The sequence below is a fragment of the Columba livia genome, chromosome 1 (genome assembly GCF_036013475.1).
Source record: "Columba livia isolate bColLiv1 breed racing homer chromosome 1, bColLiv1.pat.W.v2, whole genome shotgun sequence".
Lineage (NCBI taxonomy): Eukaryota > Metazoa > Chordata > Aves > Columbiformes > Columbidae > Columba > Columba livia.
The window spans coordinates 46,949,572-47,075,162 of NC_088602.1; the positions used below are offsets into that span (position 1 = coordinate 46,949,572).

The 125,591-nt window shown below is 38.8% G+C and overlaps 1 protein-coding gene across 8 annotated transcripts; it reads right to left on the bottom strand.

Moving 5' to 3' along the window:
• Positions 1-30,595: 30,595 nt before the first annotated feature.
• On the bottom strand, positions 30,596-89,497 carry RBM26 (RNA binding motif protein 26). 8 transcript variants are annotated; one of them, XM_065056536.1, is made up of 22 exons: positions 89,024-89,497; positions 76,402-76,520; positions 75,727-75,863; positions 74,753-74,841; positions 73,978-74,189; positions 71,991-72,251; positions 67,854-68,093; positions 65,078-65,218; positions 64,556-64,696; positions 63,665-63,776; positions 62,726-62,885; positions 61,175-61,339; positions 57,555-57,686; positions 56,462-56,533; positions 53,239-53,367; positions 51,084-51,158; positions 50,270-50,440; positions 43,920-44,024; positions 41,741-41,950; positions 39,450-39,536; positions 35,984-36,097; positions 30,596-31,448 (listed from the first exon to the last, which is right to left on the bottom strand). In XM_065056536.1, the coding sequence occupies exons 1-22, from the start codon at positions 89,092-89,094 to the stop codon at positions 31,359-31,361; spliced, it is 3,033 nt and encodes a 1,010-aa protein (XP_064912608.1). In that variant the 5' UTR covers positions 89,095-89,497; the 3' UTR covers positions 30,596-31,358. The 8 variants fall into 8 exon arrangements, with proteins under 8 accessions (XP_064912608.1, XP_064912597.1, XP_064912606.1 ...); XM_065056525.1 differs by having other exon boundaries at positions 65,051-65,218; XM_065056534.1 differs by having other exon boundaries at positions 73,951-74,189.
• Positions 89,498-125,591: the final 36,094 nt, after the last annotated feature.

Below are 125,591 nucleotides of genomic sequence, written 5' to 3' on the forward strand. Positions count from 1 at the left end.
CTGGTAACAATAGCTGGGTCACACTCATAAAACTATACTCAGTCCTGAAAACTGGGACTTAAGGGGTTCTCCTCTACTGAAACCATCAAAAATAGTTCCCTATCCAGTGAGCTGAGGGTGCACTTTCCATTACTGGAGATGTGAAGAAAAGGAAATAAGTCCAAAATTCAGGGAAACTCTGTATCAGTATCAACTGTTTTAGTTTGAATTACCCTTTTTTCACAAGATTCACTGCTCAAGCTGATGCCCCTTCCAAAAACTGCTGCTGGCAGGTGGAGCGGACTTGTCAGAGCTGTGTCTGGAAGTTCACAAGGCGTGCTGGCACAGTATCTGTGTTAGCTAATGCCATCAGCATCTCTTTCATGAGTACTTAAGTCATCCCAAATTTTTTAAAAGACTTGTCATTGTTTCTGGAGTAGATAAAAGCTTCATTACATTTCAGGCTACCGATGCTGCCTTCTTCATGAGTTAGGTGATGTTAAACACCACTAAAAATTGATAAAGAATCAAATCACTGCCTAATTTACAAAATAACCGTCAACTGACACCACATTAAAAGGCTGATAAGCCTTCAAAATTATTGCAGTGTGTTTATTTTTTAGATCATTTTTAGTCTTTGAAATGTCAAACACAGTGATCCATCTGAGCTGCAAATCTGGATGAACATACACAGGAATGTCATCTGCTTGAGGAAGAGTTGAAAGCAATTGCACATGGATTCATTACAGAACTTATACCTGTTCTGCATAAAATTCATGAAGAACAATGTAACCAGCCAGCTGTTCCGCTGCTTAATCAGTTTAGCTTTTGAGAAGGTGGGTACCTTTCATCTAACACGCCATTCAGGTATGCAGGAAAGTCAGGGTCTTTGTACCTGCCCCCTCCCACCCCTTCTGTTGCTGAAACTCATAGTATCATAGAATCGTTTTGATTAGAAGAGTCCCTCATGACCGCGTCCAACCATTAACCTAACACTGCCACTAAACCATTCCCCTAAGAAACTCATGTAAGCATTTTTTAAACACCTTCAGGGACAGTGACTCAACCACTTCCCTGGGCAGCCTGTTCCAATGCCCAACAACCCTTTCCATGAAGAAATTTTTCCTAATATCCAATTTGAACCTCCCTTGGTGCAACCTGAGGCCATTTCCTCTCATCCATGAACCTACAGCCTCTCAACACATATTTCTGATGCAACTCTAAAGCTATGTATGGTGATGATACACTTTTAAAGCAAGAGCCTAAAGCAACTTTCCTGGGGTTGTATTAAGACTTCACAAAAGAGCTGAGCTTCTTCAGACAGAGGTCTCTATAAACAGGACATACATTTTAATCAGTTCTGTGTACAGAGGTACCTGGAAAATGAATTAACTTTAGGAATATGCAGCGTGGCTTATGGGCTCTATAAAAACCATTTCTTCTTGAAAGATGAAATAACATTACATGAGAGTTTCCAGTGACTTTGCAATTTCTTGAAAGGCTGTGGTTTTCTTGCAGAAATTCATGTTGTACAGTATTAAATAGCTGAGCTCCTTTGACCCCAAGTAACTCGCTGACCTGTGCACGGGAGAAAACAGAACTAAAATTATGCTGTAGTATAAGAGTGGAGAAGTGGAGTGCTTGAAAGTCCTACCAGAGCTGAAACTTTTGGTATGTAAAACCTCTGGAGAAGTCTGTGAAAACATTTCACTCTGTTACTGCAAACAGTGGGTGCCAGCACAAGAAGAAAGAAAGGAAATGGGTGGTGGATTTTTGTTTGGTTTTGTGGGGTTTTTCTGTTTGTGTTGTTGTGGTTGTTGTTGTTGCTTTAATTTCTGAATAATTTGGGGGTTTTTTTAATAGTCTTCCATTGACTTGCGGAAAATGTTTAATTATAAATTCACACTTCACATAGCCTGGTGTGTGATCAATTTTATGTATATGACTTCATTTAAATTGTAAGGATAGGGTGGAATTTTCTTTTCCACAGTTGAATGTCTTGGTGCACTGTGATTTCATTGAATAAAGTTGTGCAGAAATAATTCATTACAATTTCAATTATTTTATTTCATGGAAAACCAAATCTGCTTTATCTCTGGTACCCCATTTAAACAGCTTGCTGTTATAGATGGTTTAGGGAATTTTAAAATGATACAAAACACAATTTGTTTCTTTCAAGCTAATCTGAAGAACTACATTTTTGATCAGTCATGCAGAGAACAGGTAGAGAATTCATTTTAATAAGCAATTTCTAAAAACCATGCAAGCGAGACTAGAATGATGTATACAAAATGAGGGGTAGAGAATTCTGTCTTGTCAAATCTGAAAACACGCATTCATCATCACTAAAATTTGTTATTAAATGTGGTTAATACATTGAAAATGCAATATCTGTGACATTGTTAGTGCTAGAAAGAAACTTTATATTGAGGTTCTTACCAGCAAAGCAATTAAGAAGCAATTTAAATCCTGGCAAAATCAAAAGTTGTTAAAATCCATGTATAATGTTAAAGATGTGCTTGCATCTTTTGTTGAACATGTATTGACGCAAATGTATGCCTTTCTGAACATGGGTATCCATGTGAATGTCATTTCAATTATTTTTTAAGTGTCATAATTACATTACAAAACAACAGACTTAGCGGATATGTAGTTCTGGTCCCAATGTGCTATCGTCAATAAAAGTTTACCAGAAGCAATTGTCTCAAGAGACTATAAAGTGAAATATTTTTGGAGGCATGTCCAAATAAAACTCTGTAATTAGTAACCATTATCTCAAGTGTCTAGAATAAAAGATTCATTAGCAGTAGATTTAAATCAAACAAAAAAGCACCAACAGTTTTCTCTCTAAATTTAAGGTTTAAATTGATAACTATTTTACAATTAATTTCAAGCTGTTGTCACTTCTTGTGTTTCTCATCTAGAGTGTTTGTACTTTCTTTCCACAGGTAAATATTCACATTGTTCTGTCCTGCCAGCCTTTGATACCAACAATTTCTCCATGAAGGATCAGTTGTCTGTTTTTCAGCACGATCTGCTATATAAACATACAGACACATATTGAGCTGGGTGTTGAGCTGCATCTTTTTTTCTAATGTCCTTTGGGGCTGGAGACATCAGAACCAAACACTCTGTACCAGTTGCCACGTCACATCCTATAATTACTGTACAGTGTCTCTGGTTTGAAGACACATTCAATGTGTATGTGACAGGTAGGTGTGTTGCTGTCCTGGTTTTGTTAAAAAACAAGTTTCTCTTTTAGTGATTTTGCCTGTCAGCTGAAGCCTTCGTATTAGCTGCATTTTCCTGGAGAACCAGATACATGTTTTGGTAAACATAGCAATGGAATGCAAACTTATTGACAGGCATGGATGGACATCTCATGAGAGAGGCAACAAGAAACAGATGACCAAGAAACTGACCAACTGTGTATGACATTCCATTCACGTGAATATTTCATATAAAAGTGGGAGATCACGAGGATCTCGTCCCTTTTTCCCTTTTCCTTATGGCCGACATTAGGAGAGGACCTTGCTAGTCGTCCCTGCAAACTGAGGCCTAGTGAGAGACTGAATCCAGCTCCGATTGGCTGCAGAGTCCAATCCAGGACTTCGGGTGCCAGCTCTGCAGTTGCTGAGACTTTCAAGATTGGTTTTGTATATTTTGTATTATTTTCTCTATTCTTATTAGTAGCATTAGTAAAACATTTTTAATTTTTTCGAACTCTCTTTTCTCTGTCCTTCTTTTCTCCCGATCACCTGTCCTTAGTGGGAAGGGGGGAGAGGGAGGGAGAAAAGGGGAAAGGTGGGGAGGAGAGGAGTTTAACAATACATCTGCCAGGGTTTTATTGTCACCCCACAATCAAAACCCTCTACAGTTTCAATGTGGCTGAAAAATTGCACTGAAAACTTGCATTCAGTACATCCTATAACTTACAAAAACCTTCACCTTTGTTGTATTTAATGCATTCTCTCTTGCAAGCTTAACCCAGACGGATCTGTGAAAAGTCATAGTCTCTCTTGTCTTCTTACACCCACGATTTTAACAATTTTTATCAAAAGCAACTGTCCAGGTGGCAACCCATTCATCACTGTCCCTGGATGGATCCTGCAAATCACGGGCTTTTTTATCACAACATCACCTGGGGTACATTTGAGTGCTGTGCAGAAACTCAGCTGTCACCACAGTTCAGAACAACCTTCACTGAATTTTTGCTTTAGTCGGAAGAGCAACATCAACATTATAGTATAAAATGTATTTCCCATAAAATCACAAGAACATCTGAAATTAACTCTAATATTACACTTCCATTCTTTATTACTCATCTTCCACCTCAGACATTCCGCTGGAGAAAACTCAAGCTGAATGCCCTACAGTGATCCAAGCTCAACCCATTTGGTTACTGTCACAGTTTTTTTCCTGCACTTTTTCTTATACAGAACCTTTCACGCCAAAGCAAAGCATCAAGCATTGATCATTTAAAAAAGGCCAAGAATGAATGTTTTAAAAATAACTGTCAGTTATAACTTTGAGTACCTAGGCATGAGTCTGTATTTTTGTATATATTCTCCCTTGGTAAATAAAATAGCTGTAAATAAATGAACAGTTAATTTTGCTGTTCCAGGTGTTGAGACAATTCAACACTAGTGAATTAAATCTAAATATGTAAAACGCCATCAGGAGATGGTATTAGCTATTGTTTGAAATAAATTTCTTAGCGAGGTATGTGACAAAAACAGTGTGCTCACTATATAAGCACACACTATTTTTGCTTTCACTTCTCTCAAGCAGAGATTAACTGCAAAAGAATCAGACTGCTGCGCATTCAAACATTTTTTTTAAGAGAGCTGGTCAGCTTTCTAATGTGCAGGAGTAGTTATTTTTTACCAATCCCCCAAACTCTGAGAAATTACAGATACTGACTGCTCAACAGAGGAAATGAAGGCATTTAAGATTTTTCATAAGAGAGTATGCTAGTGGGTGCACTATTTTCACTTCAAGAAGTTAGGAATCAGTCAGAGTATGTAGTTGATGTTCAAGGTCTCCAGACTCAGATTTGCAATAAGTCTGTTTGACCACTTCTTTAATTTCCTCAAAACTTAACAGAGGGAGAAAAAAAAGGAAGAAATACACTAGATGTGTCATTTACTTTTATAGAAATATAAAAATAATAGAGTGATTTGGTCTGTGAATTTCCCCACTACTGCTTCCTTATTCTTTGTCAGCCATGCCCCAGATTTGGCAGTTAGCCCCGAAACACCCTGTTTCTCCACCACAAGGAAGCAGTCATGCTGAACCAGTGGTTGTTGGGTTTTCAGATGCCAGGTTCTCACTGAGAAACCTTTTATTGTCACAGCTGCCCCAACCAAACTTGCTTCCTTCTTGCAACAATGAACCATCTCAAGAGCAGCTGGAAATACAATGTTTAATGATTTTGAACTAGACGTTGGGCACTTTCTGAAGTGATGGAAGCAGAGGAGGAACTCACAATGGAGCTTCCTCATAGCTCAAAATAAAGCCAATCAACCACATGACACAGTTCTATTGGAAACTAAGCTTCATTAGTTCTGCTGCTCATGGTACTACTTGTTTTTAATTAAATTACTAAGTGAGGAATTACGTGCAGAGACTGCACTGATACTGTAATTGCTTCCAGTGATGAAATTCAAATTTCAAGCCGTGAGCTTCTGTAATACAAATGGATCTTTTATCTATCCAGAATGTAGAGCTGCAGGCAGTTAAAAATAAGGTAATAGCTTTCTTCAAAACAAAAGGGCTGTTCTGACATTAACATTGTGATTGTTTTGTGACCTTTTCAGATAAATATTCATTTAAACATGTACTCATACTAGTGCATGAGTCATACAGAAACTAGGGCTAAACTTGTGTAGTAAAAACAGCTGCCAGTTTTCAATTAAAATATGAGTATATGAGACATAAGTATCTGTTTTAACAGATTTCAGAATTCGCAAAGGTAGTAAGAGCCAATGAAAACATCTGTTCTGACCTCTGTCATAACAGCGACTTTAGAACTTCAGTCAATAGTTTCTTCAGTTTCTTCAGTTTCAATAGTTTCATGTGGAGTAATTTATGGCAGAATTACAGCACAGCATTTAGAAAAAGAGCTGCAGGAAGAAAATGCATCCTACTCTTTTAGGTCCCCAGTGCAAAACACAGAGAGAGGAAGATAATTCCAAAACTCCAGGCTTAGGAGCTGAAGATGCTTGTGTGTAAGAGTGGAGAATGGATATGGACATTCACTCAGCAGAGAATTGGCTAAGCTTTGTTTTTAAGAAAACACCAAATCTTAATTTAAGAATGTCACACTACAGTGAATCATTGTCTAAATTACTCTTGTTAAGATTTACCCTTGTTAAAATTTCCCCACAGGGTTTGAAGAGCTTTATCTTTATGTAGAATGTGCCAAGTCACTATTCCGCCTTCTCTTTTTTTTAACTAAACTAAGAACTGCTTACTTCTGCTCATAGAGGATATATGTTCCAGTTTTATTTCTATTTTCACAATATATTTACACATTTACGGTACAACTAAGCACTTGATCGCTCTCTTACCCTGCAGTGGGGTGGGGAAGAGAACTGGGAGACCAAAAACTAGAGAAAACCCACAGGTCAAGATAAAGACAGTTTGATAACCGATAAACAACAAACAACAACCAAACACCAACCAAAAAACAAAACCCAACACCACAAAGCCAAACAACAACAACAGAAAGTGATGTAAAGTGATGCAAAGCCGTCACCTCCCAGCAGCAGACTGAACCCCAGCCAGTCCCTGAGCAACCTTGGAAAGACTACTTCCCCAGTTTTATTGCTGAGCATGACATCATATAGTATATCAAATATTCCTTTGATCAGTTGGGGTCAGCTGTTCTGGCTGTGTCCCCTCTAACCTCTTGGCCACCACCAACCTACTCACTGGTGGGGTTTGAGCAGGGAAGCACAGTGAGAAACAGAAGGCCTTGAAGCTGTGCAAGCACATCTAAACCACTGGTGAGCTATCAACATTGTTTTGGTCACAAATCTAAAAGACAGCACCACATGGGCTGCTAGGAAGAAAACAAGCTTCCCCCCTTACTGAGTGAATGCAAGCCAGACCTGAAATTTCATTCTTACAGTTCACAGAGCACTGATACCCTGAACCATGTATCCGTGGAGTGAGGCTAAAGGTTGAAGTTCCTATGGAAATAATTCAATTTAAATCGCAATGGATGATGCTGAAGCTAAAGAAGCACCTGCCTTCAAGTTTCATTATTACATTTATTTTGCAACACAGATTAAAAAATGACAAAATGCCATTGGTATTAGAGGAAGTATATTAAGTCAAGAAAACACTTGTAAAGCAAAATCAGATGTAAGTCACTTTTCTGACTGCAACCACATTTTAAGTTGCAGCTGCTTACACAGACCATTTTGATACTCTCTCTTTTTTTCCAAGACAATGGTCTTCCCTGCAAATCTCTGCCTGCTTCTTTAAAGATGGCTATACAAATTTATTAAGTATGTAGCTCCTCGAGGCATTAGTCTGTGTTATGTGATAAAAACTTCATCTCCACACACACAAAAACCCTGCCCAGCAACTTCCAGGCTCATCACAGGGGAGAGTGAAACCCATCATCATGAGTCAAGGTGAGCTGCTCTCCAGAGCACCTTTTGAACTGAAAGGCATCACTGCCGAGGGGCAGGGTACATGTCATGGGATGCAAGGGTAGAATGTTTCAGGATTGCACAGGATTTACTGTAGGATGTGAAGGAGAGGAAGTATCTGCTGAGTAGGCAAAGTGGTTCAGGAGACAAGGGATATCTGAGGGTAAGACTACGGGAAGAGTTGGCTACTGGAAGCACCAGGTGAGATGCATCCAACTGATGGAGAGACCTTGGGGGTTGGCTGAGAGATCTGTGTGTAGGTGTCCATGAGGAACCTGGAGATGAGAGGATCCAGGGGTAGTTACCAGACAGGTTGTGTGTCAGAGCCCAGTTACTGATGATATCCACATTGCATGTATATCTATCTATATTTTTCCCACAAATGGGCTTTCATCCTAATCAGCCAGAGAGGAGAATAAGATGAAGCCGTGGTACTGTCTATGTTCATGTGCCTCTGCCTCTGTTGAGCTGCGTGGCCAGAGAGGTATATGCATTTTTATACATATATTGTTGTGTTGGTTTGACTGAAAATGAGTTAATTTTCTTCACGCAGTTAGAAACTTTTCTTTTTCATAACTAACATGGTCATTATTCGGACTTAGTTTGAGAACAAGCAGATAACACCGCAGCACAGAGTTCGTGTTATTAATTGCTCTTGTCTGAGAGTCAAGGAGAATTTGAGAGCTCTGCCCACAGGTGTGCAGCATCAAGGGGGGCAGAGATAGGGCAGAGCGTGACTGACACCCAGACTGATCAATGAGAGTATTCCATCCCATTAGTGTCATGCTTCTTATTTAAGGAGAGTCGGGATCTTCTGGTCTCTCTTTCTCTCTGGCTCTTCTTTTTCCTCTCAGAGACCTGTTTGGGGGAGTTCTGTTCAGGACATTCTTTAGTTTGGCCTTTGACATCCTGCTGTTTTGCAGAAGCCTCTGGGCCTTTCTGCCTTTCTCCTCTTTTCTCTCTCTGGGATCGCCTTTTGGGACCAAGTGCTGCTTCCTGGGACTGGCTGCTTGATGTGAACAGAGTTTGTGAGGAATTGCCTTGAGTATCTTTTCTTTTACGTTCTATTTCTGCTTTATATATATATTTACTAGTAGTGTATCAGTGTTTTGTTATTTTATTAAACTGTGTTTATCTCAATCTAGGTTTCTCCCTTCCCTTTTGATTCTCTCCTCTGTTTGGGGAGGGGTGGGGATGGGAGTGAGCGAGCAGCTTTCATGTTTTTATTGCTAGCTTGAGTTAAACCACAACAATTGTATATGTGCATTTTTGCTCATGCTTTCTGGGAATACATGTCCAGCCTTGCCACAAGTCGGAACTGGGCACCTGGAGCTGTGTCAGTCTTGTCTCTGTGGGGCTGTCAGCTTCAGCAACCCACATGAACCTGTACTGACATTCCAACACATGTTGTTTGACAAATATTGAAGACTTCTGGATCAGCTTTGATCTGAAAGGACTATACATGCAGAAATGGAACCTTTGCTCTGTTAGTTCATGTTGAAGTGTCCCTTTTTTTTTTATTCCTTACTGATGTCTGCATTTCTCCCACATCTATGTTCATATTTTAGTTTGAATATATATTTGCAATTTACCTTATTGGAGCATAACAACTTTTTCCTCTAAGTTGGTGAAGTTCACCTAAGTTCAGAGGTACCTTCTGCCAGACAGGTAAGAAATGTGTCCATCACCTCGGTTGTCTGTCCCTTTACAGAGCACCAATAGTGTTGCTCTGGCACGGCATGCGGAGGGCAGGCTGTTGAAATCCACTCTGTGCAGCGTATGCACGTCCCACTTATTTTATTATTGGTATGAACCTCAGCTCATTTTCATTTTATGTATTTTGAATCAGGTATAAAGGAGTTTTTATTATATAATATGGTTTATTATTATTGCTCTTCCACCTTACACCCCTGAAGGTCCCAGTGGCTTCCATTTCTACCATTTGACTGTTTCAAAGTAACCATCGGGTGCCCATCTTTTTTAGCATCTAATTACACTTTGTAAGGGCTTGATAACCAAAATGCATTGAACAATAATTAGATAAGGATAATTTACATCCAAACAATAAAGTTAAAAAGAACAATATAACTGGTAATTGGCCTTGACCAAGGTAAATAATGTCCTTTTTTTTATTTACATTTGGTTTTCCCCATAAACTGCCTACTGGGTTGTACAGAAGTAAGAGGCTAGCAAAAATCTGAATCCCCATCCATCAGTATTAATCTCACACTTTACTGAGGCCCCATCCATTTATCTTTCCGACACAAATTAGAAATTCAAGAGTTTTAACAAATGAGCCTGCAAATGTAAACTTATTAGGCCATATATTTTTACTACACACTGTGCAGTGCCCTCCACAAAGCTGTCCCTTCAGAGAGTGTTTTCCTATTTTGTGTTATTGATGGCAGCTAACTAATCACATTTTTAATGTTGTCTTTGGGGAGGGCTGTTTGAGTGAATGTGCAAACTAAACTACCCAGAATAAATCTACCTTATTAAATGCTTGAAATTATGTGTCTTTTACGATAAAGAAACTCTCGAGCATTGTTACATTTGCTAACCTTCTTTTTTGCAGAAATCAAAAGACTGGGATTAATTAAAATAATACATCAAAACAGAGGTTTGTATGGAATGTGTCTGCGTGTGAGAGAAAGGCCAAGAAAAATTGGTTAATTGGTCTCTTCATCCCTGCTCTCTTTCGCTCCATTGAAATGTCTTTAAAAACTGCTTTTAAACTAACCTTTCTTAGCAAAACGTTGTAACCATCTAGGCTCTCAGAGAATTTGCTAGTGAATGGATCAAAATTCTATCCTTGAGACACAGCCCATCTCCTGCACTTGTCACAGGAGTTTGTCAAAGGTTCTGCATAGCAGGGAGACTCCAAACAAAGCATTTCGGATTTTACAAAATGAGGTTATTTTCTTGATAAATAATTCCTGAAAGTTTCTATTAAGTGATATATTTAGTGTTCTCTCTGCTTTATTTTTTTTTTTTTAGGGCACAGTTGTTCTTAAATTTGTGTAATTTTGGAGAAGACTGGGAGAAGAAGGGACTGCCCTGAATGGCATAGGCTTTTCTACAGGATCATGCTTAAAGGCTTTTAATGTGATCAGATAAACATCTTTGACCAATGATATCTATGCTGTTTTACCTCATCATTCTTAGCATTTAACAAAATGATGTAATTACTTCAAGGATCTTTATTGCTTTGCTAAAAGGCAGGTTAAATCATTTTAACCAATGATCAGTAGAAATGCTAATTGCTCTTTTATTGCTCCCTTCCCAGCAGCAAATACAAACATGGGTGATATCTGGATTCTCATCTTTAAAAATCAGGCATATTATCTGTTTCCAAGATTTGAGCAGTGAAGCTGGTTTGGTTTGATTGGAACCTTTAGGGCTGTTCAATGTAGTACATTTCATTAGCGACTCCTATAGAAAACATTGAGAACATTTTCTGGTTTTCAGATAGGTAGGAAATGAAACTTGAGGACTAACAAATTTATTTAAAAAAAGGGAGGGATATGAATTTTAAATATACTCCTTGGGGTGATAGTTTTACAAAGCAAGGCAGGGGATGCGTTTCAGTTTGCTTTATGTATGCAGATGTCTGCTTCTGCACTAGTTGCCATTTAAAACCATTCCCATTGGTAGCGGTCGTTTGTAGCAACGGCTCCACGGAAATGAAAATCAAGCACCATAGTTCTTCATATCACACACACACAGAATCACAGAATGTTAGGGATTGGAAGGGACCTCAAATGATCACCTAGTCCAATCCCCCTGCCGGAGCAGGAACACCTAGATGAGGCTACACAGGAAGGCGTCCAGGCAGGTCTTGAATGTCTTCAGAGTAGGAGACTCCACAACCTCCCTGGGCAGCCTCTTCCAGTGCTCTGTCACCCTCACTGAGAAGAAGTTTATTCTCAAATTTAAGTGGAACCTTTTGTGTTCCAGTTTTTACCCATTACCCCTTGTTCTATCATTGGTTGTCACCAAGAAGAGCCTGGCTCCATCCTTCTGACACTCACCCTTTATATATCTGTAAACATTAATGAGGTCACCCCTCAGTCCCAGCTCCCTCAGCCTTTCCTCATAAGGGAGATGCCCAAAGGAAAAGAGTAAGCCTTGTGAAAGGTACACAAATTTTGGTTTACTTTTCTCTAGTCTTGCTCAGATACTCCAGTTTGTAGAATGGGCCAGTTAGTCATAATTTTCCTTTTCTTAATTAGACTTCAGATTCTACAGTATTTGGTAATTAATAAATTACTTGGATTATTTTGTATCAACTGTATTTTTATATTAAACATATGGCTTTGCAGCTGTTGTCCCAAGCATTTTTATTAGATGTAGTCACACTTTCAGCAAATTACTTGAAATTCAGTTTGAATTTTTTTATTAGTAATATGTACCAACTGAGAATGCTGTAGATGTCACTACAGTAGTAAAATTATCTAGCAGAATTTCAGAGCAATGAATATTCTGCCATTTCGATACAATATATATCCTATAAATAGCACTCTAATGCATATGAAATTACAAATACTGTTATGTTGTCGAAACCCTATGGCTTGTGCTATAGAGGAGGTCAGGCAAGATGATCATAATGGTCCCATTTGGCCTTACGATCTATGAATTTCCAAGAGTTATAGGTATAGTTTAAGTGCACCCTCAGCATGAGTTGCCTTATTATTTAGCAGAAGAGGGGAAAAAGTAACCTTGTTCATGCTTATACTGTAATACAGTAGGTCAACACACATTTTACCCATAGGGTAAGTAAGTTTTCTTCTTTATATAAAAAGAGCAGTCAATTTAACATATCTCTTTCTTTGCTTATACCCACAGACCATGGAGATGTCTATGTGTAAACCTGCTAATCTGTCTGTGTGTGCTTATTCTTTTGCTTTTAGCTATAGGTAAGAGCTAAGCTCATGGGAAGGGGGTCAGCTTTGTGTAACAGAATATATAGGGAGAGATGGAGCAGTCGTCTCTCTTACATGCTGACGAATTTACTTGCGATTTAAAGCAAAACAAAAAGCAAGTTAATGGAAGTTTGTTTATTCTAACATCCAACCTAAGAGACTGAGCTAAGAAGAAACCTTTATTTACCCAAGTGGACCTGGGAAAATGAGAAAATCCCCATGAATTACACAAAGGTACTTACAGAAGCAGAGGAGATTGCTTTTAATCAAACATCAATAGATATCTAGTTGAAGGATAAATGGAAAGTGTACATTTTATTAGAGCTGAGGGAATATAGCAAAACATTTTTCATTAATACCTGTTCAAAATTTTAAACACATTTCTTGTCCTCACTCTGTTGTGTTTCTCTGACTTGCCTAGCAAAGCGTTTTACGGATAAGGATATTGAAGGATACAGAACTGGAAGAAATTTTGCAATGTAGTTTCTGAAATTATAAATCAGGAGTTCACATTTATTTAGCCAACAGATGAACTTCTGAAGAAAGTTTAAAATCTAATTTCCCTTTTGAGAAACTGCCGTTTAAGTTCTGCTGTCACAAATATTTTGACTGCAAAACTTACCCTGAGAACTGATATTTTGTTGTGTGGCTGTTGTAGTAATTCTTTTCCATTCTGCTTTTCTTGTACTACTTCAGAATACATCTAACAAAATACACAACTAAGTTCAAAGAAGGGCAAAGGAGGTAAAACAAAGGATCAAGTTTTGTTTGTTTTTTTCCTACTGAATAAAAAAAAATCCAGGATTGAACAATAAAATTTCCACATTCCAATATTGTTAAACTGGAAAAAAAAGAAGTGAGAAATTCATGTCTTGTTTTCATAGAATCATAGAATGCTAGGGATTTGAAGGGACCTTGAAAGATCATCTAGGTCTCTGAGAAAAAGCAGAGGACAGAATCTTATCCATAAACATAGTTCTTCGAAGACCAAGACAGTGCATGAGCCTAAATATTTAATTTTGTTCTACCAGCTTTAACGTATGTGTGAGGTTTCCAGATCTGATCACGACATGATAAGAAGAGATAACAGTTTATCAATATATATTAACCCCATTGTTGAAAAACATGGTTACTAAGTTAATTTTTACTGCTCTCTTTATATGAAGAAAAGGGGTTTTGAAAATGGTACCTATTTTCATGAATAGATAAATCTTCTTCTGCCTCTTCGATCACATGGATACCTCAGGACATTTCAGCTATCAGGACCTATTTTGCAAGTGGGAGAAGCTGGGAGGGACTACTACATTCACTATGGAACATCTTGTTGAAGGTTTCTCAGAGTAACCTAAAGGATGTAACAGCATTCTGGAAATCTGCAAGCCACCTTGTTGGTCTGGACCAAGAGCTGCTTCTTCAGATCTTCAGAATCAAACCTGTTGCCAATGTAGTTGCAGTTTGTCAAGTAAGGAATATGGGCGTTTTTTAGCTAACTCATTTCTCAAATTTCCATTGCACCTCCACTTGATGCTGTAGGCCTGACATGCTAATAAATACTCTCTTCCAAACACTCTTTTCCAAATACTTTATGTTGTAAATATTATTTGTGTATTTAATGTAATTCATTGGCAAACTCAATGAAGAGGGCAGGAAAGGAGGATAAGTTTGGAAAGCTGTTAATGATGAAGGAGATAAAGTAGTGTGGTGTGAAGGATGTGAAAAAGGAAACAGTATTCTACTGATCACAAACAAAATGTAGTGAGTATAGAGTACAGAATGAGTTATTTCTCCAGCTGCATTTTTAATGGCAGTAGAATTCAGTAGTAAAAATGAGGAAAAGAGCAAAACTTAATGGTAAAATAAAGGACAGTCATCTCTAAGACACTGGGCTGTGAATGTTTGTACTGTAAGCTGATGCTGTTAAATGCATCAGACTTTGTCCATTGAAGCCCTTTAGCAGTTCAGCCATTGTGGCCTGGTGAAATGAAGGCGGTGACGACATGACAGCTGTTCATGAACGTACCAAGGAAGTAAACACTATGAAGAAAGAAAAGCTATTTAAAATAAAGGATACCTAAACATAGTTCACCTGGATGTAAAACAGTTTAGACTACAAATTGCAGAATTTTTAATAATCAGAAAATATAGATTTTATTTTCTTCTTCACAATCTTACTAGAGAAACAGATGAAAATATCCTACAGTTTTAAGACAGGTCTTTCTTTATCAGTTTATGAAAGGGATTACGGGGCTTTACTATCACTGTTGCCAGTGAACTGCACTTCACACAAAGGTCACTTCAGGGACTTTTTGCCTTCACCAACAGAATGAAATTAAAAAGCATTTTCAGCAAAGTGTTCTCAATTTTATTATTTAAACAGTATTTTAGTTGTATCTGCTGAATAAATATTCTCTTCATTTGAAAACAGTTATTTTTGTGTCTTCTTACTACCAGAAAAATATCAATTATTTGCATGTGTCTGAATATCAGTTTTTCCTATCAGGTTGTTTTTAGAAGCTTTCAATGGTCTTCATAAATTTGTATCCACTAGTCCATGTTATCATTAAATGATTATAGTTATGGATATTTAGAGTATAACCAACATCGATACCCAAGAGGTGGATGATTTGGATATGTAGATGAAACTTTGCATATTTGTATATATAATTGTTTGGCTGAACCTCCTCTCCCCTCATAAAAAAAAAAGCAAAATGACATTCAACTGTTTTGATTGGTGACATTTTGCTATACATTACAAGAAGTGATGTGTAAATTATACAGATACGAGAAGGTGATCTGAAATAGAAGTATGACAGCAGTTGTAAATACCTTTGGAAAGCTAAGTCAAACCCCAGAAATTTGAAAAATAACAAGATTTCAAACAATGCAAACCATGAGCTTTCAATGCTGGTTCAAAAATTGGTCTTAATTTCAAGTGAATACAGCACCTCTGTTAACAGGCTGCCACAAAGTACCCGGAAATAAGAATTTGGTTTTATTTACTATTCCCTTTTGAGAAGAAAATCTTAGTCTTCATTTTGAAATAATATTTTCCTCCTATATATAACCAAATGCAAAGACATTTTCAGGATTTATAGGAGGACAATATAAAATGGCAAAATGAGAAGGCATATAACAGTAATAGACTGCAAAATCAATTTAAGAAGTGCAACTGCAGTTGTCTTTCCCAGGTTTTTAATTATGTGTTTGTTTGCCATGGTGGCCTAATTTAGTCAAGTAGATGAGCCAACATTAAAAGCTGGTAGGAGAGGTAAGTAATCCCCAGGGTGAGCTGCTTGTGTAGAGAGTTTAAAAGCTACATGTACAGAAGCAGAAGCCAAGGCAAATTTGAGAAGGGGGTCCACATGATAAAGAGTGAAAAGCCAGCAAATCAAATTTTTCACAATTAGTTGAACAACAACTGTGACAGGTTCGGCGCTTAGCGTTTTCATTTGTGTGCTCAAATTTGGTTATCCGTCCTCTTTTATGCAAATGTGATGTGACAGGAGAAGCTGGGAGCACTCAAGCAGGCCGATCACTCACAACAGGAGCTGGGTCTGTACAGCTGAGAGGCCGGGATTAAATGGACTGAGTGCTGAGGGATAAATGACATCAGCCAGGCTGAAAGCCTCATGAAGTGATTTAGAACTTCCACACGACGATGCCCAGAACATAAATTGTACTTTATCCTCAGATGTAAAAATAGAGGGGAGAAAAACATCAGCTTCTGCTAGTAAATAACTGTTCTTATCGTGTTACTACATCCACCGTGCTTGGTGCCTACTAGAATACAAAGGTTGGGAAAGCTACTTCTAATAATTGCTTATCCACCACCACATAACTATACAACTCGCTGTGGTGGTTTTGTGCCTGCATGGGAGACCCAGAAAGCTGATTAAGCAATTAAAGCGTTCACCCTACATTGACAGATGTCACCATAGCTGACAAAATACACGTACAGACACAGAAAATATTTTCACAATGTATGTGCAAGTAATTTGGCAACAAAAATTATCCAGTCAGAGATTTCTATGCTGCTGAAGAAGGTATAATATTAAGGTGATGCATTGTGCCAGAAACATACTTATACGTGAAGGGCTGAAGGATGAATTATCTCTGTATAGGTCCCCCTTTGCCTGTTTATGGGAAACTGCAATTCTATAGGCAGGCTTGCCAGAAAAGTATCACAGATTGCCCCTTTGATTACAACATTGCATTATTGCTAGGTTAATTTTTAAGACGGCTGGTAATACTTAGTGGATAGCTCAAGAGACCTCCAAACCTCACTTATTATAGGAAAGTTTGAATATAATGGCCTATGTATATTTGAGCTTCAAGATTTTTAGAAATTTTCTTTAATAAGGCTTCTTCTGACTCTGTATCTCACAAGACCATCACGTATTTTACACTTCTTATTAAATCTAGTAGTTACTATAGTCTATAAATTTTGGATTCTTAATTGCCTTTTATTTATATGTTAGCAAAAGTATCCTTTCTATCTTTTATCTGGTGACGCTTATCGCTAGAGAGGACGGATTCCTTGCAGAACAGCATTGGCAATTCTCACCGACTTTCCAAACAACAGATCTTCCTCCACGCCCCTCCTTCTACCAGTGGAACTAGACCCCATTACCTGCTGCTGTTGGACAACGCTTGGCATTTAAAGATAGAGCACAACTCAGACCACATCTGAACTAGTAAAAGGAACAGGTCCAGCATATATCACAAGCACTGGAACTTTATTGTTGGTACTATTAAACTGTTAGGCCTTAGCTCCACAGAGACCTGGATCAGCTATCTCAAGGCAGAGACCATTCCCAGCAGAGAACGTGGACGTGGTTGTCCTGTTTTGAAGCCTAATAGATGGTGTTGCTCCATGAGCAACCATGCCAGGTGGCCTCAGCACTAGAGAACAGTCCCAGCCATGTTTAATTTACTAGTATTGATGTCGACTAAGAGGCTGAGTACCAACATTCAGACAGGAAAAAAGACACCAAAAGAATGAATACATCTCCAGTGAGCTCTGCTAAAAGCAAAAGCTACAAAGACATGCCAAAATGTGATAGTGCCAAATAGGCAGTAGACTAAACCAGAGTATGACTGCATGACATCAATGCATTCAGAAGGCACCACGGTCTACCACCTTGCAAAATCTTCAGGCAAGGTGCTGCAGGCAGGAGCAGTTGGTGTTGCAGTAACATTGATGGGCTTTTCTCACCATTTGACTGTTGGGGTAGGAGTGCCTGCTGTATGCAACTGTTTGTTCTTTGTCCCCTAAACATTTGGTGTGAAATTCAGAAGGGCCTCAGATTCCCACAATATCTAAAATTTCATTCAGTATCTTAGTAACCAAAATTACAAAACTCATGCTGAGGGTTCCTACCACATTATTCCCATAACCACTAAATAATACTAAACAGAGTGGCTAGAGAAGACCACTAATTCTTTCTGCCGACATTTGGAAGAAAATGAACTTGAGTTCTTCAAAAGGCAATGTGTATTTTTGCAAGTAACAGTATACACAGCATTTGAGTACATTTTAGAGATTTGCATAAAGAAGGAAGATTCAGGACAGACATAAAGAAGAAATTTTTTCCAATGAGGGTGGTGAAACACTGGTACCGGTTGCCCAGAGAGGTGGTAGATGCCCCATCCCTGGAGATATTCCAGGCCAGGCTGAACGGGGCTCTGAGCAACCTGATCTAGTTGAAGATGACCCTGTTCATTGCAGGGGGTTGGACTAGATGACCTTTGAAGGTCCCTTCCAACTCAAACTATTCTATGATCCTACTGTCAGCTTTGAAAACTCTTTAAATTGACTGGTGGATCCATGGAGATAGAAGTAGAAAATTACATTTCATTGTGACTTTTGGACTCCAGTGAAGATGTAGGATAACAGTCTACCTTTCCTTTCATATCAATATTTTATTTTGAATGCTTTTGATTACTCGATATTAGAAAGTAGTCACCAAAGCATACACAGCCTCTCTTAGATAAGACAGTACTAACACTTCCTAACACTTTGAATATTCAGATGAGTTCCCAATCTGCTCAGAGAAAGAAGGGCAAAACAGGACCATTTATTCTTTGGACAGCTGGAGAAATATCTGAAAGGAGTTAGGCACTGAAATGCTTTGCACTGCAAAAGTGTCCACTTCTAAAGGTTCAATTGACACAAGCTCCAGGTAATGTAATTGTAAGCATTGAAACCCATACCTTTCAGTTTATTCTGCAGCCATGATGACCAAAGAGGATCTTATATTCCTGTACTACCACAGATTATTGTCATTCATTTTCCCATCTGAAATTATTAGCCGCATGCTTCCTGACTTCTTCGCTCAGGCAACAGGGTCAAGACGTTTAAATAATAGCAAAGGTCCATTACTTTACCTGTTTAAGCGAACCTAACCTAAATTGGACAAACAGGCTTGAACACACAAACGTTGTTTGGCAGAAAAAGGACAGCAGTGTTTCATATCAGCAAATGACTGATGACACAACATATTCCAAAGGGATTCATAACAAGGAACACTGAATTGTGCAATCCCTAAACCATCCAGAAGGAACCACTAAAGTAAAGTTTCTCTAAACTGCTAGGTATCTTGGATGCTATTTTAAAATTCCAGATGGAAGCCTCTGTGAAAGTACAAGGTATTTCCTTGCCATACAGTATTTCCTCATCCGGTTCTATGGATCTATGGATTTAGCTGTATTTCCCTAATCTTTTATAGCAAGTGTTTTCTGCAACAGACTGGGCTGCCCACAGGTGTGGCAGACAGTGGGTAAATTGCAGAAAAGGTGATATGCACATAACCAGTTGTTTGGCCAAAAACTTGAAACCTCAGCTTCCATCTGCCTCAGCACCTCCTAACAGTTTGATATTGGTAGTTTATTTCATTGACACCAAACAAACTTCAACAAAACCAGCCTTGACATTGTCTAAACTAACTGCAAGTCTAATAGCACATGGTACATTCCTGTACTTACTCCACTCTCTTCCTCTGGTCCCAAAACGGGGTTCTTTACCCAGTGTGCATATAAATGAGCCAGATTTAGCACACAGAGACAAGATATTTATTACAGAGTTGCATAAGTCTGCATGTTGAAATAAAGCCAGCATGCCAGCAAGAAAAGTAAAAGTCGTTATATACAAAATCTTATCGCTACCATCACACCCTAAAGAGCCAACCGGTCACACGTTGGCATATTGCATTACATAATCCTTTTAGCATATTATGAGCAATGTTCAGCTAAAGAGCACTTTATCCAAGTCTTGAGATATGTGTTAAAGCAAGACTCAACTAATTGTACAAGCTTCAAAATGTTTAGAGCTGCAAGGTCAGTAGTGTCTGTAGTTTGTGATCAGGTGTTCTACAAGTCACTCTTATATTCGTTATATGAGCAGACAAACCTAAAACTGAAACGATTTACATATGTTCAGGTTAGCAATTGCAAAGAGGATTAATTCCTGTCATGGCAACATTGCCACCTGCTTGGTTCCTGACTGTCTAAGCTCTCTAAGTACCATCAGAATTATCTGTTCTCTTCCAATAGTTTATCTTGTCTATACAGATCTATTAGAGGCAACGATCTCTTCTCCCAAGTAGCAAATGATAGAACAAGAGGAAACTGCCTCAATTTACACCAGGGGAGATTGAGATTGGATATTAGGAAAAAATTCTCCATGGAAAGGTGTCCTAGTTTTATTAGAAAACAAGTTTATCTTTCAATGATTTTGCCTGTCAGGTAAAGCCTTCATATTAGCTGCATTTTCTTGGAGAATCAGACACATGTTTTGGTAAATCTAGCAATGGAATGCAAACTTATTGATAAGCATGGATGGACATCTCACGAGAGGGGCGATGAGAAACCGGTGACCAAGAAACTGACCAACTGTGTATAACATTACATTCACATAAATACTTCATATAAAAGTGGGAGATCACCAGGATCTCGCCCCTTTTTGCCTTTCCTTTTCCCTTCTGCTTATGGACGACATCAGGAGAGGACCTTGCTAGTCGTCCCTGCGAACTGAGGCCTAATGAGAGACTGAATCCAGCTCCGGTTGGCTGCAGAGTCCAGTCCAGGACTTTGGTTGCCGGCTCTGCAGTTGCTGAGACTGTCAAGATTGGTTTTGTATATTTTGTATTATTTTCTCTATTCTTATTAGTAGCATTAGTAAAACATTGTTAATTTTTCCAACTCTCTTCTGTCTGTCCTTCTTTCTCTCCCGATCACCTGTCCTGAGTGGGAAAAGGAGAGAGGGAGGGGCATAAGGGGAAAGTGGGGGGGGAGGGGAGAGGAGGTTAACAATACATCTGCCAGGGTTTTATTGTCACCCCGCAATCTTAACCCTCGACAAAAGGGTTGTCAGGCATTGGAACAGGCTGCCCAGGGAAGTAGTGGAGTCACCATCCCTGGAGGTGTTTAAAAGGTATTTAGACGAGGTTCTTAGGGACATGGTTTAGTGCTAGAGTTAGGTTATGGTTGGACTTGATGATCCTGAGGGTCTCTTCCAATCGGAACAAGTCTATTATCTTTTCCTGCTCTAGCTGGGCCACAGAGCTGTTTTACCCAGCCGGCAAACCTGAGTTCTCCTAGGACATGAAAGCGCAGGCACTGTGACCCTGCTGCACAATGGTGGTGTGGAGCCCGAAGCATCTCCTTAAGCACCTGCACCGATTCATGAATCATACAGCCTTTGGCACAAAGTGACTGCACTCACAATAAGCTAAGCGAAGATCGAGGTCTAACAAAATTCTTGCAAGGCTTCTCGTACCTCCTTTGGAGGCAATCCTTAACTCATCTGAGAAAGCCTTTCCCTCTCCACCCCAGTTTATAAGGCTATTTAGGTGACCTTTCTACTGACTTCCAAATGGGTACAGAGGAGCAGGGCCATGCAGCTCAGTTCAGCAGCTCACTGTTGAACCATGGCACACCTCATGGTTCTGAGGAGCCTGGGCAAGCGTGATGCTTCTGTTCTCAGTTGCTCTTCTAAGGAAGCACTTCAGCTTCTATATTTTGCTCACTAAAGGCTTTGTCCTGGCTCCTGTTAAGTGAGGGAAGAGAACAAATTGCTGAACCCAAACACATGTACCTGAGAACAGCACAGTGGTGCTGGTGTTTCCAATGGAAGTAGCTCAGGTTGAACCAGACATGTGAAGTGAAGAGCTCTGCTGATCCCAGCTCCTCAGTCCTGCCCCAGCATCCCCCAACACTGTATTTTCAGCCACCTGGTGAAGTAGAATAGGAAGGTAATTCAGTTAGACTACCCTATTTTTAAAAGCATAGCTCCTCAGTTACTGCACTGAAAGGCTGAGGGAGCTGGGTCCCTTTAGCTTGGAGGAGACTGAGGGGTGACCTCATTAATGTTTACAAATATATAAAGGGTGAGTGTCACGAGGATGGAGCCAGGCTCTTCTCGGTGACAACCAATGGTAGGACAAGGGGCAATGGGTTCAAACTGGAACACAAGAGGTTCCATTTAAATATGAGAAGAAACTTCTCAGTGAGGATGACAGAGCATTGGAACAGGCTGCCCAGGGAGCTTGTGGAGTGTCCTCTCTGGAGACATTCAAAACCCACCTGGACACATTCCTGTGTAACCTCATCTGGGTGTTCCTGCTTCAGCAAGGGGATTGGACTAGGTGATCTTTCGAGGTCCCTTCCAATCCCTAACATTCTGTGATTATCACACAAATAATTGCTCTGTCAAACACAAAGGATTGGCAGGAGTGACCAGGCAGGGTAATCTTTAATGCTGTCATACATTTGTATAAAAAATAATAATACTAAAAAAACCCAAAACATTTTGTGCAACTTAGCCCTGGCCACGAAAGAGTTACTCCCTCTCTATCTAGAAAATGAGTTCTTGAAAAACACTATAAGGTTCAGTAGTAGGCAGAAACTATTTAACAGAAAGATTCAAAAGCTAAAAGCTAGCTCAGTATTTGTTAATTCAGGGTGACTCCAGAGAGAAATTCATAAGCTTCTAAATTAATATTTTTAAGGAGGTCATAAAATGTGAACTTTAGTAACTGCTACAGCCAATCAAGCTGCCATCAATCGTGCTTTGGACTACTAAAATACTAGTAATTACCTATTCAAATTACTTTAAAAGTTTAACAAAAGCTTATCTACAGATAATACTGTAGCGTGATACAGTGCCATCTTCAAAAATGCAGTGTAGTGAATGTTACTGGTGAATCCTTTTATTATTTCACATTCTGGTTCCTATAATTTATTCCCCTAATACAAAGCTATTTCTTCAGTGTTTTTCTGGCAAGCTGTCTTAAAAAAATTCAATATCTAGTAAATTTGCAGAGGAGAGCCAGTACTAGAGCAAACACATTGCTATTTTCAGTACAGGAAGCATTACATTAAATGAGGATGGAAAAGAAAAAGCACTTACTTTAAACTCACTTGAAAGGATGCTTAGAGATACTTCAACACAGAAACAGAAGAAGCTAATAAATTTTAAATTATTTTAATATAAAGTTATCAAAACATAAATTTAGTGAAGACATACAAATAATGTTATGGTAAGTTCACCAATACAAAATTGCAAAAACAGACAGCATTAACTTGTTAAAAGTTAACAAGGTCTATTTCACTATTTATAGACAGAAAAAGGGCTCAGTTTCATTGTGCTATACCGCAAAGATCCTTACATAATTTCTAACAGGAAAAGTGTTTTGTAATTCAGGTCAGGCAGCAAGTCTGCTGATCAGAACTTTGTTTGTTAACCATCTCTCAGCTTTGTCCACCATGAAGGCTCCTGCTGTTGCTCTTTGCTCTGTAACCCCACATTCTTCAGTAACAGAATACTCCCACACATAAATCTGGGTACATCACAATAATACATATAAATACACTACGTACAGGATTTTGCTTCTGGGAACAAAGAATTCCAAGCTCTAAAATCAGAAAATGCTTTTCTCCGATTCCAAAAGATAGTTTTGCAAACTAGATGATGAAATTTCACTGCATCAGAAAAAAATCCAACAGAAGTAGCTTGTAGGACTCCCAGTGTTCAGATCCTTGAATATTGGAAGCAAATATTCATCAGTTTTTAACTTAGTATTTTAAAAGTAGACAGTTTTTTTTTCCCAAAAGATACTGTATAATTATTCCTGGATATAGCTGCAAAAGAAGTTCCATTTTCTCCGTACAAACATGAATCCATTTAAAAGGTGTTCCAGTAGATAAGCAGTTATGGTTCCACATTCAGGTCCATTCAATTGCAGGAGTAACGCACTAAAGCAAAGTTTTCAGATATGAGCAGGTAACATTTCCCTTCATTGTAAGAATTTGTTTGAAAGACAGACAAGATTTCAATTACTCTGGTATAGAAAATCTATCTTTGTGAACATTTGTACTGCACAACTCTATACTGCAGCAAAATTTTCTAAATCTGCTCACTTTCTGCTTACTGGATATTTCTATTTTTGTGTTCTTGATAAAACTTGCAATTCTATTTAACCTTACACAACTGTTTTGTCTTATATACATGAAGGATGGTATGGTCTATGAGGGAGTTTTGAAAACAGCAGTAATGAGAAAGGTTAAGACTGTAAAAATAAATAGTATCCTACCATTCTTCTGTGTTTTTCTAAGATAAAGTATTACCGTGGAGAATGTAGATGGAAAACTAACATTAAAATTGTATCAAAACATATATGAAGATAGTATGTCTCTTTCATTTGCTACCAAATTGGTAGAAAGAGCACATGGGGGATATATAATTTTAAACGTTATCTAATACCTCTCTGAGGCAGCACTGGGTAGATGTTAATCATCTATCAGATCTGAATACAAACAGAAAATTGTGACAAAAAAAAAACCAAAGCATTTTTTGAACATGAAATTCTCACAATCACTTCTGCCATGTAAGGTTTGCATCTTTAAGTGAACTCAAAAATACTGACTTGTTGGAAGTTCTTCAGCATTTTACGATGTCTGTCCACAGGTATCGATACAGCTGCTGTCTTGCAAGAAAAAAAGAGAGTATATAATGATCTCCATATACCTGAATTTGTGGGTTAGGTAAAAAATTTGTGATACCTCAGTGCTTTCTGATATTGCACTGCTGACTGAAAAGAAAAGAACGCAGAACAAGCCACGTGCATCCTGCATGTTGTTGGCCTAAATGTGATTAGTGTGCATGGACACTGCACATTCAGAGTTCTAAGTGCAGAGACCCATGGACTACCAGCAGCTTCCCGATGTGCTCAGGCAAGACAGTAACAGGCAGCACATCAGAGGTATGAAGATAAGCAAGGATTCCATATCAGAGCTGAAAAATTGTTTCATGTAGTTACACTGCACCAGCTGGTAGAGCCACAGCAGTAATTCATTGATACATTTAACATGAGTCTACCATAAAGCAAAGATAACTGGTTACAGTAGGGAAATTTCTTCACACCATGTTAGGCTAGTGATTTATTTTGTGATTTATATAAAAATGTAATATCATCTGCCATTTCTGCTCCCCTCCTCTCCCCCACTATCCAGCAATGTTTTAGCTTTCCATTCCCTGAATATCCCCTTATTCTAGAGCATAAACAACATGCTTAAATGATTAAGTTTTATGAAAAGCTTTGAGAAACAAATGTAGGTACCCGAAGTTTTCTATAACTTCAACTGGAATCCATAAAAAACTAATGCAACTCCCAGAACAGGAGATGGATATATACCTCTCGCAACACAGTTCTTCTATTTTATTCAGATTTAAACACCTGGAGTCACGTTTTATCATAGGTACCTAAATCCAAAGAGAGATACTTTGTTTCAGTTCACACAAAAAGAATTTCTGCTGACATGGTAGAGATATATACAGGTTTCTGCAAGAAATGCAAATATTAGTATGAGAACTGAAACAGGAAAAATATCACAGAAGTGTTGAAATGGGAGCAAATTACTTCCAGTTATTGTGTTTCACTTGTGTAGCCATAGTGCCCTCTAGCATTCGAAAGAGAAAATACAGGGCTGCATCTGAAAAAAATCCACAAAATCAGGACTGTTTTTTTAAGCAGAGAAAGCAGAGTCTGCAAATGTGAGGAAGAACATTTCTTCGTGTTAAAAACAAGGTACTTTAATGGAAAAGACACTTCTCTCAGCTTTTATGCAGCAGAGTCCTGCAGCGCTGTGAAGCTCTGAAAATCAGAGTTCTTGTACCCTAAAGGCATTTCTGTGCTTCTGCAAATCTCACCTACACCATATATGCATTAGCGACATGCACATGATTTTGGCAAAAGATACAGATTTTTACATGCACAGATCAACATACATTTTTGTGAAGTCTTTGTTTTCTCTACAAGGAGGAAACATTTTGGCTCAAACTTATTTGTTGCACAAAATTCCATACAAGACGAAGAATAAATCATGACCTTTAAAACCTAAGAAACTTTTCTCATTTCCCTAGAGGGCAAATTATTGTATAGAAAGAAAAGTTAGTGTGCCTTAGAGCCAAGAAATTTTCTGTCTAGCTGCAGATCATTGCGAAAACATTTTGGAGAAGTTAGTGTCTCCTTTTTCCTTTGCATTTAAAAGAACACAAAGCCTAAGAAGTCATTCTTTAGCAACTGAAAATGGTCATCTGCACCGTTCGAGTTTTGAGGCCTGTAAACATCTCTGATTTCAAATTATCTCCATAAATTGTCAGGAGGAACCGTAAATACCAGTTTGATTGTTTTCTTTTCCTTCCTTTTAAAAGAAAAGTATATGCTAGATGATATAAAAAGCTCAGACTTTTTGAAGAAAATATTTGCCCATTAAATTACTATGCAAAAATCTTATGTGAAACTTCAACACAGAAGAGTAAAACAGCATAAAAAGGGAAGAAAGACAATTTTATCCTCTCTGCATTCAAAAGGTTAAAATGAAAATACATCTACAGATGTTTCTCAGAAAAATGGATTTAGAAGCGTACATGCCTCAAAATTTTTTTCTCCCAGTTGCTGACAGGGAAATACTAAAATGCAGCTCATCAGCTAGCACAGGCGATTTGCTGAATGTGGTATTCCAGTCTTGGCCAAAGAAAGGTGAGAAACTGAATTATTCTGTTCTGCTAACGCAGCAGGAAGGATCTTGGAATTCAGGAAGTCAAAGTGTAACATCAAAATTATTATAATATACCACAGGGTCAGATGAGATGATTTTCAAAGACATCAACCGGTTGCAGGATTACAAGCCTAATGTAAGAAGAAAAAAAAAAAATAATAACCTTCACTCACATGGACAAAGAATAAAGCACCAACATTCAGATAAGCTGTTAATAAATACAGAAAGATGTTACAAATAATGCCCCGTTAGGAAAAAAAAATTTCTTGTTCAGTATGTTCTTGAAATCCTTCTTATTAGCATTCCAATTAGATCTAAAGAGAATTAAAATAAAAGGCTGAATTCACCAAAGTATGTTTTTGTTGCAAGAATTTTAGATGTCTACATATTTCAAACACAGCTCAGAATAAAACACGCAAACACATATTAAAAAATGAAAATTATTTTAGAAAACTACAGTATTTAGACAACTGTGTGACAAGCACACTAACATGCTTATGAAGGTCTACATGAGTCCACAAAAACTAAGAGTTCTTTTTCACCAAGGATCAGTTTACAACAATACTGGCTCAACTGAAAAAGAGTTACTTGTTTTATTTCAATCAAGATCTATTTTGTCTGACTTGAAAGTAATCAAGTGCTATACAGCACAGCAAGAAACAGCTCCACTCAGAACAGGATGACAAAGAAACAGACCCCTCTTAATTCCTATTGTTCCAGTTGTTCTAATCTTAATTGCAACTTAATTTGCTAATTATAAGAAAAGGTAAGTGATACAGGATTGAATCTGACTGTTATCTTTTTTAGTTGCGACATTAAAACAATGCTGAATTACAGCAAATGAGGTACTTCCTTGAAGACCTACTCTAGCCCCTTAAAGTCACTTTGTGTATTGGTACAACAGTACTGTCTGACAGGTGAAAAAAGGAAAAAATAAAGATCCCATGTCCTTCCCCATCTATTTTTGGTGAGACATACTAGTTCACATGTATTAGTAAAAAAATACAGAGGACATCCAAAATCACTTCTTTGAGCCAAGCCAAATTCTTGTGTGTCTTTTTGTGCTTTTTTATGCTCATGAGACAACTGACAAATTATCCATTCTACCATAAAATACCTCAAATAAAGGTACAGTTCTTAAAAGTTATCCAAGAGCTGACTACAATTAGGCAGTTCGGGGACCTCTTCAGAGTAGATGGTCAACAACAAAATCAGATGTTTTAAATTAGGTACAATCATGCTACACTGTTCTCAGATACCTAAGTTACCTTGACAGTGGTTTTGACTGCTTTTCTAGCTAAGGAATAAAGACTGTTTTCAGAGTGTGGTTTAGAACAAAAACCTAATTTAAGTTTCTGAAGTTATATAAATACTTTTCAATGGGTGCTTTTTCTATTTAAGAAATAGACCTGCTTAGACTTCGTTGCAAAATAAATCCTGTAACTTTGTGTTTTACTAATAAATAACTTGTGTTCACCTATGAATTTGCTGATTTGAAATAAGTGAGTTTTAAGAGAAGAAAAAATACAAATAGCATGGGCCATAGGTAGAGCTTTAAATAAGTATTCTTGTTACTTTACTATTTTGTAGACAGACTCTAATATAGTCAGAATTTCTGACTCACATTACTTGAAATTTTTTGTAGTTCAAATAAATGTGGTTTACTACAATATTGTTGCTGAACTCTGTGTCAGATCACATCTTACTCAATCCCTTTAGCATCTAGCTTGAAAAGAAAATACCTGCTTAAACGTTTACCTTTTTAAGCTGTCCAGGGAAAACCAAGGTAACCTCACTCTCGTTGTTTCAGACTAGGAAAATCCATTTGCAGAACTGTTAAAAAAATACAATTATTTAGCTAATCAAATCACAGTGGAGGAATACTTGGGAATGCGTTCAGAAGGATGTCCAAGTAAAGAGGGAATGCAAGTCAGCAGGATGCTTGGTTTGCAGATTCAAGCAAGGAAGGATGCTGCTCCAGGTGACAAGAGATTTCACTGAAGGCGGCACTAATAAGGATCTGAGCTAACTGAACTGAACTGAAAAGAGTTAGATCAGGTAGTAATAAAAAAAGGGAGAGCAGAGCTAGACAAGGAATACAAGGACAGAGCAAGCCAAGAAGCGATCAAATCAAGAAAATCATTTGATAATGAGAGAAATACATACAGAATCCATTTAACCACAGCTGGGACACCATTCTCTTATGCTGAATGGCACACAATCACAGATTAGTTTTGACTGAAACAAGCATTTGGGTTTGTTTTTTAAAGTGAGAGTAAAGCAAGCCATTCCGACGCAGGTGGTTTTCAGTCATTCAGTGTCATAAGATAACAGCAGGAGATAAAATACACACCAGTAAGAATTCCCCTCAACACCTTTCATTGATGGAAGTTTGGGGAGGAAGGTAGTAAAAAGAGTTTTAAAGGATTTCTTCCTCCTACAGGTAGCCCACAGTGCAAACAGTTATTAATAAATGAATCTTGCACGGATGAATTACCAGGCTGAATTCAATACAAGCAGGAAAACCTGCAATACGAAATTTAAAATTACACGATATGGCAATTTCAGATGATTCATAAGTAGTGATCATGGAAAGAACACACTAATTGTCATTAGCTTGTGTTGATTGACCGCAGTGACGAGGCACGTTTGAGCACCAGGCACAGGATGCCACGCGACCACCTGGAGGCAGCATCCGCAGCCTGTTCTTGTGCTGCACCTGTTCCGCAACACAGCACAAAGAAAACTTCCACCTCCCAGACTGTCAATCTGGCACCCTTCAGATGTACTAAATTATTAAAAAAGAGAAGTAGGAAGGCTTGTATTTAATTCAGTGAACTAGAAACAGCTCATTCAGAGCATTAAATAAAAAGGTTCTTAAAACATTTTATTTTGCCTGAACTTCACTGTGAAAGGAAATCCACTTCCCAAACACAATTTCTTATGGCAAGATTTAGAACTTACTGTAACAAGCATGGCAGTCAATTGTGAAATTTCAATATGAAACTAAGACTATACAAAAATTTTAAGTGCATATTTTTGCAACAAGATATGCATATGCACAGGGATGTAGGGAAAAACAAAAAGTAAAAACAAACCCCAAACAGGATCTAGGTACCCAAAACCCCTCAAATAACTGAAAAGCACAGAACAAAAATTCTACACCTGGAGCTCTTTTCTCTGCAATACTACTACTACTATTATTTCTACTTTCCTCCATTCCTTTTTTTTTTTGTTTGTTTGTTTTGTTTTGTTTTGTTTTTAAAGGGCAGGGACATGACTTACAGAAGTTCTCCCTCACCTCCTCCTCAAAAAATCCCAAAACCACAGACTAAAGAAAATACACTGACAACTGAAGTATTATGCCTTGCATCTTTCTGGTGAGAGAGGTCCTTTAGTGCAAAGGACCAGGCAGTTCCTCTTCCTAAGAGAAACTTCAGACCTCACATAGCAGAATGCCCTGTTAGAAAGATCCAATTAAAGTACTTCTGTGGAATAGGAAATCTACCAACACTTTATGTACATCCATTTTTAAATGATGAACATACACTATAGTTTGAACTTAGTATCTGCTACTTTTGAAATAGAGAAATGTAATGACAGAGAGACAGAAATTTAAAAAAATGCACTAGTGTGGGTAGTTAGAAGTTTTTAGAATAACATCTACCAAATATTCCATTTGACCTTACGTATTTTTTCTAAATTACTTTTCAGTACTGCATATAGTTTTGTGGGATCAAATTTTCTCCTACAGTTGCACAGCGCAGGAATACAGAATAAATTACTTGTTGTTGGAATATTATCCTGCTATTTACCATTTGACTTAAATCAGTTTAAAATTCAGAAGCCATCCAAAAGCTTTTATGTAAGAGAGTACAGCTGTGTGTTAATGTAAAGAAATATTGAGATGTTTTTATATTAAATACTATTTTAGTATAAGTGATAGTGATTAGAGCTCCTTTTGTGAATATGGGGGTGGGGTTTGCCATTTGGAACGGTCTTTTTTTCTTTTTTTTTTTTTTTTTTCTTTTTTTTTTTTTCTCTCTTTTTTTTTTTTTCCATTGCAAAGGACCATTGCCTTTGCCATTTGGTTATTGCTTTTTTTTTTTTTCCTTTTTTTTTCTTTTTTTTTTTTTTGAAGACCATTCCATTTCTTTATTTTTTAACATCTTAAAGTCATAAGGACTTATATGCAAAGCAGTCATACACTTTATCATTAAAACCCATAGGTAAAATACGTACACAAATCCAACAAAAGGCTAGTACATAGTAAAGCCTAAGCATACTACTATGCAATATTTTGAATACATAACTTTAGAGACTTCAGTTTAGTACTGTTATCTATTCATTTCAGAAAACATTCACAAAGATTTTAAATGCAAATTTTCATTCCGTATCTGGAATAGAACAAAAATTATCTATGTTATAACAACTTTTGGTCATTTGTGTTTGACCAATTCGGTAAATTACAAAGAACCCAAAGAATTCTGTAACTTTCTGTAGAACTATGTAATAAAAACATTGCATATGTTCCTAGTATGATGTCTTTAGCAATCATTTACTGAAATGTAACTCAAACATCAATCTCTCAAAATGTATAACCGACCAGCTGCTTTTTAGTCTATATCCGAATCCAACTTCATCACGAAACAAATACAAAGATGCAGAAGTACATTAGGTAATACTAATGCAACACAAGTGCAGTTCTAGCACTGTCACTGATCAGTTGGTTGAATCATCTTCTCCAAGAACGAGATTCATTATCTTCCTCCTCTTCATCATCATCCTGAAGCAACGAGTCATCCACCAAAGATTCCTCCTGAAACTTTAAGAACAAAACATGATACTCAGGTCAGAAAATGTTAAAGATCAAAAGGCAAAACACAGATCTCTGATCCTTGTGATTTAATAAAGAACGAATATATTTTTATTAGGTACACAGTAATGCTTTCAAAAAAAGCTGTGTGTATATGTATTATATACATATATTAACAAATGGCAAATGAAACCTCTTCTGTGAACTTCAAAATGACCAGGACATTTGCACCTCATAATAAAATAGCTGTTCTGATTCTTCAGCGTATCATTCATGCCCAAGCTGCAATGTTCCCATGAAACTTAAGATGCTATCCTGAAAATTAATGCCAGTTTTTCCACATTGAGAATAACTATGCCTGTTTTCATTCAAGAGTTTAATCTACCTGTGCCACAGCGCTGAAATGTTGAATCTGACACATTTTGATAGCTTAATCAAGCTTAAAACCAACATCAAGATTTAAAAGACTGGGACAGGGAGACAGCGATTTACAGAAATTCAGACAAAATCTAATTCTGTATTTTCAGTTGCTTTCAGTAACAACATACTAACTCAGTACACGTCACAAAACCCTGAAAATTTAAGGTCGACAGTTACAGGCTTCAGAGAGGCAAAGTTAAAAGAAGAAAAAAAAAAAAAAAAGATAAACAGTGATTTGTTTTAACTTTTGTCTACATATAAACATGGGGGTATAGATAAACTATCCCCGCCTCAGAACTTTGTTGATGATTCCACCTATCACAGCAATTTCTACACAAGTTAAATCAAAAGGACTACAGCACAAGGATGTCTTTCCCCAGCTAAGTCTTCCAGCCATTCAATAACAGCCATGGCTTATCCTTCTGGTCCCAGTAATTGTAGGGGGGCTGTCTTCCACAGAATTTCCAAATTCTACAGGAGGTGCGAAGATTGATTAGTGAAGTTAGGGTGCCTGCTGGCGAGATATGAGGCTCCAGGCTGAAAAAAGCCTAGAACTAAGCTTCCTCTCTTTTCAGTAGGCTGTTTTACAAGAGGGAAAAACTACCTTCATTACTTCTGCCTATGGAAAGTGCATTTTAAAAAGCAGCTCTGTCAACAACTGACCTTGGGTACTCTAAGCCAGACTAAAGCACAGAAGCTTTTCAAGGTCTCAGCCTCTTCCCCTGGTGTTTAGATGTCCAGCACGTTAAAACATGTCATTGCTGCCAAAAAGGAGGAGTCCTGGGCAGCACACAATGGAGAACTTCAAGGTGCGCAAGGCAAACTGGCAGTAGGGATGATGAAAAAGCCCAGAACAACTTCCATTTGGGGAACAACTATAGGGACTTGGATTCTCTGGCCTGAAGAGAAAGTAACTGAGGGGAAGTATGACAGTAGCCCATTTATATTAAGTGTCCCAGAGAAAGTGAAGAGGGAATGATGGTTGTTTTTTTTGATGCAAAAGCAGGAGAACATAAAAATTAAACATGCAGGTGGCAGGTCCAATATAGTTACTTCCCTGCTAGACACAGTTTAACAGTAACGTTCCATGTTGCAGGGCATTATAGATGCTATTCAGATTCCGAAGAAACCAGACAAATTCATAAAATAAACACCTATCAAGTGCTTTCAACTACAAAGTTCCCATACTTCTGACTCAACAGGTCCCTGAACTGTAACCTGCTGAAGTTTAAAAGTTTATCTCTACTTACACATCTTATACTCTTCCTAGACATCCGTTGTTGAGTCAGCAGAGCCAACTCTTTTATTAGGCACCCAGGTGTAGAACGTTAGGCATCTAGGGAGATTAGGTGCTTTCATAATTAAGTGGCTACTCACCAGAGATTTTCTATAGCATTCAAGTCCTAGTTTTTTCATAAATGTACTAGGAGCCTTGTTTCATTATTAAAAATGTCACTCTGCTGAATTGATCTATCTCCCTTTTTTCTCCCTCTCCTGTCCCAAACATCAAGGTGTTTAGTTTCACTCAATTCTTAAGTCAGCTATCCCTCTTTGGAACAGCATTCCTTAGCTGAACTAAAACGGCAGACATGTACAAATGAAGGCAACTTTTTTTATATTTAACATAGATACCATGAAATAAGTTAAATACGCACCATGATTAATTGTAGGCTTACAGAAACTCAAGACATTTTACACGTAAAGAGAATATATGAAATTCAGACCACTTACTGTAAGGAACTTATCCCATCCCCAATCTAATCCTCCGTAAGTACCATATTTGGAACAATAAAACTACGTAAAAATTATTTTATGCAACTGGTTGAACTTCAGCGCGTGAACACAAATTCTTGAACTCACCCAGGGATCATAACATTATACTTCAAATACTAACTTAATCATATGCTAGAAGCAATACAAAGCTCACAGAAGAGAATGACATTTAAATGCAAAATTTCTCAAGGTTTATTGAATAGAAATCTCTCATGTAAATAATTTTGTTGAAGTTTAGGCCTAATTCAGATGTAGAAAATTCAAATAAAATCCAATCTCATTACAGAAAGAAGATACGAGAGATACATATATTGGGCTTGTTTTGAAAATGGAAAAAGGTCAGAGGCAAGTACATCAATCATGTTACATTAAAAAAATATCTATAAACACTGGGCCAAGTAAGAATCCAGCAATACTATTAACAAAAATATAGGTAAACTAGTATTCTTGTACTACACGTTTGGTATTGCAAACATTTCAGCAAGCATACAAAAGCAATGAACAGCTAGAGTTTTTGATCCAAGATCAAATCCTATACATTTTCCACAAGAATAATTTGCTGAGGAATGACTGCAGAAACAGTCCAGAGACAAACAGTTAAAGATAAAATCAGATCTCAAGAAAAGGGTTAGAAAAATAAACGGTCACTAAAAACAAATGTCCACAACAAAGGTATACATTCCAGAAATGAAGTTATTCCTTAAAAAGAAAGTTACTTTCCCTTTTTACTTAAGTTCTGAAAATCTGGAAAGTTTTAGATGAGTCCATCAACTTATGCTCTGAAGATTATCTAGTGTAGCCTCTTGTTCACTCACAGCTCATTACTGACAGTGCTTGAGGTTTGCATATACAAGACAAATGATACTTAGAATGCAGAAATGCCTATATATGAATACATAGTGGTGGAGGTAGCCTACCTGTTTTTTATGCTGACATGATAAAAAGAAATTAGCATTTTTGGAGACAGAATGTGAACAGCCAAACTGGCTTTCTTCAGAAAACAAAACAAAACAAACACAGAAAGTGAATACTAGGAAGTGTAAAAAGAATAACCAATTTTGGTTATATCAAAACAACCTTGTGAAGCTGCTACTATGGTAGACCTGCCAAGGTACAGGAAAAATATACAGACAAAATGCTATCACTGAGTAAGTCAAGGTGTACTTCAGCTATTTTACGGCAATTATGCATACACAGTTAACTGATGGCATCCTCTTATCATCCTCCCTTGAGATATTTATAAGTATTGATAAGATCCCCTCTCAGCCTTCTCTTCTCCAGGCTGAACAGACCCAGCTCTCTCAGCCTCTCCTCATTAAGAAAGATGTTCCACACCTCTAACCATCTTTGTAGCCTGCCGCTGGATTCCCTTCAGTAATTCCTTATCCTTCTTAAACTAGGGGGCCCAGAACTGGACGCAGTACTCCAGATGTAGCCTCACTCCAGGATACGGTTGGTCTTCTTGGCCACAAGGGCACCTTGTTGACTCATGGTCAACTTACTGTCAACTAGAACTCCCAGGTTCTTCTGCACAAAGCTGCTTTCCAGCCTGCCAACCCCTAGCCTGTACTGGTGCCCAGGGTTATTCCCTCCCAGGTGCAGGACTCTACACTTGCCCCTGTTGAATTTAATCAGTTTCTTCTCTGCCCAGTCCTCCAGCCTGTCCAGGTCTCACCTTCTGGTGTGTCAGCCCTTCACCCCAGTTTGGTATCATCAACAAACTTGCTGAGGATGCACTCAGTCTCTTCATCCAGGTCACTGATGAACAGGATGAACAGGACTGGACCCTGTGGAAACCCACTAGACTCTGCACCGTTGATCACAACCCTCTGAGCTCTGCCATCCAGCCAGCTCTCAATCCGTATCACTGTGCACACGTCCAACCTGCACTTCCTGAGCTGAAGTAGATTATTGACTTTTTCCCCAAGTGACATCTATTTTTCCAGAATTCACAAACACTGGTATTTTGAGCGTAGTGAGTTAAATTAGATTCTGAATTTTGATTATCTAACAAATAAGTGCCTAGTGTAGGTTATATAAAAACTCATGTTTTGGAAAAAATCCTTAATCTCTCTCATGAACATTCAAACCCACCCCTTCCATTTTCTAGATATATCCTCTAGAGTTTTTTTGTGTGTAAGAAATGAAACATTTCTACAAGGAAAAGTAAAGTACCTGAACTTTCAACAGCTTAGGAAACAAGATGTATTTGTAGATAAATGCAGTTTCTTAATTCAAAACAGAAGTTAGATTCAAAAACAGAAGTATGAATCAACAGATCATTTGATTTTGAAAATGCTATAGTATTTCAACTTAAAAAATGAACGAAAAAAAAGAAAAAGCAAGCTTACTTCTTCTTCATCAGGTTCAGCTTCTTCTGTTTCAGCAGCTGACATACTAGCAACAGGTTTGTTCCATGCCAACTTTAACTCTTGTCCTTTAAAACGAGATCCATGAATTGCAGCCTAAAACAAGTTTAAACATTTTAGTTATATATTTGTCAGGGGAAAAATTAACTTGGGTAATACTTAAACGCCAGAAATAAAACAGCAGCCTGCTTTCTCAAAATAACATCCAAGTTGTAATATGTTCATGCTGAGTTATTGTTAATAGGTTAAAACAAAACTTCATTCACTGCGCATGGAATTCACACCTCCTTTCAGGAAAATTATCAAAATACATTTAGAGGAAAATAAGGTTTGAAAACCATAAGTCATTTGGTAATGCGGGTAACATACTGAACCAACACCTTCCTCGTTTTTTGCATTATCTGGATGGGTTCTTCACCTTTCAAAGATGGACACAAACCTGCTAATGCATACCTTACTGGAAGAAGACATCCCACAAATACAAATGATTTAACATATTAAAAAAAAAAAAAAATCACCCAAACAACTAGAAAAGCCCCTTTGTGATTACAACTTAATCTACTGGAAAATGCTCCACTTCCTGTAAAGCCGTGGTAATTGAAATGTAAAAATTTTTAACTTATGGGATATTCATGCCTAAGTACCAGCTGCATTAAGTGGCTGCTTTGGAAATAGTATGTTCAAATTAAAGTAACATGAATGAGCATAAATCAGCGTTAGCAACATTCCGAAATAACCGTCATGGTCACAAAAGATTTATAGTACAATCTGAAAGCACAGCATAATGTGAAATGTAGAAACAATTACATGTTCAATGACATCTGAACATGAATTGTGTGATATTAAAGTCCCCAGGTATAAATTTTAAATCTGTACATATAAATTTATGATAAATTTAAAAGATTCTATGCTTATTAAAATGCAGCTCAGGAGCTTTTTGTCCATGGTCCCATCACAATGTCACACAACTAGAATTTTTAAAAGTACTTATCCCTGACATTTAGGTGCAGAAACAACTTGTAATCTTTGGAAGAAATTACTACTACATAAAACCGCAACATTTTACAATAGGGAATCTTCCTCTTCCTTCCAGGCTAGAACATATATGGTCATAAAGCATAGGCCTATTTTCATTTAAGAAGGTAAAATATTAGCTGCATTTACTTCACAATTGGCCTCAACAGAGGTTCTTAGTGATTACCTTCTACAACTTTTCCAATTGCTAGCCTTAAAGTCTGCTTTAGTAGTAAACACAGAAATTTCAGTGGAAATATATTTCATATATAAGAAAAAAGAAATAAGAAAAATACAGATTTTAATATATTGGATCAAACACAGCTTTCATAAAATTTCAATTTAAAAAAAAAAAGTTGCAATTAGACTTGAAGTCATTTGACAATTAGAAGTTTCAATGATAACTAGAATGTAGCCATCTCACACATTGATCACGAATTCTGACCCAGCTAAAACATCCCCTCTTTCCAGAGTATATTCTGAACTTCACCTTGAATACAGGTTGAAAACTCTATGTATTTGAGAGTGATCAAGGAAAAACATACTGCTTTCCAAATGCAGTGAAATGCATCATAAAAAGTGAAGAAAAAAGAAGAAAGAAAAAAGAACAAAACCAAGCACATAATGTTGACTTCAACCTTTCCACCAAACACATCTCCCTTCTACCCCATCACATCTTTTTTCATTCTCTACACAACTTTCTTTTTCAGGTGCTTCCTATCTCTACACTTCTATGTTTGGTTCCAAAATGCTACCATTCCCTGCTTTTTGGGTACAGAAATTTAGCTAAGGCTGAAAAGATTCACCATGCCAATTTTTAGGCAAAACAAGTTATAACAGTAAAAACTGTATTTTGATGATAAACAAATACGTCAAGATCCTTGTTGTGAATCATACTGCACCTGGGAGAACTAAAGACTTCATTTGGACAGTCCATAAAAAACAATTCTTGTTCTAGGTGAACTGTTTTTATTTTCAGGGAAGCAGAAATTTATCTCAATACTTAGAATATTTCTTATATAAACAACATCAAAGAAAATGAAGTTGCAAAATGAAGTGCCCAAAGTCAGGAAGCATCAAAATTAAAATTCCAATCTTAGTTCAGTCAATTTCTGAGTACATGAATTATGACAGCTTGCATCTGCCAGCAGATATTTCTTATTCTCCACTGAACTTCTGTTCACTGCTGAACTGTGTTCCTTCAATACAGTTGTACAATACTGTTTTTCACTATCAGTTAGCATATACTATGTATCATTAATTACACTTCTTCTTTTTACACAATAGTTACAAATCTCCATACAGTTAATGCTCATCATTGCTACATCTAAGAGTCTCACAAACAACATTTCTGTGATTCCACAAAACACCTTTGGCATGTGCATCAAATTGTTTCTTAAAATACATAACCATAATGATACTGTAAATGCTTAAAACTATTGTCCCCATTGGCTTAATCTGCATTGTAAATGTCAGTATTTCTGTCACTTAGGTTACTGGTGTCTCAAGATAAAGCACACAAAGGAGTCTGGCCACGTATGAAAACTACATTCAAGTAAACTCCACAAGATGAACTTCATGCAAAAACAGAAACTTTGTGCAAAATATAAATATAAAATGAAATCTTTCCATACAACCATACCATAAATATGAATCCATTCTTTCAGGAGTCCCTATTATTTTCAGTTTACTCCTTCCCAACAGTGATGCAAGGATTTTAAAGAAAACAAAATCATCTGCAGAACAACTGTGTTTGTTATTTTGCACATGTCCACATGGTGCCTACACCATGAACTGAATAAGGCAGGAGTCCTGCTGAGCCAAATGTATAAAGTCCTAATGATCCACATGTAAGGATGCTGAATTACAACATACCTCAACTCCGGATTTTAGTCTTTGAAAGTTACTTCTATAATTCTATACTTCTCTAATTTCCTAAATTTCTAAGAAATATGCTAAGAAAAGGGGAAAAAAAAGGGGGAAAGAAAAAAAGCAAATCCCATCAAATCACATTTACACTATCACAGGTTTTCAGGCAAAGGTAAATCCAACTGATCTCAAACAAAATACAGGCTCACTCTGCAGGATACCAGTGTAATTTCAGGAAGACTGGGGGGGGTAACAAGTCTTCAGGTAGAATACAACCAGCAATTAAATAAAGATAAACCAAGACAACCACCTATCAATTCCCATGTGTTTCTCTTAATTTCTCTTTTATATCCTGTATTTGAACTTGCTATAAACATCCTCATTTCCCAAGGATTTCAGTAATATGCTGTTCTGACAGATTTCACCTAAACTTTTATGTCAGGCTTATTTTAAAACATTTTTAAATACTTAGCAGTATTAAATTTAATCAAATATAGAAGCATACTGTAGCTAGAAAGAAGTTCAACGGTGCAGACAGAGTATTTTCAACAAAGACTATACTCACAGCTTCAGCTTCTGCTCTTGTCTTAAAGGTAATCACTGCATGGAGAGAAGAGTCATCTATCTGGCAATCTTCAATTTCACCATATTGCTTTTAATAAATAAATAAAAAAAAAAGCTTAGTGAAATAGCTCTCCACCTCTAAAAATGCTGTCCTAAATCAAATGCCCTCAGGAGTAATATAAAATTAGAATAGTGTACCTTTCACAGCCTTAATGCCAATCAGAGTATTTGTCTTTGCAAGGAATAGTTACTTTGACTTACATTTCTAAAACACAAAAGTGCTGTAGTGTCTGGATTTCCTGACTGTAAACATACAGGTATGAAGTAAAATTACAACAGAAAAAGAGATTCTTCTGCTTCAATACTCCTCTCTTTAGCAGCAAAAAAGGGATCTTGGGATGATTCCATTAGTTTATTAAGAAACTTTCACAAAAAGATTTATTAGATGCAGGGATGGTAGAAAAAGTTTCAAAATTTGATTTAAGAATCTTAAGAACCTGAGCCATCTATTCCTGTAATGGTCTCCATGGTATTGCTAACTTTAATGCTGCCAGCCCTGTAAGCTGCAGTGCCCAACATATCTATACAGGCAGAACGTACTGCTGATGTGCAGAGAGTTGTGATACTGTATCACAGAAATACAGCTCAGTGCATTTCCATGCAATTTGGATCAAGTTTAAAACAGCAAAAGTACAACCTGTAAACTGAAACAATTAACATTTTTTTCTCAGTGTTATACTACTAACAATGTGAATGGAACTGCATTTGTAAACACTGCTAAATTGGGGGTTTTTGGTTAATATTTTTGTTTGGTAAATTTATTAATTCTCCCTGCAACAGAACCAAAGCCTAAGAAAACGCTAAGTTACGACCATAAACTGACACCACACAGCAAGCTTTTAACAGTGGCTGATTCTCCATCTTCATTTTTATATTCTTTGCAGTCAGTAAGAGAAGTACATATGAACTGAAAAACATGTAAGGTGACTCATAAAGCTGACTAAATCACAACAAAATGCTGTAGCTTAAAAATAAGATTTTTCTTATACTCATAATTGAAATTGGACTGAGAAATGTTCTGTGGTTGACCAAGTAGACTGTATTGCTTCATTTTAAAGTTCTTAGTTTTACACCACAAATTTGCGAAGTGACTGAGCAAATGTTTAGTCCATCATGCATCTCTATAGAAAGTACTTTTGTTCCTCTTAATACACACACACATATGCATATATATAGGTATGCAGAAATATTCAGTATGACATTAATCTCTATAGAAAGTATTTTGGTCCCCCCTTATGGGTACAATGGTTCCCTTTTTCTTTCCTCTTCATAGATATGATGCAGTGTATTTAAGGGGAACAAAATATATATATACATTTATATATGTGTATATATACATAGCTCCTGGAAACACACCTTAAAAAATTATTATAATAGTGGTAGGTTTTTTGTTTGTTCATTTGGGTTGTTTTGGTTGGTTGGGTTTTTTTTGTTTGTTTCGTTTGGTTTTTAAGTTTTAAAAAGGAGAGACAGGTCCTTGTTGGCCTTTGTTTTTTCTAAAACCTACCTGCATGGCTGCCAGACAGGAAATATTAAGTACATTAACTGGAGTAGAATTTATTATAGTAGAGGATAAGCGTTTCTATAAATTTACGCTGATTTCTTACTTCATTATATTTGCAAATAAAAATTTGCTAAAAAATGGCAGTTTATAATTTTTTAGACTAAAAACAGGGAAAAAAAAAGTATAAAAAGCTCTGACTTCTTAAGCTTACACAGACAAAGAGACAGAAACCTTTGGCTGTCCTGCCAAGATCTGCATACGGTTGCACAATTCTCATCTTGATTCTTAAATTCAGAAAGTCAGGCAAAGGCACTGAAAATCCTCAGTGAAATTTTCATTAAGCACTTGTTAAGATATTTCAATGAAGATAAACAGACTTTAGGCACTGAAAGTTTGGCCAGTGAATCAGTCTTTCTTCTCACCATCCTTTCAGTTATTTTATCTTTCTATATCTAATAATTTGTAACTATTTTACATATATGCTGAAAAAAGTCATTGCTTTATATTCCCAATTTCCTTTCTTTTAATAAAAAAACCCCACAAGTCTTGTAAATGCTCTGTGGTTACTTTTATAACTAGTTGAATCAATGGTGTAATTGGTTACACCTTTTTCTGATGTATCCTCTTTTTCCATGAACAGGTTCATTCCTAAATAATGTTTCCAGATGAATTATATCAAGAGAAAACAAGAAGACTGTCATCCAAAGAACAAAAAAATTGCCACATACCGCAAAATGAGGAAGAAGATCTTCTCTATCACTTTCTGTAAATGCAGAGATTTCTAATGCCCTAGGTCGATGATCCACAACTGCATGCACAGGAACTCCTCTGCCTCTACCCCGGCCTCGTATTCCTCTACCTCTGCTACGTGATGCACCCCGACCTCTTGCATGAACCCCTCTACCACGAACTGAAGAAAGAATCCCTCGTTTGGCAGCCTAAGATGTTTATACATAACATATTGACATATTAAAATTCACAATCTAGATATTTAGACAAAATTAACAAACACATATTTTGATGTTACCTATGAAAACATATTCCCAAACAAGCCTCAGAAAGAGCAGCTTACAGGTCTTAAAATAACAAAAGGTGAGCATGTTAATAACATTAAAAAGCTAACACTGTTACTTATTAAAAAATCAAAAATAGGATGGATATAGGGAAGAAGAACCAGGTATTAAAAGCAGATCGCAAAAGAGCTCTTATCTGCAAGGATAATTCCTCATAGGAGAAAGGAACGGCAGCACAACATTTGAAATTTCATTAACAAATTTTCTTGATGTGGTGACTAACTACTCAATTTGTCTCTTTATCCATCTCTTAATTTGTCTCTCAGTGTCCAGCCAAGACTTTCATTCTGACTAGAACTAACGCAGCATTAGCTTTTGGCCACAGAATTGTGAGGTATGAAACAGGGGCTCTACTACGCACCTCCAAGGACAAAATACTCACTAAAAATCTGGCTCTATGTACTCACTAATTTCCATTCCCATAATACCTGTATAGCCCTTGTAAAGAACTGGCATGAACTCTCCAAGAAAAGTCAAAAGGCCAATGACAGTATCTCTCACAGCGATTTAAAAAACAATTTGCAAAAGTTAATTTTAAGTTTCAAAAAGCACTTTGAAGGATTTAATTACAACATTTATCACAAGAAAAAAAAAAAAAACTTTTCAAATCCGAATAGATCTGATGTAACAATCAAACATTAAATGAAGTCACCAGAATGTTTTTGACATATCCAAAGTGTTTACAACTCAAGCACTGATGTGACTACTTAAGTGCATGCCAGTGATATGACCCATGAGAGCTGTTATGGCTTTATTAATGAAATTATTCAGATAATTTTATGATAGTATGTGGTTCACTTTTTTTTTTGTTTGTAAAAATAATATTGTAGGGGGTTTTGTTGTTGTTTTGTCAAAAAAAAAAAGTTAAACGAATAATCCGGAAAGTTAAAGATCATGCTGACTCAACAATCAAACTGTATACTGTTTGGGTTTTCTCACAGTAAAATCAAGGCTTGTTACATTGGGCTTGGCTTATTAACAAACCTATTTTCACAACTATCAGAGCTGTGTAACAACTTAGTTTTAAAGTAAGATTTTAATGCAACTTAGCCATACTTATGTGCACTGTGTTCATATGTAGTTATACATAAGACATGACCAAACTTCATTAAGACAAGAAGGATTTAAGCGACACAGCAGCCTGCTTAACAGTAAAAAGAGATAAGATTATCATGCAATTAAGTAGATATTACATAATCATATAAGCAAGATAGTGCAATATAACACAGAATAACACGCACAGCATTCAGAATTTCTCAAAATAAGACAGATATGAAGAATCTTGCACAGTCTTCTGAATTTTTTTAAAAGCAAGTACATTAAGAAAAACTGTGTTTCTATACATTGAACACTTCTTGAAACATTGTATTCGCTTTTGGGAAATCCTCCTCTGGAAATGAATGTTCCACTACTACTACTTTTGGCACTTCAGCCTTTTTGGTTAATCTCACTAAGAGTACACCTAAGAATAAAAGATCAAACAGTGTGTTCTAACTCTTCTGTATCAAACATAACACCACCTACAGGCAACAATTTAAAAACATGCCACAGTCTCAAGGCATTACTACTACCACAAATGTATAAAATATAACATCATCTTAAGAGTTACAGAATTTAAACAAATTAACAATCAAAATTAGAGACAATACTATTTCTCTACCTCAGTGGAATTTAGAAATTGACTTTTTAAAATATTGCTAAATTCCTCCATGTATATGCAACTTAATATTGCACTCTGAAACAAAATAGTTTATGATACAATACACAAGATAATAAACATATATGAAAACATTTGATTAAAAGTTAATTGCTACAAAAGAGGAGACAAACATACTTCCAGCTGTAGCTCTGTATATTTTCGTCTTAATTCTGTAACTTCCTCCCCAGCTTGCATCTTCTTGTATAAATCCAGTTCAGTATCTAGTAACTCTTTCTGCATCTAAGAAATTGTTATGGTAAATTATTAGTTGCACAGTTCACATTCTCTACTGAGGAAACAATTTTCCGATAAAACCCAAGAATCTATTGCTACGCTCCTACCAGGAAGCTATTTCGGAAATACACAGAGACTTAAAGATTCCCTCCAGGGAAGGCAGAAATCTGCTGCAGCACCACTACCTCAAAAACCGATCCCTGGAAACTCTAAGGAAAAGGAATTTGAAAACCATAAGCTGTAGTGGAATTTTAAATTTAATCAAGTTGTGGCTTATTAATTCAGATCACAGTTGCAACTTTGCAGGCATACTGCTTTACTACACTAGGTTTCCACCTTCATAAACAAACCAAACACAAGCTTAGGAGATTCTTGGCAAGATGACACTTCCATGTGTAGTAGAATGTTTCTGAGCTTGGTGATGTCAAACCTTTTAGACTAACACACAGCCAAAGCCAATGGGATTTTTCCTAAACTACAGATACACAAAATAGAAAATGCAAAATTATACGGTAGTGATGATGAGATAAAAAAGGATTCTATGAACAAATGCAGTACAATTATGAACAAATACAAAAATCTCTAATCAATAATGAGAAAAAGCATCTAAGTCTATCACAATTTCATAACGGAAAAAGCACAAGTGGTAGTTCTGTTCAGACCACGGTAGAAAAAACACCGTAACAAGACCTCTGCTAACAAAAGGTTGGTCTCTGATGCGCCCGGGGATGCCTTCCAGCACATAGTTAAAAAAACTCTTAGAAACTACTAGAAAATTCAAAATATATATGAAACTGAAAGGTGACTGAACCCAAATTTAGACATGCTTATTGCAATCAGTGAGGTGCAGGTGCTGGTACAGGTGCAGGAAAGGGCTTTATGTGAACATGAAAATTTTCTGTTCCAAATTGGATTTTTTTTTTTAATGTTTCAGTGACATCACAAATGAAGGATAAAATTATAGATGATTGTGAAACAATTTTATATTTACACCTGTTGATTCAAAATCACAGCATGTAATGTGTTCAAAGGCTGGTTGTCAAGTGATGAAGGTTTTGCAGTTGTGATAGTTGGAAACTAAGTATCACCACTGAATGATAAAGAAGGGTTTTTTTTTTGTTAGTTTGTTTTCCTGGAAGCTTTAAAAGAAAAAAAAGAAAGCTGGATTATTCAACTGGCAACTTCAATCTGACCTCCTTTCAGCCATATTTTCTGATTATCTACAGCAACCACAAAACAAAATCCATTATCTCCAGTAAAATGTTTTTCAAAGCTTTCAAAATTGGAAACATTGTTTCTCTCAAATCCCACTGTGTTGCAACACATCAATGATATGGCAAAACAACCACTTCTGAAGTCTAATAATGACTAGCAGTTAGAACTCACAAAGCAGCCAGTGACACTGGTGTCGTAAAGAAAATCTCTAAACTTTTGAGGTTTATTTCTAGCATTCTTAATGAAGACTTCTCTTTTACAGAGCTGTGCCAGGTCTCAAGAAGAAAATACCTCCCCTCCTTCAAGATACACCAAGAGGCAGCAAAGGCTTCTACACTCAGGGAGGAAGCGTATTTTGTAATCTGTATGAACTAGAACAAGACAAAAATAGGTAAAGATAATGGCACAGTCACATGGGCTTCATCTTCAAGTCTGCAGGGTCTTCTGAGCTGCCCAGGCTTTCAAAGCTAAGAAAATGTAGGAGAACCTAGAGCAAAGTCTTTCAGAAAATTGTCAAAATTGTAAACTTTAACTGAAGGATCTGTTAATTTCTCACTTTCACAAAGGTCAGATGGGACTGATTGTTTTCTCTTTTTCGAATACTAACAAAACAGTGCTCACACATAACGCACCATCTCCCTGAGAGGAAAGCTATCAATAAAATCAATGTTTGTACATTTGGAATATTTTGTCCATTATTAAATGGGTTTGCGAAAAATATTTCTTCACTTTTCATATTACAAAGGAAATGGAAAACAGGTCATTTAACTTCATTATAACTGTAATTCCAATTAGCATATTGTCTCACTCTGCTAAGTAAAAAAAACAATCATACAAGGAAGGGGTGAACCAGGTTGCCAAGCAAAGGGTGATCTGGGCAGAAGAGATCTCAAGATCAACAAAACTGGGTTGAAGGGGAACCAACCTCAAGCATACACATACCAATCCACATAAATGAGGGAGGACCTACAGAACAGTATCACAGGGGAAAATTTCCTTTATTTTCTGGGAAATCAGTGCCTCTCTGAAGATCCTGTACACTAATGCACACAACATGTGAAAAAAAGGAGAGGAATTAGATGTCTGTGTGCAGTTACAGGGCTACAATCTCACTGAGACTACAGAAACACCACAGGAAAACTCACAAAACTGGAACGCTGCAGTGGACAGATATGGTCTCTCACAGAACGACAAGCCAGGATGGCAAGGAGCAGGAGCTGTCCTTTACGTGACAGTGCAGTAGGAATGCATGGAGCTCTGCCTGGGGATGGATTATGAGCAAGTCGAAAGTTTATGAGTGAGAATCAAAATGGCAGAGCAACATGGGTAATGCTACAGTGGGTGTGTACTGCACACTGCCTGCCCAGGTAAAACAAGTAGCTGAGGCCTTCTTCAGACAACCGGAAGAAGTCTCCCGTCTGAAGACCCTGGGCCTGGATATCTGCTGGAAAGGCAAGATGGTTTTCAAGAATCACATCCTCCAAGTTCCAGAGCATGCAGGAAATAAAGCAGAAGTGGCAGGAGGCCTGCGTGGATGAACAAGCAGCTTCTAACAGAACTTAAGTCTGAACACAACGTGTACAAAAGATGGAAGCAGGTTCAGATCACAGAAGGAATACAGAGAAACTGTCTGAGCATGCAGGCAGTGGTTTGGAAAGACAAAGCCCACCTAGAATTTAATCTGGGAAGGGAAGTGAGGAACAAGAAGAAAGGCTTCTGCAGGTCCATCAGCAGCAAGAGGAATACTAAAATGTGAAAACTGCTGAATGTGGAAAAAGGGGACCTGGCAACAAGGGACACAGAAACAGCTGAGGCACTCAATACCTCCTGTTCCTTAGTCTTTACTGAAGACTTGCCTTTGGCAACTCCTGATCCTGAGATCAGTGGAAAAGCCTGGAGCAAGCAAGCCTTACCTCTGTCAGAAGAAAACCAAGTTAGGAAACATTGAAACAAATTGGACATACACAGAATACCTGGAACCCAACAGCATGCAACCATAAGTACTGACAGAGTTTGTTGATGTAATTGGAAAGGCAATCTCAATTATCTTTGAAAGGTCATGGCTTTTGGGGGAGGTTCCTTGGGACTGAAAAAAAAGCACATGTCACTCTGATCTTCAAGAAGGGCAAGGAAATCTGGGGAACTACCTTCTGGTCAGCCTCACCACAATCCCTGGGAGGATGAAGGAGCAAATGATCTTGGAAAACATTTCCCAGCATTCTAAGAACAAGAAAGTGATTTAGGAAAGGAGAAATCATGCTTGACCTTAACAGCCATTTACAATGAGGTGACTGGCTTGGTGGACAAGAACAGAAGTGGAAGTTGTTTACTTTGACTTCAGTAAGGCTTTCAACACTGCCACACACAACATCCTCACAGCCAAAGGGGTGAAGTACTGACTAGACAGAAAGTAAGACAGACTGAAAACTGGCTGAGCTGCTAGGTTCAAAGGTTCTGATCAGTGACAGAAGCACAGCTGAAGACCAGTCACTAGTGGTGTACCCCAGCAGTCAATACTGTTTAATATCTTCATTAGTGACCTGGATGGTAACACAGAGTGGGCCTTCTGTAAGTTTGTGGATAATACAAAATTAGGAGAAGTGGCTGCTACACCAGTTGGTTGTATTTCCATTCAGAAAGATCTTGACATGCTGGAGAAACAGGGCAGGAGGAACCTCCTGCATTTCAATAAAGGTAAATGCCAAGTCTTACATCTGGGGAAGAATAACTGCAGCCAACAGTAAAGGTTGGGGGCTGCCCAAAAGAAGAGGACCTAGGGTGTCCTGGTAGCAGAGCAGAAGCTGAACATAAGCCAGGAAGGTGTCCTTGTGACAAAGAAGGCTGACAGCCTCCTGGGCTGCATTAGGAAGCACACCACCAGCAGGCTGAGGGAGGTGAATCTCTACTCTGCAGTGGTGAGGCCACATACAGAGTGCCGTGTCCAGTTCCAGCCTTCCCAGCACAAGAGAAACACAGTGGAGAGAGTCCAGCGAAAGGTCACAAAGATCATTAAGGCAGTGAAGCACCCTCTATATGGCTGAGTTGGGATGGTTCAACTCCAGGATGAGAAGGTGGTGGGGGAACAGGACCTCATCCATGTGTTTAAATTCCCAGTGTGCATTAGTGAAGAAGACATCCAGACTCTCTGTAGCAGTGCCTGGTGATGGAACAGGACAATCCCCAGAAATCCATTCTAACCTCAGCCCTTTTGAGCAACTTTGTGTTATCAGACTATTTTCTTGTCCACTCTAAGAACGTACTGGACCACTCTCAGGATAAAATAACTGTCACTGGTTAAAATGCTGCATTTACTATTTTCTAGTCAAGAATTTACCGAGTTTTCATGATGCAACTTGCTTCTTAATTTCTATGGTTCTGGATTCTTTCCATTGCATGTGGTAAAACCCACAACCAATCATTATTCTTTGATTGAAACTATTATAAACTATTTTCCTGTTCAAATTTATGAAGCACAGTATACCACCAGCAGAGGAGTATTTCACAAAAACATGAGGTTTTCTCCAGTGCAGCTTGGAGAACATCGACAATTTCTAGGACTTTCATTGTTTAAATTCACTCTACAGGTAGGTAACTTTGTCCAGACCACTCAGAAACATTTTCTTATCAAACAACATCCACTCTCTTCCAAAAACATAAAAATCTTCTCTCATCTCCAAAAAAAGAGAGGAATTTGATCTTCTTATAGCCATGTCTGAATCTTTTTTTTCCTATTACCATTAGTTCCCCCTCTAAGACACAGCAGAGTATTCCACAGAAACTAAATTTGTTTTAAGGAGCATAAAGTGACTTCCAGAAATTATAATTTATGTCCATTTTAAGGACAAAAATACACTGCTTCAACTTTTTCCTGACTGATGAACAATGTAAGAAGTTACAGAGAGTACACACAGCTCATTTCAGTATTTCTTTTTGATATTTCTTTTCAAAACTGTACATCACTGTAATCTACACTGCACTTACTTTAAATGCCTATATTTCTGTGTAAAATAAAGCAGTAGAAACGCTGTTTCAAACTGAAAACTAATGATTCAGTAAATACGGGTTGTAATGTTACAACAGCTTTTTAAAAAAAACATCCTCAACATCAGAAGACTAAGCATTCCGAAGATTTAATATCTGAATGAAAACAGCATGACAAGTGCAAGACTTTTTGTCTTCTACTGGAAAATACACTGGACAAACATCTACTCTTTTATTAGTATGCGCTTCCTGATTTTACCAAGCAAGAAAAGCTTCTAATGTATTTAAAGGAACACATTTAATTTCTTGAACGGCTATTTCTCAAAGTCTCGCTTAATTCTTAATTTCCTTGTAACCTGCTTAGGAATACGTACTTCTAGAAAAAGCAAAATATTGCATTTTAAAAATGTAATGTAATTGTGTATTTGAGCAGTTAGGAAACTGTTTTTAGCCAAATACTAACCAGAACGACAGCAAAGGAGGAGAACTCCTATCACAGGTAGAACCCAAACATGGGTGGACAGATTAAAGGAAAACTGAGCAGTATAGTCTTCAATCTAAAAGGCTTAATTAAAATATTGAAATATTTCAGTGACATAAAAACCCCAGAGAATTACGTACCAGCGTTTGACTAGTTTCATGTAGCAGTTTCTTTTGTGTATTAAACCTGACCAGACAATATCTGTGTTGCATAATGATAATCTATTTGCAGAAGAAATGCTATTTTCATTATTTCTATTAAAAACTTAAGAAAACGATAGACTAAACACAAAAGATCTGATAAGGCAACAGAAATAATCACAAGATTTTGGGGCTTTTTTGATTTGATGTAATACCTGTGTAATGGTGGATAAACCTTTTAGAAGACAGCATGGTTTTAAAATTAATTATGCTCCTTTAAAAAGAGGACAAAACCAATCTCACTTCAAAAACGAAAAGAACTTTAAAATTAAACCAGTATGGTTCTAAAAACTGCTGATGTAGCTGCATATTTTTTTCTGCTGACAAAAGCAGGTAAATTCATTTTATTAAAAAGCTGACCAAAACTTGAGTACCTGAGTCTTAGTTTTCATGCTTTTTAAAGGAGCCCCTCCTCCCGGTGATACACCTTTTAATTCATCCTTTAACTTGGTAATGCTATTAGTCAAAATTTCCAGCGTTTTCATGATTTCCGCTTTGTCTTCTGACTTCATGGCTTTATTCTTCTCCAGCTTTGAAATCAGCATCTATCCAATTAAAGAAAAAATAGAATATATCTTTTTACTTCACAAGTACTATTAAAGATCTGTATTCCAGTGCTCATTACAACTAATGGAAAAACAGAATATTGTATTCCTTTTACTGTGCTCTTCAAAGTCAACATATAGGGCTTTTAACAGCTTATATTAAATTAAAATCTTTGAATCTCTAATTCATATGCTACTGAGCATTTGCTATCTCCATTTCATTTGGACAAATACGCTCCACATACTTAAATTATTTCAAAATTTTTATTCAACTCAAACGACATTTTGGCCTTTTTCTCCTCCTAAGCCTAAGTACAGTCAAGCACACCTTTCTACATGAATCTCTTCCACTCTTGTCAAGTAGAACTCTTAGGCTTCTACTTCTCCCAAAACACATTTGCATGTGGAACCCAAATTCGGCAATTTTAACTAAAATTGCTCAAGCTTGTAGTTTAAGTGAACTAACAAGACAAGTTGGATTAAAAGTCTAAACTTAAACCAATGTGATGATACCATTCTAAGCAAATGCTTATTTTATAGGTCAGTTTTGTAGCTCATGCTTACAAATTCTGAAATATTTTACAGAACTGACTTGAGATTTTTACAACCAAATGACAAACTTACTTTAATGCTAACATTTTACCTTTTGTGTTTCAATGTGCTTCTCTAAGATTTCCTGCTTCTTTTTTCTCACATCTTGTTGAAGTCGTAATGCTTCCTAGAAGCATAAAAAATTACAGAAAGTTTCTAGATTTTGAAAAAAAAAAAAAAAACGCCAGAACAAAAATATACATGACAACTATACAGTAGTAACGTACAATAACAAGGAAAAAATTTGTAACAGAAACTCAAGGTACTAATAGGCAATATTTCAAATTATATTTTGGAAAACAATGTATCAACAAATCAGTGAAGGATCTAATGACCTTTCTTAGTTAGATCTGTGCTGGAAATAATTCATTATTACTTACGTACAAAGCAACCCTTTTCACAACTCCACTGAAGGCTGAAAGGCAATATAATACACTACGACAAGTGGTACAACACACAAGAGTCATATGTGCAAGGACAGTATCTTGAAAGCAACTGTAAATTAAGTCCATCAATTAAAACACATCCACCAGTACAGTTATAAGCAAAAAAAAACAACAAAAAAAAATTTCTATTTTGAATAATTAAAATATTACCCAAAGAAAAACATCCCTCCTGCATCTGACTACTATAACCTGGAAGTGACATGTACTACTACTCAAGCTGCTAAACACAGAACCTTGACATTGCAACAGGCAAATCAAAATGAATTGAAACTGATAAATATGTGACACATTGCACTCAAAAGGAGAAGCAGGAGGAGATGCCACAGCTGCTGTGCTCAGCTCCCACTAATGCTCCTTGAGAGAAAGCAATTGCTTCTTGCTCTCAGACATGGAATGCTTAAGTCTTAGATAGCAAGATACTTGTAGAAAACAACTGAGAGCTTTGATACCAACATATTTAATGGGATAAAAGAGGAGAGGAAGAAGGTGATTTTGCACCTCTAGATCACCAATCAACTGGGATCACACTGCACATGGATTACCTTATAGAAAGAGTGTAAAGGCAAAACAGATGTAAAAAAGAAAGAGTAATAATGTTTCTGTATGTCTTCCCAAATACTGACAACTTCTGCTGCATGAAATGTTAGTTTTGCAATACAGTGTGCAATCATTTTTCTGAAGGGAAAGGGAAAAAGAGACAAGTGGAAGAATGCTAAGAAAAACTAAGGAGACAGGAGGAAAGAAGGGAGTGAGTCCCAAAAATCATGTTTTTCCACAAGTACTAGTATATTGTAATAGAAAACTCTGAAGAGAGGAAAGAGCACAAGAGTATGTGAAAGAAGAGCCAGTCTTCTCTCAAAAAACCCCTACAGCTGTTATGATGAGTCAATAATTTCATTACGAGCTTTTTGCCATTTCACAGGCACTTAGCATCTTAACTTGAAAGGTAAAGGCTCTAATTCTGAAAAACATGTTTTAGGGGACACATGAAATGAAATCCCAAAATTAGAAGTGATTTCTTTAAAGTCTGTATCAATCCCACAACTGACATGCAGCTACAAACTCCTAATTCAAATTATGTTAGGCACTAGTTACTGAAGTTTATCAATGGGCTAAAATTTTTGTTTAGTGGTTATACTGATTTCAATATTTATGTTTGAATCTAACTTAGTAGTGAACTCTTAATTTGTGGTTTGAAACCGGTAAGATAAACATTATCTTATATTTAGTTTTTCTAAAGGATAAGAATAAACCTGAAACAAGGAGCTTTACCAGGTTCTTTGAAAATTCTAAGCAAGCAGAACTATATTTTGGAAACAACAAAATGCAGGGTCATACAGTTCTGAGTTCTCTCAAGTGAAGAAACAATTTTGGTCACAAGTACAAAACACAGTGAGAATAAAGGCCAGTTTAATGAAAATAAAGGTCAGTTCCAGAGAGGCTTAAGAGAGAAGAAGAGTGACTACATTACACTTTCTTCTCATTCACAACAGACAATTTGTGCCTCAACATGGAGATCCTGCTTTCAGGTAAAAGTGTTTCACATTTTGAACTTCCAGAGAGTTTTAAACCTGCTTACACTGCCTGAACATACACTGCAAAAATAAAAAAACAATGCTGAATTTTCTGTCTTTGAAAGGAATTTAAATCTTGTAACTAGTTTCATCTGTGCTCTTGAGATGAATATACCTACTGCACTATCTCTAGTGGTCACAAGTTCCCAATCTAGGTCCATTTCATAAAGAAGTATATTTAATTTACCTGTTTTTTCTTCTGTGCTTCATTAGAGTCTAGCACGGAAGTGGAAACAACAGGCAAAGATTTCTGTGCTGCCTTCAAAGCAGCAGGGTTGTACACAGTTTTTGTCAAGCCAGTAGAAGTGGATAAAACCTATAGGAGGAAATTGTTTTATTTTTTTTTTGCCAGTGAATTTCAATTAAAAAAAAAAAAAGTGAGTGCTTAAAAATATATAAGCATCTTTTCTTTTGTATGTTTTGATAATATGGAATATAAAAAAAATGGTGTAACCATTATATGTGGAGTTGCTGAAGTTAAACAGTTTTTAAAGAGGCAGCTTCATACCAGATATATAAGAATTCTAAACATAAGATTATAAATCCTTTCCACTGAGATTTCATATGTACTTCCAGGTTTCAAATATATAAAATGTTACGTATTTGAGCATAATTAAGGAAACAGAAAACTGAGATTTTACCAATAATAACTGAAGATTCTTTTTTTGTTTTGAAGTTTAAAATACGTTTTTAATGGCTGCATGAATTTTCCAAGCAAAAAATGAACATAATTTTAGAGACCAAGGTCCAAAGTAGATACGATAGATCTTTTTTACAGGTAGTTTATGCAAAGCAGAGCTTGCACAATCAACAAGAAGTAACTCAAATACGGGGAAGTCTTCAACATCGTACAGCAAAGGAAGAGACTCCTATGCCTCTCTGCTCTCTTTCCTACATTTGGAATGAGGTATGAAAATTTCTCCATGATTTACTGAGAACACAGTTGTCTGCTATACACCCTCTCTAAAGTATACTATGTACATTCCCAGAATACCTGAAGATTTGGACTGTTCTGTTCTTTTATCACATTCCTTAAAGGACACTTTGGCCATGTTAGTACTGATAAATCCATGGCTAACTGCTGGAGATAGAGGCATGATGTTGTCCACCTTGTTAGCAAATCACAGCAATTATGCAAATGGTATCATTTCCAGGAGTTTAAAAATATATATATATATGTGGAAAATTAAAAGCTGCATGCAGAGTCTGTTGGTCACCATGCACTCCATAAAATAAGACACAACACCCACCAAGAGAAGAAAAGAAAGAGACAGCCAAGAAATATAAGAAAGATAGAAAAGATCAAGAGATCAGAAGAATTTGCGACAGGAACACAATACAAAAGCTTTTCACTTCATTGTGCTATTTATACTATTTCTTCGCACAATATATTGTTTTCTAGAGTAAGCAGCACAAAGAGAACAAAAAAGAAAATCAAAGCATGTTATGGGGTATTATAAAAAGTGATAGAAGATGTTTTAAGCAGGCCATTAAAAAGAAGATGAAGTATTTTTAAACTCATTAAAGCACATTAATGTATACACAATGCAATCGTGGTTCCCATTACAAAGCAGATTCAGGACAGGCTACATCACAAACAGAGGACCAAGACAAAAATATTGACACACTCTTTTTGCCCTGAACTGTCTTCATGGCAGAGTGAACCACGCTTCCTCATCTCTTTAACATAAGGAGAGATGCCACAGCAGATATACCTGCATCAACTAATATACAAGAGCAAGAAGCAACATGTTAATGTCTTCTAAATCTCTTAATACTATTCAAAGAAGAATACTGTGAATCCTTCCAGAAGTTCATAGATTTTAAGTCCCTATACAGATCTTGTAAGGCCTCACAATGACTGTTTCATCTCCTTTTCCTCCTGCTCTTTGGGAAACATAGCTATCTATTTTCTCACTGTAAAGTTCTTGATAAACCCTGCGATCAGACAGAAGCAAAAAAAAGTCTAGGACACGACATCTGTTTTTTTGACAGCTGACAATTTTTAATTTCTAATGGTTATAGATCATTGTCACTGCAAATTAAGCAAGGTATTTCCTTGTAAAGGGACAGTAGTAGGTAAAATAGGGCAAATCAGGTTTCAGAACCCTACTAAAAATGGCAAAGGAAACAGCTGCTTCACAACCCATTCACTGAACAGCCCAGCAGCTCATCAAAACCAGTCTGCACTACAAGACGACACAGCAGAAAACCTTCAGCACAAATTTACTTTTTGTAGAAAAGCACTTCAGAATAACTCAACTCTAGCAGAACATGGGAAAAAAAATGAATTTCCATTCTAACTGAAGCAGACTTCCTATTTCTAAAGTATAGAGTATTTATCTAAAATGTCATTCTGGAATACACAGTTACATATTTATCTGTAACTAGTTTAGGGCAACAAGAATGCAACTGATCAAACAAAAAAAGAATACAGGCAAGAAGCCAAAATCAGTCCATTTAGGTGGACTGTTTGGCTTGAAATGCGTCAAAGGGACATCTACAATTAAAACTCAATACACAAAGGTAACAATACCTATTGTTGAGTACAGCATAGTATCTTTAGAGAGAATTTTACTTGTTAGATGCCACTAAATGCATTAACTGCCATACTGTAGGGGCAGGGAGTGAAACACAGCGAATACTTCGTTTATTTCAGTCAAGCCAATTCCCAACAGAATAGACAAAGCAATCTTGTTACCAGATAAAACTTGCTGCCTTCCTACCAAAAGTCTTTCTCAAATGGATGTTATAAACATCCATAAAGCCTGTCCCTTAAGGTGTTCAGTAGATCTGGAAACATTAATCATAAACTTTCCTACTAAAGTAAATACATCACCACCTCCGTGTTCTGAAAATTGCAACCACTGAGCAAAAGGCGTAACTCAAAACCACAATTCAGATGCACCTTTTCCACCTTACCTCTCTCTGTGCTTTCTATACTGATTAATTTTCACTTTTATCTTTTCGCAAGTACTGCAAATTGTAAGACCAAAGAGTAGGGTAAAAGTTTACAGCATCACATTTTAAGGGACACAAAATCCCAAAAACATTTTTATAGAAAAGCTTTCAATAGATTCATATGTAGCGTCAAAATGTACTTATATTTTAAATTTACTTCTGTATTCTTTTAAGAGCTTGAGATCCTGAAACATATGTAGCTAGGAATCTGCCATATCAAAGCAAAAACCGCAGAAAAGCAGCTTCTGTCCTAGCACATTTTACTCTTCTTATAACCATTTAGCCATCTGCTAAGCTAAGTTTCAATATAATATACTTCATAAAATCAACCTTTAGCCAATAACTTTATTCATAGTTATGAAACAAATTTAATATTGACACAAAGGGCTTTATAATAAAAATTCTACTGAAACTAAAAGTGAGAGGAAGAGAATGAGACATACTCTTACCTTTTCAGTTGTTGGAGTAACCGGTTTTGACACAAAACCCAGTCTATCCTTCACAGATAATTTAGTCACATTCTAAGAAAACAAAACAAAATTAAAGTTTTACCTTAAAATATTAAGGTAAATATTAAGGTAAATATTTTACCTTATGAATATTTTACTGTTTCTTCTGTAATCCCAAATGTTAGAAATGTAGAAAAAAAACAATTTAACTAACAAAACCACAGACTTTTAAGCAACAAGAAAAATAATATTAAAACAGTTGATAAAATCTATTTTAGATATTCGATTTTATAGTTAATATACATCTATCTATAACTAGATTAGAGAAAACAAAGCCAAATTTGGAATCAAAGATCATACTACATATTTTTTGCAGGAAGTCCATGACATGCTAGTTAGCAGAGGATTATCTACAGAGGCCCTTATAAACACACTTCAGTTTTTGTCTTTTATAATCTGGTATTTGCAGGCATCAACTGCAGAAAGTTGTTTGAATTTAAACCACAAATGTTTTCTCAAGTGTGGTGGTCTTCCTTTCCAGAAGTAAAATTAAAGTAGTGGCACAATGCTAATAATGAAATACTTCTAACACAATAAAAATTTAAAGGCTATTTCTAGTCAGAGTAACATGCCAACATTCTGTCATTTTTGGTGCCGTAGTTACATTCTTCCTTATATTAAGGATGACATACAAATATTGAAAACATTTTGAGATACTGATCATCTGTCTCTAATGCCTCTAGCTGTTTAGCAGATATAATATTAAGAAAAATAATAGTTTCTAGTTCTTCAGATAGAAACCAACTTTGAAAATATTTTCAGGTTTCAAAATAGAGTCTCTAGGTTTTTTAAAAATTAAGTAAAAATCTATGGTACTAAAAATGAAGTACCATCCTTGGGTAAGAAAGCCAAGTATCATTGCACTGAGGAAAATTAACATCAAAACACCACTCTCAATCAAATTAGATGTACCTATAGGTAGTAAAATATGCACTTGCACAATATGAGTAACTGTAATGGATACATTCAATACACTATGGAACCTATTACAGAAAGAAAAACATGCGACTGATTTTATTACTATTATACATACCTGAGTGACTTCTGTATTGGCACTCTGTGCTTCTGCAGGTTCAATATTACTTGCAGGTACTGGACCTAATCGCTCCTTGACTGATTGTTTCACCACTGGTAAACTCGGCTGCTGAACTAAGGGTTGTATTACCTGTAACACCACCCCCAAAAAAAACCCCACATCATAATATTAACAAAAAGCCACTACATATACGTAGTACAATAAATACAAAACAAAATTGCTGCAGTGGCATTTAGATTTACACTTCTTCCTTTCTATCATCCAATAGCTTTTTCACCTGATGGTATAAATAAACACTTCATGAGATTTAGGATGTTATACTGACTATTTGTGTAGTGCATACAGTGATAACATCTATTTTGCACTTGCAGCTCACAGAAGTGGTCAAACAACCTTGGTCTGTATCTATTAATCATGCCTCCTTAATTCTTAATTTCCACCTTTTAGAACCAAACAAAAAGTAATAAGCAGTCTTTTCACTCCTTTCACAAATCTTTCATCATCAACCATTTAGTTATGTAAAAGTGAAATTACAAACTTGTATCACAAAGACTCTCACATTTCACACCAATAAGTTACTTTTTCATCTCCTATGTGTTTAACTTTGACAAAACAGAGAAAAGAAAGAAGGATATGGAGACATGCAATCTTGGGACGGAGGAAATAGAAAACAGAGCAACTAATATTTACCTTGCTTTTTTTTTTCTTTGACAAAAACATAAACACTTAGAACCAAAAAAATAAAAAAGTTTCCAAGCAAGCTTCCTGTCGTACTTATGGCCCTCAGGAGGTCACCTAACCCATTTCCCCATTCCAGGGCAAAGCCAACTACAACTAAGTCATTAACGACAGTATCTCTCTATATGGTTCTTACAGACTTCCAATTAAAGAGATCCTATCAGCTCTCTAGGAAAAGTGTTTCAGTACCCTTTGGCATTAGAAAATGTTTCTTAACATTTAACCTAAATTTCCTGTGCTGCTTTTTAAACCCAGTACTACTTATTTTATCTACCAAAGATGTGAAGAGCACATTATTTCTGCTTCTTGGCAGAAGTCTTTTTATTTGGTGATTTGTTATGGTTGACTCCCACCATCTTTACCAAGTACTTCCCCTGCATTCAGAATTTCCACAAGCAATCCTACTGAGGAAACAGCAATGGTTAAGAAATTGTGCACACCAGGTACTACTGAAGCGACAACTTAAACACCAACTGATTTTACACTGAAAAACAACAATTCAAAAGCCTGCACTTAGTGCCTGACACACAGAAAATCTGGCTGGAAACCATTATTAATGCAGGTGAAATTAATTCAGCTGCAGTTAATTAATACACCAGAAATCTTGACAAAAATTCAAATAGAGTATGAGAAGTACTGTAAGAAAAAAGTTCTCATACTACTTGCAGATACCCTACTAAATATTAATGGCAATAAAAAGAGAAGTAAACATATTAATGCTTCTGAAAGCCTTATGAATTAGCAACACCTGTTTAGTGACTTAACTTAGTGACTTAGTGACTTTATATTTTGAGACTGAGGAAGATGAAAGCATCACACTTAATGTTTCAATTTTCTGTTTAAATTTTTCTTGTCACTGTACGCCCACAACAGACTTCAAGTTGTAGCTTCCTGACACATGATAAAGGCTGTCATTTGTGAAGCAGGAACTCTTAATACTATTTACCTGGTATCAAGGGAAATTCACTCAAAGTTAACTTGCCAGAGGTGGTGTGCTGGAAAGCTAGTAACATCACTAAAAACCTTAAGATTATTTAAAATTCATGTTTTCCAAAATAAGAAATATACAGATCAGATATTTGTTTGGAAATACACAATTAATACTCCAAGATGTACCAAGATAAACAGTAAATAAGTTGATATCAGTAACTATTCAATCTATCCTTCTCAAGACAGGTGATGATTGTGTTAATTCAAATTACATACTCCACTGCCCTCTTCTGGCTGATCAGAAGCAAATCAAGCTTATAAAATAAAGAGCAGTTTGAGAAGCACTTGTTCACATGAAACATCAAGGATATTTATGAATTTGAATCCAAACTCTAATCTAAAGGCTGGTAACTGGGGATACAGTGAGACAGGTGTCCTTAAAAGTGCAATTTTTTTTAGATAAAAAGTAGGACATTTCTTACAAGAGGAGAGAAAGGAAATTGTTGCCTAATGTGCTCTACAGCAGGATTGCTATGGAAAACTGGGTCATTGATTCCAAATTATGATGACATTCGCCATCTGGAGAAAGAAGGAATTCAGAACTTAGATTGGCAATTGAAATAATCCTCTAACAACTCATTTGTTCTTTATACCACTGTATATAAGTAAATGAACTTCTACAGAGCCTGCCCCATATCTTCTATGTGTCGAATTTGTTCCACATTGGCAGCAAATCCAACAAAGCAAGACACACAAGCATTTAGAGGGACTTGCTACACTGGGAGCTAACTAAAAATACTCTGTCCAATAACCTACACAAGCTGTGAGAATCCAAGCTTCCCCTTATGTTTGGGTAGTACCACTACACCTGCTAACAAATCTGATTTGGCTCGCCACACATAACCAATCAAAGATCCACAACACTAATTGATGATTTGTATTCTTAAAAAGTTGCTAATGCTACTACCCACATGACAATTACCAATAGGTGCTCCACTGTTCAATTTGATCCAAAAACGCAGAATAGAATATTTCAGCTGGAAGAGACCTACAGTGATGACCTATTCCAACCGCTTGATCATTTCAAGGCTAGTCAGAAGTTAAAACATGTTATTAAAGGTTTTATCCAAATGCCTGTTAAACACTGACAGCCCTGGGGCATCGATAACCCCTCTAGAAAGCTTATTCCAGTGTTTGACCACCCTCTCAGTAAAGAAATGGTTTCCAATATCAAGTTTGAACCTCCTCTAATGCAGCTTTGAACCATTCCCACGTGTTCTGTCACTGGATACCAGAGAGATCAGCTCCTCCCTCTCCACTTAAAATGTAAAATGTCCCTGATCCATTTCAACTAAATCAGTGTCTCTAATGCAGCTCTTCTCTTACACCGTTGCACGCATGTCCTCTCTCTCTACACAAATGTGTATATATATCTGTATATACATATAAATACCTTTGTGTAAAACTAATTCTACTACTCCTTTCTAAAACAGTATGCGCACTCAAGAGGAAAGGAAAAAAGAAAAGACTCTAAAAACAGCACCTTTTGGAAGAGATTATCTTCCAAGAAAATAAATATAACTCTGCTGTCTTTACTGTGCCCACCAGAAGAAAAAAAAAGTCTATACTAGTCAAAGCAAAATGGACGTTATTCAGCAGACAGTAGCATCAAATCTTGCTTCACATGAGATGACAAGAGTCAAATTCTTCATAAGTCACAGACAGGTTTTCTTTAAATATCTTCAGTATTATCTTGCTAATCGACTCCTGAACCTTGTATCTAAGGTCAAAGAATCTAGAATTAAAGAGTAACTTTTGGAAAACAATTACATGAAGTCTACATTATTTCAAAAGGACTTAGTTTACTTCCTATACGTATTTTTTTACAAATGTTTCAAAATATTTTATTTTACATAAGATTCTACACAGAATAGACTTAGATCCTCTACCTTCTGTGTAGTAGTTTGGATTTGCGGTGTACTGCCTTCTCGATGCCAATAAACTTTAATAAAACGATTATTTAGTACTGCTTCTGTACTAGATATAGCTTTCTTTGCTTCCTCGTGTGTGGCAAACTGAATAAGGGCACCTTCTGGATCACCTTGGTATGCAACCTGAGATTGAAAACAGAAGAACAAAACTTACTGCATGTAGGTTCTTCATTTGTGTCCCTATTATCATAAAATCACCAGTTTCAGGGCTCAGAAGCTTACAATTCAAACCCAATATGGGTCAGCAGATAAGTACTTGCCCTTCATGATTCTGTTTGAAAAGCACGGTGTCAAGATGCAACCTTGAGATTAAGCTAATAAACTTAAAAGAATAGTTAAAAAACCCAAAACAAACAAGTAAAATACCTAAACAGTAATTCTAATCACAAATATGACAAGAGGAAGCATCATTACAAAAAATACAGGGGTCAGTTAATAAATGTCCTATCTAGTGTCAGAACTAGATAACAAAGTCCATTTTGGTTTTCATTTGAGCATTTACATAATATTTTAGACATTTCCAAAGGACAAAATTATACTTTCTGGAAGAAGAGGACAGCTTGCATTATCTATCTACCTATGTCTGCCTCTCTATGCATACTCACACACAATTTTACTTGCCTTACTGAATCATACTGCCTGTTAATAGACCCATATTCTCAGATAAACTACGGAAAGGCTTAAGAAATATTTAAGAGCAATTAAGAGATATTTAAACTCCCTCAGTGTTCTGACAGGCACAGGAGGTTTAATTTGTACTTTATCATTAGGCACAAAAACATTCTATCACATCTCTTTGTTAAACCTCACCATGCAAACAAGAAAACAGTCCGTGAAAACACTGGCTACCTTCTGAAACTTCTCAACAATGAAACATGATGAGAGATCAGATTAGAGTAGCTTAGTAACTGGATATGAAATACTGACATTACACATACAGCCTGTAATACATAACATCAACACAAGTTAGGCCTCAGTTCTTTAAATCTCTTTTGTACGTTTCCCTAATCATTTTCTTATTTTTGTTTATAAATGTGGGTCACTGGGATACACCACAAAATAAGGGATATAAGGGATAAACTCTCACTGCTATGGGACTAGAAAGTAACTATATCACAAGGACTGCTTTCTGGATGAGAAATACAGGTCTTCTGTACTCCCAATTTATCTAAAAAATACAGAGGGTTTATGATATCAGATCCAAACTTGAGAAAAGGGGTGGAGGAAAATCACTTCCAATCAATTTTCAGTGTTTTAAACAATGTATCTTAGAAGTCTTATCTGTAAGGAAACTTTTGTTCAAAAATTAAAAGAAGACTAGAACATTTCATTTCTGCTTCTTGAATGACAATTCCGTTAAAAAACAATGAAATCTTGTTTAAGAAACAACTTAGGAAAATAATAAGAACACCTTCAGGGAAACAGCTATAAAACATTTGGCATTTTCCTTTTAGCAGCTACCTCTATCGTTAAGTCAAACCATACTGCCTTCTTTTTGTTGACTCTTACCTGCAAGTTGACTAAGTTTCCAAACTTACTGAAGTGCTCATTAAGTTTGCTGATATTATTTAGTTCTGGGGGAACTTTCCTCAATTCAAGTTTTGTATTTTCATTTCCAAACTGCACCTTCTTCTGGAAACCTGGACTATTTGTTCTGTTAAAATTTTGCCTGCAACAAATAAAAATCAAGCCAGAAATCCATAGCAAGCTAGAAAACACCACGTTAAATTATATATGCTTGCACAGGAGCATCTGCTACACAGACAGAAAGATCTGCAGACTTAAAAAAAATGTAAATTTAGAGAAACATACAAGAGTACTGGACAAAGGCCCATATACCTGCAGTTTTCCCCACCAATACTCCCAAGCATACCAGCATATAAATCCATTAGATAATTCACAATAAGATGCTTGTGTTGGTAAGCCCTGACTTGTACATTGCTTCTCTCCAAAAACTACTCCTCAGCTATTCCACAGAACCTCCCCACTGACATTTGCAGTAACTCTTATTTCAAGGCTCTCCTCAGTCCCAGTAATCTCTTAAAATCCCCAGTATATCTGGACACTAAGCACTGCACCCTATATTTTCTGTCAGTAACATATCTGACAACTCAATCCAAAATAGTAATGAACAATTCACATTTCAAAACTGAAATCAGTCAGCCCTAACAACAATCACACTGCAGCTTCTCTGTTTTTTACAACACTACAGCTTTCAAGGAGTAGATCTTGGTATCACTCAAAGCAACTTCAGTTATCTCTGTACTGCCTTTGAGAAAAGACAGTCAAATACAGACCACACTACGGTGTGATTTACTTTAGTACAGTCAGGTTATTCACAGTTTAACTTGCTCGCAATTTATACAGATTTATACATGCTTCAGATTACACAAAAGAGCTGCACAGAATTCCGACTATTAAGTCAATCTTGTGTTAATGAGCACTCACTTGTCAAACCAAGTCTTCTTTGTAGGAACTCCACCATCCCCTGCACCAATTGTTCTTTTCCTGGATTCAGCATCTACCACTATTCTCATACTACTTTTATTGGGAGGTTTTTCTGTAAACAGACAAAAAGATTTTACAATATTTTTGTATTTTCTATGTATCTGATTGTAAAAAGGTACTCTCAATTTGCACTGGAAAGCACAACTGTTTATTTTAAATTACTATGATTCTTGCTCAAACTGGATCAATTCCTGGTCACAAACCTTTCTTATCTACCAACAGATGCTGTGACAGATCAAAATAGATAATAGGGTTTTTTTGTCACAGTAATGTCATGCAAAAGGAAAACAAGAGAGGCATCTGCCTCAAGATGACTGCACTCATTGATTCACCATGTCCCTTACAACGCTTGGAAACCCACAACATTTCTGCTCGCACCTCCATTCTACTATTAGATGGCATACACAAAAACGCTCATGATAGGAAATGTACGGTACTCCAGAGCACTAAAACTTATGAGGCAAGATTTAGGGATCGGGTAGGAGAGGACTGGCTCTTGCTGAAGAATGGGAATCATAAAGAGGGACTGCTCACTGAAAATACACCAACAGAGACACAGTAAAACCACATTAAAAAAAAAATTGTACAAATTGACCAGTTATCACAGTCAAGTATTAACCGTGCAATACTCTAGCAAGAAATTTCATTTTACCTGTAAAAACACACACAAAACAACTATAAGCGTAATTCGTTATCCAATTGAACTTCTCTTAGTTCCAGAAGACTTTAAAAATACAGTGTTTTCAGTATTACCTTCTCTGAAAACTGCCTCAATCTGCATTAATGTAAGAAAACGAGATGAACTAATTAAGTACAGCTTTGAGAGTGTACCTCTGGGTGGTAGATCCATATCACCCGACGTGAGTCCTATCAAATTTGGTCTTTGGGCATGTACTCTATGTCTATACATAGGTCTTGATGTATTTGTTATACTTGGAGCTTCTGGATTATAGCCATCTGTGTCATACGTTTCTGGTAACAAAGAAATTGTCTAATTAAAATAAATTGCAGTTAAAACCCCTAAGGTTTCAAATATAACATTCCATTTAATTGCAAGATATAGTTACAATGGAAGAGTTCTATAACCACTATCCTAAAAAAACGTTCATGCCAAGTTTCCTGCTTAAACACAGTGAAAATATTATTCCATTGTCAAGATCTACATTTTACACACAAATTTTACTTCTGTCTGATCTAAGTTAGAAAAAGAGAGTGTTAAATTATTGTCACAGTCTAAATAATATAAACTTATTCTCCCAAACTATACAATTATAACATTTAAAAAGTACAGTATAATATGAATCAATGTTATTCTATTTAGCAAACCTTGTGGGCAAAGCCTCAGTACTACACCTGCTGTAAAAAGAGAGGGTGGAGCAGGAGGCGGCTGGTGATGAATACCCGTTGTAACAACAGCGGGAACTGAGCTAGTTGCTGAGTTTGGGGGAGCATCCATGCCAGCAGGCTGCAATGGGGGAAGTGGAGGTGGTGGTCCTGTCAAAAACAAAGCAAATCGTGGCACTCATTTATTATCCACTAGACTTACATTACACTCAACTTACAAGGAATGTGACCTGAAATGTTTTTAAGGCTATTTTAAAAAAAGGAGGTGAGAGGGCATGTACACAGTGCTGTATCATTCATTCATATGAAAACATCCCCACCAGCAAATGACCAAGAACTTAGATTACAGAGAAAAGCATTCAAGTAGTTTAGCATTTTTCCAAACACTTCCTTTCTATAAGCAAAATTTAACTGCTAAGCCAGTATTCATCTTGACCACCAGAAGATCTTTAAAGCTCTATAAAACTCCCTCAAAGAAACAAATTCTATTTTTAAGAGCATATTAAAAAAATATTTTATGATGACAGTAACTAACTTTATTGAAATTCTTTTTCCAAACACCCAAGAAGATACCTATAGCTCCAGTAGAAAGTGAAAGAGATCGTTCTTAAAAGTAAGGGGTTTTTTATTTGGTTGTTTTGACTTTTTTTTTTTACAACAGGTAATGTGACACTTGCAGAGTAGAGCAGTCAAGACTGACCTTCAGTTTAATCACTGGCAAAACCAGTTTTGGAAAAAGATACAAAGTCACGTATTTGGACTTTCCACACACATCTGGAAATAGCACGTGAAGCAGAACTGATCATCCCAGCAATACAGTTACTCTCTCTACTAAGTGAAACACATAAGTTCAGTTCATACTTAAATATACTATCAACTGGAAATGAACACAGTTTAAGAAACTTTCAAGAAACATAAAATATAAATTGTTTTTTAATCTTACCAAGTGGGATATCTAAGTTAATAAAAAAAGAGAGCAAGGAATAATGACATAAAACAGTTTTAAACAGTTTTTGACATAAAAATGTTTATAACAGTTTTTAAACCACACAAGAGAACTGAATACTAAGCTGCTGTTTTATGATTGACAGGCACACAAGTCTTCATGTAAGTTTTAGTATGTGAGCCAAAATACTTTTCAATGAAAGAGCAAAAAAAGATGGAGAATTTTCTTAGTTACAGGTTTAGTTTCAAAATCAATTGCAAATGACATATTTTCAGGTGTAAATTTGACGGGGTCATGAATTCTTCAGCATTACAAATGAAAAGCCAATTATCTGTGGTTTCCAGGATTCTCCATTCTTCTCTATCAGTAGTCAGTTTCATAGCATTATAGGATCATTTAGATGAGAAAAGACCTCTAAGACCATCAAGTCAAACTGTTAACCTAACACTGCCAAGTCCACCACTAAACCATGCCCCTAAGTGCCACATCTACATGTCTTTTAAACACCTCAAGCAATGGTGACTCAGCCACTTCCCTGGGCAGCTTGTTCCAATGCTTCACAACCCTCTCTGTGAAGACATTTTTAAACTAATAAACAATCTCAACTTCCCCTGGTGTAACTTGAGGCCATTTCGTCTTGTCCTATCACTTGTTACTTGGGAGAAAAGACCAACACCCTCCATGCTACAAACTCCTTTCAGATAGCTGTAGACAGTTACAAGGTCTCCCCTCAGCCTCTTTTTCTCCAGGCTAAACAGCTGCAGTTCCTTCAACCACTCCTCATCAGACTTGTGCTGCAAACCCTTCACCAGTTTCACTGCCCTTCTCTGAACTTGCTCCAGCACCTCAATGTCTTTCCCGTAGTGAGGGGCCCAAAGCCAAACACAAGATTTGAACACAGGTGCAGCCTCACCAGTGCCAAGTACAGGGGGACAATCACTTCCCTAGTCCTGCTGGCCACACTATTCCTGACACAAGCCAGAATGCTGTTGGCCTTCTTGGCCACCTGGGCACACTGCTGGCTCATGTTCAGCTGGCTGTCAACCAACACCTCCAGGTCCTTTTCCACCAGGCAGCTTTCCAGCAACTGTTCCCCAAGCCTGTAGTGCTGCCTGGGGTTTTTGTGACCTAAGTGCAGGACCCTGGCCTCGTGCAATTTGCCTTAGCCCATCCAGATCCCTCTGTAGAGTCTTCCTACCCTCCAGAAGGTCAACACTCCGGCCCAATTTGGTGTCGTCTGCAAACTTACTGAAGGTGCATTCAATCCCCTCATCCAGATAATTGATAAAGAGATTAAACAGAACTGGCCCCACTACTGAGTCCTGAGGAATACCGTTTGTGACCGGCCGCCAACTGGCTTTTACTCCATTCACCACAACCCTTTGTGCCCCGCCATCCACACAGTTTTTTACCCAGTGAAGAGTACACAAGTCCAAGCCATGAGCAGCCAGCTTCTGCACGATAAATGTTGTGGTAAACAGTGCCAAAGATTTTACTAAAGTCTAGGTAGACAACAGCCACAGCCTTTCCCTCAGACACTAAGAAGTTCAGACCACTTCTCCTATAAAACTCCAGGAACTGAGTTTTGCCATGCCATGCATTGCTTAAACACAATTAAAATATTATCTCATATTCAAGATTCACATTTAATATGCAAATTTTACAACAATCAACTATGCAACAATTACTATTAAAAAATATTTTGGGGTAAGCTATGCCATAGTAGAAGACAGTAAAACTTCCTAAAATATAGCTGGCATTCTTAAAACAGCTTTGTGCCATGCATGCAACTCAAGTAACATCCAGGCTTTTCTACTAAAAAAAATAGGTTTTAATTACCTGTTACAGGTGGAAGGCTAGGTGGCAAGGGGCCTGGTGGTGGCACTGGAGGTCTAAGGTTAACAGGAGGAGGACTCAGAATGGGTGGAGGAGGAGGAAGTCCAGGAGGAGGTGGTCCTTCAACAACAGGAGGTTGTGCTGGAAAAGGCAGAATGCCAGGAAGATTCACATCTTCTACCACTACTGGATCACTTCCATGATCAAAAGGGCACATGTCTCCTCTCATACAGAAACCCTTTTCTGAAACAGCAAAACCAAAAAGAATTGTTGTTAGTATTCAACAGCTGTACTTTGATTCAGAGTAGATTAGAGATTATCTATGTGTAATGCAACAGTTCGTACACTAGAAGCTTCATATCAACAAAAATTTATATTAGCACATTAAACTGACCATTTACTTTAACAGTCAGCACACAGGAAGACTGCAGCTACATGCTAGCAGAATAAATATAGGGCTTAGATTTTCTTGAAGAATTAATTCTGCATTGAATTGTAACAAAATGTGAAAGCAAAGAATGAAATCTGGGTGTCATCACATTAACAAAACCACAGTGTTTCGAAGTAAAAAGTGCAGATATTGGGACTGATAAATCCCTATTAAAGTTACAAGTTAATATAAAATTCTAACATGAGAAAATTCATTCCACTTTTTTCTCCTCTGCAATTATTTCAGGAAGAATTAGAATATTTTGTCATAGTATGTGATTAGCTGGCTGAAGTCATTGCTAGACCACTCTCCATCATCTTTGCCAAGTCTTGGGAAATGGGAGAGGTGCCCGCGGATTGGAGGAAAGCAAATGTCACTCCAGTCTTCAAAAAGGGCAAGAAGGAGGACCTGGGTAATTATAGACCAGTCAGCCTCACCTCTGTCCCTGGGAAAGTAATGGAACAGCTTATCCTCGGTGCCATCTCAAGGCATATCAAGGATAAGAGGGTTATTAGGGGCAGTCAGCATGGCTTTACCAAGGGTAAGTCATGCTTGACCAACCTCATAGCCTTTTATGAGAATGTAACAAGGTGGACAGGTGATGGCAGAGCGGTGGATGTGGTCTACCTTGACTTCAGTAAAGCCTCTGACACAGTCTCCCACAGCATCCTCACAGCTAAGTTGAGGAGGTGTGGTCTAGACAATAGAGTAGTGAGGTGGGTTGCAAACTGGCTTAAGGAGAGAAGCCAGAGAGTGGTAGTCAATGGTGCGGAGTCTAGTTGGAGGCCAGTATCTAGTGGAGTGCCTCAGGGGTCAGTGCTGGGGCCAATATTATTCAATATATTCATTAACGATTTAGACGAGGGAATAGAGTGTACTATCAGCAAGTTTGCTGATGACACTAAGCTGGGAGGTGTGGCTGACACACCAGAAGGCTGTGCTGCCATCCAGCAGGACCTGTACAGGCTGGAGAGTTGGGCAGAGAATAACCTGACGAAATTTAACAAGAGAAAATGTAGAGTCCTGCATCTGGGCAGGAACAACCCCAGGTTCCAGTATAGGTTGGGAAATTACATATTAGAGAGCAGTGTAGGGATCCTGGTGGACAACAGGATGACCATGAGCCAGCACTGTGCCCTTGTGGCCAAGAAGGCCAATGGCATCCTGGGGTGTATTACAAGGGGGGTGGTTAGTAGATCGAGAGAGGTTCTCCTTCCCCTCTACTCCACCCTGGTGAGACCACATCTGGAATATTGTGTCCAGTTCTGGGCCCCTCAGTTCAAGAAGGACAGGGAACTGCTGAAGAGGGTCCAGCGTAGGGCAACAAAGATGATTAAAGGAGTGGGGCACCTCCCTTATGAAGAAAGGCTGAGGGAGCTGGGTCTCTTTAGTTTGGAGAAGAGGAAACTGAGGGGTGACCTTATTAATGTTTATAAATATATAAAAGGTAAGTGCCACGAGGATGCAGCCAGGCTCTTCTCAGTGGCAAACAATGATAGGACAAGGGGTAATGGGATCAAGCTGGAACACAAGAGGTTCCACTTAAATTTGAGAAGAAACTTCTTCTCAGTAAGGGTGACAGAGCACTGGAACAGGCTGCCCAGGGAGGTTGTGGAGTCTCCTTCTTCTCTGGAGACATTCAAAACCCACCTGGACATGTTCCTGAGCAACCTCACCTAGGCGTTCCTGCTCCAGCAGGGGGATTGGACTAGATGATCTTTTGAAATCCCTTCCAATCCCAAACATACTGTGATACTGTGATTGTGGAAGAGCAAAATTTTTTAATGTTTACCTATACATGTATTGTAAATGTGTCTATATGCATACATATGTAAATATTAATTATGTACATATACATAAAAATAAATATGCATTCACTTAGTCTACAAGCAAGTAAAACATTGGAGCGAGCACAGAGGAGAGCCATGAAAATGATCAGAGGGATGGAACACCTCCCCTGTGAGGAAAGGGTTGGGGTTGTTCAGCCTGGAGAAGGTTCCGGGGAGACCTTATTGGGCTTTTCAGTACTTACAGGGAGGTTGTAAGAAAGATGGAAACGGACTTTTTAGTAGGGTCTGGAGCATAGCACATGGGGTAATGGTTTTAAACTAAAGCAGAATCAATTTAAGCTAGATATAAAAAATAAGTTTTTTTACTATGGGGTTGCCCAGAGAGGTGGTAGATGCCCCATCCCTGGAGACATTCCAGGCCAGGCTGGACAGGGCTCTGAGCAACCTCATCTAGTTGAAGATGTCCTTGCTTCATTGCAGGAGGTTATACAAGACAACTTTTAAAGGTCCCTTCCAACACCAACCATTCTACAATTAACTGTTTAGGAACAGCCCCCACAACCAAAAAAAAATATACAATACAATGGGGGGGTAAAAGTTTAAAATATCTTCTGGTAAAAGAGGAAGAAAGCCGAGTGTCTCCTTCCTCAAAACCTGATGCTGAAAAGTAGTCTGCATTACCTCACCTTCAGGAAGAGTTACAGAACATATTAAATTGAAATGTTAAGGAAAACCACAAGTTCTGCAGAGGGTCAAATAGAAAATGTGAAAGTACAGTAAAGAAGAGCAGAGATGTAAGGAAAGAAAACCAAACACCACAACAGTAAAACTCTGAAGACAACTATATCACTGTTTTCCAACATTACCATTTGCTTCATACTCAGAAATTGGAAATAATAAGCTGTTACAGATAACAGACTGTTAAAAGATACAAAGCTTCAGTGTCATGTCTGGAGATACTTTTTCAAAAGTATGTTAGCCTGCACATGTTGTTCCTTTCTAAAAAAACTGTCAAGCTGGGAGACCATGACACAACATTCTGCATCTCAGCTTGCATTAGAAGAAAACTTCAAAATGAAACCACACTTGCACAACTCTACTCACTTCACAATACTATGACATATATTGGCAAAGCTATTCTCAACTAGCACAACTCTGCCAACACTTGAGAGCTCAGCCTCCCATTTTATTAAAAAAAAAAAAAAAAAAATCACATTATTATTCTAATCAGCCTTCTGAATGTAAACTGGCCTAGATCTTAAACTCATCATTGTGAGATACAACAAGAACAACAACAAAAAAAGCCCTCAGGAAAAACTTTAAGGGGAAATTTAAACTCTTTTGAGCTAACAAGTCGACTGGCGTGAATTCAGCTAAGTCACTGCCAACTGACACAGCATCTTGCGTGGATTTTGGCACAAGACATGCAAAATGGTAGCTTAAGACACAGATAAGCAAAAAAACCCACCCAATTTCAAGAAACATGGAACAAATGGGTTAACATGAGCCTGGGAAGTTGCAGGTCTAGATGTTTCTAGTTAAAAATTATCTCTTAGATTGGATGGAATAAAAAAAAATTATGAGGTCAGTAAGGTGCTAATTATGGTCAGAATTCTGAAATACAGTATTTGGCTTGAACATAAGACAGAAAAACTGGGTAAAACTGGATTTTTAAAAATAATTTTTAATATACATTATTTTTAATCTATATAAAATAATTCTGGTAACTGAAATACCAATAAAAACGCTAATAAAGAAAGCTGTCTACAAGCTAAATAAATAAAAAGTGAAATAAAATTTGGATTCAAGAATTGTGTAACAGAAAAAAAAAAGTACTGGAGGAGATTAAGAAAAGAAAGGTCTTTTCAGAAAGGGACCAATCAAAGTTGCAGGAAGCAACTGAAAAAAATACAGACTTACCATCATAATCTCTACAGCGTTTCTTTGGCAGCGGAGGTCTTCCATAGGAGTTGTGGTCCAGCTGCTCTTCATGAAACTCCGACCAGCTTTCAGTAGTGTTATTTCCATGATGAGCAGGAGCAATAACAGTAATAGTGCTGCTCAGTGTAGGGACAGGGTAGTGGCCGGATGAAATACTTGTCACAGAAGAAACTGGAGTATAATTGTTCTCTAATGGATCTGGTCTATCCATATCGTATTTTGGCTTTACCAGATCCCTATCTGTAAAAAAAAAAAAAAAAAAAAAAAAAAAAACACAACCAAAAAATATAGTTACACTGGATGATTCCTTCTGTACTTTTCTCCAGAAACAGCCACTAAGCTACCTAAGTGTCTTTATTCCACACCTGTTCAACTCAAAATATAAAAATGATAATTGAAATGTTCTACAGGTTGCCCAGAGAGCCTGTAAAGTCACCACCCTCAGAGTTATTTATAACCCAACTGGACAGGGTGCTAAGCAACTTCTAACTTCTTCCAGTTTATCGGCTTTGAGAAGGGGTGTTGGAAGATACCACCTTCAGAGGTGTCTTCCAATCTCAACTATTCCAGGATTCTTCATTCCAAAGGTTTAATCAGAAAAATAATCACCTTAAAAGTACACAGTCAGCTGCTGGGCTATTTTAATAACAGCTATACCCACAATACAGCAGAAACCCTGTTTAACTTCAAGCAGAGCACATCTTCTGTAGTGCTTCCTTTATTCTAAGAATTTCAGATAGAAAATTATTCTGAATATAGAAAAACAATAGACAAAAAAAGGATAGCCACCACTTGAAAATATTACAGAAGTTACACATCCTTCATGCTTCAAGACACTGTAACTGTTATATCTTCAAGTTGTTTATCTTCATTTTACCTGCTTTGACGTGACTGGAGTGACCAGATACAGCAGTGACATGACCTTTTATTCTGAATACATACAAGCTGCTACATTAATTTTCTAGTATTACCATCAAATAAACAGTGAGTATCCAGACTAAGACAGAAGAATTCCCTCATGAGATATATCAGTAGACTTAAACAACCCCCCGTTAAAGGAACATTAATAAAAATGTCTTAAAGATAGTAGGTAATTGTGCGCAAACCATACATTTCTTAATGTTCTTAGAAAAAGAAACAAAGCTTTCACTATATTATCTACATTACCATTGCAGTTTATGTAAAATAATCCTTGAATTAAGATTTAATCACATTGTAATATTTTAGTTAAACAGCCATATGCTAATTAACTTCCTCATTCATAAGTTGTTTGGAAAATACCTGCTTGACTACTCTCAGAAACTCCACATTCCTACTTTTAAGGCTGAGTTAGAAAGGCCCATTCTACAGAAAGAAAATAATACACAGGAGACTTACATCAGACTAATTTTTTACCTCTACTTTGTTTAAAACACAGTGAAGAGATTATAAAATTAGTCTCAATGCTCTTTTTCAATTTATCAATAACAACTACTGGGGGAAAAAAAAACACTCTTTTCAGCTGAACATCCAGCTCTGTTTTTAAAGCTTAATTTTAAAAACTACTTTACTGAAGCCTTAAGTCCTACAGATACATTTGCAAATGCAAACATTTACTGTAATAATGTCAGTCCTTGCCTGTGACACCAAGGAGTGGGTATTAATTTCTGTATCTTCCCAAACAAGACTCTGAGTTTCCTAAACCTTAATGAAATGCCCTTAACTTGGATTTTTCCGCCCCTCTTAAAACATTGCTTAGAAGTGGCCAGCACAGTCAAAGGTATTAAAGAAGAGTGGAGGGAAAGAGTGGAAAACAAGCACTGAAACCTGATCACAAAAGCCTTATTTCCACAGAAAACCAAACCAAAATTTGACAAAGATACAAGAACAATAGAGGAAATTTCGGTACAACTTGAACAGTGTTTAAGCTTAGTGTCTAAATTTTGTAGGCAACATTCACCGTGTTTCAGAGACCAACTGTTGGTACCTCTGCTTCGTGTTCTGCTCCGGCTTCTGCTCCGGTCTCGATCTCGATCCCGCAATCTTTCTTTGCTCCAACTTCTACTTCGACTCCTGCTGTAGCTCCGACTCCTCCCTCTTCTTCTGTTGTATCGATCCCTGTAGGAATCTCTTCTGGGAGGATTTCGGTCATAATCTCTCTTTCGAGAACGTTCATCTTTTTTCCTTTCATCACGGCTTCTAAACATGCAATGTTGTAGGTCAATTACAAGAATTATGAAGTCTCAATTTAAAATCTTAGCTACCATTAAAAACTTAAAGTAACAGCAACAGAAAACTAGAGAAAAACTATAAATGAAATCTATACCACTTCCTTTCTTCTTTGAAGATTTTTTTAAATTATTTTATTTGGTTTATCCATTCTATCATCCCTAGGATTTTAAAATGTGTGTAAAACACTTTTTCTGCACCATAGTGCACCTTCCCCAAATTGGAAACAGTAAAAAGGTTTCTAAATTAAAATTATCACAATCCAGTCCCAATAATGAAAAGAGTAATTGGAATATACCAAATTTTAATATAACAAAAATGCATCATAAAACTCAAAAGTGATAGTTATACACAACTTAGAGACTGTTTACACTGCCACTTATATACTCACAATTTAACCACACACATATAGAAGTCTTATATTTAGGCTTATTAGGTGACCATACAGAAAGGAAATAATTTAGTAACACTATAAAAAATCCAAATCCATCTAATTACTGATACAGTACAAGAGGTTAAACAAAAGTCATTACCTGGTATCTCTGTAGCGAGAACTAGACTGAGGAGGACTGTGATTTAATCTTCTAGAAAACTTTTTCTCTCGTTCTTCCTCTTTAACTATCTGAATTTATAGTATATACATTAGATCAAAATGTGAGTGCACTATTAAATAAAGATTTCTGCACCATCAAATAACAACAAAAACTTCAAAATGCTGAGCAAAGTCAGCAATAACACTGAACTGAAACAACATTTTTGTGCCTAATACAATTAAAGAATCTTCATAACATTAGATTTCCATTTCTAGGAATATTCAAAGCACAAGGTGGGAGACAATAAAGCAGCATAAGCAATCCTTATTGTGCTGCACTGAAAATACATCTGCTTTTGCTACAGGTGGACAAAAATCCATGCTAAGATGGAAGGAGAGATCTGGTGAGACATGAATGTTCAACAATTCACACAGTAAGGTCTTTTCTCCATCAGCAGGTTAGCTGGTTCAGATCACAGTTAAACATCTACATGCTGCCAAACCCAGGCTGCTGTTGAAAAGGACAAACCTACTCTTCTGGCTCAAAGAACAACATAAACACTTGTTTCATAATACGGATGTTATTTAGATCAAGCAGCTGGAAGAATGAGGACTGCCATTTGGAACAGCAGCCTGGATTTATGCTGAATTAAAGGGCAGCATAACTGCAACAGCAATCCTGAGCAAAGAACTAATGTAGGTTGTACTGCAACGCCTACAATACTCAGTAACATTATTTACATTTCCCTAGTCAGAACCACTTTGGTTTACCTTTGAAGCACCCACTTATGATGTGAAAAATTGTGCAACAGTACTTGAACATATTAGGCACAAATCTTGTGATGTATTTTAATGCTGTAGTATAAGCTCGGGAACTTTTATAAATAAATAATAAGCACAATGAAGGTGAACCACATAAGCAAACTACACAGAAGAAGAAAAAAGACATACATTTAAAATAAAATCAATGCCTACCTCTTCTTTTTTTGTCTCTTTTTCTTGGTGCTGAAAAAATTCTACTTTCAGGCTTCCTGATGATGGCTGTTCTGGTGGAGGTAGATAGCTTTTTGTATTCACAGCGTCAAACAGTTTTTCCACGAATATCTGAGTTTCTAAAAGTAGAGAGTGTACAAATATCCATTATTCAAAACTTCAGTTAACATTTGCTTTAAAAATAAATATTTTTTCAAATCAACATCTACCAAAAAGTTAAAACAATGAAGAGTACTATTTTTAAATACTCAGCTGATAACTTTATATTTAAAAAGGATATTTACAGGGTCAAGAAACATGTCAACAATGGCAATGTTTCATAAAGGTTAAAATCATTGAATTATTTGATGACTCTTAATAAAGTACCTGGAAAAATATTTCTGCAATATATACAGTGCTCCAACACTTCTAATTCTGGCAATAACTCTTAACATTCATAATTCTATCAAAGGAATACAAACAGACACAAAGCATATATGCATATTGTGCTATGTATTTTTTTTAAAACAAAGTACTTCATTAAAATTGAATTACATATTTCAAAGTAACAAAGCTAATAAAGAGATAAGCACACAATTCTATGGTAAAAGATTATTTGATTGAACTAAACAAGACAGACGTTTTACTCAAGCCTAACTGTTATGACAAAGACCATACCTTTCTGAAGAAATACATCCAGCTGATCAACACACAATGCCTTCAGTTCCTTTTCACTTTTATCCTTCTTTACCAAAGCCAGAACATATTTAGCTAGGGCAGATGGATCTGCATCACATCTGCAAATACATAAATTAAAAAAAAAAACCAAACAGCAATTACATTACAGAAGTTAATGTCTTAAACTGGTATGGCCAATACATATAGAGAACTAAAACATTTCCTATCAAAGTAACTGAAAAACACTCAAGGTTGGTTGTTTTTGTTTTTAGAGTCCAGATACATAAGATCACTAAGCATCACCTTTCTTTTCTAGAGAAGCAGAATATTTCCAAACAACATTCTACAGAGCACCTCATCGCAAACTTGAAAGAACTTTAGAATGAAACAGCTCTGCTGCCTAAGTCTTAATTACAAATACAACAGATACTTCCATAATTTCTCAATTTTTAAATCAGTAATTCTGAGTGTAACACTAAGTGACTGTTAGCGGGGAAAAGTCAGTCTACCTAAATACAAATGAACACAGTGACACTGCAGAAGTGATCTACGCTATAAAAAAATTCAGACTCTCAGAGAGACTCTTTCGCTTAAATGTGTTTTTAAAGACTCTTATTACTAACTACATATGAACACCACAAAAAGCAGATTAACTGAAAAATCTTAATTTCGAAAGTCTAAGGAAAGTGTTCATACAATATTATCATGGAAATCTCTGTAAGAGGTACACAGACAATGCAGTGAAATTTAGGGGATCATTATCTGTTTTCAACATCTAAATTCAATCAATTTAAGTATGGAGCACTTCAGTGTAAAAACCTATGGTCTCATGCACATCAACAAAGAACTTGGAACAGAGTAAGGTGTATATCCACATTAAGTAGAACATTATTTAATTTAACTGATACAGTTTTTTTGTGTTTCATTAATAGTAATGGACAATGAACTTTGTAGTGGTCTTGAAAAGTAAAACCTGCCAAAGCAAGTGAGAACACTGCAGAAAACCATTTCACACTTCATAATGCAAAACCAGTAAGTAATGAAATAGTTAGAAAATGGTTTACCAGGTAGAACAGCAGCATTTTGTTAAACCATTTAATCCCATTAGTTAGCACTAACCAAAGGAAGACCTCAGACCCCACAAAACTGGGCAGGATTTAACACACACACGCTGATCATGTGATACAAACAGCTGGCTTTAGTGGTTAATACTAGTGTTTTAAAAAACTACAAGTGGAAAAAAAATTGCACTGATGCATCCTAACTGTACATACTTCTAGCAAAAATAACTGAGAAGTAAATCAAACTGTGGTCAGGGAGCTTCATCAAATATGAATATCATGCAAATACTGTTCCAGCACAGAGGTCCACTAGTCACAATGACAGAATAAAACTGCAGTTCCTCAATGTCTTCCACATTTAACCAAGTGACATTTCAACGCTGAAGTTTAATTATAAATATGAACATCAATCATTTAAATGAAGAATATTTTAGACACCGGGCAGAAGAAACCAAATCCTTCCCCATATCAGGCTCCCTAATTCCTCTCTCCAAAGAAGCTAACTCCAGCACAGCAAGCAACACCCTCTGTGCAAACACATCCACTAGGCAAAGGAAGCAGATCCGTCAGCATCCATTCTCAGGAGATCCTCTGGGCAGCCTGGGCCCAGCACAGAGTGCTCTGAAGTTAAAGGTCAAAGCTTCAAACATAAGTCAGCATTCTCTAGAAAGCAGGCAACATCAGAATTTCAATTCATGCTGTAAAAGCAACTTGAGCTGTTAGAGGGCATACCACAGTATTCTGTATTAGCCTGCATTATTCACAGATATAGGAGATGGGAGCTCACAATCAAGTCTACATTCCAAAAGAACCCGCACACACCAAACTGACAAAATGCGAACAGATACTGTTAATTGAAAAACAGATTGCACACCAGTTGAAAATGCTTCAGAATTGTTTTCCTTACACTATCACGTCTGGTTTGCCCCCATTCAGATTTAACAGTTCTTTATTCAGAAGCAAATGCTGTCCAAGCACCAAGCCATCTCGGAGGCAGGCACATAAATAACCTCCTAGAGCAAGAGCAGTGCCACAGCACGGTCTCTTTGAGGCTGCACCTGAGCACACCATCCAAGCAGATGAGCTGGAAGCCTGACATTGAACAGGGTGTTCCCCTCAGAGGCTGCAGTGAGGGTCCTCGTCCAGCACAGCCCCCAGGAGGCCCAAACACCAGCATTTTGTAACTTCTCAATGCCTGAATTTATAAAATTATTTGTTTTCTTTTTTTTTTTTTTTCTTTTTTATGGTTCCTCAGTGCTACTTCAACGTCTCTACAGAACTACAGAAGATTTTCAGTCCTCCCAGTTTCATGCTGAATCATGACTCAGAAAATTAGCATGCTATTTTCATATAATCTATTTATAGTCATTACAGGAAAAGAATTTTTTGGGGGAGGGGACACTATTCATATGATAATCCTAAATTCCTCTCTTCTCCTTTCTATGCTCCACAAAAATCAGGTAAGACATTACAAGCTGAATTGTTTTATTTCCATTTCCACAAATCTGGTCTCGTCTGATAATATGCACATCAGCTGTCACTGTTCAAAATCACCTACTGCTGATTTAAATGATGACACATGCACTCAAAATTATTTAGTATAAAAAAAAAAGTATGGTAAAAACCCACTGCTGTTAGCTACTGCAATGTACTTTAATTCTTCAGCTCCTACAGTAGTGACTATACAACAACCACATACTCAGTTTAAACTACTTCCTCTCTTACGAGCACAGTAAAAAATGTGAAATCTCATCTGGAAAGCCACCTAGAATCCAAAAGGTGTAACAAAAAAACAAACAAAAACCCCCAAAACCCGAAGAACAAACAAACAAACTTGTTTAACTATAACAAACAACTAGTGCTTTCCTCCCTTCCCACCAATGATAATTTTGGAAATTTTTGCAATATTGTCCATCTCAGAACGACTTCAGAATTTCAATCCATCCACGCAACTTCAAGCTGTTCTCAAGAAAATATTCTAAATAAAAATGTAATTTTAATTCACAAAACACAGGATCACTTTCTCCTGTGGCAGTCCTGTCCTTTATCAGTCTGTATGTAATACAAGCTCATATGAACAATGCAAAAAATCATACTGACCTCTATTATTATTATTCAATATATCAGTGTAGAAATTCTCCAGTACACAACAGGAAGAACTTGAATGCTTTTAAGTTAAAACTGTATTTGTTTTGGCTCTTCAAAAAATACTATTTATAAAGAAATACTAACAAGCAAATTACTTCAAATTGATGCTAATTAAGCAATAATGAATACAATCCATTTTGTGGTAGAGATAGAGAAAATGTTTCTGTAAATTGACAATATGATTTTATGTGATTTCACTTTTTAAAATGAAACTGCTAATGATCTTTACACAGCTGAAGGCTGACTTATTTTTTAATCTACTGACTTGAAACAGAAGTCTCCCCTTCTATCTCTGTTGTTCAAAGTTTAAAAAAAAAAACAAACAAACAAATTATCTGTTTTCTCCACACTACTGTGAAGACAATGCTTGTTTCTCCAGCTAGTATTTTAGATGGATTTAACAAGGTTATAGTCTGATCTTTTACTGCTTTTCAGACTCTTATAAAATGCTTTGCCTTTTTTTTTTTTTTCTAAAGATGATGCTAAAATTAAATTGCTAGCAACCCAAAGTGGTGGAAGAGAGGAATAACTGATCTCATGAAGTAAAAAGGTATTTAAACTTTGCAGAACTGTGAATACAGGAGGTCTGCCAGAAAAATTTCTGTTCTTCATAGCTATTAGAATTCTGGATATTATTTTTCATGGTTTTGTTTGGGGTCGAGCTCCTTTTTTAAAGCAATTCCTTTTTACTTTTTCATTCAAAGTGAATTCTGAAATGTTGTCTCTAAATTCTCCATCCTTTGGTTTAATCACAATCTGCTAGTTTGGATTACAGGGGCCTGGAGCTTTTCTGATAAAACAAGTCTTATGTTCTTCTGTTTGACAGTATTTTCTTACAGAATAGTAGCCACTGTGTGTGAATATTATGCAATATGTTTGCTGTATCTTTGTTCCGCATATGTAGATGTTTCACCCATTTTGAGTTAATCAGTATTTCTAAATCTGTCTCTCTCCTGTATTTTATGCTCTGATAGATGACGTTGTTTTATCAAGTGATGTCACCTTAAAGAAAACAGAAAAGGCACCCAAGCTGATGGCAGCAAAACATGTTGTGTAGCACAGGGACTTATCACACAGTATATATCAAGACATATTCTTGCAGACTGTAAGATTAATAAAGGCATGGTCCTTAAATGACAATTCAGAAAAATAAGAAAAATCAGAATACCACCTATACATTTCAAACAGTGTAAGTAGCGTTCAAAATTAAATTTGTTTCAAGTCTAGCATTCACTGAATGACACACACTTTCAGTTATTAGGTACAGGTTTGAATACTTAGCTTAACTTGAACATGGTGCAGCATGTCACAGATCTGAGCATAAATGGAATCTACACATCAAAAATGTGACAAATTTAGACATAACTTCATTCTTATGCTATAATATGGCTACTAGAAAAACATTCACATGAATTTAAACATGTAAATGAACATTTCTCAACTTTGAATCCTATATCTACATCCCTTCAACTTTTTGTAGGTGTGTGCTACAAGCAGTAATAACATAAATTTCTCCTCCTGTTTTCTTTTTCATGCTTTCTTTAACAAACTAAAGGCAGTTGGCATAAGCAATATGCACTTACTTTTACTGCAGTAAGTACATCTCAAGGCCTGCTACAATTAAACACCACAGCTTATTTTTTTACACCATCTTGCTGAATACATGTTCCTAACTAGTAACGCTAAATGTTTTTGCCTCTAGTAGTGCTTTTTTTGCAGAGTCTGTATCAGTCAGAGAATATACAGTGACTACTGCTCTATAATAAACAAGGAAGAATGTTCTGGTAATCCTGCTTTAATAAACAGTAGTTAATACACAGGCATAGATGGAAGAACCCTCTTGCTAGAGCTCTACATGTTCTTCAGAGAGTGATGTGGGTATCCCCAACTGTTAACCACCAGAGTAAAGCTTCAAAAAGCAAAGTAACACCGTGTCAAATATTTTGGTCAATTGTAGGAGCAAGAGTGCACAACTGCAATAAACCTCACAGAAGAGTTCAAAATCCCTCTTCCAAAATACTTCTGATCTCATCTGGTTTTGCAGTCATCATTTGAAATTATCATTTCAAATAAAGAAAACAGAAAAGGAAAGACGAAGTTGTTATGAGTAAATTTAAGCCATATATATTTCTTTTAAAATAATGAATGTTTGAGAAGGGGGAAATAATTTGGCTGAAGAGGACCCGGTTCTCTGCACAGTATTTAATTGCTTAGTTTGCAATTCATCAAACGCCACTCAATCTACCCGTTTCCAATACTCACATTTTGATTTTTATAATTATCAGGCAATTACAGGCATCAGCCTTAACTTAGAAATTCAGTGGATGTGGAATACATGTTAAAGTTGTTTGCAAAAAAAAAGTTACTGGCATAGTTGTACATACAAAACCCCTTGTTAACAACAGAGCTTATACTGACTTAGAAAGACTTCGCCAGAGCAGCTAAAACTAATTCAACAAGGCAGATAAGCTAAACCAGCAAAATACCTTTCTACATAAATACTGCATAAGAACCATTTTAAAAGACACTGAATAGAAGCATACAATAAATATCTCCCACACCTTGAGAAAAAATAAACACAAACTTTGAATACAGTGTACTGAGGACATATTTTGCCAGGTTAGTGCCTATGAATGTGTTTAAGCATCAGTACAACAATACATATTAAAATGAAAGACAAAACATGCTGTTATTTGAGTGTTTTTAAGATAAAAGGTATCAAAAGGGAAGGCAGATCTAAAAGCCTCTGCTGGACCAAATATTCTGCAACGAACTGAGAACTTTGGGCCTATCTCCCCAACAGGGCCCTGAACACCCCATGAAGTAAATACTGAATGTAAGGCCACTATAACTCCTGTTATGATACTCACACTGGCAGCAAACAAAACTCCAGAACAAACTCCTGGTGAATTCTCAAACCAAGGAGAAAGACAAGCAATGAATTAAAAAATGGCACACAGACTCAAGAATGATAGTTGTGAAGTTGATGAGAATACACCTGAAAAACTCACATATTTAAATAGCTTATTAATGGTGCCTATTCTACTTCAGTCTGATTTCCTCAAATAATGTTTTTCCAACATCACAGAGCACAGTGCAAATAAAGATACATATTCAACGTATACTACATATATACCAAGCTGAAGTCTTCTAAAGTATTAACTAATTAGCTTGAGGAAAGGTCTGAAATATCTAAATCCAGGCGGCTTCCTCTCAGGAAACCCCATATTTTCAGTGCTATGAAATTTCTCATTCTGCAATTTATCATTTAAATCAGTTCTTAATAAGTAGCCACTTTGAACTATAGCCTTAAAAAAGTAATTCTTTCTGGTCATTTTTTTAGTAGCAGCATCTACAGTATTTGGTGCAGATGTGGTACTATGGAGCTGTAGTACACACTACAGAAATCAATGTAACATGAGGATAATATTTTATTTTGATAAAAATCTCCTTGGCATGGCAAAACAAACTGCTGTTTAAATTTTACAGCTATTAGACAACAACTGAACTATTACACAGAAAATACATTTGATTTAAACTTTTCTATTAAAAAAAAAAAAAAAAAATCTAGTATTCCAAGTCTACCCTCTGGTGAAAATGTTTGGCTAATGTATGCAAATTCCCAAAGGGAGATACACATAAGCAGTGTTTAACTATAGGGTATGTAAACTTTCCACCATCTGACAAAAAAAAAAAAATAAAAAAATAAAAAATCCCATGATGAAGCTGTCAAACTGTAACCTGACAGTTTACAGAAAATGAACATGGTTACTCACTTAGGGGAAAAGCTCTGCTTGGGGGAGGGAGAGGAGTGAGGACAGAAGAAAAAAAAAAATCCATAAAGTTTTCTTGTAATGACACTGCTTGTTCATTTCAGATATCTTTCATTGCCTTTGTCTCAAACTAATGCCAAGACCCTCAAATCTTGAGTTCATTTTAGACAAAGCTAGTGTGCACACACTACTTTCTTAAATCATAAAAGAAACTACATAAGGCATGGGGTTTTTCTTCATTTTTTTTAAATGAATGTACAGACCAAAATGGTGCTTCAAATTCTGAAACCAGTTCCTTTACAAATGTAAACTACCACAATACATTGAAACCACAAAAGCATGTCTAAAGTCCTCCAGGCAGTGAATGGTCTTTCTGTAAAGGAAATAACACGTAGGTGCACGTCAGTTGTCATATTCTGACCCTGATAATTTACAAGCTAATTTCAGAGTTTAGTTTTGTTGCCTGAAGATTAATATATACATAAACTTCTCTAGAATACTGCTCAGTTCTTGACATTAACCAAGGTAGACATGGTTACATTCGAAGGTTGAGACATACTTCGTATTTGCAGGGCTGAGTGGGTTCAGAAAAATGTACACTGCATATTGGGCAGAGTAGCTAATTTAGGCAGTTGTACCATTCTGTTCTGTTGCTACCAAAAAAGATCTATAAAAAGCAACAGTGTTTGATAAGTAAAACGAACGACAGACTCATTCAGCAAGATCTGACTTCCACCTTGAGACACTACTGTAGATGAGAAGGATGACTCCTGTAATGTTCACTTCCATTAACTTTTTAACAGTACTTAAAGTAACAGAAACACATTGAGGAATGCGACACTCTCCAATGCTGTTTACATAAGTTACTGATGTCATTACAATAGCTATCGTGATACTCAGACCTGACATGTCCATACAGCTGCAACAGGTAACCGGGAACTTAAAATGCCCCATCTCCATTCAAGAGAGCTCTCTTGAGGGAGAACAGCTAACAGCTTACTGGCTGTCCAACACACTGTTAATGCAGAAAGCAAAAACCCTGTCTCTATGACTTGCGATGTAGCCAAGGGGTTCCATTTCACTGCTGTTCAGTGTAAGAACAAGAAAGGTGTCCCTTAACAGAAATAATTTCCTCATCTTTATTTTCTTCTTTCAAATACACCTTATAATATCAATATTTTGATTCTATAATAGTATTTTTTACACAGAAGCTTAGCTTGATGAATTTAACAAAGAAAAAAAAAAATGACAAAAAATAGAACAGTGACAGCATAACTGAATGCCAGAGCATACTGACTGTTTACCATACAATATTCCAATGATAAATATATTCAAAATATTCTTTACACAATTTGTATTTTATTCCTTCTGACATAAGCAGTTACAACACCATGATCATGTACAGAATTAACTAATGCAGAAAAACTTTCCATTTTAATGAGGTATATCTAAATACTGCATAAACATTGTTTCAGGTATTTTTAAATCTTCCTTGGAAGTCTGATTCAGTACATAAACAAACTTTCACAAAAATTTAAATACAGCAAAGTGGAAAAAAAAAAAAATATGGGAGTCTTAATCAAGTTTTAAGTAAAATTCAGTGAGCCAGCAGAAGATTTTAATTAAATTTGTTTTACACAAAGTAATTAAAAACAAGAAAAATTTCCACTGTAAAGAATTAGGGCAAGGGGGAGAACATCACAATGTCTTACAAGGCATAATGGTGAGTGCAGCATGGGTAAAAAAGAGCTAATTTTTTCACAGATAGAGATTCAAAGAAATTCAAGAAAAAATGAAAAAGACATCCCTGTGTGGAACTTAGCCAAGCCAGATCCTGCTATTCCAGCAGGGATTATCTACACAGTTTATACAGGATCTGGAACAGATTCACAGAAAAGGAATTCATCACAAGAGACATGGCTCAGTGAAGACTTCGTTAGTACAGAAATTAGAAGTGACAGACATAAGATTATATTCCAAATTTAACATTATATTCAAACACTCTACAGGATCCATGCCATGGCCAAGAAAAAGCATATAACAGGCATACTGCTGTTTGCAAGAAGTAAGAAGACTGTTGACAAATGCCTTCTTTACAGAGCTGACTGGAATTGAACATACAAGACAGTTGTAGTCAAACACAGAGCAGCTTCAGCACCAAAAGTACTCTTGCCACTTCGTTTACACCACTATTACATTCACACAGATGTATCTGTAATGGTTCCCTATGAATATTTACTGAGCTGCCCAAGACTTAGTTCTAAAACCACAAAAGCAGCCTCTCTTTTGAGAACTGTATAAAGTTACTAAAAGGATTACAAGCCCTGAGCAGAGCTGGACCATGGATGTGCTCCAGCGTGGCAGCGTTTGCAGTTCCCGCCTCACTGCAACAGGAGTAAACTCAGATAAGGAGTGTTTGAGTGGAGAATCACCAAGGCTTTGCCAAAGGCATCAGAGCAGTGAAAACCAAAGAAAACCCCAACAATCTACCACAAACAAAGAATTCCAAAACTTAAATTCTCCATCATCCCCTTCTTGTGTATTATGAACAGTGCTTCCCCAAGGCACCATGTGAAAGCAATCCAAAAACCAAATTATGCCCAGTCCATACAATTACATAACACACTTGTCTCATTACACTAAAAAGTTAGCATTCTTGCTAATGCTTTATAATAGTTTAAAGATGAAACTTAATGATAAAATGAAACAAGCTTTATGGATATTGCTATCTTCTAGTTCTGAAACATCATGTTTCAGAAGCACATGTGTTATGGCATTTGGAACAAGCTATACATCCTGATTAAAGACTGCTAGCTACTTGGAAACAGGAAACTTTGAAAATTAAGCATGTTCTAACTATTCAGCTCTGGGTATCTAGCACATAAATACAGACTTAAAGACAGACGTATAAAATTTATGTATCTTCTTCAATACACTTCTTGCCTTACAACTACTGAGACAACACCTCTGTAATGGTTTAATGCAGTGGTGTTTTCCTTGTTCTAGTTAGGAAATTCAGATGCCTACCTTGCAATTAAAGGTTTCTGAAAGAAATATTGGCACATTTTTTTGTTTCATTAAAAGGAAAAGTCAAGTAAAAAAAATATTTTCAAGTTATGGTACCACCTCCAGACAACCAGCACCTAGGGCTTCACTGTGCTAATATCTCACTAACACCACTTACTTCTTTAGAAGTAAATGCACACTAAAATTTTCATACAGCCAGAAGCTATGGCTGTAGGCACAAATTTCAGATAGCTGAGATCAGAAGCAGCTCCAAAAGTATCTGACTGCTAGGAAGCAATAATACTTCTCCACTAATTCCAACATTTATTGGAATAATGCAGTTACATAGGAGTCTGCACAAAACTGAATGACAGCTGAATTTAACAGTCCCTGTTGGCTTGTTTCCTCCCAAAGTAAAACGTTCAGGGAACTCAACATACTCCAGCAATTCCCTTCCCCACAACAATGTTTTACAGCATGAGAAATGCATTTAAACTGCTCACACACTATATTTAACTTAACAGAAATATGTTGGTCCTTTCAGTACTAAGAAGCAGAAAACTGCACTGATCACAAAAGCTGAAAATCACGATTTCACCCTTTAACTGCTGATTATCACTAGCAGGTATCACGGTGCAATATTAAAACAGAGAAACATTGAATAACTCAAGTTTGTTACCAGAAAAACAAGTTACTACAACACATCGCTAATGAGCTTGAGGAGAAAGACTGAAGAACCATACCGACCTCCAGCTAAATAATATCTGGCAATTTTTCTGTTATTCTTGTATTGTGAATAGGAAACTTTTATTATGTACTGGTAAAGTCAAACTTCAGCTCCCGATGCATAATATTCAAGAGTGCGTAGAAAAAAAAAACATATAAATCAATTTTGGATAAGATCTGCAAAATTCAAAGAACCTAATGTATCTACTCAGTATAGAGATTTTTAAGTCAACTAAAGCCCTCCTGAAAACGCCACTAGCCGACTTCCAGATCTCATAGAATTTAAAAATGTTGCTTGTAAACTCTTTGAAGCTAACGTATCCATCTCCAGCTCCTGAGCACCTAAGAGAAAAGTATGTACCATTTATAATTTAAAAATACCAACATGTATTTTGGAAATGACAAGATTTTCCAACAGTGACATCAAACTGCTGATTGCCATTAGCAGAATATTCATGCAAGAATGTATCCAGAGAATAACAGGGAGCATTCTGTACCTGAGGACTAGCTGGATCTGTTACCACAGAACACAATGCACTCTGTTATTCTAATATTACCTTACCAATGTCCTTTGTTATTTTAATATCACCTTACATTCACCCAAGAGGAAGATTAATCCACCTTCCCAAACCCACACCTTTACAAGATGAAGATACATATTTTTTTTCAAATAAAAAAATTCTTACCATAGTCTTAAGGGTCAAACCTTTTATACAAAACACTCAGCGTAATTTGCTGCAGGCCTAATTCTAAGTCCACTGAAATTAAGTTCAATACTCATCTATTTCCCTGTGGTTTGGATTAGGCCCTATGGAAAAACAGAACAGTAGCCCCCCTGCCAAAACACCAGTTCTCCTAAAAATGTCCCAGCATTTTATAACTTATTCATTTTAGCATAAGTCATAAAAACTATACATGTACGTACATATACTTAACTAATGGCCATGGAAGACATAAAGCAGACTTTTTTTTTTTCCCATTCAATAGCATCAGAGTAAAACCAACAGTGGCCAAACATCTCAGAGGAAAAGTTAATACCAGAATAGATTCGTTAGTTCTACTGGCTCAGATCAAGCTCCAGCAATTTAATTCAGAAATGTTATAATGGTGTTTCAGAACTACAAATGAAGCGCATGTTTTGATCTAAAATGTCTACAGACACCACACCTCCAGAAGATGAAACCTTAGAACCAAGTTCACATCTCATTTCCACTAAAATGTAATTCAGAGAAGGAAAACATGGACTATTTGCAGAAGATCCCCAATTACTCACATGAATGTTATGCTTAGAAGCCAAGTAGGTATTCACAAAGAAGCAAATTATTCACTGGGGTTCTTACTCCCAAGCGTTCTACTGATGCAATTTTTATTCGGGTGGAGGAAAACAAGAGAGTAACAAATATCGAAAACAACCAAGAACGACGTGCGACGAGTCTACGGAAAATGCTACTGGGAAGATCCCAGGATCCTGGAAAACGTCCCAATGGCACCCGAGCTCTCTCAGAGAAGGTTATCGGACAGGGCGGCAAGCTGTGGTTATTAACCTGGCACCGACTGGGGCTGAGAGCAGGGAACAGCGAGCTGCACACGCAGACACACCATCTCCCGCTCACCCTGGGCTACAAAGGGAAAGACGAATGCAGTCGCTAGGGGGGGGGAAGCTGCATCCTCCGGAGAAAGACGGTCCTACCTCCCCGTCGGGGACGGCCCCAGAGAGCGGGGGAACGACGCAACCCACGGGAGAGAACCGGGGAAGAAGGGCGCTGGGGGGGCAACTCCCGGGCTGTCCTCGGGCCTCTCCGGCATGGCGTTCCCCGCCCCTCAGCAGCCCCGTCTTTTCCAAGTGAAGGTTTATTTGGGGGAGTGGGGAGGGGAGAAAGAGAGAGAGGAAGGGTCGCGGCTACTCACATGGGCTCCAAGGTTTTGCTGAGCCAGGATTTCAGCGCCTCGAAGTTTTCTATGATCATTTTAACCACCATCCAGAGCGGCCCGGGCCCCCCGCCTCCCCGGCAGCAGCAGCCGCACCAACAGCGCCGGCGGGGTCCGCAGCGCCCCGCCGGCCGGGACCCCCGCTCCCGACGCGCCTCCCCTCACGCGCCGAGGCCGCCTCCCGGTTCGGCAGAAGCCGCTTGGCAGGGGCCGGAGGCCCAAGCGCCACGAAGGGGGCGGAACCAGCCGAGCGGCGGCTGCTCCCTGCGGGCCCCGCTCTCGCCGCTCCTCGCCCGGTGGAGTGCGGTCCAGCTGCTCCGCAGTTCTCCCCTCTCCCCCCCGCCTCAGGCGGAGAGCAGCGCGGCCGGCGGGCCCAGAGCGCAGCTCCCAAACACGCCGCCCAACCCGCCCGCCGTGCTTCTCTCCTCAGCCGCAGAGCCAGACGGAGCGAGCGGGCGAGCAGGTAAGATGGCGGCGCCCCGCTGCCGCGAGAATAAGGAGTCTCGCGAGAGCGAGCGGCGCGCGGGGGCTGCCGGGAGGCGGTGCCGCGCCGAGCCGGGCGGGAGCGCGGGCGGGAGCGGCCTTGAGCCGCCCCACCGTGAGGGGAGAGCGACCGCCCGGGCTGCTGGGTGGGCCGGAGAGTGCCGTAAGGGAGGGAAACGCGCCCTGGGGAAGCAGAATCACAGAATGTTTGGGATTGGAAGGGACCTCAAAAGATCATCTAGTCCAATCCCCTTGACGGAGCTGGAACACCTAGATGAGGTTACACAGGAATGTGTCCAGGCGGGTTTTAATGTCTCCGGAGTAGGAGACTCCACAACCTCCCTGGACAGCCTGTTCCAGTGCTCTGTTACCCTCACCGAGAAGAAGTTACTTTTCAAATTTAAACGGAACCTCCTGTGTCCCAGTTTGTACCCATTACCCCTTCTCCTACCATTGGTTGTCACTGAGAAGAGCCTGGCTCCATCCTCGTGACGTTCACCCCTTACATATTTATAAACATTAATGAGATGACCTCTCAGTCTCCTCCAGACTAAAGAGACCCAGCTCCCTCAGCCTTTCCTCATAAGGGAGGTGCTCCACTCCCTTAATCATCTTTGTTGCCCTACGCTGGACCCTCTCCAGCAGTTCCCTGTCCTTTTGGAACTGAGGAGGCCAGAACTGGACACAATATTCCAGATGTGGTCTCACCAGGGTGGAGTAGAGGGGAAGGAGAACCTCTCTCAACCTAATACACTCCAGGATGCCATTGGCCTTCCTGGCCACAGAAAGGGGAGGTGCAGCAAGGGCTGCCTGCCCGGTGACGGAAATGCTCCCAAATTATTGCAGCTGACAGATTTTTTGATTTTTAAAAAAATTTTTTTTTGAAGATGAGAGTAAAAAATTCCTCTGAAGACATGGGAGTTGGCAACAGAGCCATGCATCTTCCCTACATGGGTCCTGCGGGGTGAGATAAGGTACTACGATAGGACTGCAGGTGCCAACACCAACCTGCCCGCGATGGTTACGTGGTGGTTCCCCGGTTCAGGTCCTGCAAAGTGGATCTGGTGGAAGAGCCAAGGCCACACAGCCGCTCAGTCACCCCCAGAGGCAGTGGTGGTATAGTGTATGCTGCTGCTTTTGCTGGGACAGTGAAGTAACCGAGTGCTGACAGAAAATGCCAGCAGTACATCTAAGTCAGTCAGGTTGGTGGGTTTCTAAAAGACCAGTGTCTCGCCTCAACTCCCAAGTGAGGCATTTTGCTCAGTCAATGAACAACGGCGGGTATTTCAAGGAAATAATTCCTGCCACATTTCTTAGGACAGAGTGGACGACACTGAGGATGCCTGCTACTTTTTCTCAGGTAAAGAGGGACTTCAGGTAATCAGCTTAGATTAAATGGCAACTGTGGTCTTGGCCGACCTGTCAATACGGAGTCAGGATAACAGCAGAAGGACCCCTGGAGAGCAGGGTGAAGGCAAGAAGGCATGTTTGGCTATAAGGGAAATGCCTGCCTGTTGTCATGGCATGGAAACTCCTTCAAGATCCATGCCCACTTTCATCCTGCCCAGAGCACTGGAACAGGCTCCCCAGGGAGTTGTCACAGCCCCAAGCCTGACAGTGTTCAAGAAGAGACTGAACAACATCCTCAGACATGGTGTGAACTGTGGGGTTGTCACATGCAGGGGCAGGACTTGATGATCCTTGTGGGTCCCTTCCAACTCAGGACATTCTGTAATTCTATGGGAAACCACCATGAACTGCTCATACTTTGGTTTGAAAAACTCAACTTTACTTGGCTGCATCTGTAACAGAGCAAGGGTCATGGACAATTATGACCCTTATTTACAATTTTTCATGCCACTGAGAAACACCTGACCTCAGTAGAGAGACTGCCAAGATATCCAGTATCTGAGACAGCTAAACAAGAGCTGTAGGAGGCTATGGCTGCCTGCACGTGATCATCTATGGCTTGATTATCATCCTTGAAAGTTGGTTGAAACACAGAGTCTAGCAAGCCAACCAAATAAACTGCCAGCTTAATAGGTACTTCAGTAAGAACTTACCAATTACAAGATACACTTTGGTTTCCTTGCGTGGTCAAGAGTGAAGAGCATGTCCAGTCAGTAGACAGAAAATCACCAGAGCCTGAAATTGTCTGGAGACTGTTGTGTAGCCATCTAAAAAGTCCTTGGCTCACAGTCACCAACTTGTAACTTAACTCTTCCTGAACAAGTAAAAAGGGTCACTAAGCTTGGGATTCTGATGAGACTTTGAAGGGACAGGCACATAGGAATTGTGATAAGAACCTGAATTTGGTTTGGGATCTGGCACTTAATCCTTTGCAAAAGCTGTTGTCTATAGGAAATAATTCAGGCAAGCACTGTGTCAGTCCACTTCATTCTCATCTTTGTAACTACCTTTGATTCTCGAATATACAATGGCCAGCAAGAAAACACAGCCTCTAAGTCTTCCCTGCATAAAATGTCTGGATATAATCATGGTACCAACTTCTCTGTGTTTGACATTTCATTTTCTAAACTGTTTTCCAGCCATTCAGAAGCACAGTGTTGTAAGTAGATTAAATTTGCGATCAGCAAAAGGATTTCACAAAAACATTTCATGCACTGGATAAGACTTGTCTCCATATGGTAGCTTTTGAACATTACTGTGTTGATAGAAGTATGCTATTATCACCTGTCTGTGGCGATATCCAGAGTAAATAAATAAAACAAATAAATAAAAGCTGCTGACATTCCCCATTCTAGAGTTTTCAGGCTTGAAATCTGAAGGCCTTGTAAAGATTTTGATCCTGTATCTTCAGATGTGACTGCAAGGTTCTGTAGCATCTTTGAAACAATTTTCATTTCGTTTCACAGCAGGGATTAGAGGGGTACAAAATAAAACTATTTATTAGATCTGAGGAAGCAATTTCTTCTAAAATACAAAGTGGCTTCTATACATAAAGTGGTTTCTATTTAAGACACAACATATTTACGTTCTTAATAACAATTCTAAAACCACAAAATAAGGAATAGTCTTTACTTAAGACAAACTTTAGCCACACCTGAAATGAGTACTTTAACTGACAAAAATTCTGAAGATCATGTTTCATTTAATGCAACATAATAGATAATCTGTGCAAAGGATCAGAGTAATTATTAACTTCTACAGTGTCATATTTCCATGAGACAAATATATTTCTATTTATCCAGTAGCTATTTGATGAAAAATTCATAAACTGTCCAAGGGAAAATAAAATATACCCTAAATTTAACTTCTACCTGTACAGGTAAAGCCCTGAAGAAGATACAAAGGAAAAGTATGAAGCTTTGAAAAGACTGGAAAGCAGCAAAAGAAGAATTGAACATTCTCTCCTCAGGTTTCTATTTAACACCTTAATTTAAAAGATTAGTTCCTGATGCAAAATAACAGTGATATTCTGTATCATGTACATGATCTATGGATACTAAACACTTGATAGGAACCTCAAAAATACAAAACCAGACATACATATTCTTTGGGTTAATACAAAAAGCATATTTTAACATCAATAGTCTTTAAATATAAACAAAGTGTTAAGTTAATAAAGTAATACAAATCTAATTCTCTTATTTATTCATGCATCAGAATTACTAATCCATAACAGCCTTTTGGCTTCTAAAAATATAGTTAACTTCTTCAAAGTGGTATAGGTGATTTCATATATAATAACTCCCAAAGTTCATAGGTTTGGTGTGTGCTTACTTTGCATTAGTCTTATCTAATTCCATTTAGTGACCTTTGGTATCTAAAAATAATGGTTTGTATTTATTCACGTTTTTATTGTTTCACCTACTCATGTGAGAGCTGCGTGTTGCCAGCCAAGACAGAGATTTCAATCCTTCCTGACATTTCTGAGATTTTATTTCCGCTGACTCCTCTCCAAAGCCCTTGGACTTCTGCTCACAAACAATCTCTGTCAATGTGTAAAGCTGCAGGTTTTAAGTGTTGAAGATTTTTCCTTGAAAGCTTACATTTTCCTGGATATCAACTGACTTGACTGTGCCTCACAAGGATCAATGTTTATATGAATATTTAGTCTTTGTTTTTCTAGTGTTGACTCCTGCATAGTGAACTGAATCAAACTGAGCCATGGCCACTTAAAAAGTCTTAAAAAACACAAAAATTTAATCACGGAATATGCTGTGGACATTACATGACTTTTGTGACCATGGTCTTTCTATAAAGCAGGTCTAAGGTATGGGATTGTGTGTCGCTCCTGCTTTCTGTTTTTGCAAGAAGAAGAGAGGTGATAACAGCTGGAGAAAAGGGCCCTCGGCGGCTCTGCTTGAGGAGGGGGTTTGGAACAGATGACCTCCAGAGGTCCCTTCCAACCTCAACCATCCCACAACTCTGTGAAGGTCTTTTGGCAGAGCGTCCCAAAGCCACAGGTGTTTTAAGTATTTGTAGCTAGTGCCTGTAGCATTTAGCCTGAGATTGCGAGTCGCAGAATTGAGCACTGCTGTTTTGAACTGACATAACAGTTGTTTAACAGGTTTTCTTGAAAGCTAAGGTCAGAACAAGTTATTATAGTCAAAAGTCAAATCCACAAACTCTGTGTTATTTATTAGTGTTTAAATATAGAGACGTTACCAGTAGTGGATATTGAACAACATGACATTTCTGAAGTCACACTATGCTAAGCCGATATTTTTTATCTCTGAATGGCCTTGTGTTTTAAAAATTAAAGTTGGTCAGTTTTGTAATACAAAGTGCTCATGTTGTGGAACTTCATTAGCTTGTACTGATGTGGGGACAGCTTGTTGTGTACTTGCTCATTAGCTTATACTAGTGCAGGGATAGGATTGCCCCACTTTGCCGATGGCAGCAAACTGAAGCTTAACCCCTGCTTGTGCCTGGGGGAAGGATGACTAGGAAAGGGCCCAGGGTGTAATTAATACCTCCTCTTATTCCCAAAATGCAGTGAAGCAGGAAACGAAAGACATAGCTCATAACTCTGCCCCTATGACACCAACTAGCAGAGCTTCATCTTCCAGAAATCTTAGTGCAGTCAGCACGTACTAGCTGTGTCATTCTGGTCTGCGTGAACAAGTGATTATGGGGCAGAGCCACACCTGGATTTGTGCCTGCACTAGGGGTAAGCAGCTGCCCACAGTACCCAGTTCCCTTGGGCAAACCGCTGTGATGGAGGCAGCTGTGAGGCCCCTGTGCCTTGAAGGAACACAGGGGCTCCATGAGCCTGGCCAAGACTGGAGGGAGCTGAGACACTGATGGCACTGCAGTCTCAGCTTCTGTGTCATGAAGCATGTGGTTTGTGTGGGGGATTTACTACTAGGGAAGAAACACCGGCTTCCTAGTAATTAAGTAGGTCCACCCCAAATGTTATTTCCAAACTCCTGTCTGCTGTGCGTCTTAGACACCAGCTAATGCTCTGAGCCATTTTGGACCATAAGCCTGCAATTTTGGGCCACATTGCACAGCATGTGGACTGTTGACTCCTGGAGTGGCATATTTTGAGTTGGCCCTGTTTAGTGTATTTTGCTATACAAACCCTGTGAAGAAATAGAAGTCCTTTCCATTTCAGATGTCATACACAAACCATAGGAAGAAGCGAGTGGGATGTTGATTTTGCGCTTCCTGCTACCCCTTATAACAAGCCCACCTTCTTGTTAAATTGAACAAGTGTAGAGAAAAAAATTTTTTCATGCCAGTATTTGTGCAGATGCACCACGCTGGAGGTAATGCATTCCTGAGCCTTGGTATAGAATCATAGACTCAGAGAAGAGTTTGGGTTGGGAGGGAACTTTAACAGCAATCTAGTCCATCCCCCCTGCAATGAGCAAGGGCATCTTCAACTAGATCAGGTTGCTCAGAGCTCCGTCCAGCCTGGCCTGGAATGTCTCCAGGGATGGGGCATCTACCACCTCTCTGGGCAACCTGGGCCAGTGTTTCACCACCCTCACTGCAAAAAATGTCTTCCTCATGTCTAGTATGAACCTCCTTTGCCTCTGAGATGGCTCCGCTATCTAAGGTCATAATCAAAGTTGCAGCAAATGAAAACAATAATCACAAGTGGCAGAATGTACTTTATCCATTTATCTTGAAACCACTAATTTAGTTTTAATAATAAATAAATAGTCTCTTCAGTTAAAACTGAATGCCAGCCATTGTTAAGACTACTCTGACAAGCTATGCGGCTAACTCAGCAAAGATGGCTTCATACTGCAGATGTAAGAGTTCTGTGTTCATCGTATGAGAAACACTGTCAAAGAATTTTAAAAGGTGCCTTCTGTCACTTTGAAAGTTGTATTGTTTACACTATTCTTCACAGTAGGCTGCTGTATACAGAATCACATATGGGGAAGCTGCAAAGTCTTGGTTGTATGAGTTCCTCCTACAGAAACATACAAATAAATGTGCATCCTGAGACAATGAGGCTATCTATTTTGTGTTTCTGTTACTGTTTTTTTAGGGGGAGTTATTTGGTTTACAATTAGACCATTAAAAAGTCTTTAATTTGAACATTAAAAAGATTATTTAAATCTTCGTCGTGAACAATTTATTAGATAAACTTATATTTAAAAGTTTACAGATTGTCCACCACATAAAAAGGGATTTCTATAACTGATTTGATTATTAAACATTACTGCAGTATTACAAATCTTGAAAAAGTGCTGTCGCTCATTGCGCAGGGCATTTTTATATTTTTCAACTGCCAGATCTTGGAAAAAACCTTTCAGGACATTTGGAAACTTTTGTTTTGTTTTGTTTTTACCATTTTCATTTCCATTTGAAGCAACTTTTGTTTTTTCTCTTTAGGGAAACTGGAAGAGGACGGTGACATTGTTGTTCTCCCTGCCGTGCAAACGCCTCAGCCGTGACGTCACCGCCGTGACGTCACCCGGTCAGGATGTGCTGTGAGGTCAATGCTGCTGCGGAGCCAGAAGAGGGAGCGCGGACATCGCTGCTCCTTGGTCACGCTGGAGAGGTGACTTGGATTATTTCACAGAAGAAAAACCCTTACAGCTATTTTTAGAAGATGTATTGCAGAATACTTTTTTCCTCCTCTTTTAAAAAGATATTTTAAAATAAGATTTAATTAAGGGAAAATTAAGAACTGGATATTTTCATCAATTCTTATAAAGAAAAAAAAGATCTGTTCATAATTTTGTCAATGGCTGGTATGGTATTTTAGCATTTTTAACACCTTTTAGAGAGTATTTTTGCATTTTCATCTGCTGCCACTGAGGAAGGTGAAGCTTATGAGAACTCAAATATAGTCAAAAAGCTTCATTCACTTTGTATAGTACTAGAAAGTGTCTTTAAGCATGTTACTACATTCTTATTCTAACTTCAGATCATATATTTTCTCAGTAATTTTCAGATATATTTGTGTTAAAAACGTTTTTAAAGACACAAAGTATATATAAATTCTCTCCAAGTTTTTAGAAACTTAGAACTTCTCAAATCTCAGCTCTGTCATAATTTCTTATTTTTCTCAGTTGTTATAATTTTTCATACCATTTAGATGATCATGACTTTGTAGAGAAAGTAATCAAAAAGTGCCTTGTTGTCCCCTGATAATAATTTCTATTACTTATCCTGTTGATACAAGAGAGTCACACGGCCTTCCTGTAGCAGGATTTGTGTGAAGGTTTTCTAAGAATTCCCTGAATAAAATGGAAATGGATAATCTGTGTGACGGCTTTGTGATACTGAAAGTCTCACTCCTATGCCTTTGGTTTTGCCTAAACTGGCTTCTGTGTGGGATTTGTGAGGACAGGAGCCAAGGTCATCTATGGGTCACTCTTTCCAAAAGTGGACATTTGCAAGGGATGTGTGGCATTATGGTCTTGGCCTCTTGGATAAGCACAGTTAGATACTGCACTTGCTCTTCAAAGTTTGGTCCTTTTGCTACTCCCTGTGAGATAAATTACAGCCCCAAGAAATGAATGGAAAATTAACCAGCAAGTTTTGGCCTCACAGAAGTGTAAAGAGATTTTATGACAGAGGTAAATGAAACCAGCTTTTTTTTTTTTTTTTCTTTTCTGTCATGCCAATGCCTTTTTTCAATTGTGCCATACAGGTTCCTTCAAATCTTTTCCTAAAGTCAATGTTCTTTGCAGAACTGATTGTGAGTGGTCAGATTATTAATAATGTTTATTTGTATTTGAAATTAATCTTATAGAACCTATTGGCTAGGTTTGAATTTCAGGTCCCAAAGGCATTAACTCAGGAAAGCTCCACAAATAGAATTATTTTGGTTGGCATCAAGATAACATAGGGAGAATACTACTTATACTGTATTCTGGATATGCTCCTGAATTTATTATATTTTGAACACATATTCCTGTGCCAACACTGCAGGATGGCCATGTTCAGAAATGCAAAACATATATATAGTATAACTTACGTCTATATTATACCCTATCATAGTTCTGTTGAAGCCAGTGGAAGCCTACGGGAGTGTTTTAATTTGGCATATTCATCCCTAGAATAGCCCTACTGCCAGAGTGATTGAATTTGATTGAAAATTCCCAAATTTTACAATTAAACAATTACCAAAAAGGACTTTGAGTACTGTCTGCAGTTTTGGGCCTCAGAATTTAAAAAGGATGTTGAGATACTTGAAGGTGTCCAGAGGAGGGCGACAAAACCGGTGAAGGGGCGGGAAGTAATATCCTATGAGGAGGGGCTGAGGACTCCGGCATTTTTTAGTTTGGAGAAAAGGCTGTGGAGTGACCTCATTGCTCTCTACAGCCTCTTGAGGAGGGGATGTGGAGAGGGAGGTTTGGATCTCTTCTCCCTGGTTCCCAGTACCGTGACATGTAGAAATGGTTCAAAACTGTGTCTGGGGAGGTTCAGACTTGACACTAGGAAATATTTCTTCAGCAAGAGGGTAGTTGAACACCGGAGCAGTCTTCCTAGAGAGGTGGTCGATGTCCTGAGCCTGTCAGTGTTTAAGAGGCATTAGGACAGTGCCCTTAATAACATGCTTTAGGTTTTGGTCAGCCCCAAAGTGGTCAGGCAGTTGGACTAGGTGGTCACTGTAAGTCCCTTCCAACTGAAATATTCTATTCTACTCTGACCTAGGAATTACAGTCTTTCACCCCAGAAAACAATATAAAATATTAGTAATATAGCACCAATGCTACATTTTTAGGTGATGGGCAAACTAAATTATCCTTCCTTCGTTAATTTCTACTTGTTAATTTCCACACCATCTCTTCCTAACATATCATAAAAGCCACATTTCACCAGCTCTCTGTTTACACATTTTCAGTTAGAGGTTTCAAGGGTGTTAGGCAGTGGCTTAAAGATGAAGGACATGAATCCATGGAGCAGTTGCACGACCAGAGTTTGTTCTAAGAAGACTTTTTTTCTAATGTTTGTTCTAATAAGAGTTCTGTTCTGATAAGTTAGCGGTTTGTCATGATTTAGGAGCTTAGCATAACTAGGCCTCAATGCCTCAATAGGCCTCAGTGGAAACTGCTGGTCATTAGGAGAAATGGCAAGGGCACTGTGACCTTGACAAGTATTGCAAACAACTTTGGGGAGGTGGGAGCTGAGGAGGCACAAAACTCGCGCGGCTAGCTAACCTCAAGTAGGAGGGTCAGGCAAATGTAGCCTTTGGATCTAAGCCAATCAGCAGGTGACAGGTATGCATAATTATTGCAATCTGTATAAATAGGTGTCGTTGATAGCAATAAAGTTGAATCATGCTTTATCACTCACATTGAGTCGGCCTGCATGTTTTCCTCAGCTGCGTACCCGCACAAGGGTACTTAGCTAAGCCATTCATGGGGATGGAGCTCAGCTCTAGGTTCTTCTGGTACAGCAAATTGCTCAGCCATTTACTTTGCTTTTTCCATTTTCTTTTTCTTGGTTCCTTCTGAAAAGGAGACGACCCCACCAGCTGCAGCCACCTCAGCCACTGCACTTGTGGCAGCAGGAAGCACAGCACTGACAGGATGCAAAGCTGTCCCCTTCTACTACAGCAACGATTTGTGATGGACACATTCTAGCTGTCCTTTGGAAAGGCTTCAAATAAACTGCCAGGCAGCATGAAAAACAGTTTTTACAAGGTAGCTTTAGTTGTTGCTAAATAACAATTCTCTTTGTCAGGCCACCATAACCAGTAATGTCACAGGGAGCCCCTCAAGCTGCAGGACCCGTTGGTTGCCACTGTAGCTGGAATCAGGACAAATGTCAGTATGTCTTTTGGCTTGTGAAGCTCCTAAGAAGGCAAAGAGCAGCCCTTCCCACCTCAGCTGGAAGGTCTCCTGAGAAGCTAGAAATACCTGGGACTGCCTTTCAGCAGGCGCTATGGTTTGTCTGCAGTGTCAAGAGAGCAACAGAACTTCCAAAATTCCAAAGTCACTCAGAGAGTCGGCCACCACCCCATAAAATACCTTGTGTGCAAAGAACAGAGCTTGACTCTCACTGGTGTCATATACAAGAGGGTTAAGCTGATTTTTCACTGTGAAGAGCAACCTTTGATCATTTGCAAAACCTGTGGTCATACATAAATAATGCATTCTCCTATGTCAAATTATTCCAGAAGTTACCAAAAGTATATTTCCCTTCTTAAACAGGACCTGGGAACTTATTCATTTCAAAGTCTTGCCTTGCTCAAAGGGCAGCTGTCAATGACAGAACACACAGGCTACTAGGGAACATAGACCCTGGATAGAGACAGGCCCTGGACATCCTTTGATCTCCTCTGCCTTCCCATTAGTCCTCTGCTCAGCTGTTGAGTGACAAGAAGACCCAGACTTGTGCCTAGGATGTCATTGTGATGTTACCTTTCTTTTGCAGCAGGAAGTTGTGAGGCTTTGTTTTGAAGCACAAAACATGCCAAGGGACTGATGGGAAGCTGGAGCTAAAAATGGTGTCCAGAAGCCCTTGTCAAATGCCAGTGGAAGGTGCTAAGATAAAATCTGTGTGTGCTCCCATCTCATTTTTCAGCCATTCAGTACGTCCTTCTTCAGACACCTATCTATGCAAATACACATTACATGAGCAGGAGGTCTTACAGTCCTGGAAACTCTTTCCCACCACTACCCTTAGAGGGCTCACAGAGAGTCCTACTCACTCTGTCTCCCCCCTCCCCTTCTTTCTTTCCTTTCTTCCTTCTGTTTGTCCCTCCCTCCCTTCCTTCCACAAAATGTCACGAGAGCTTGGGTTTTGGCTTTTAGCTTCTCCTGACTTAGCTTTATACATTTGGAGCCAAAGAGACAACAGAACTGGCTCGAGCAGGCAGAAGGATGGATTTCTTCTAATAACTGCCTATAGCATCCCAGGTAGAGTGGGGAGTGAGCAGGACGTGTCTGCAACCCCCTGGGCTTGACTCTTCTGGTCTGCTGTGCTTCTTGGAGTTTCCCCCCAATGATTTAGACGTTGGGGTCTACTAGAGAGTACCCACCACCACCTTTTACCCAGCTGTTATGTGAAGAACAGAGTGGCCACGAAAGAGCTGGAGATATGGAAAAAAAGAGGTTATCTGGAAACTCCATCTTTGGACCCTGTCACCAGGCTGCATCCCCTATCTCCCTGTCCCATAAAAAGAGAGAGACTTTCCACCTGGACCACAGCTTTGGCTGGAGGAAACATGCCCTTATCCTCACAACAGTGGCACTGGAAGACCTGCAGAAAGAGGGTGGGACTGACTGGGGATGGCACCAGTATGGGCATGAAGCATCTCAGGACACATGCACACAGATTTGTGAGCCAAAGCAGCTTGACAAAGCTGCTGGAAACCAGTGTGGCACAAAAGGTCCTGAAGTCCTGATGTACAACAAGTGACCAAGAGCCAGCAAGGCAGTGGCGAGTGCTGCCCCAGGCAAAGCGTTGGCAGCAGCTGGAGGGAGGTGACCCTTCCCCTCTGCTCAGCGCTGCTGAGGCCAGGCCTGCAGTGCTGTGCCCAGGGCTGGGCTCCCACTACAAGAGAGATAGGGACATACTGGGGAGAGACCCCAGTGCCCCCCCGGCCTGGGTAGAATGGGATGTTCTGTTGACCCAGCGCTGGCCCTGCAACGGTTCTGGGTCAACACGGAGCGACACGGGTGACAGCCAGGCTCTCGCCCTGCAGCAGTACTTGGCACTAGGAGGCCTTTTGGCAGCCCTTCTCCTGAAATTTGGGCAGTATTTGGGGATCTACCAGCATGTCCCACGTAGACCTTCTTCTAGTCTCACCAGGATGGGCCAGGTGAACTGCTGCCACAGTTCCAGGTAGGATCCCCCCGTGGCTCAGGGACACCTCAGCAAAACTGGGTCCCGCAGCAGCCGCTTTTCTCATGCCTGATGCTGTCTGCTCTGCAGGGAAAACCCTGAGCTTGTGCAGCAGCTCATGCCTGCCCTGGAATTACCCGAGGCACTGCTCTGGCAGCGCGTGCGGATGACCCAGGGCCGTGTGACGAGGAAGAGGGACATCCTCCTCTTCAGTAACACCTTGATCATTGGCAAGCCCCAGTAAGACTCATAGAGCCCAGCTGCCTTTCCTTCCAAGCCCTGGCTCTGGCACCAGGGCAGGGACACCCAAGGAGCAGCCCCTGGCACCCTGGTGCTGGATGCACCCATGGCCATGCCCATGGCAGGGGGACGCTAGAGGGGAGCCACCAGGCTCGGCCACCTCCAGGTCACTCCCTGCCACTCCTCTCTGCAGACATGGCAGCGCCCTGTGCCCGCAGCTCTGCCTGGCCCTGGGACAGCTGCAGGTGCTCAGCAGTGGGAAGGGGGCAGCCAGTGATGCTGCTGAGGAGGAGGAAGGCAGGCACACCGATTTGCTCGTCCTCGTCTGGCCCCGCGGCTCCTGGGTCATCACTTTCCGGTGAGTCTCGGTGCCATGTCCCACAGCAGGGACGAGTCCTGCCCCATGGAGCTTCATCCTGCCTCTGTGGCCGTCCACCCGGGGCAGGGCTGTGCCAGCGCCCGCCTCTGCCCGCAGGATGGGGAGCAGCGGCACTCAGGCTGTTTCTTCTCTCTTTCTGCAGCTGCCGGGCAGCGCAGGAGCTCTGGGTCAGCGCTCTCCTTGGGTAAGCCCTGCCTGGCAGCGCAGCCTGGGGAGCCCATGCTCACATCATGGGGGATGCTCCAGGCAGAGTTGTACAATGCGGAAACACCTCTCCCCAGCTGGGGAGATCTGTCCCCAATGTGCGGGCAGCTCCTCAGCAGGCAGAGCTGGTGGAGTGGCTTCACCCAGCTGTGTCCAGGCAACATCTGCCCAGCCCCATCCTCACCTCTGCTGCTGCTCTCCGCTTCACTACCAATTGGCACCTGGCTGCTTTGGGGCAGCTTGGAAGTGCTCCCCAACTTCCAGGAGAGAGAAAAGGTGGTTTAGGTCTCATGCGGCTCTTTCTTTGCCCCTTCCCCATGCACAGACCACCAGAAGGAGAGGAGGGAGCCCAGATCACCCAGCTGCCCTCCTTCAAGCTGATGCTGAAGGAGCTGGGGGCCCACAATGCTGTGAGTGTCCCTCCTGCCTCTGCTCTGTCCCCAGAGGCTGCTCCAGCCCAGCATCAGGTGCAGCACTTCTCACCTTCTGCTCTTTTCCCCTTGCCCAGGCCATGATTCTGCACACCAGCAGCCTGGAGAGGCTGGTCAAGAGCCAGGCAAAGGTCAGGATCACCCGGGGTACAATCTCAGCCATCCCCAACTCTCACACGTGGCCAGGGGCTGATGCAGCTCACTGAGGCCCCTTCTGCTGCAAGGCTGTTTGGTGAGCATAGTGCATTTCTTGCAGGCTGGGGCAGAGCAGCAGCCACCACCCGCTGTCCCCTCCAGCAGTGAAGGAGAAGTTGGCCACTCAGCTGGTGAGTTTGGGAAAGATGGGGGCAGGATGGCCCTTCTCTCCTCTCGCAGATGGGCACTCGTGCTGCACTGGGGCAGCTGCTGCCCTTTCCGCAGGGCTCATCTGTCCCCATCGCTCTGCGGAGGAGAGAGCTGAGCCCCTGGGGTCCCTCGATCCCAAATGACATTTCTCCCATGTGCTCGAGAGTGGGGGACAGCGTTGAGAAGGTCCAGGAGCACTTGCCTGGTGCTTCTGCTCCACGGCTCTTTGCTCTGTTCTCCTTGGCACCAGGGGGGACCTGCGGGAGGTGGAGGGGGCTGCCCTGGCCCTTTGCACGACAAGGGACCTCGGCTGGGCCATCAGGGCCTGCTGACCGGGGGCTTCTCTTTGGCCGGCCCCTGTCAGAGCTCTGCAGCCAGGACAACAAGCTACTTCAGCCCATCCAGGTAAGCATGTCTGGCCAGGGGGTCCCCATCCTGTAGCCTCCTCTGGACAATTGTTGTCTCCATCACAGAGACCCCGGACAGGTCTTGCAGAAAAAGCCAGCTCCTCCCCACATCAGCTACCACCTGCTACCTGTCCTGTCCTGTTCCAGTAAGAGCTGGAGACTCATCAACCCTTGATCCTGCCCCTGAAAATGGTTCACCTGTCCCAGGGCCTCTCTCCAGCTCAGCAATGTCCTCTTCTGTCCCCTGCAGGACCTGCTGGCTCTCCTGCAGGAGTGCAGCCTATCCACAGAGAGGGTCTTCTGGCTGGTGGCCAGTGAGCATGCCTCGCGAGAGATCAGGGAGGCCCTTGACAGAGGAGTGGAGGTCCAGCTCCAAAGCCAGCCCGTGCACCTCCTGTCCATCATCCTGAAGGTGAACCCTATGACATGCAGCCCGGCAGCTCCCGTCTCTGTTGCTGCTGAGGGGCACCTGCCAGAGCAGGAGCCCAAAGCCAGGAGCTGCTGCCCAGCCAGAGTGCTGGGGATGCTGCCTGTGCTCCCGTGGCACTGGTCACAGCCTCACCCGCAGCCCTTGCCATTGCAGGACTTCCTGCACAAGATCCCCTCCCAGCTCCTCCAGACGCAGCTCTACCAGCAGTGCATGGACGCCCTGCAGAAGCCCAGCAGGCAGGAGAGGCTGGCAGGGCTGAAAGAGTAAGTGTGCCCAGCAGCCCGTCTGCTCCACAGGCACTGCCAGAGACCGGGACTTGCTGGCTAAGCCACAGCCTGACTGAAAAAGCCATCTTTTCAGCCAGACACCTACTTTATTAACTTTGTGTTCCTGTTCCCTCAGGGTGGCCAGCAAGTTGCCCAAGCCCAATCTCCTCCTCCTCAAGCACCTGCTCACCGTGCTGCATAACAACAGCAGGAACATAGACACCAGCAGGATGACGGCTGCCAACCTGGCCATCTGTTTGGGGCCAAACCTCCTCAGCCCATCCCACACCCTATCCAGGGGGACACCCTTCCCCTGGATGTCCTGGTGCAGGTAACAGGGAAGGTATGCTGTGTTTACCTGCTGGCTACAGCCTCCCAAGCCCACCTGAGTTTTGCTGTTCAGAGGTTCCTGGCTGCTTCCTCTCTTTGGCAAATGCTGGTGGGGGAGCTGCTGGCAAGAGCAGGCCCATGGCTGCAGCTTTCTGCAGTGAAAGGAGGGTCAGGAGTGGGAAAGGCTGCTTGAGCCCATTTCAGCCAATGGGGTGTAAACCAATGGTTTGCCCTGTGCAGGTGACACTGCTGGTGCAGTTCCTCATAGAACACCATGAGGAACTCTTTGAGGAGGAGGAGGCTGGGCTTGCCGGTGCAGCAGCTGAGGAGTCGCCAGCACCACAGGCACAAACAGAAGCCTCAGAGGTAGGTCAGGGCCACATACAGCATGACAAATCGGCTCCCCCTGCAGAACGCGGGACTGCTACCACAGGGACAAGCAAGATCATCCACCAGCCTGCAGCTCTGCAAAAGTGCAGAGTGAGGCTGATGCAAGTTGGCCATCGCACTTTGTGCAGTGATCCCACTGGCTCTGGCACAGCTGGGCTGAGCAAACCCATCCAAGGGATCTGCCTTTCAGAGCTGAGGTAGCAGTTGGGCAGGAATGTCCCTGCCACCTGTTCAATTACACATTTCTGTTGCAGGTGCCTCCAGTCCCTCCAGAAAGTGAACACCTGAAGAGCTCCTCTGGGCAGAGAAGGTAGCATGAGCTAAATTTGATTCAGAATTGATTCTTGTTTCTGATAGCTTTACTTGTCTAACAATACTATTGAATGGGAAGGTTGCTGGGCTCTTCACAAGACTGAAAGTGGAAACCACCCTGCGAAGAGGAGCGTGATGGGCAACCCCAGAGGAAGAGGAGAAAGCTGGAGAGAGAGCTCTGAGAGATCTGAGGAACTGGGGAAATCCAAGCAGGCAAGAAGAACAAGGAGTTCAGGTGTGTGGCAGACTCTGCTGATCATCTTTCAAAGCTCTGAACACTGCTCTGAGTATGCGAAACGCTTCCGAGGTGCCCAGAGATGGCCCCAGACAGGAAGCATACTCCTGTCCTTGGGACAACGTGTCTGCTGCTTGAGTTTTGGAAAGGACGTCTGAGCTCCCTAGGAGCTCCCTGCTGAGCCCCACTGCCTGGCAAAGGGACACTGCACATCTCTGTCAACTTGCCGTGCCCTGAGGGTATCACATGTGTTGAGAAGGGGCCAAAGCAAAACCATAGTCACTGACCCTTTTTTGCTGGGACTTCCCAAAGAATGGGAGATAAAGTCATGACTCTTCCTGTCTTCTTGGTTTCATCAGCACTTTCTGACTCTGTCCTTGTAGGTGCTGATGTATTTTTGCTGCTTGGATTCCCTGGATGAGTTCTGACACCTGGGCTTTGAGGGCCACGATGCAGCCCCAGCACCACCTGGGTGGAGGCGAGGACAGAGGCACCGAGCCCTCCCGCTCTGGCCAGCAGATTCTACTCAACACCACTCGGCCAGAGCAGCCCTGCATCACCCTTAGACCCATCCCACCCCTTGCAGGAGGCCTTGCTGGCTCACCCATCAGCTCCATCAGCAAATGCCAACCAGACGGAACATCTCTCTGGGTGGGAGCTGGCATGGGATCTTCAGGTTAGGTGGAGCATGTTGCACATGGTGGTGTGTATCATCTGGGAGGGACATGCTGGATGGCATGTTCCATTCCATTCCATTTCTGTCAGTCATAGCTGGAGTTTTGAAAGCAGCTTCTCCAAAAGCTCCAAATGCTTAAATAGCCTCTGTTGTATTGCTACTTGAGCCCCGCATGATGTCTGATGGGGTCGACCTCCTTTCAGAAGGGAAAATACCAGTGCCAGCCACAACAGGGAAAAGAAATTGCATGGCTGATCTACAGGTCTCACAGTGATTGTGCAGGAGTCAGCAGAGCATGGAAATTCAGGTGCAGCGCTCCTAGCTGGTGTCTGGTGTTTCAGAAGCAATGCCATCTTTTCTTCATGGGCAAAACCTCACTTGATACCCTCAGCAATCACTAAGTAATTACACTCCTGACTGCTATGAGCTCTGCACTGCGGCAAAACCAAGGGGATTCAGAAAAAGAAAAATAATCCTCAAATCATTTTTGAAAACAAACAAAAATATCCCTATGCACTCATCCCTGCCATTCATTTACCTGCCTCTGTGGTTAGCTGAGAACTGTAGATAAGCATTTGGTCTTCAGTTAGTAATCAGAGTTGATGGTGTGATCGTACACTCAGCTGTCTTATTTGCTAGTGCTCTATACAGACTTAGATTTTCTGCTAAAATGTTGGAATACAAAGTGGTCCCCCTTTCTTTTTTCAGTACCATGGATGTCCCAATGTATCTTGGGACACTTTATAAATAGAATATTATTTAAATTCCATTAGGCATCTCAGACATCTGCAAACAAAGCCATCTCAGTTCTGAGTGCTAACAGAGTGATTTGTTTGTAGTTGGACTGAATCACCAATACACGCCTATTCTCCTTACCTTTGTTGGAATACATTGTATGCACTGGATGCAGTTCTTAGCATTTCTTCATATGTATGTATTTCTTAAATGTCCTACTATTTCTTTATGGAAATAGAATGTCAAATGTATAGCTGTTCAGTCTCAGTATTTTGATGAATCCCTTCCTTTTTTCTTCCTCTATCTCTTTTACCTCTGTCTCTCTGTATTTCACTGTTCAAGGTGACAAAAAGGTCATGAAACGGTTGCATTTGTATAAGCCTTTTCTTTCTCCCAGGAGCTTTGTTTAGGTTTTTGTAGGAAACCTGAGGAGATACCTGTATCCCAGAAAAGTTCTTGACAAGGAAAGAAATGCATATGTTACTACAAGAAAATCACTATGTTATCACCTATCCAGAAGGCCACTGGTTAATATTTATATTATCTTGCTATGCTATTGATCTTTTCTGCCTTCCCATCAGCCCAGTGCTCAGCTGCTGAGTGACAAGAAGCTCCAGACTTGTGCCTGGGTCCTGACCATGATGTTGCCTTGCTCATGCAGCATAAAGTGCTGATGCTTTGCCTTGAAGCACAATGCATGCCAAGGGACTGATGGGAAGGAGGAGTCGAAAAAGGCAGGTTAAATGGTGCTCAGAATCCCACCCACCATCCACAATAGGACAAAGGTCCTGATTATGTGGCAGATGCACTCCCCTCATTCCTACCCCCCCAAAAGCAACAGAAACTTCTAGGCTGGTTGACCACTATGGTCATGAATACACCCTTTGGTTGACAGATGAAGGAAACACCTTGGTTGAGAGAAGTTTCTGGACCACTACCATAAATGACCACTGCTCAGATTCAACTAGTGTATAAATGGAGCATACTGGAGCCCCCTCATTGAGTTGGTCTTTGTTGGAGTAGCAGGTATGCAACTGAAGACTCTTCTCCTTAGAATGGCCATCTAAGGAACGTTCCTGAGGAACTGAGACACGTTGCCAACCTGGTAAGCAATCTGGGAACCCCTGAGAGTCCTCACTTGGTAAGAGTGGGAAGATGTGCATTTTGAATCATCACTCTAGAGTTTTGGGATCTGATCCCTTGAGTTTGAGTCAGCTGTGTAGTATAATAATTGAACAATATCTGAACTGTGTTTTACAATGTTGTCAGAGTGCTGAATAATTTTGGACAGACCCTGTTTCTAGTTGGTTTTCTGCTAGATGGTTCTGGTTAGAATAAATTCTGGTGCTCGCTGCCTGCCTAAATTGACTTTTGGGGTACCTCTGTGACAGATTAGGACCTGGAGGTGTTTGCCACTTCCGTATTTATTCTAGTCTTCTGTAGCAAATAGAGCCATTTTAGTATTTATTCTTGTTGATTCTGCAGCTTTGTAAGAATTGAAACATCCAGGTCATCAAGAAGACTGATCCAGAACGCAGTTATCTAAATTGGCCTTGACTACCTTTGATGTCACAGTGTCCATAACTTGGGTTAATCGCAGGCTCTTCTGTGACATAAGGACATACAGCTCTTTCACCCGTCACCTTTGAAGCTTCATTTTTTGTGCCTGAGGGCCTTATTTACCTTTCTTTTCAGAGTTGCTCATTGTTTTAGCATTCTTTATGATGAGGAAAAGATGCTTTCTATATATATGCTTATTTATTTATATGTAATAAACAGCATGACATCATAGAATCACAGAATAATTTCAGATGGAAGAGACCCTCAGGATCATCAAGTCCAACCATAACCTAACTCTAGCATTAAACCATGTCCCTAAGAACCTCGTCTAAACACCTTTTAAACACCTCCAGGGATGGTGACTCCACCACTGCCCTGGGCAGCCTGTTCAATGTCTGACAACCCTTTCCATGAGGAATTTTTTCCTAATATCCAATCTAAACCTCCTATTACACCAACGATTGTTTTTCTAGCCTAATGAAAATTAAAAACATAAGTATACTTTGTGCCTTCTAAAAAAACATGTAAGCCTCTGTTACCATACTAAAAAGCCACGATTGTTTCAGTTGTGGACATCTGTAGTTACGGAGCTGCTGGCTACCACATTCTGAGGTACAGAGGACACTAGACTTCTTCTGAAAGTTTCCTACCATTGTAATGTTGTTTGAGATGCCACTCTGTTAAAATAGGACTTGTTAAGTGATAGGTTTCTAAACGAAAACCCAAGGATAGAAACTTATTCTTCATTGGCAAAGTGAGAAGCACCACAAGGTGAGGCTGTCCAAAGCCTACATGCTGCTCTGGAAGAAAATGGCCCTTGAGTTTCAATAGGCAGATAGTGCACATTTGTGTCCAAAGAGCAGTAACAGCATCACAAGAACAACCATGCACAAGTCAGGCAATGCCTGAGTGAAGACTGGCGGCTGTCCTCATGGCCGGCTCTGTCATTTGTGGCCACAGACTCTCTTTCCCAGGCACTCATGGAGCAGGAGGCTGGCTTCTTACTTGGACAGCACATAGACAACAAGGTGGGTCACCTTGTAGTTCACCATATCTCCCCATGTCTCCTTTTCTACCCAACAAATAGTATCTGCTGTTTGTGTATAGCGAAGGAGTTGTAGGAGATGCGAAGGTAAGTGGGTGTCTGGGCCACAGTGACCACAAATGGTTGTGTTTAAAAATTTTTGGTGTAATGAGATAGAGGGCAGTAGAGCTGCTAACCTGGATTTTGAGAGACCAAACTTTAAGCTACTCAGAGAACTATTCCACAGTGTCCTCAAGGAAACTGCTTTTGGGGAGTTAGGGGTCCATGAGAGCAGGTCAGTTTCTAAGAACCACCTTCCACAGGCACAGGAGTGGGCAGTCCCACGCAGTGGTAAGTTCAGGCAAGTGGGGCATTAAAAAATGGTTGTTTGTTTTGTTTTGTTTTGCATCAACAGAAGATAGCAATCACATTTTGAACAGTTCCATAAATGACTTTGACCTGGCCTGATCTACAGTGATTTTTTTTTTTTGCATCTAACTTCTTATTCTAGCAAAATTCTTTTTTCTTTCCTCTCCATGTATTGCAGCAGAGGCCAGTCATGTATTCCAGTGGTGTGTTGGAAAACCACTTCTCCCAAAAACTCTCCTCTTTTCCCACTAGAGGGCTCTCCCAAAATACTCATGAGAGATGGTTCCAGTGACAGAGATACTTCTGCTCTGCAGAGGGATTTATATTAATAGCCATGTTTTGGGCATGGTAATGGCTAGCCTGCAATTAAATGAAACTAAATTAAATCTCTGTCAGGTTTTGCAAAAAGAACTGGATATTGATATGTGGGTTTTGTTGTTGTTGTTGTTTTTGTTTTTATTTTTTATTAAATCTAGACATATATTTGCTTGGGGGTCAACTAAAAAATCCCAAACCAAATCGAACCAAAACAGAAAACAAACCCACAAAAAGCCCTATGCACATTCTGAGGAGGGAAGCTGGCAGAATTTTAGCTATATAAATCTTGGAAATGTAAGAATAATCACAGTGTGTACACAAGTACTTGACATCTTCGTTATCAGACATAGTAATACGTCCATAAAGCTGTTGGCTCAAGAAACCTTGACTGTGTTACAAATCTGAAACTAAACACTTGTACCGGCGCTCAGTAAATATGTTGTTCAACTAAAAATAGAAATTACTGTCATCAGCAAAAGGTATCCATGAGGGAATGATATTCCCTATAAATACACTAAGGAACATGTGGATTAGTTTAATGAAGAACATGTAAACAAACCAAAGAACAAAGCTATGAATGGAGGAAGTAAGATGCATAGAAAATGTTCAAGGTAAACTTTTCTGCTAGTTAAATCCTTACTGTCATGCCTTATTTAGAAAAAAGAAAAAAAAGTTTCTTGTTTGTTGAACAACCATTACATTAAGAACTTGCAAAATACTGTCCCCAAAGAAGACAATCAGTTTTACAAAGAATTTCAACATGAACTGGACTTCTTCTATACTTATGTTTTCAAATACCCACCTGTGGTTTTGAGTATCTAGTTTTTAACTTTCTGCCTGATATACCTGCAAAGGGCACATTTTTAGAGGACGATTGTTTAGTATTTTCTGATTGTAGCATTTTCTCAAAGCCAAGCACATATATAACTCAGGCAAGGGTCCCAAAAAATCATTCAAAATAACTGGTGACATTTTAAATTTAGGCCATGGAGTCAGCAACATGAAAACATTTTATAAATAATAATTTATTGGCCTCCTATAACCCTTTTTATGTTTCCATATTTATCTGTAATCAGAAAGTGATGGCTATAAACTATTTTTATATTCAGAGAATTTTGGCAAAACTCATGCATAAAAACATCAGAAGTTTTAAAAATACTGATGAGGATAATAGCGTGGATAAAAAATACTGATAATAATGCAGTTCACAGTTACAGGTTACAACAGGATTTCTACAGAGATAATTCCTTCAGATTTGTTTGCCATGAAAGCATAGACATAAGACACAGACAGAGATCTCTTTCAGCTCCAGAATTTGACTCCTATCAACAGTTGTTATAATTTCGTTGGTTTAAAAATCAGTGCTCCTCACTATTTATTCAAAGAGGGTAGGGGAGTGCAGGAAACCTGCAGATAGAAGCTGTGTCAGATTGTGAAGGGGCAGGAGGAAGACCCAGCTCCCCAACTGAGGAGTTCCCAGCTGTGCCATGCAAGGAAAATACTGGCTGGCTCTGAAGCCCAGTCAGATTTAACTGGGTTAAATTATATCATGTACAGTCCCATTAAACTCAGTTCATATCTGGAGTTGGTGGGCAGCCTTAGCTAAGGGCACAAATGGACTTTGGAAGAGATAATCTAATTGTTCTTTGGCAAAAGTTATAAAGCTAACTAAACTGTAACTTCAGTAGAGCACAGTTAATCTCCACACGCACACACTAACCATTTCAGTACATCAAATCAAAGTAGAAGCATCTTAGGATTTAACACACTACAAAAACCTGCAGAAATTTCCTATTGATTTTCTCAAGGGTACAACCCAAGACTATATTGGGCTATATATAACCCAATACATATGTAGCCAAAATAATTCAATATATATTGGATAACTGTTCTTCTAAAGGATAATGAGCAGGAAGAGAACATACTTTCATGTAGATAGACAATAAAAAAGTTGTTGGCCAGATATACTGTCTACACTTGGCCCTTTTTCACCATAATTTTGGCATCTTCCTAGTTGGTAGAGGTCATACTCCTGTTATTTATTGAGCCTCAAATGTGTATTTGGTTTTTACAAACATATGGAAAGTAGCCATGTTCCTGCTCAAACATTATCCAAAACATTAGCTACTTATAATAATTTGAGGCATACAGAAAGCAGTAAGCACAAGGTCATATTGGGGGAAAAAATATATATATTTATATATAAAAATGTATTTTAAGAAGAGTGTTGAATGACGAGGGAGAGTTGTTTGGTTCATAAGAAGTTAGAAGCAGTTAAAAAAAATAATATCCCAGGCCCCTGTGCTTACAGACAGGGTTCAAGGAGGAGAGAAGCAACCAGCTGTGGCTGAGCATGAAGTCAGGGATTACATCTGAGGATTCATGCTAAACAAGTCCATGTGACCTGCAAGGCTACATCATTAATGCTTACAAATATGTAAAGGGTGAGTGTCACAAGGAAGAAGCCAGGCTCTTCTCGGTGGCAACCAATGACTGGACAAGGGGCAGTGAGTGCAAACTGGAACACAGGAGGTTTCACTTAAATATGAGAAGAAACTTCTTCTCAGTGAGGGTGACAGAACACTGGAACAGGCTGCCCAGGGGTGTTGTGGAGTCTCCTTCTCTGGAGACATTCAAAACCTGCTTGGACACCTTCCTTTGCAACCTCATCTAGGTGTTCCTGCTCTGGCAGGGGGATTGGACTAGATGATCTCTTTGGAAGTCCCTTCCAATCCCTAACATTCTGTGGTTCTGTGATTCTGTAATTGAGTGCTGAGAGAGCTGGCTGATGTCCTTGCAAGGCTGCTTTCTACCGTATTTTAAAAGTTATTGAGATCAGGGAAGATCTCTGATAACTGGAGGAAGGCAAATGTTGTACCTGTCTTCAAAAGAGTCTGAAAGGATGATCTGGGCAACTATAGGCCAGTCAGCCTCATTTCAGTCCCCAGGAAAAATCATGGAATGAGTCCTCTGGGAACAAACTCATGGCACATGAATGTGGAGTAGATGTTTGGAAGAGTCAACATGGATTTACCACAGGCAAGTCACGCCTGAGCCACCTGATTGCCATCTGTGATAAGGTGGCTGGGCTTATGAATAAGGGAAGAGCACAGGATAGCACTTGTCTTGACTTTAAGAAGGCTTTGGTACTGTCTCATAATGTTATTGTCTATTTGTTAGGACATTATGATCCAGATGGGTGAACAGCCAGATGAGTAAAGAACTGGTTGGCTGACAGGGTCAGAGGGCAGTTCTACTTGGAGGCCAGTAACAATAAAGATCTATGAGATCTATGCTGTGACCTGTACTGTTTAACACCCTTATCAGTGACCTGGAGGAAGTGATACAGTGCACTTCCAGAAAGTTAGCAGATCATACCAAACTGGGGGGTCGAGTAGGTAAGCTGGAATACAGGGCTTCCATCCAGAGGGATCTAGATAGGATGGAAAAAAAAAATGGACTGGCAGGAACTTTGTTAAACTCAACAGGAACAAATGCAAAATCCTACCTCTGTCGGTGATATAGATTGGGGACCTTCCAGCCTGAATTATCCTGTGCACCTTGGGCTCCCTTTATGATTAACAACATTTCTAGGAAGTGATTAATTTGACCTATTTATTATGAGTATTTACCTTAACTCAGAGGAATGGTGCCATACAACTGCATGCTTATTCACTATGAAGACAGTCCAGACAGCTAACTCAGATCTAATTATCAACATGTTAAGTGACCAAAATTAGGTCAGGTGGATCCTACTCTGGGTGTTTGTGCTCCCTGAAAAGCCCAGTTGGATACCAGGGAGAGAAAGGAAGAAGTTATTTCTGTACAGCGTTATAGAAATGGACCTGTTGGAGAGGGGCCAGAGAAGGCCACAAAAATGATGAGAGGGCTGGAATACCTCTCCTGTAAGGACAGGCTGAGAGAGCCGGTGTTGTTCAGCCTGGAGAAGAGAAGGCTCTGGAGAGACCTTATTGCAGCCTTTCACTACTTAAAAGGGGCCTATGAGAAAGATGGGGACAGAATTTTTAGCAGGGCCTGTTGCAATAGGACAAGGGGTGATGGTTTTAAACTAAAAGAGGGGAGATTCAAGGTGGACATGAGGAAGATTTTTTTTTTACAATGCAGGCAGTAAAACACTGGCCCATGTTGCCCAGACAGGTGGTAGATGCCCCATCCCTGGAGACATTCAAGGCCAGGCTGGACAGGACTCCGAACAACTTGATCTGGTTGAAGATGTCCCTGCTCATTGCAGGGGGTTTGACTAGATGACCTTTGAAGGTCACTTTCAACCCAAACTGTTTTATGATTCTATAGCTGTTGTAAAACTTGCCTCAAAAGAAAAATATCTGAAATCTGGACTCAAGTCCCTATTTTTTTTTTTTTTCCAATAGCAAACCTCATTAATACCAAACTAATAAATGTGTATAATATGGATTTTTCCCTCTCTCTGTTCATTATGACTGTTTTTCTTCTTGATTCTCTTCTCTGGCCCCTTACGCCTTGCACAGGGCTGTGCCCTTTGCCCTGTGCTGTCTCTACCATGAACCAGTAGCTTCTTCCTGAAGAAACCACAGGGCCAGCTCTTCCTGTTCCTCAGGAAATGGTCCAGCTGCTATTAAGCCTATTACTAGCTTGTCTTGACACCCGGCAAATTATAAATAGCTCATTTAGGTGCTTCTGCTGGGACTTTGATTTGTGGCAAAGGAGCACATTCTGATTTTTAGACTGAATTGTTCAAAAACACTTATCATCGTGTAATTTGTAAATAGGCTACAGAAATAATATTCATGCTACCACAGCATCTTGCCCCTTTTACCAGTGTAACAGTAACCCTGACATGATCTGTTTCTACATACATTTTGTAGCTGTATATATAACCATAAAAACCATTGCCATGCTTATTTATGTTACTAATAATGTGTTGGCAACAAACAATACAATTAAATACATCAGTATATTATCATAGGGATAATACTGTTGATTTTTCCCTTGAATTCTCTGTTCAGGTTATATGTGTAAAAAGTTCAGTAGTTTTCAATTCATTTCAATGTGTGGATCTCCTATACAGGAGGAAAATACCTCCAAGTTAAGCTTGCTAGAAGCACCCTTGCTGTTCTTGGCTATTTTTATACAAATCCCATGGTGTATCAATATCAGTCTGATTTCTAGGCTTCTCAAAACTATGTCTTTAGCTTAATTATAAACATGTAGCATGAAGGGTGTTGTTCTCCTCTCCCAAGTAGCAAGTGATAGAACGAGAGGAAATGGCCTCAAGTTGTGCCAGGGGACGTTGAGATTGGTTATTAGGAAAAAATTATTCACAGAAAGGGTTGTCAAGCATTGAACAGGCTGCCCAGGGCAGTGGTGGAGTCACCATCCCTGGAGGTGTTTAAAATACATGTAGATGAGGTTCTGATGGACATGGTTTAGTGCCAGTGTTAGGTTAATGGATGGACTTGATCTTGAGGGTCTCTTCCAACCACAACGATTCTATGGTTTTTCATGTCTTGTTAGTGTTCTGTGCTTTATGACTTTTGGCTTGGTTTTGATGTATATTCATTATACCAAGGCACTTTATGCTGTTTTTCTTCTGTCACTTTACATGTTAGTTCCTTTTTTCTTTGTGATTCAAGCAACAACTTCTTTGCCCATACTAATTCAAAGCAAGAACGTGATACTGCATTTGATAGAGTAGGTGTTCCTGACACAATTCTTGCTTCTACATGGTGTATTTTGTCTTCAAACATTAGCACCTCAAGGCATATGTGTGATTGAGCCTTGGGAATGTGTGTTTCCTTTTGAAGTTTGTTTGCATTGCTAATTCACAACAGGGTGCAAAGCTAAGATTTCTGAGGACAGAAATAAGGACTGATTACCATTCTTTTATTTTTGGCATCTCATCCGTAGACATGTACATTTTGTTTCCATAATTACTGCAAACTGTAGACTTTGTACATATTGACAGATTAATTTTGTACTAGACTATTACAGAAAACTCTAATGTAGAGACTGATTTGCATCTATTTTGCTAAGGAAGATACCTCCTAAATAACAAAACCTGTAAAAAATCATATCCACTGAAATAACTTCTGTTGGTGTATAAAATATGGATTAAATGAAAAATATTGGATGAAAAGATGTGACCTCTGTGACTTTATAGAAATTAAATGAGTGCTTAACTTCCAGAATACAAGTAGTCCTACTACGTGTCTCAGATTTAGCTAGTTTGAGTACTCATGTTGCTTCAAACACTAGTTACACACACAGTCCTACTGCCAATGGAAACTGAGGACCCTCAGCACCTTTCAAGACACATGCACCGCTCCTTAGGGTTGGGATGCTGCTTGACTCACGTGTGTACCTCTAGAATGAGAGTGTATTTTACCCTGGATTAGGTTGCAAGGAATAGGAGTTGTTTGCTAGGACCCATTCTTTTTATAATTAAGAAAAGGACAGAAATATAAAGCTAGGAAATAACTGTTTTAAAACACGAGCCCAAGTCTGACAACTGAGCAGATAAAATTACGCCTCAGATACCCATCTAAATAATGTTCCTTTCCTTTTTCACTTTGTGAAAATGCTCTCCTTCAAAAGTCGAATTGTCCAATTTTTTGGTCTTCAGTCTTGAAAACACTTACATATGTTCTTACATTTCAGACATATTGAAATGGCATAAAAAGTACTGTTCCCATGTAAATTTTACACATGTGAAAACATAAGCAGGATAAGTGTTGATGCAGCATTACCTGAAAGAACATTTGAGATATATCTTACCAACTTCCCTCTTACCTGCTTCGCTCTCTGCCCATGCTTTATCATGTCAGAAGGTCTTCTGTATTATGTAATAGATCTGACACAGAAAGCAAACACTGTTTGAAATTATCTTTTGTATTATTGTTACTTGGTGAGATTAATGTTACCACTGTTGCAAGGTCTTAATTGGAACATCTGCTGTACACAGGAGCTTTTCTGTACTAACATGTTTCAGTTATTTGCCTGAAGACCACTGCAGAAGAGGTTCTTTGTACGAACCATATTTATCACTCAGCAAAATTAATTAACGTTATGTCTCCAGAATTTTTCTGTCAAATACTGGCTCTTGACCATGAGTGCCCTAGAACAGATCTCACTAGCCTAGGTTTACTTTTTTTCATGCTGCTACTGTTATAATTATCCATTTAGGATTAAAAGACTTCTCTTCCACCTTTACATTTTTCTTACAACTGTAGTCAGTCAAATAACTGAATGTATTTCCATGAATGTAGACATTCACAGAAAAAAATCCTGTCAGAAACTACAGCCAATACTATATGCTCAGTCTTCTGTTATCTTTATTCATGTCCGAATAACATATTCCATTTTGGAATTAAGAAAATTAATATTGTGGGTAACGAGAACATGCAACCATTTTGTGCACCGATTTGTAATGCCTCTACTTTGCCAGGTGTTACTCCTTTTGTAATTATGATACTGATGTCGCACACACATTTTGAATATTACAGAGTCTTAAATGGAGTTTGGAGTCTCAAAATCAATGTGTAGCCCTTTGCACAGCCTGAACATGAAGACTTCTTGGTGAAAAAAAAAAAATAATAAAGATTTCAGTAGTTACTATATACATGAAATATCCTCATTAGTCTGACTGACCATGGTACAGTCTATAAGGAAGTTTTCAGTATAAACATGAAACATTTATATGCTGTGGGAAAAATAATCTCTGGTTCAGTTCTGCTTACTTCACTGGCATAATAAAAGTATGAATTTTACCATGTCACCTCAGGGAGAAAAAAAAAAAGAAAAAAAAAGACTAAAAGCCTCTCTGAAGAACAGAGAAAAATATACTAAATGTTTTCCAGCTCTTTTTTCTACCTGTGTTTGCACAGCTGGAGTATTGAGGTAGCTCAACTGGAGATGTAAGCACAATAGGCAGCCACTCTAGTAATTGTACCAGATGCTTAAAAGCTTCTCCTCAAAGTTCTGTTACGATTTTTTTTGCTTTGTCTGAGGGATCCTAAGGCTTGTTCTCCTCTCAATAGCAAGCAGTGTATTTCTACTTAGAGAGGAAACGGATGCCTTAATCTTAGCTTTTGTTTCCATTTGGCTCCTCTCTTTTACAGTACTTTAGAACTGAAAAACACAGTTTCAGGATCTCATGTGTAGATAATTCCCTGCTTAAATTGATACCAGAAGAAGTAGATAGCTCTGGCAAAATATATATATATATATATATATATATTTTTAATAGCAAAATAGGAGGAATAAGGGCTCTTTTTATGATTTTTGTAGACTTCATCCAAATGGATAAGAAAACTTTTAAATTAAATTTCACAGTAAAATGATCAAACTCCATTGGAGTCAACTTTCAGATTATAATTGTCAATTACGGGAGAATTAGACATGTCATCATTGCCACTTTCTATAACATACTGTAGCACGGTAGACTTAAATAAAGGTAGGCTGCTGTTCTCTTACTCAGACTTTCTAAACATCAAAAAGAAGCAATCTCAAAACAATCACCTGAGGTTTGCAAGAGTGCTGTTTTCTTAAAACATGTGATTGGACTCTGACCCAACTCCTTAATGCCAATTAAAACTACAGATCTTTCTGTCCCTAAGTTCCCTTTCATATAATCCTGGTGGCAGCTCTCTTCTACTGGTCCTTCTGTCCTCACCTGACACAGCCCCCATCAGCACATCTCATGCTACCCACTCGTGCTGGTCATTGTCTTAAGATAATTGATGAACTAAGGATACATTTTTGCTTACCAGCAAAACTGAGCAGTTCACAAAGGTAACTTTATAAGAGTTGTCTTTTGAAAGTTCACAACATTCTGTCTTTTGAACCAAGTAACTATATGTTTATCTTTGCCAGAAAGCTTAAATAGGCATGAAGAGATGAAAGTACTTGGCTGACCTTTCTTCCTTTTTATATAGCTTTAGTCTTACCATGGACATCTTTAATTTTTAACTTCTAAACCAGCACTGTGACCTATTTTTCTTTTCATCTATTGATTTACTATGTTGTGAAAGGCTCCACGTATAAACTGCTGTGTGACAGAGACCAGAAAAAATCATAAACCCATGGAAAATACAGTGGGGAGTGACTCCCAAGAACTACATATACTAGTGTTTTTCACCATTGATATTTACTTCCACCAGAAGCAATCACACTGATGCCAGTGGACCACTCAGAGTAAAATATTGCTTAATACAAGCAAGAGGATCACAGTCTGGGTGCCTAAAAAATACAGTACAAGGAACAGGACTGAATCTCCAAAATACTAACTTTTACATGAGTAATCCCACATTTAAGAAAGTCAGATGGTGAAAAGCTGGAAAGAACATTCTAGTCTAGTGGGAAAGATGTAATGGAAGATCCTTTCTCACTGATATTAGTAAACAAGTGGCTTAGGCTAATCTTTTTCCAAATGGGAGCAGTAAAAACAGTAAAATAAAATAAAATAAAATAAAATAAAATAAAATACAATAAAATAAAATAAAATAAAATAAAATAAAATAAAATAAAATTTAAAAAATAATTTAAAAAATTAAAAGGAGGCCTTGTCTTTAGAAATCCTGATGACCTAGGACTGCTTACTAGCCATATCTGTGCTAGCAATTTTAAAAGGCTGGGGAGAATCCTCAGGCACTGTAATTTAATGTCTTCTATCATTAAACTGCAAGTATGATCCCTTGGCGAAGTCTGGGCTTTGCCCAGCTTTCTAACAGTTCCCAGGCATGGTTTGGGTAATAGCATGGGTAAGAGACCATTCCCAACAGGCAGTTTAGGCCAGGCCACCCTGTTCTGGAGAGCCTAATTGCATGGGTATGGGGGTGGTGGCTGCTCCGTGCCAATTGCCTTTAGTGCCAGAGAACAGTCCTTGATACATTCGATTTCTTAATATAGACCAGCCAGATGATGTGGAAATTTCCAGATGCCTGACAATTCAGAAAATCCAATTGCTTAAGTTGAATGTATGGCTTGAGGACCTAATTATAGACCTATTTTTGAAAATATGTTGGCCTGAATAACTGAACAAGTACAGCGCGAAGTGTTCTTCCTTAATGCTGGAGGAAACTTGATGGCCAGGAGATGTGCCAGCTGTATCCTTCCCTCTGAGCACTTTGTTGGCTTTCCCCTCCTCTGGCTGCTCAGTAGATGCCCAAAAATGCTCCTTCCATTGCCCATTTGTACATAATTTATGCACTCAGAAAGACTTAGGTTATCATCAGCAAGCAGCTGCGACAAAAATAGCAACACGAATGACTTGACTTGGTTTGCTTATACTCCTTTACTCCCTATTTTACAGCACTGCATTTTCAAGCAGGTCGTGCCTAAAAACTAGTTGATGAACTAACAACTTTCAGGCTGCAAATATGTAAATAAATCATTATGTTAGATGCTCAAAGAGGGGAAAAAAACCATTGCCCAGATTTCACTCCTTGAAGTACACAGCTTCTTTTGGCTTTAATGAACCATGAAAATATCAAAGGGATAACTTGTGCTTAAGTATTCTGATGTTCATTAATCCTCGGATTGCTTTAGTAAGAAAAAGTTGTATTAGTATTGTACAGCATTGCATCACACACTTCTATTTGGTTTTTGTTTGGTACGACTGTCTCAAATTTTCAGTTCTGTTAAAGAACAGAGATTCTCCAGCAGTCATTACAGGGTGATGATCCTTTAAACATACATAGTGGAAAAGTGTGTAGGGAACGTGAAAGAATCAGCCTGTTTCCTATGAAAATGACACTTGAACATGTCCCTCCCTTTCAACCTATTTACTATTTCAAGGTATTCTGGTAGAGGGGATGGGAAATTCAAATGACAATTATGTTCCTGTAATAAAAAAAAAATATTCTCTAACCCAAACAAAAATTGGCACTTTATTTTATAATATATTGAATTATCTTTCATATTCAAATGTTTCACCCATGGAAAACAAAACTTTTAAGAATCTTTTATACAAGAGACAGTCTTTCACAATTAATTTTTGGAGACAAAATTATCTGAAGAGTAATTATAACCATTCTGTCTGTGCACCCAGGCCTTAACTTACTCTATCCCCAAATAATTCTCAGTTAATGCTTGTGAGTATTTAAATTGTTTTACCTTACTGGTATTTATGTCCACAGGCTGGTGGCTAATATAACTTGTTTGTTGATCTTACATTCCTCTTTCCTAATCCAATAATTCTTTTTTCTACATATTATGTATCTCTTATCATAACCAAATTATTAGCATATCTAAAAAGATGGCAGAACTCTTCATAGTTATGATATTCTGAAAACTTTATCTTCTATTAAACCACTTTTTCAGTAGTCCCTTTAAAGAAGATGGAGTATATCCCAGAGTACTCATAAGCTAATACAACACTGAAGAGAGGTTTCCTTCTCTGTCTACGTAGTACATTTTTAAGTGCCAAGCTGAAAACCTTCAAATATTCTGAGATGCCAAATTTTTTCATCAAAACCCCAAGCTATTTTACAGAATGTCATGATGTGCTCTTTTTCACATTCGATAAAATCAATATATTTAATAGTATTTTCCATGTTTTTCTTGAGTCTGTGACAAACGTAAAATATTTGATCCGCCAGGGTACTTTTATTCTAAATCCCATGTTGTTCTGTTCTCATTTCCTTTGATTTTGGGATAATGTAATGAAGATGGCATTAATGGTAGAGACGCCATGACAATCCCTTGGTTTGCACACCGTAGCAAAGGTCTGCACAAGACTACTTGCACCCACAACTGGTCTTGTGTTCACTGTGCTGTTCTGCTTCCTCATGGGTTTCCTAAAGAGTTCTTGGTATGGCTACAGCTCAGGCCTTTACCTCCTTTGGAGCCCATACCAAACAACTGCTGATTTGGTTAAGGGGGAGTCGAGTTCCTTCATCACAGACCCCGAGGAAGTGGGACATTTTGTATGACCTAGAGGCCCAGGCTGTCGCTGGCCTCTCTTCTGCCTTATCATATTTTTCAGAGATTCTGATTCCAAAGACATAGGATCTTTGAGGCACGTCAGTTCTCAGTTTCATTTTCCATCTTTCTCAAAACCCTGTTCATATCATTCTTGTTGCCATACTGATGGCCTTCTTATTTGCATCAAGATCAGTCATGACATTCAGAGAAGCCTGTTTTATTAATAATATCTGATACCCTATCTTTATTTGAATTCCTCCAAAACTCTGTATTTTATAAGCAACTCAGATATTTTTGTCCATTCTTCATTGTGCCAAGGTTTGTTTCTTTTTGACTGCCTTTCAGTGCTTTATAGCTTCACAGTTCATAGAATCATAGAACAGTTTGGGATGAAAGGGACCTTTAAAAGTCATCTCGTCCAACCCCCCTGCAATGAGCAGGAACATCTTCAACCAGATCAGGTTGCTCAGAGCTCCATCCAGCCTGGCCTTGGATGTCTCCAGGGATGGGGCATCTACCACCTCTCTGGGCAACCTGGGCCAGTGTTTCACCACCCTCACTGTAAAAAATTTCTTCCCTGTGCCTAGCCCAAATCTCCCCTCCTTTGGTTTGAAACCATCACTCCTTGTTCTATTGCAACAGGCCCTGCTAAAAAGTCTGTCCCCGTCTTTCTTATAGGCTCCTTCTAAGTAGTGAAAGGCCGCAATAAGGTCTCCCTGGAGCCTTCTCCAGGCTGAACAGCCCCAACTCTCTCAGCCTGTGTCCACAGTAGAGCTGTTCCATCCCTCTGACCATCTTGGTGGCCTCCTCTGGCCCCTCTCCAACAGGTCCATGTCTTTTCTGTACTGAGGGCTCCAGAGCTGGACACAGGACTCCAGGTGGGGTCTCACCGGAGCAGAGGGGCAGAATCACCTCCCTTGACCTGCTGGCCATGCTCCTTTTGATGCAGCCCAGGATACAATTGCCCTTCTGGGCTGCAAGTGCACATTGCTGGCTCATGTCCGAAACTCCCCTTATTAGTATTCTGACAGACAAAAGCTAAGTGGCCTGGCATCACAATTTTTCAGAGTATGTTCTGAACCTACCATTTTGCATATGTAAAGCACATCTATAAATTCTCCATGTCCAATATAGAAAGAGGTCAATAAGAGTAATGCAAGCTAAAAATATTCTTTAAATATGAAATGGTTGAGAGGTACAGGCTATTAGACTAGTGTAATTACTGTCCATAGTTTTTACTTTTCATCAATACTTGATTGGAAACCAGTCAGATTCCAGGAAGGAATATTATAGGAGCAAATTTTATTATCCAAGAAACCCTAGGAAAAAAAGGTATTTTTCAACAGAGACAGATAATGCCTAGGAAAGGGAATCTGACAGCTCAAGTTCTGGCTGTTCTTGGTATTCTTGATCTCTTGCTCTAGCTTTTCTAAGGTTTACCATTTATTTGATTTCTAAAATATGTGTGGAAGTAGTTCCATGATTTTAATGGTAGTCCAAGAATAGAAACGAGGCAAGACTTGTGGGAGATTTTAATTTACTAGATAACTGCTAGAACTGGGAAAAAGGCAAGCACAAAAATCTCTTTTCAGGGTATTATCTCTCCCTACACACATTTCCTCCTTTATGTAACAGCTGTAGAATTTAAAATGACCCATCATTTGTCTGGGCACCTTTTGTAATAGCAGATTGTTAATGGAAAAAGTTATGGATCTATGCGGTATTTTACTCATCTGCTGGGCCTTTGTTGTCAGCCTGTTGTTGTTTCATTTTGCTAATCATTTGTTTCTGTGACAATTTAAGTCAGTCTGTCCATTTTTAGTAGTTGAGAACTTTAACAAAAAAAGGCATCTCAGAAAGATAATTTTATAAATTAAAAAAATGAATTGCTACTGTGAGGTCCTTTTACATTTCATAAGAGGCTGCCATGTGGGCTTCCTGAACTGGGTAGGGAGAAGAAAGAGACTTAGACATAAAAGATGCAAAAGGTTGGTTCAGTTGCCTCAACTTTCAGTTGCCATTTCAAAGGCCATCAGGTTTCTCAGATGCCATCTGACACCTCAAAAAGCTGAGCCATCCCACCCCTAGGTTCTGTCAGCCCTATTAGGATGCCTGGAGTATCCTAGAGCATTTGAGGGAAAAAGCATGGTGGTTTTGTTGTTGTTTTTTTAGTTGGTTGGTTGGTTGTTTTTTTTGTGTGTTTTGTTTATTTGCTTGTTTGCTTTTTTGTTCATTTGTTTAATCTAGAATTTCCAGTTGATTTGGAAAGCTGTGTAGGACAACTATAATGTGAAAGGAAATAACAAAAGGAAGTAATTGCAGTAATCCAGCCTTACTTTCCCATGAACTGGGGCAAGTCTAACAACTGTCATAAATCAACAGTGTCTCATGGCTATATATATATATTTTTTTTTTAATTCCAGTGGTCTGTGTTCTGATCTATGGGATATCTACTCTATTCCAGAAAATAATTACTTAAAAAAAGAAGTTTTGGAGCAATATAGCAGCCTGACGACACCTGAGAATTCATTTCAGAGGGATTTACAAATCCTGTTTGTATAGCTGCTTCATGCCTTTGGGCATATCAAAACAGTTAGGGACATTCAAAGTATCTCGCCCTTACAGTTTAAAGCTGTTTATTTAACCTTAGGAAATTCTACTACTGAAGTACTAACTGTTGTTGCAAAAGGCACTATTATCTTATTCTAGGCTTGTTTAAAAAGAAACGGTAGTGATTCACTGAATGAATTATTCATACTTGGCTGAATTAAGATGTTATTGTACCAAGATATAGGAAAATATGAAATTGTATTTGTTCTTTAGCTTTAGACACAGTGGTATTTTTTTAAAAAGTCAAATACTAATGTGTACTTTGGTACACCTTTAGCATTCGTGCCTCCCTCTAATAAAAGGTGATGCAAGAGGTTTAATCCAGACTCTGTGCAGGCAAGGATTCTGTTTCTGGGGAATGCCAGACAATGTAGTAGCTCTTCTGCAGTAGCCAGGGAAAACATATTTCCCCTAACAGTTAGCTGCTAAGTAACCTTGTTTTTATCCATTTTCCTTTTCACGTACCAAATTCTGCTCTTGTTGAGGTGAATGAGAGCTTTTGCAGGAAATCTGCTTTTGTTCCATAGAAATTTACAGGAAGGAAATGGTCCTTTGGGAAGAGTTCATTCCTGTGCCTTTATGAATTTTCTATATCAAAGATTACAGCAACAGCAATTCCACTACATGTACCTGCAATTCAGAATTACCCT

Bases quoted from the DNA above. Each gene is read 5' to 3' on its own strand.
- RBM26 (XM_065056519.1), bottom strand. From the start codon at position 89,094: ATGGTGGTTAAAATGATCATAGAAAACTTCGAGGCGCTGAAATCCTGG. The intron at 76,521-89,023 runs GTGAGTAGCCGC...ATGTATTTGCAG, and splicing joins AGCAAAACCTTGGAGCCCAT to ATGTGATGCAGATCCATCTG. The intron at 31,449-35,983 runs GTAAGCTTGCTT...TTGTTCTTAAAG, and splicing joins CTGAACCTGATGAAGAAGAA to TTTCAGGAGGAATCTTTGGT.